We start from the raw sequence: 144,179 nt of genomic DNA, 5'->3' as shown, positions 1-144,179 counted from the left end.
TAATTAATGCTGTTATTCAGGGTGGGGAGAGCTTAGCTCACAGTGAATTGGTGTAGGGCACTTTGATAGAGAGAGACGCTTTCTAAAGAAAGGTGGATCTAACGCTGGATTTCTGCCCAATATATTTTGAAATTTTGATTGCAATCTTTTATGACCAGAGTGAGGACTGTAATTTGTGCCTGTAGGGTGCTCTGCATAGCACTACTAGACTTTGAAATAACAAACTAATCATTCTTATGGACAGCACCCTCTTGCAACTAGAATCAGCCATTCAAGGTCTTCAGGCACTCTGTGTCCAAGCCACAGAAGTGTTGGTAAGGGATTGTTTCCCTCCTGCTCGAAGCACCAAAAGTGCATTGCTGCCTCTGCACAGCAGCTCCTGTTGGACTCCTGACCAAGACCTTGCATCCTTCCCACTGTGGCTGTGTTCCTGGGCTCAGCTCAGGAGCCAGCTTGCACGGGATGCAATAGACAGATCAATGTGGCTTCAGAGACCAAGCCCCCACAGGGCTGGATTTGATGTTATGGGCATCTTAACCCTCAGAGAGGCCTGGGACTAAAGAGGTCATTCAGTTAGTTTGATACCTCTGAAGATAGTCAATTCAGGAGAAAGCTGTGTAGCCCAAGCAGGATCTGGATGAAGAGATTTCTACTTCTTGTCATTGAGCAACTTTCACATTCTCTCACCTCTCCCTTGCAGTCAGTATAAGACACTGACCCATTTTGCTTAAATAAAAGGAAAACCACTAGCCAAGGTTTTCATTTCTGCTGCTTGCTGAGTTTTCACACTTACCATCCATCTCCCATCTGGAGTGAATTAAATGACTTGCATTTTTCCATGTACAAATTCTGCTGTGTACTGATGCAGGACAAGTTGTTGATTAATAATTCTGATTAATATATAATACACTGATGAGAATCTCCTGGTGTAAAAGGCTAAATATAGTATTAGTGAGTATAGACTGTAATAAATATCATACAAGTGCCAACATGGAAAAATATGCTTGGGAAGACCCAACAAAGCTCCAAAAATCCATAATTTTTGTACTGGCTTTGCATGAAATAACTAATTTCTGAAAGCAGTCTAACTACATTCAGGCAGTATTACACTCAAGCTAATAAAGTTTTGGGAGAGGCATGATAATAGGATAATGTATGCAAATTAAAGTTCCACTGGGTGAATTCATTATAGTGCACAGCAGAACCCCACATCTGTACATAAGTAAAGTCCTTCCCTAAGTTTTAAAATATTGTCTAAGTGTGGCATTAACTTTGTGCTGATCAACCACACAGAGGTTTTTGTGTACTGTTATCATCATAAGAGTTGCATTTTACATGGAAAATCCCATTGGTTTAAGGATAAAGCACTCATCTTCTACTGAAATCTCAACATCTGGACAGTACAGCAAGCCTCAGGGCTTGCTGCAGTTCTTATCTTGGCCTGACTTACTGAGAAAAAGTGTTGTCAAATATCCTAGGAGTTGGACTGCATCAGTGATCATATTCTTTCAAAAGCTTAGAAGGTGACTATTTTAATAAATAGTGTGGAAGAGCAAAGCAAACCTGGTTATAAAATGGTAACATCAATGAAGGGTTAAAAATGTTATTCAAGTTCATTACCTAGATAATAACTTATTTAGACTTATTTCAGTTTTGTATAAGGTCTGCAGCCATGGCCACTAGAAGCTTGTCACAAAATGCAATGTTGTATGCACATTTTAAAACTATCATCATTTGAATCTATCTGTGCATCCAGTTAGCAAGAATGAATGTGAGCAACTTAGAATTAAATATATAAATTTATCTTCAATAAGCAGATTTAAAAGGCCTGATCTTCAGATGAAGAAACCTTGAAGATGGATTCAAAGTCTCTCCCAGATCCCTCTTCAGGCAGGAAACAGTTCCCTCCTGGATTTTCAGCATTCATTCATAGGTGAAAAGGGAGGATCAGAAAAGGAATGGGATCTTACTGTGTGGTCTGGCCTGAAGCATCTTTATGCCCTGGTAATGAGTTCAGTTCTGTTAATGGAAATTGAAAGACTTTCAGTGACTTGAACAGTGATTAAAACTCAGACAGCAGGAAGAAATAATGAAACTATATTCTGAGAACTTAAAAAGTATAGTTAAAGGACTTGTTAAGAGATGCTCACCAAAAAAACCCAATGTTAATAACTAATTTTCAATGACCTCACAATAACCTGCTTTCTAATAGTCTGGAAACCTGTAAAAAGTGTTGATTAATTCTGCAGGACCTAGTGGGCATTGTATATTTAGTTTAGTGAAAAATATTTTATGGAAAATCCTGCATAGTTGTGCAAAAATAGGCTATTCTGTGAATACTAACATTAAAAATGCATCCTTATTTTTTAATTTTATTGTTAAGGCATAAATGCATCAAAATAGATGTTAACTGATACTTCTCCCATAGTTTTATTCCTGACTTTATTAGGTTATGTAGACATTGTACTTAGAAACGTGCCTTAATGATGAACTTGGCAGTGCTGGGTTAACAGTTGGATTTGATGATATTTAGGGTGTTTTCCAACCTACATGGTTCTATGATTGTACCTTTGTCTTTACAGAAGACAAAGGTAGAATCATACCTACTAAAACAGACTTGTCATCTAACTGACCATGAGTAAATGTTCACAGAGAAACAAACCCATTTCTACTTTGATCATTGGCTGTGAAGCAGTTTTGTGCTCACAGTATATGCATTTTCCCTTTTATGCAAATCTACCCATCATTTGCATCATCTCTGATAATGCTGTAAAAGCAAAATATATCGTATGCTTAGAAACACAGAGCCTCCTTGCTTAAATTGACAGCCTTTTTATATTAGTTTAAAAATCAATCTTTCTTCAAACTGAGGATTAGCCAGCTACACAATAATGATCAGCTTTGTAATATGTGAAACGTGTCAAGTCTAATGACTAAAGTCTGCCGAAACAAAAGAATGTGTTCAAAAAGATTAGTGGATTATTGAAGGCTCACACAGTCTGATGCCACTTTTCATGCTTCTTGGGCAGCTTTTATCGTGTCTCAGCTGCTGCCAGTCAACACATGCTCTTTAAGCATGGAAAATAATGCAGGAGTTTATAGGAGAGCTGTGCTGATGCTTTGAGTAAGATGGGTGTTTGGTGAGCTGGGGATGTAAAAGGCTTTCCTTTCTCATCAGAAGGATTTTCAATAAAGCCTGGGAGAGATCTCGTGCTTCAGTTAAACCCAGTTAATATACATATCATACAAACCATCCCCATACAGCTACTGACTGCAGCAGGTTAACCAGCAGATGCTGATGCACTCTCACAAGTTCCTGTCAGGCCCTGTACATGCTGCTCTTCATTCAGAGCTGCCTTAGAAGCTGCTGCCAGAGGGACAAGGTGCTCCCTGGGGCTGGCAGTTCAGCAGCACAGATAGTACTGCTCGGGGTGCATGCCCTCAGCCAGAAAAAGAGAAGGGTCAGTGTTAGGTTAGCAAACACATGGACCAAATGGTATCTCATAACTACAAAATTCATCAGCTTTGGTATTTTGTACTGAAGACCAGTAGAATTACAGTACTCCTGCCTTATGATGTGCTGTTGTCATTATAGTGCAAGAGTTCTACTATCATATTGCTAGAGCTTTGTATCACCTTGATGTTTATTGTAGACAGCTCCTCCAGGCACTGACTCTTCCTTGTCCTCACAGCAGCCACTGACTCCAGTTCCCTTAACGAACCAATCCACTCTTTTATAACACTCTGCTTATTGGCTACAGCTGCAGCCTGTTAAAGTCAGGCCTGTTCCCAAGCTCTAATTATTGGCTCAGCTGCAACTCCTTAAGGGGTAAGATTACTTTCTATACTACCTTTATTTTCTTATATTGTATCCCCCTACTATGTGTGGACAGTTTTATTAGCAGTGCATCTTCAATAGCCTGATTTGATATCCTTGGAGAAGCACTTCTAAGTAATGGCAACTGTCTACTTGGTGTGATATCATCACCCACAGCACACTCACATGCTGAGATATTGACAGTTTTGACAAAAGGCTTTAAAGGTTTGAGTTAAAATGGTACACTCTGCCCTGCATCATTCACCTGCCTAACCAGTTTTGGGAATTCTGTGTGGGAATGTGTGATTATTCAAAAACTATTGTGCTTTAACTTGAATTCTTTTTTGAAACAGGTTTCTGAGGACTAGTGGTACCCACTTTGCAGGAGTCAGTTTTTCACATGGCTAATATCTAACTTGTAAACATTTCAGTGCATAAGAAAAACCCTTGTCATCTTATGTGTGGTACCACTAATGCACAAAATATCGAGACAGTTGGCATCCCAGAGAGACAGACAGATTTGGATGTGTTTTCCTAGTCACATTTTGCTGTCTTTCCATATTCTGTGTACTACTGTGGGTAGCTGACATGGAGGTGAGTTGTCGTTAACTCATCTTGAAACTTCAGGGTCTCGCTGTGTTGCACAGAACCTGCAGAATGCTTGCAGAAATCCTTTGCAGTTAATCTAAACCTAAAACCACTACTGTTGCAATTTCAGTTTCTGCTACTGTCCTTTAATCCACTGTTGCATCGGGTCATTGTGGGACTATTCTACTTCATTTCTGTGCATGAGCAATTTGCCAAACATGAGATTTATTTAAATATTGCTCAAAATTTATTTTAAGTATTTCTTTTGGCATTATAATTTATTAATTTCGGAAAAGAAATACAGCCACTTCTGCCAATGCAAGAATGGACAAGTTGTAAGATAGTCTACACTGATGCTATCAAGTTCCTGCAAATCACTGAGTGATTGCCAGCTTTCCTGCTTTCTGTATGCTGCTTTGAAAAATTGACTTCTGAAAACCTGTTTTGCTTAGGTTGCCACAATATTTTGAAATCTTGATTTCAATGTCAGTTTTAAAATTTTGTCCATCTGTGTCTCATAGATGACGGAGGCTATGGGCAGATTTCTCTGCTTGTGACTATTGCTGTGGGACACTGGAGTCTGCAATGGGTACTACTGCACAGTCTTTCACTTGTGCAGGGAATGAAGGAATACATTTCTGATACACTGAGGCATTCACAGTTCTGATTTTCATCTCCCTGCTCCAGAGTTCAGTAAAAGAAAACAGTGCCATTAATTCTAGTGCCAAACGCTTTAATTATATTGGCCAGCTAATTACTGATTAGATTGAAAGTAGTCCCTACTAGACACATGAAGGAGATCACCTCTTATCACATCCCAGGTAAATGCTGCTCAGTGTAAGTGCGTGCTCTATTATCACTAGCTTTAGTTCTCGTCTTTGTGAACCAGTTACTTTGAGCACTGAGAAAGACAAGACATCGTTAACTATGACAAAATGTTGGCCTTTCCTGTTTTGAAATGTCTGAGAAAAATGCAGGAGGATGGGCCCTACCTTGATCCTGGGAACATGAAGGCTCCTCTCTTCCAGTGAGCATCTTCAAGCTGCTGTTGAAGGGGCCACCACTTCCCCTGGGCTGTCACTGTGCTCTCATGGCCCTGGTGAAGGAGCAGCCCGAGATTGTGGTGAGCCACGTGTGCACCAGGCAGCACACACTCTTCTGGTGGTCCCAGAGGAGCTGCAGCTGGAAGGACACAGAAAGCAAAAGACAGCCCCTCACCTCCTCATGGCATGGCATGGCATGGCACGAGCTTCGTGCTCAGCTCCTGCGGGTTTTCCATGGATGCAGCTTTCTGCTGCAGCAGATGTGGGCCAAGCTGGCTGCTCAGGGAGGTGGCTGCTCAGCACAATCCCTGCAGGTGCACTGGGGTGTGTTTGTGGCCAGGCAGCCAGGATCAGAGGAGAGGTGGGAACAGGGGCAAATCTTATCATTCCTAGATGAAAACTGGTCTGTAACTCCTAATGGAAAACACTCAGTCCCGGTCTGAAAGCTATAAACTTTGTGCTTTTTTCATACACATTTTTTAAAATATGTGTGTGTGTGTGTGTAAGTGTGAAATACCTACAATTTTCTTCTATTAAAAGTTTGATTTGTTGAAATACAATTTTCCATCAGAAGTAATAAATGATGGATATGTCCCTAACAGTCTTCTTTAAAACTGCATAAACCCAAATAAAATATATCTGTGGTATTAGTAGGCTAATGCAATATGCTATAAAGTTCATATTCATAAAAGGATATTCTATACTGCATAGTCTTGGTGTTGGAAATTAGCTGAAGCCAACTCTTGCCACACTAATTGTTCCTTACCTTTTGTGCTCCCTGACTTCTGCAGGATTCTGATGGTCAATAAATAATCCTACTCCCTTCAATAGAAAAGTGTTTGCTGTAACAGTAATGTTCTTTGATTTCTGTTGCTAATATAGGAATAAATCCTTTAGCAGGTAGAACTCTGTCTGAAGTAAAAATTTTCATTTCCTGGACATGAACTACATAATGAAGCCATTAATCATAGACTGCTATTGAAGGGAGTCAAACTTAGTTTGCTCAGAAGCCACCTACAAAGCATAAGGTGTGATTAAAACAATATATTGTGAAGTAAGGTGAGACTAAAACAGTATTTTCTGAAAAGTCTTTGATTCTTTCCCTTTTCAACTACAAACAATACTAATTACAGGAAGGGCAGAGAAGCAAAATAATAGCAGTTACCCTAATTATCTGGAGTCTCTGTTTTGTGTTGGATGGATGCTTTAGGTGTGCTTACTATCTGTTTGATTTCATTAATGATACTTCATAAATTATATGCAAATAAAGAATGCAGATGGGAATGATTTCAGACTAAGTATGAGAATTTTATTGCTGACTATCAAAGACCTCCTAAAATGCTAATTTTTTAGACATAGTCCTTTGATCACTACAGATAGTGGATGTTAATCAAATAAAACTCTGACATTGTTCTTGTGATTCTAAATGGGAAGTGAATAGTAGTCTGCCAAATTTTAATTGTTCATTTGGGCTATACTACTATCACTCTGCAAATCTCCAAGCCTGGTATTGGAGAATATCCTTCTTAAGAAGAATAATATATTTCTGGAAACATGCCTGAAAATCACTGGCTTGAGAGCACAAGTATTCCTCACTTCTGAGAACTGAATTTATACTTCCTCTGAGTGCTGCAGCAAGTTGTGCTGGGTGTATTGTGGGTTTGCATAAGGCAAGACTGGGCAGAATATTTCTAGTTTAGCTGGAAGGTGGGGTAATGTGAACTGCCACAGCTTTCACTGAGCTCTTTAGGTTGCACAAGTGAGGCCACCACAACATGCCTGCTCACTACTGGCCTTGCAAACACCTCCTTTTGGCACCCAAATCATGTAGCCAGCCAGGTTATGGTTTATCTAGGAAAAAAAGCAAAACAATAAGGAGGGAAAGTAAACACCCTTGTTGTCTTCTGCCTAGCAATCCTCTGATGGGGGAGCCATAACTTAGCACCAAAGAAGCCTCTTTGATTAGGTACTGGGGGTAAAAATATACCTTGGAGGAAAAACTATTGAGAAATAAGAACAGCACTTTTTTCCCTTTTCTTAGCCTCATGCTTAGGTTTTCTTTCCATGTCTTAGGTCATGTATGTTTACATTGCTCAGGTATTTATTCTACTGTAACTTGAACTCTACACTAAAACTGAAACAGTTATGAGATACTTTGTAGAATACCTTCTAACATAAATTTTCAGGTATGAATCAAGATACTGAGGAGGAAGATGCTCATTCATTTCATACATATTAGAATTTTTTAAAGCATCCTTCTGTATAAAGCCCTGATAATATTCTTCTATGAGCATTTTAATGTGGATTTCTCCTCTCCTTTTGAAATCTCAATTATAAGCTTCTAACCTCCTTTAGATGATTTAAGAAGGAACAAAAAACTTTGCAAATGCATAGATTTGTGCAGCCCTGGCTCTACATCTATACACCAGCCCTTCCCCATGTAGCAAAGAGAAACTTCTCAAAAATAACCCAGAGAGGAAGTGGAAGAGGTATCACCACCATCTTCAGGGGTCAGTGTTCAGTTCCTTTGGGAATGGGCCAAGAGGCACTCCAGTGGCTCTGGGGAAGAGGTTCTCTCTGTAAGCAGGTCGGGGTGAGGGTGAAGGGCAGACACATGGTGCTGCACCCCTAAAGGTCTGAGAGTGCCTTCCCACCCTCCTGGCACCAAGCATGCATGTGCCTCACGAGTCAGGAATCTCTGTCCTCGGGTAAGTTCCTGCCTTGGGCAGGGGTGGGGAGCACTGGAGTGGGAGCAGTGCCTGCAAAGGCACCCATACCTCAGCCCGGGGCTGCCTGAGAGGGAGGCAGCAGCCAGGGCTGGGAGGAGGGGCCATGAAATGGGAGAGGCAGGAAAATTCCAGAGAGTAAAATTTATGTTGAGGAGATGTGGGGACACGTGGGGAAAAGACTTGAGCCTGGCTCTCCCAGAAATTATAATTATTATTTATTAGCTCAAGAGCAAAGAGCAAAGGCTCTTCTGTGCCTCCTTACTTATTTCAACGTTAAAGAGCCACAATGAGCCAAATTAATCTTTAACAAAGAATACTTCCTGTTTTTCCTGGGAACTCTATCATAATAGTGGTGGTGGCTGGGTGTCCCCTGAGCAGGTACAAAGAGGGAAGCACAAGTCTTTCCTCCCCAACCCTAGTGATACAGCCAGAGTAGCTTCTGACACAGTGCCTGCCATGCACTGTGCTGAGAGGAAACACCACTTTCCTGGACCCCCTGTGTTTGCAGGAGTTCAGATCTTGCTAGATAAACACAAAAGGAACTGGTATTTCATAGAATCAGAGTGGTTTGGATTGCAAGTGGCCTTAAAGATCATCTGGCAACCCTCCTGCTATGGGCAGGGAACCTTCCACTAGACCGGGTTACTCAGAGCCCCATCCAGTCTTGTGCTCAACATCTCCAGGGATGGGGAATCCACAAACTCTCTGGGCAATATTTTACAAAAATTACAAAACAAAAGTTGCAGGCTTTTTGTCAGAAGTAGGCTCTAAACAATTTTTACAATGTGAGTGGTACAAAGCTCACCTCCTCAGAGTCCCCCTGAGGTTCTGCTTCTCTGCCCACACCATAGCAGGATTACTCTGTCACAGATTTTGTAGTCTTCAACCTGGTGAGGAGACTTTTGTTTCTGTAAATACATTGGCAAATTTTAAAGCCAGAATAAGGAGGATGCTTAAAGTAAGGTTGGGAAAATCCTTCTTTTTTTGTGCAAAATGTTATTCTGCCACATATATATATATGCAGATACATATCTCCAGTTGTGGGGTAGTTCATTATTCCATTAAGCCAGGACAGCATGTGGACCATGGTCTATCACTATTCTAACACCATATTAAGCATTAATTTGTTAAGTAGCAGCAATGGAAGTGAATGTAGTTTCTTGGAAGGCTGTCAGCTTGGCATTCACAGTGTCCTTGAAAAGTCCTTCATCAGCAGACAAAGGGTGGCAGGACTGATGGAGCAGAGGAGGATACCTCTACTGCATTTGGATGTGTGCCATGGAAAGTACCCATGTAACAGCAGGGAAGTGCCAGGGCTGGCCCTGGAGCACAGAAGAAGAAAGGGCTCCAGGTAGAGCAGAATCCAGGTATCAGTCACTGCAAATGTGTGCAGTGGTGATCTGGTAAGGATACAGCTGAACATGGGATTATTCCCTTCAATATCTGTGTTAACAAAGATGTAGTCTGCATTAGAATGGGAAAACATGTAATAGATAATCAGATTACAATTTTCAAACAAATATTATTCTGACTTCATGCACTGTACCTTTTACTTTTTTCACTGTAGTTTATTTAGGTAAAGACCTCTTGTGACAGACCGGGCATCTCTCTTGCACAAACACAAACTCACTCAAGATTCCCTGCTAGGGCACTGGGCCATTTTTTTCTCCTGCATATTTTCTACTACAGTCTCCAGGAAATATGCATATGCAAAAGACACTATTTGGTCTGTAACAGGGATATAATTGTTGAGAGGTATGATGAAAATGCATGAAAATTTAAATCTGAGATAATCCTGGAGTGTATATAGTTATTATCCACAATGAATTTAAAAGTATTAGGGCAAGGATTATCCAGGTTTATTGCAGTTGCACTGCTGGCATGTTAATCATATTGCATACATGATGCTGTAAATAGTGCATAGCAGCAGCAAGCACATAACCTGTGCTAGAAAGTAAATGATGCCATGGAAATAGCCAAAAACCAGCAGGTAGTGCCTCCGTTCACCATGGACATTGTCCTTCCCACATGGTAACATTCCCTCAAACTTGGCTGAAGTGTAGCTCAAGCTTATTATAAAGATATAAAATCTTAATTGGAAGCAAATTTCTGTTTCCTCTTTTATTCTACTGACAAAAATAGCTTTCTAAAAGTCCATTACTCCTATAACCATAGTATATAAATGTTGTTAATTACATCAGCTTTCATGGTATGACATTAATTACAGATCTTTAAATGCTGTACATGGCTTAGGTATCATAGAAAAGTTTCTCCTGAAGTGTTATCAACAAAAGCTACAGATTTATGGCAAATAAATGCTAACTTTACTTTTGCTGGACATTATAAACATATTGAGATGCTTAAAAAAGTGTAAAAATATTTGTTGAAGGAAATTTCCAATACAAAGAAAAGTCTTTTTTCCACTAGGTCTCAAAAAAAAAAAAAACAAAAAACAAAAAAAACCACCAACCAAACAAAAAAAAAACAACAAACCCCCACCAAACCAAAGAAACAAAAACAACCAAAAAAACCCCACCAAGCAGTGGAGAATAGGTGATAAAAGCCATTTTTCCCTATTACTGTTTAAGGATTGTGCCCCATACACATGACCAGTTTAGATTAGGTTTAAACTGGGTATATTCAGGGTATCTGTGAGAAAACAATTGTAAGAACCATCTGTATATGGCCATTTGGAGGAAATAAAATACTAAACTTGCTTTTCTTGCATATTTGTGCCAGTAAGACCACTCTAAGTGTAATTAAGGATAAGGAATTATATAATGAGAATAATTTCTCCTAGTCACAACCATCTTAAAATTAAAATAACAAATTATGAAAAATATCAAAATTATCCCTTCCAAGTAATATCCAGTAAGAATATTTTAGAGATTTCCCTTTTGCAATAGCTCTTTTGTGAACAGAAAACATTGGCTTTTTGTGTTCCACTGCTTATAAAATGGACAAAATTTTGATTTAATTGTTCATTTACAAGTGGTCTTAGAAGCAATTTTCAAGCATCTGTATTTCTGTGGATTATTCTCTCAGTGTTGTTCATGACATACAGTATTACTAAATGTCACAAATCATCCTGGGACACCACATATTGTACAGTGCTGATTATTTATTTTGCCAAGTCCAGGTTTTTCTTTCTTAGCTTTAGAATTTGGAAACAATCCCAAAGGTAATAGGGAAGTTTGAGAACCTTCTCTTAAATATGCCTCTTGGCTGGCTCCTTTTCCTGTTTTCTTGGCCTCTCCAGGGACACATAATCAGTGCTACTCATGCAGTCCTTATGAAGTGGCCTACAGCCTTCTCAACTTCTTACATTTCAGAAGAAGAAAAAAAAATAGAGTAGACTGTTTTGAAAACTAGGTTTTTTCTTTTAATTCACAAAGTCTAGCTGCTTTACAGTGCTGGATAATGAAGCTCCATGTGACTGCTCCCAGCTCTCTCACACCTGCAATGTGAGGGGTTATAAATCAAATGCAGTAGTTTGCCTTGTTGTGCTTCTAACTGGGTCAACCTCCCCCCAAAACAAAATTCCAGAAAGCAAAGAACCATAGCAATTGATTGCTGCACATAATGCTTCTCTATCATTACATAAAGAACTTCATAACAGTCATAAAAAGCTGGACTGGTTATTCAGGAATTTCACAACTGGAAATAGTTTTTGGCTGCGCTTGGATGCTCCTTTCAGTTATTTACTTTTTCTTGATTTTGGTACAAAAAGGTTGGTATTTTTTTTCATATCACTTCATTTACTAAACCAAACTAAGGAATTCCTTGTGGCATGGGGGGTTCCCAGAAGCTGGAATGTGTCTGCCTGGGTGAAGTGTGGAGCCCAGCAACCTGGTGGAGAGCAGGGTGTGGGAAGTGAACAAGGAAGAGGATACTGACCTTTTGCTCCCTGGGGCCCTTGGAGAGCTGGGAAAAAACTCTGTCTGTGGAAGGTGCTGTATGTTGAGAATCACTAAAAGTAGCTGTATTTATATGCTTATCTTGGAAGTACATGTTTTAAAAAAATTTGCTCAAAGTGTCAATCTACTCAGATGAAAATAATCAGCAGGGGTAGTGGTGTTTTATTTAAACAATCTCCTTGGTTATATTTCATGGGGATTTATATGCTTACTTAAGTCACAGAGGGGTTACTTGAGTGACCCAGCCAGTGGCTGATGCCAGAGCTGAAAAAGAGCAGAGGCATACTGCAACCCTGCAGATTGAGCTGACCCTAGGCCAGTGTGCCCTTCTCACCGTCGCAAGGAGAGTACTCTGTATTTCCTAAAGGAAAGTGAGTTCAATGTGGCAAAAGTAAGATAAAGTTCAAAGGCTGTGAACTATAGTGGAGCAAATACAGTCTAGAAAGATATAAAGGAAGGGGGCCAAGAGGATGGAGCCAGGCTTTTATTGGTGGTGCCAAGCAATAAGAGAAGAGGCAAAGGGCAGAAACTGATGCACAGGAAGTTCTGCCTGAATATGAGGAAGAACTTCTTTACTGTGGGGGTGACCAAGCACTGGAGCAGATTGGCCAGAGAGGCTGTGGAGTCTCCCTCACTGGAGATATTCAAGAACCATCTGGACACAATCCTGTGCCATGTGCTGTGGGATGACCCCGTCTGAGCAGGGAGGTTGGAGCAGATGACCCCTGTGATCCCTTCCAGCCTGAGCCATTCTGTCAAATTAATGTCTGGGAAATTAATTTCCAAGCAACAATAGCAATTAATCATGGAAAGGATTTCGATGCCATGAGCTCTCCAGGTCTCATTTCTAAATAAAATTCTCTGCTTAAAAATATATAACCATTTGGAAAAGAAATCATTCAGGCAAGGCTTTGACCCGTCTTGTTTATAATGCAAAATGAAAACATTCCTGATAAACAGTCTATAAATTGATCTATACATTTCCCTCTAGTGGCAAAGAGACATAGCCACTATTTGATCTCAGGTTAGCAATTAATCTGATGTTATTTTGATTTGTGGCAGTTTTTCTTGTAATTTTTCCCCATAATTGAAATTACCATGTTCTGGTTTACTATTTGTGATATTTCAGGAAGAGAAATTACTCCCTTTCTCATTAGGGTTTGGTTTTTTTTTTTTAAGTTAAACATCAACCTTACTCACTTATTGTCCCTAATGACCTTCTTAAATATTCCTATTTCAGATTTCCTATAAGAAAAACAGTAATGAATAAATCTTAGCTACCAGCTTTATGAATCTCAGCCTAAATCAAGTAAGTGTGTAGACAAAGTCCTCATTGATTTATGGCAATGCAGACATTTTTCATGATCCCAAATAAATCTAACCTTTCTTCTTAACAAAATTCTTTGTTGTTGTATCCTTAAATGCCCCACTAGTAAATAATTATATGTTTATATAAACAAGTTCTTAGTAAGATATTAGCCATAGACATTTGTTTTCCAGCGTGCTCCTTAGCCAGTTTATTCTCAGTTGTCCAGTGCCTTGCACCAGAGCTAACTGACCAAAATGTTGATAATAGGCCAGACAACATGTCCTAATGTTCCACCATGCAGTCATGCAGCCATTAAGAATTTGAGATTTTTGTTGAAGATTATGTAGATAGTCTAATATTTTCCCCCCAAAGCCTTATTGTTCCAACACATTTTTTTCTGAGGCAAATAGCTACACTGATGCATTTTCTAAATACTTTAACTCAGCTTTTACTGGACCAGAACATGACTCAGTGATTAGGGTTACTTGTGACTGTCCCACTGGACTGTGTGGATATGGGCTGAACAAGTGTGGATTGAATTGAAAGGAAGCAAGAGTATGTAATGAGGTTCAAACTAGGAAAATCATGAGTTCATTTGACTGGGCTAGGACTCAGATAGAGAGGGGCCAGTTGATGCATGTTGATGGAAGGGGGTATAGAGAGATGCAACTGGGCAATGTTAGCTCACTGGGAGGGAGTTATGGGCCTCCTCCCCTCCAGGCTTGGGTCCAGATTTGTAAAGTCTCTTTTGTTCCATCCTCACCATTTCTTCTACACATATTTCTGAAGCCTTCCCTTTGTCCTTGGAAGTGGTGATATCACACATTTGACTTGTGAAGTAATTATCACCTTCTTTATGCCTACCTTGCAGGGCTCCTCCAAGAACAAGCTCAGCCCTATCTGCTGATTATCTATTTGAGGAAAACCTTTCCCAGCTCCACCCTTCTGGGTGTTGATAGGGCAGCAAATTAAAAATTCAAAGCCTCTGGCATGGGGGTGGCTGTTTCAGATACAGCAGAAACTGAAGATCCCTCCTCCTATCTCTCTTTGATGTTAATCAGTTATCAAGACATTGGCAGGTTCCAGCACTCTATCTAAACCAATGATGTAATTTTTACAAGTAGGCTTGAAGCCCTTGGCAAACCAGCCCTGTTTGTTTCCCCATCCTTAAGAGCTCTGTTATTGCTATTTCTGATTGAAATTCAGGGACTTTGGAAATGCAGTAGATGTTAGAGCCAAACCCAGAAGTCTGAAGCTCTCCATTCCTGGACACCTCTTGGGGCAGGGACCTGAGCATAATTCCTGTGCTAGAGCTGGCAGCAGCTGAGTGACCAGGAACATCTTCTGGAAGGTCACCTTGTCCTTGGCTAAGCCATAAAATCTCTGTAAGAGATTATATGATAAAAGGTGACTGTAGTGGAAATATCAAGAGCAGGCATGATCAAGAATCAAGTGGGTCAAGAATCTCTCACTTTTCTCCCTTTACTTCTCTCACAAAATGCTCATGCACTACACAGAAGTCCTAAAGCCACTTGCATCCACTCTCCATGTGAAAGAGCTTCTCCCTTTCTGCCTAGTCCAGTGCCACATAACCTTTTTCAGGCATATGATTTTATAAATGAACAGTTATCAATCAATTCATCGTCTCTATCACACCATGACCATGACCAGAGACACTGAAATGAAGAAAACCATGTCTAATTCATACTTGCTCAGAGACCCCACCTGCTCTTCAGTGACTCCCCCTGCTCCCCCTGAGCAGCCTTTTTTTTTTTTTTCCCCTATGTGCTGTCAGTTTTATGCCCCAGGTAGTGGGAATGCCCTGGCATTCCTCTCTCAGGGCACAGTCACAGGAATTCCCAGGGTGCTCACTGCTCAGAACGGGCAGGCATGGCAGAGGTTACACACAAGACCAAGATGGAAGTAAATGGAAAACTTAACTTAGCTATAAATAGGCAGAGCTATTATTTAAGCTTCCACATATAGGAGTTAGCTGCTTTAAGGAGGACCTTTGGTATGAAAATTCTCTAGAGAGGGTAACTGGAGAGGCCCCAAATAACCTTATTTATGTTTGCCAAGTGACAAAAGCCAGTAGTTTGCTGTTTAAGGGGTAATGTAAAGGACTCCAAAAAAGAACAAAACATCCTTTTTAAGTCTAAAAAAATAAGGTGATAAGTTATTTTAGATTGTCAAAGATAGTATGGGCAACCCCATCTCTGTGAGGAGAGAGCATTTTTCACAGTAGTTACTACTGAGCCTAGCAGTAAGATCTGGCAATGTAAGACTGAAGCTAGAAAATTTGCTATTGGAATTGAAGTACAAAATTTTAGTTGCAAAGTTAATTAAAAATTGGAGGATCTCACTGTGGAGTGGGGTGGATTCTTCACCACATGAAGTCTGAATGTCTTAGAAACCTTTTCATTATTTCCTCTTGAGATTACTGAACCTTATACAGGACTCACTCAGAGAAACTCTATGTTCTGTATTTTGTCAGAGGTGTCAACATAGTCCCTTTTGACCTTAACACCTGTGAAAAAAATCAGAGCCATTTTCCCTCTCTGTAATAAGAAGGCATTCCATGACCTGTCAGAGTGTATGAATGGAGAAGTGTGATAAACTTAACCCAAGAAGAAAAATGTGGTTTAGTTATGAAAGGAAATGTGTGTTACCATTGCTGTCACTCCGTTACTGCAGCACACAAGATCAGGTGCTGTGTTTACACACAGAAGGAAGCCAATCTCTAAGGCAGATACTCTGATAGAAAACTGAAAGTCTGACCAGAGGAAAACATGCTCCTTGGGATTACTGCTGAAGTACAACTGCAGAGGAGGTTCTTGAGGCCTCCAGTCTCCAGGCTGGCAGGAAAGGGCAAGGCTGGGTTTGCTGGAAAGGGCAGGCTGAGTTTCTCAAATGTATGAGGACAATTATGTAACACTGACTGACTGCTGACTTTTGCCATCAAATTTTATATATTTGACTGCTACTTTTATTTGTTGCCATTTTAAAGCCATTCGTTTCTGCAGAAATAGGGTTTGGCTCTTCAAATATGTGTAGAAATGGAAACCTGAGCTTGATCCTGTTTTCTCTGCCACTCCTTTAAGAGTAGGACTTTAGGCTCAATAGAAAGGTTTTCTGGATAAAAAAAGTAAGAGTATGGTCCCATGCTTTAGGTTCATTCTGAAACCATCATTACAGAAGTAAAAGCTGTTCCATTTTCTGGGATAGGACACAGATTGGGAAAGCAACCCCCTCCAAAACAAACAATGTCATTACAATGGCAGAAGAAGACAGGTGAATAAAGCAAACTGGATCCACCAAATGAAAACACGATGATGCTGTAACACTACCTTCCCTCACTGATCTCACCCAGTCCAACGTTCACATAAATCAGGCAGGGGTGTGCCTGGGAGGCATTAGTTCACCAAAGACATCTGACCCAGGTCAGAGGCTGCGTGATAAACTGGAGCATGGCTGCAGGCACTCGCCTCGGGATTGAGCAGCAGCCTGCACAGATATGCCCTGCTGAAATGCATCCAGAGGATCTGGTTCATCAGGTCAAAATGATCCCAGCTTCCCACCCCACCCTGTGTCCCATCTGGCTAATCCATAGGCAAGGCTTACCATTGCTTCAGGCTCCTGGTGGCACGGGGCTGAGGAGAGCTGGCAGAGGCTGCTGGGCAGCTCTCTTACAGCACACGCTCCATTTCACACAGGCAGCAAAGTACACACACACGTGGCATTTTCAGAGAATCTGCTCCCTAAGTCAACATGAGAATCCCTGCTGATGTCAGCAGATGAGGTGTAGGTCATTGCTCGGTGCTGTTATGCTCATTCACTGTGCTTGCAGTGGCAGAGCAGCACACAGCAGTGCAGCAGGCCCAGGGCCCACAAGGCCTCCTGGCGTTCGGCAGCCTCAGATACGGAAATGCTGAGTCATGATGGCTGGACTTTAGAAGCCCCTCTCCCACCTTCGGACCCTTGCTTATCTCTCTGTAAGACTTTCCCTTTGACCCTTGCTATTGCACAATTTCTAAAACTCCTGTATCCTACAAAACCCCCTACTTTTGCCCGGCTCGGCAGAACAGCTGTCCCTGAGAACCTTCACAGAAGATTCAATAAAGATTCACAAAAGATTCAATAAAGACGCTCCTGTGGAACCTCACACAGCCTTCTCCTCTCTCTCCCTGCGTCTGCCTAAGGCACTTAGCGAGCAAAGAGCTGAAATCATAAAATGAGCTGATGGTCACAAAGAGCTGATATGACCTCAGCTTGTTAAGGTGGCCTGTGGCTAGGAGCTGCCTGGGAGCTTGGACAGGCTGTGCTGAACAGGGCTGTGCTATCGGGATCCATTGCAGCCCGCCGGGATAGCCCGGAACCCAGCGGAGGCCGCATTACATCAGTGTGACACTGGTGTGAGACAGTGACACAGAGAGCAGTGCCAGCCTCAGCTTCAGCAGCCTCAGTTCACCCCAAAACAAAGGTGTGGAACAAACCAGTCCAGCTGGTGCTGAGGGAAGGTGGCCTCCTAAAAGGTGCTAACAGCCTGAGCACACTACCCCGGTGGGAGGAGACTCTTCCTGGGAGATTCCCAAGGGAGAGATGCCTCAGGAGAAGCTCAGGACCTGACCACTTAGAAAAATCAGATGAAAATCCATTTGTCTTACTTCATATGATGGAAGTTCATTTTTACCAAAAATTGAAATGCATTTTCATACATTTTCTAAATAAACATATGCTTACACAGTGAGCAGAGGCTTTCCTCTGTGAGCATCCCCTTTCATTTCCTCAGCAGCCAGTCAATCCACATCCTTTAAATAAAAACATTGATAGGGCAGTTGTAACCAGCACTGCCTTTACGTGTGTTTTCCCACAGCACACAGACAAAAACCTCTTTGCTAGAGGTAGCTCAGGCTGTTTAAGATGGAAATAGTTGTTGGGATAAGTATATACTAGAGCTCTACCTTCCACTAGTCTCCAGGCAAGCCATGCTTTCCTCCTCCCCTCACCTTTCTCATGCCCTGGGGAAGCCTCTCAGCCTGCCTCCTCTGCTCCCACCCCTGACGGAATCCTCACCCTCCATCCTTGACATGGTGCCACATCCCACACCCAGTGCACATGTCCTTCTTTCCCCTTACACAAGGGTGACGGAGGAGCTGTGCTCTGGCTCAGACATCCCAGGCTGGAACTCTCTGCAAAGCAAGCTTAGCTGGAGATGAATGCTGTAGCAAAATCTCAGGTGAAATCTCTGCACGTGTGACAGTCCCTTGTGGTCACCTCTGGAAAGGTAGCCCTGTGTTTCTGAGGAACACCTACCAGATATTTGTGTAAAGAATGTGATAGATGAGTAATGTGATGATTGACTCTCACAATTAACGGACAAATATAATGTATGTAGGTTAAGAAAAGTTTTATAGATTTATAGTTATGTTTTACCCCCTTGTGTGGTTATCAAGGGACAGCTGGGAGTTGGGACATCTGGGAGGGCTGGCTTGTCACTATGGTGACACCTGACCTCCAATCAGGATTTGAGGAAGAGATCTCCACCACTGGACAGTGAAGAAGGGGTTGATGGACAGAACTTTGGGAGGGATTAAAGGGTTAAAAAGGGAAAGCCTCCACTATGAGGGTGCTGAGCACATGGCAGGGAAAATATTTTGCTCCCAGCGCTGTAACCTTTTTTCTTTATTCAGTCTTCTGTTGCATTTTTGATAAAATTTAATAAACCTTCCTAAACTGTGAAAAGTGAGTAGTTATTTCTCACAAGAGGATCTGGGTGGTCTTACCCACACTGAGAGATAGCCCAGGAAAGTGGTGGCTCTCCCAGCCAGGCTTTCTCATGCAGCTCCACACTCTGATGAGGTGTGAAATCCAGTCCTGAGAAGAGCACTTAATGAGTAAAATTATATGCTTAAAACCCTTTCAGACTTCACAAAAATAAGAGCAGTTACTGGCATAGATTAACTCTGCTGATCGGTTCCTGGAAATGCCTGCATGTCCATCTTGTCAGTGGAGAAAACTGAAGGCAATTTCACCTGAAATCTCCCTCAGACGACATTGGAACACCTTTGTATGCAATATTTGTATGCACCATGAGAAAGCACCTTTGTGTGCAATATCATAAAGATATTTCAGCAAGGTATGTGGTGCATGCCAACCAGCATTGCCCCAGAAGCTGTCACTGTACTGCCTGGTACTGGCTGCCTGGCAAGGAGCACTGGGAGACTTTCAGTTTCTCTAATAATTAAGAGCTTGCTCCTGCCAGCTGCTGAGCATGCCCATCTTGTGTCCCTTTTGGCTGAAGGTAAGGACAGTCATATCTGCATGACAAGAAGCTCTGGCAGGATGACAGACCATAATTTCATCAATAAGATCACATTAAACATTTACATGGTAAAAAAAAATCTGGAACTAAAAAAAAATCAACACCTCTGTCCACCAATACACAAATCTCTTCATTTTCTTGCCTTTCTCTTGATCTGGGTTCTAAAAACATGCTGAATTGTGGGGAGCTGTTCCGGACCCTGCATAATGAAAATGCAGTCTGTGGAACTGATGGATTGCAGTTAGCTGTTAATATACAGGACATCCAATCTTAACTGCTGCCACAAGCAAACTTCTTGGCAAAATTTGGAGAAAGCAGACAATGTTATACATGAGTAGAAGGACATATTGTTATTAAATACCTCAAGGAGAAAACTTATGTCTATATCATGCATGTTCTTGTCAACAACAGTCTGGAGAATTTGAGACAACCAATGGATTCCTGATTTTGAAATTATGTCAAATTCAGAATGCAGAAATAATAATAGAATGGTAAGATCATGTTATGGTCATCTACTGTACAGGGCATTCTATGGTATTCAAATAAATAAATTCATTTTATAATCCCTGAGAGCACATTTGATCTGTGGAGAGTTGGACAGTTTAAGCTTCTGTTAATAGCTTGGAATGTTTTTTATGCTGCAATTGAGAAAGCAGCTTTGAAGTCATTCAAAGCGGGGACTACTTTGAGATAATCAGATTTTTGAACATTCTTGCTACTTCTTCTGAATGGAAGAAGGAGGAATAAGGAGGAGTTGAAGAAGGAGGAATTGACTGAGGAATATCAGTGGCAGGGATATGGTGAACATCAGTCAAAATCCTGGAAGACCGAGATTTCACAGGTGATATCTGAATCATTGACCAGACATGTGACTGCAGGGATTTACAATGGGAGGAAACTGAAACACAAACTTGCAAAGCAGGAAGCTGATAAAGCAGGGAAGATAAAAAGGATATTGAATAATGTAGCAAAACACACAGACTGCAGAAGTAGAGTCATTCAGGCTGAAAACTTTGTGAGTTTTGATGCTGTGACATTAAAGCAGATAATAGTACTGGGAATGGAGGGGAACCAGTTGATTTTACTGTTTCAAAGTGATGTGTAAATGAAGATTAATGGAGAAATAGACTTCTATTCTAAACAGAATCTAAAGGAAATTTTATTGAACAGCTCAGAGACACTGGGGACCACAAAGGAACTGATGAGAACACTTCTAAACATTGCTATGCCTCCACATTTTAGACAGTAATGGATGGTTGGATGGATGACAAATGAGAGCACAGCATAGTACAAGGGAGACACATCAAAGCTACTATTAAAGAAAGTGGAAATGGATTACCCACTGTCTGGGGAAATCAGATATCAGAGCTAGCAGTCAAGCCATGGAGTGGAGTCTACAGGGTACAGACAAAAAAGACCATAAAGGTTTGTGCTAAAGAAGATTTGTCTGGCTTGGAAGGATATCAAACAGCACTCTAAGAAAAAGATGAGTTATGCCTCATCTCAGAGGCCCTAAATGTCTCCTAGATAAGTAATACTAGGAGGAGACTTGTCCAGTATGCCTTTAGACAAGTCTCTGTGAACTCCATTGGAAAATGGAGCTGTGTTAAACAGGTGGTTCACTTCTTCTCATGAGGGGGACACTTGACTGTGCATTGATGGTACAGTGGCTGCCTAATCAATATCTGGTGGAAATGCATGGCAACTGTAATTTAGGACTTTAAAAAAAGACAGTTTTCATTTTTTGCTCTGTACTACTACATGGTTGATGGCTGCTAATGTCCAAAGCAATTGTTGTGACAGAGACACATTTCAGCTTTTTCTTACCCTGTCACAGCAGTGACTTCTCTTAGCTTTCCTCCCTTCTCTCCTCTCAATGACTCTCCTGTTTCTCACTTTGTTCTACACTAGCCAAAATTTTTTCTCAGCCACTTGTTTCCCCTTTACTGTAGCCACTGGCTTTCCTCACTGCCTTTACACAAATTTTGCTGTGATGAAAAAGCACAAAGTGGACTTCAAGTTATATGGAGGGGAGGAACAGACACAAGTGGGGACCAGACACAAAGACCTGTATCTTCACACATCTTTTGTAGAAAATACAAGCCACTTTCCTTCATGGAGGGGCCAAGCTTCCCTCCTAGGAATCTACAGTAGAAATTGCTCTCAGAGGAAAAGAGAGAGAAATGTTTTGTATTCCATATTGGCATGAAGTTAGCTAGCAATTATTTGGGGTGAGCTAACCAAACATCAAAAGGAACTAGATAGACCACACACAGAGCTTTCATGTCGAGAACCTTGCAGAGTGATTGCACTGTGTCTAGTGCTTATGAGTCCAGGAAATTATCCATCTCACCAAAATACAATCTTCCATCAGGCAGGCTACTGGAACTAGACAGATTTGGAATTATTGACATTTAGAAACTCATTTTCAGAGACAAGCATCAGCCAACAAATGGGAAATATCTAAGCCAAAGAGACTATTGTAATGTGCAAAATAAATAATGCACACACTGAATTATTTATTAATTAATTAATGTTGTCATAAACAAACTTTTACTGCCTAGCCTTTCAAAAAGTGTAAACTCATCTAAGTAAAAGAAAACTCAAGCTAAAAAGAAGGGGAAAATATTCTGGATATTGAAAGCAGTGAAGTAAAATATCCTAAGGAACATTTTTGCTAAACCTCCTACCTTGGGGTTTACAGCGACTGGAGCTTCCAAAATAGTGATGAAAAAGGTGGTGTCTCTAGTGTAGAGATTTATCAAAATACTTTACAAAAGTCTTAACATACATTGTTAAGAACACAAATTCCTCAGTGGCATTTCAAACGAGTTATCCAAAAATCCTCATCTTTAATTTCCAGTGACTTCACTCGGGTCTTGTTAACAGTTATTGCCTCAAAGAGTAGCAGTGGCACAAGTATTTACTAAAGCAAACCTTTTTTTCCTTTAAACACACCATTATTAAAACAAGTTTCTATGAAGTGTAAGTTTTCTTACCTTAGAGTTGCTTACAGAGAGTTAAGCTCTTTATCTCCTTGTCTGCTAAACTCATAGCCCAAATGATTCCCAACCCAGTCTCAAAGAGAAATATCCTTCAGCTCAATTTTTGGAACAATGTTTTTGGCTGAAAACACTTTAGGGAACTCTATTCTGTTACAAGCTCACACAGCAATGCAGGCAAAATATGAAAAGCCCTGAAGTGCAGTGGACCCAACCATTCCTTGACCCCACTAAAAGTAAGCTTGACACATGAAGACTTTGCTGTTCTGGCAGTTTCCTTGGCTGCTTCCTAACATGTTTTCTGAGGAATAGCATCTGGTGGAAAATAGTTTCTTCCTCCCACAAAACTGCAAGACTTTGAAATCTTTCCTATCCTGAGTTGGACAAAACCCAAGACTTTTTGAAGCAGTTTGTAGAAACCAAGAGATGCCTCACCAGCCAAGAGCCTGGCCTGAGGTGTTCAGCACTGACTGTCCTTCTCCCTGGGCTGGCAAGCCATTTGTTCCACCTGCCCCAAGGTGAGAGGAACCATTCATAAAGAAAAGAAACAATTATGTCTGCAAAATGAGCAATTTTCTCTAACAAGAATGGGAGCTTTCACAGAAACCACCCAAAACACATTCCTTATCACTCTCCAACAGAGAAAACACTTGGGAAGGAAAACAGTCAGTGCTGTTCCCTTGGCCTGGAGCTGGGAACAGGGTATGGATCCAGCCTTGGGCTTTTTTCTCATTCCAGGGGAGGGATCCAATCCCAACCAAATGGGATGTTATGACCAAATAGACTGTTCTGTCCCATAAACACTCCTCTTTCTCTCCCTTAGAATGAAAATGAAGAAAAAAAAAAAAAAGAAAAGGAAAAGGAAAAGGAAAAGAAAAGAAAAGAAAATATTTGTTTGATACATACACATCTTCATGAAAGATTCTCAAGCCTGACCAGAGCAGGCAATATCTAATTAAAAGAATTCGGTTGCAAAATTAATGACCAACTCCGTTTGAAAATTGCTATTCAGAGGTGGCTTTAGCCGCCACCACCGCTCTCTCCAGGCTCCTCCGTGTTTGTTTTTCCATATCCCCGGGTAAATTTGCACAAGGGTTCAAGGTCTGCTGCCGTGCGTGCCCCCTTTGCCAGCCGTGTTTCTGCGACCTGCGCAGGAAGCTCCGGGGTGACCTCTGAGTCCCGCTCCATCCCCGGCCCTCGGCGCGGCCCGTGCGCGGCCCGGCCCGAGGAGCGGGGTGCGGGATGTGCGGGATGTGCGGGGTGCGGGATGTGCGGGGTGCGGGATGCAGAGTGCAGGGTGCGGGATGAGGGGTGCGGGATGCAGGGGTGCGGGGTGTGGGATGTGGGGTGCGGGATGCAGAGTGCTGCCAAGGGACTGCCAGTCTCCTGGAGCAGTGCGGAGCGGCTGGGGCTGCCTGACCCTCCGGGACAGTTTGTCACTTGGCCCCCAGCACGCAGCCCTGGGCGGATATGATTTCTTGGCTTTGCCTCCAGCACTCCCTGCCTGCCAATTTCTCCGCATTTGCATTCTGCCGGCGCTTCCGACAGAAAAGGCGCTGCTGCCGCCCGCGCCAGCCACACCTGCTCTGGGTCACAGTGGCCCAATTCACAGCACGAACCTTCCCAAACCTCAGCCTCCCCTCCTGCACCTTCTGCAGCTGCCTCGAGGAGTCCTGCGTGGTGATCTCTCCCAGGATAAGCCCCTGTTCCCTTCACCCCTCTCCCAATGGCACATTGCACAAGCCAGGCATCCAGAAAAATAATTTTAAAGTCTGTGTTAGTTACTGTTCTAAATGTTAAGGGGACAGCAAAGGGGAAAAAAAAATCCTACTTAACTTTCAGATCCTTGGTAACAAAAACTTTGTTGAGTCTATAACCAAAATATTAGGGAAAGACCATCAATAAATGAGATTTCTTTGGATGAACAGAAAGCTCTGCAGAAAGAAAAAAAAAAGACAAAATTAGAGTGGGGTAAAATCAAACAACTAGAGTGAGGTAAAATCCACAGTGGGATCAAGTGGTTGGCAGTGACTAAATTAAGAAGATGTAGCTAAAGAAACACAATATTTTAGTCTTGATTTTCATTAGTATATACAAGCAAGTATGCATAGAAAGTAATCCAGACACTGTGCACCAGCTGCTCTGAGCAAGCACAGTAAGGACAGCCCAGGCACTGGTACAAGCTGTACACAGCCCTAGGGCACAGTCTATCCACAAGTCACTTCTGTCTGCACTGCTTCACACCACAAAGGCAATGCAATTACATATGCTCTTGCTTTTCCTCATCTCTTTTTCAGTTTTCTGTCTCCTTTTCCTTAAATTCTCAGTCTGTATCTTAAAAAAAAGGATTACATCACTTAGTACAATGTAATTAGCTTAAACAAGGGAAATTGAATTTACTAGGAGGAAATCCTGGTTTTGCTCTAATGCTTCCTACTTGTTCTGGATATTAGGCTCAAAAAGATCTGAGGGAGAGTACCTGTTTCATTATCAGCATGTTTTTCCTTAAAATCTCTAGACATCAAATGTATGCATTTACTTTCCAATTCATCATAGGTATTTATTCATAGCCTTACTGACTGGCATCATCAAAAAGTCAACTTATAGCACATGACATTCATGGTTTAGCCCCTTCCAGTTCTTCTGCAGGAGTTTTACCCCAACGGCCTACACCAGTTTGAGTAGTGCTGCCCTCTTCATTAGCCCCCCTTTTTCCTGTACAAGCTTTCTTCCCTCAGTGCTGCTCACATTTCAAAGCACACAGGTGCTACAGGTGAGGAATTGAGCTCAGCTTCCCCTCCTTTACCTGCTGCAGGGGGCTCACCTTGATGGAGAGACTCAAAACAGATGAGGCAAGGATGCCCTGGGGGTAGGAACTGAGGGAGCAGTTTCTCAGCATCTTTTGTAGAAACATGTGGCATTGGGGTGCAGCTTGAAGCTGGCCAGCTGTGCTGCTTCAGTGACCCACAGGGACTTGGAATGCACCTCTCTATCTCCCACCAGTGATGGGAATGCACGTGAACTCCCCTATGCTGGTTTATGTAAGGGCAGCAGTGCAGGGAGCTCTGCTCCAACTGCAGAGCTGTCCAGAAACAGGTGTTTAGCCTGTGGGAAGCCAAGACATGAGCTTATGTTAGGCCATGGCTCCTTTGACAATTCCACGAATGGCCCAAGAATTTTTGTTGGTGTCACCCTCTCCCTGAACTCAGCTTGGTTGCTTGTAGAGAGGCAGCACAGAATCTCACCACACTTGCTCTCAGGCAAAGTGATCTCAGCTCTATCAGTCTGCCTTCTCCAGAGGTGTTTCCTGCTTCCCCTCACCTGTTTTGTTCTGCACAGACTGTGACAGGATGTATCTATCCCCCACTCTGTCTGCCATGCTGTGCTGCTGTGTCCCTTCAGGATGAACAGGCAGTGACACATGGGAATAATCTGGGACACCAGCCTGTTCCAGCCTGTATCAGTCATGGCCCAGTGGCTCTCACATGTTGATGCTTTTCTTAAGGCCCCCTCTGCTCTTAAGAGATACTCTCTGGATCTGCCACCCTGCTCCCACCAAATACAAAGCTAGGGAATTTTGGAGGGCACTGCTCAACAAAATTGGGCTCCTGCTGTGCCTTGCTCAAGCCCTGCCCTGTTCACACATCCCTGGCCAGTCACAGTGGCCCCACATCAGGCAAGGGGTGTTTGCTGTCCAGGGTGCCCCTGCCCAGCCTCTCATTGCTTGCTGGTGCTTCATTTATTTCTCTTGTTGCATGGGAAAAAGCATTAGTCTCAGTGTTCTTTGGTGTTTTTTATAGAAATTCATTAATTTGGACAAAGAAAGTTAATCACCTTTTACTAAAAATAGGGATGACTGCAGTGAAGATCTAGCAGCAATATAGATCTGTGGTGATTTAGTGTTAGGGCCCACTCTTGGAAGAACAGCTAAATATTCCAGCTTTCCAAAAGTTAAGATACATGTCTAATCATTATCTATTTAGAGAAAATAGTTCAGACATCTAATACATAGCCCAAAGTGAAAGGTACTTGTTAAAGTCTTGGGTGCCAAGCAGGCTGCTGCCTGTCCCTATGCCCTAGCATTACTCACATCCCCCCAGCCCTGCAATAACTTTCAACATTTTCTGCCTCTACAGCTGAGCTTCTTAGTCCTGGCTCAGTGCCACCATGCTCTGCACTTTGATGAGTTTATGCCCAGGAAAGGCAGGGCTGTTTCAGGGTTAGAGTGTCTGAGTGGGGCTAAAGGACTTTCCAGCACCCATCTCCATCCTGCTTCTGCTTCTGCAGAGCACAGTGAGCGCAAACAGAAACATTAAACTCATTATGTTCCCACCACTGTGCTTATAAAGGGGAAAAAAAGGGGACATCCTCTTCAAGGCAATTGAAAAATCTGCAGGTGAGAAGTTCTATAGAAGAGCAGAGGAATGGAATAATGCTTTCAACTAGCTCTTTGGGAACAGAGGGATGTAAAATTGCTGGATTCTAATTTGAAGTGATAAGTTGAAAACATTAATTTTTTTCTAGGCAAGAATATAAAAAAATTGTCAAATTATATTAGGAAGTATTAAATTTCATAATATTGAAAGATTATGAGACTATGACACAAACATCTTACTCATGTCAACTTGAACAAAAAAATCTGCATTTTCAGATCTTTTTCTTTGCATGTATCTAGCAACTGAGCAGTGACCTGGCAGCTGTGCCATGTGTCAGCAATGTGAAACAGGTTCTGCCCCCACACCTGACCCACAAGAAAATTGTGAGGTCAAGTACTGCCTTACCTCTGGAAGTCTGACATCTAAGACATTCTGATGCCCCAGAATTAGATGGAACAGCAGGTGCAAATTAGGAAAAAACCAAGAAGGTTTTCCTGCTCTCTTGTGTATTTTCTCTGGAAAAAGCACGTTTGGGTTGCTCTGCCAACAGTCAGACACTTGCATTGTGTAAGGCTGGCTGGGCCTTGTGGATTGCTGTCACCAAGTACAGACAGAAATTTGTATTGTGTATAGAAGATGGACTGCCCAGAGATTTTCTTAAGGGCTTGTTCTGCAAAGCATGTCAGAAGTGCTGCTCTCTTTATGCATCCAGATGATCCCAACATGAAGAAACGAACAATATAATGTGAATCTTAAATTATCTTGCTATGTTTCAGAGCAGCTGTTTGTGACAGAATATTAAAATAATAAAATCAGCACATATGCTGTGGTGTGGTGCAGACTGGGAAAGCACGATGCACTCATCCTTCTTCTTGGTCTTTGGCCTTCAGAGGCAGTTTTGGTGGAGACAGCACCATTTAGCATCTTTAGAAAAAACACCACCTTTGCCTTAAACGAAGGTCTCTGACTTGTGTGATTGCTACTCAGCTGGGGACTGAATTAGCCACAGCCACAAGAAGGTGTCTTTGGTGGTCAAGCCAGCAAAAGCAACCAGGGTAACCAGTGTGGAATGCTTGGGATGCCCAACCTTCCTTCAGTTCTGATACTGCAGCCTCCTGCCTGGACAAACGAATACAATCTGAGCCCAGAAGGATATCAGATGGGTTAGCTCTGATTAAAACTGCTACCTGTCATTGTAAATGCTGCCTCTCTAGATAAGGCACAGGCACAGCAGCTGGCAATGGGACAGGGCCCTTAGAAGTGCCTGCAAAGTCTTCCCTGAGTGTGAGATTCATCTCATGTCTCTTGAGAGAGGGATAAACCTGCTTCTCTGATTTAAAGCAAAACTGACAGTTATCCATTGTTCCATCTAGCAAAGAATAAGGAACAGGATCCCAAACTTGAAGCAGAGGCATTACATTTTTCTCATCCAAACCAAATGGTGCCTTTCCATAACTGTATCAACAGCCACAACATCTGCAGCCAAGGCTGGATTAGTTGATTAGTAACAATTATTGGGATCACATTGCAGAACTATCAAATTCCAGAACTGCTTTTTAAATTGAACTTCTCTTGAATTTTCCTAATCTCTTGTCTCAAGTGAAAGGTGAAAAGTCTTTTTTTAAACTTCACTTTGTTGCTAAAAATAAAACTAGCACAGATGAACTTTGAAGTATATGTAATTGAGTCTCATGTGATCAGAGGATCCAGTGTTGACAGGGACTCTCTTACTTTATGTAAGTTAAAAGATGACATTCTCAGCCAGTGCTAGAGGAGAGCTGGTTATTGTTTGCAAACAGCATAAATCTGCTCTTGATTTGTAACATTGATGGGTCACTTCAAAGAAACAAACTGAGCTAATTTTAGGTTTGGATTTTTAATACATCGGTTTAGACCTGTCAGCACATTACAGTAAAATTTAATTTTAAGGATTTCACTGAATTTTATGACAATTCCTAATACAGAAGCTGGAAACCTTGGGTTCCTAAGGTGGAAACAGTGTTTGGCTTTAATGCTATGTGCTATTTAAAGACTTTTAAAAACATTTTCCAGAGCTGCACTGGCCTAGGATATTGCCTGGGAGCAAGCCTGCAGCTGTTTGCTTGCAGCACACGCTGGGACTGTGCTTCTTCTTGTGGGGCAAGTTGGCCCCTTTTTGTTTCACAGTGGTTGTGTTTTGCTGAACACAAATAAATAAATCATGTTTGTGTGAGAAGGGCCGTCCTTTGGTCCCAATGCAGCCACATTCCCTGTGAGCACTCAGGAACTGTCTCCTGCTCCTGCTGCTGCTCCCAGCGCTGCTGAAAGCTGCCTGGCAGGGCTGCCCTGCTGCTCTGCTGGCACAGCCCTGCACCCGTGAGTGTGCTCGGAGAGCGGGGCCCTGCTGGCATGCAGGGCTGCCACCTGCACTGCACAGCGGGCACAGCACTGCAGGGCTGTCACCTGCATGGCAGGGCTGCCACCTGCACTGCACAGCGGGCACAGCGCTGCAGGGCTGCCACCTGCACTGCACTGCAGGCACACTGCTGCAGGGCTGCCACCTGCACTGCACAGCAGGCACAGCACTGCAGGGCTGCCACCTGCACTGCACAGCGGGCACAGCACTGCAGGGCTGCCACCTGCACTGCACAGCGGGCACAGTGCTGCAGAGCTGCCACCTGCACTGCACTGCAGGCTCACCACTGCGTGTGCAGCCTCCATTGCAGGCACAGTGCTGCATGTGCAGCCTGCCAAAGCCAGCCCCAGGGAGCAGGGCAAGGGCAGCACTGCTGCAGTTTTGCTGTTTTGCCCCACATCCCAATGGAGCCAGAGAAGTTTTCTAGCACCGTGGCAGAAGTGTTTTTTTACTCCTCTGTCTCCATTGCCATAAAAGGAGGAGAAGAGCACTTTCCTACTCCCCAGGAAAATCTGTGGCTAAAAACAAATGAAGGATTTTGAGTCACTCAGTAAGAACGATGGGTATCGGATAGCATGAAGTAGAGATCACTCTGCTTGTATTCTGCATTCTCTGTCAATTGATTCATTGCTTTCAGACCTTTTCAAACTTGTTTCAGGAACTAAGACTTCCATGATCCTAGTAATTACAGTATATACAAAGTTTTCATCAAAACCTTTTCAAACCAAAAATTATTTATAATAACTGGAAACTTTTTAATTTTCCAAGTCATCTGAAGATAATTTCTTGGACGTATCTCATAGCTTCCGCTTTCTTTCAGAGTTGTTGGCAAGGAAGCTCCTTTAAACACAAACTATTTGAAACAACATTACCATCTAGTGGAGAATATGATCCAGGACTGATGTGAATTCCTCAATGCAGAAATATACACTGTGTGACTATTGCACAAAGACTGTTCAGCACTTCCAAATGCTCAATTAGGAAGTCAATTAAATACTCATTTTGAAAATCAAGTTTAGTTGACTGGTTTAACAGAGCAGTAAAAGAGTCTTTCAGTTGTACTGTAGATCAGTAATATTAGAAATTCAGGAAATCAGTACAAGAATCTCTAGATTAGTTTTAATTCCCTAAGATTTTCAGAAGAAAGCTTTGATATTCATTCTGAAAAAGCTGGTCACAGGGCTTTCACTTCCTGCACCTCCACCCTGACCTTCCTACGCTTTCTCTCTGATGTTCAGTTTGTTTATTGGGTTTCTTTGCTGTGTCCCACCAGTTGCTTCCCCTGCACAGGCTTTGGTAAAACAGCCAGGATTCAGTGGGGCCTCCACAGTGAAGCACAGCTCTAGGAGCGGGCAGGACATGAAACAACTCCCCTAAATCTGTCTGGTTTCATCTGTGTCGTTCCTGACCTACCATGCTTCCTCCCTCATTGCCACATTTACTTCAGCATTGTGGCTGAAACCAGTTTGCAGTTGTAGACTTGGCTAGTTTGTCAATCCTCTGTGGCCTAAATCCCTCTGATGTAGGTGAAAGTTATCTGTGAGGAAAACACTTCGTCCTCTAGGGACACTAACTTTATACAGTGCTCAATTGCCAAAGTAGAAAAATCAAGGCCAATGGCTGCTTTTAAATCCACCCATGATGAGGGCCACACTTTTACTTGCAGAAGGTTGCCTAGAGCAACATGCACAGGTGTGGAAGTCATACTGGGAACTTGGTTCATCCCCCACTTTCCCTGCTGCTCTGCACAAGCCCTGGTTTCCCTGAGGAAAGTTGCACTTGTGGGAGTTGCTGTCTGGAGGAGAGGGAAGCGCTCTGTGCAGCACAGCCACAGGGGTTGCACAACTCTGAATAACAGCCTTGCAGCACCTCCTGGCCTCGAGGTCACAGCAGCTGCTTTGCTTTGGAGATTACAGGCTTAGGTCTTAAACTCCTAGGGTAATAAACACATTAAAAAATAACCCAGCAGCAACAACAGAGCCCCTCCCCCAGAGGCAGTTTGTTATCTGAGGGTGTCATCCTGTTCCTGTTGGAATCGATGATGAAATTCCTCCCTGGGGATAAATTTGGGAACTTGAATATTAGCCATTAAAAGGTAAGTAAAATGAGACAATAAAATATCTGCCAAAAGTTTTGTGAGTTTTCTTTTTAGAATCAAATTTCTTCCCTTCTGATAAGATGCAGCAGGGTTATACTTCACAATTGTTGGTGTTTCTTCACTTACACAGACAGAACACAGTAGATCTGAGAGACAGAAAGCCCTTAAAACTTGTAATTAAGAAGATCATTACAATATGCCCAGGGTAAGACTATATTGAAATCAGCCTGATTTTTGTGAAGGGCCTGGGAATGAGACATGTTTAATTTTTAAACCTTCTCCAGTAACAGCAATAGCTACATACCCAGGCTAATTACCTGAAGCTTTATAATCTTTTTGCAAAAGATGGTTGGAGAGAGCTGGAAAAAGCTCTTTCAGTACAGTCAAAAATAGGAAAAATGGCCAAATGAATTAAGGCAAGGGAATGAGCTTGGCATTTTCTTTGTGGAAAAAGAAAATAAAAAGATGCAGTAAAGTAAAAAGATGCAGTACATCTTTTCACAATTTTGTTTAACCTCAGTGAGGCTCATAACTGGTTTTTTTTTGCATCCAAATTAGGCCAGTTTGGTATCCAGTTAGAACATTAGACTGGATGTCCAGGGGCTTGGTAAACTAACACAGCTGACATCTCGTGAGCACTTGCTTTCAAATATTGCTTGCTTTTAAATGTTGCTCCTACCTTTAAAAAATGAAACCACAATCTGGTCTCAGACAGCTGCCTTGCCCATCTATGTAACAGCGGGGACTGGAAACAGGACTGGGAAGCTGGGGGGTCATGATGTACATAATTCCAGACTGGAAACTTCAGTGAAACTTGCAAACCTCTGAAGGGGAAAAAGAAATGCAGGTATATAAGATTTTTTTGCACAGATGATGTTTCAGAAGGTTTCTGATGTTTAGGAAGGTTTCTGACTGGTCTTGATTCTTATAATGATATTGTATCCTGTGGAAACAAAATGCCTTAATACAGTGGAAATTACATAATTGGGAATGAATAATCTATGCTATAACTACAGAATAAATCTTGGGATGATAAAAAATGACTGAAAAGGCCTTAGGAGCCGTGGCTATTGCCAGCAAATTTAACATGAGTTCCCTATGGGTGCTGGAACAAGAATGCTATCTACAAAGATGGAAATGAAGGACTAACCAGGGGCATGCAGAAGACCAGGGGCATGGACCATCCCATGGAATATCTGTTCCTGTCTTCCAATAATTATGAAAAATGAAAGGTGATACAGAAGCCCACAACATAAATGGTCAGGGGCTGGTAAAATGCTTCATATTACCTGCATGCTCGTTGTACTTTGGTGAAGAGAAGTCTTGAAGTTGACCTGAAAACACTCAAAGGAAGTCAACATGGAATGGTGTAGACAGACATGAGTGAGCTCTTTCTATACTCCAAGCTTGATGGGCACAGAGTAACTCCAAACTGGGAATCATGTAACTCCTGAGTTTGGGACTGCACTGAGCTCAAACCAACAAACTTGGCCAGGAAGCAGAGCAGTAAGTTGTGGGTTCTGGGTAAAATTAAATACCTCTTTTGGAAGGCTTAGTGTATCTCAGATCACAGACAGCTTTTTGTAAATCTGCTTCTTGGGAATTGTGGAGATACACATTGGGAAATAGCCAAGAATCAAGAATGGAAGGGAGGAGCTGAATTTGGAACCATTCATCAGGAATGCTGGGTACATGTCTAACTTACATCCTTCTTTTCTGACTGAAAGAGCCAGATCTTGGTATGAATAAAAGCTTCAAGACTGCTCATGCCCTTAATTTCCTTTGGGAAGAGGGCTGGCAGTGCCAACAATTTCTGGGCAGAAACCATGCTTGGTAATGAAGGAAATCTGGGGGAAAACATAAAATCTTCCAAGAACTCCATTCCACTGGCTGATCTGCCTCAACAACAACAAAATCTTTTGGCTCTACAGGGTCTTCAATGTTTTGTTCTTGTTTGAACAAAAGAAGGGTCAACCCTTCTAGATCAAACTCTCATGGAAAGTGGAAGAGTCATCATCTCTTGACACTTGCTGGATCATATACTTCTGGTTTTCCAGAAGAGGTGCTTCACCAGAATGCACAGGACTGGTGTCAGTACAGAGCCAGTGACTCTCGTGGACCTCACAGCTCACAAAGGAAAGTTCCTTAGTCCTCAGTGATGCTTTTCCTCTTGACAGTTTGGCTCATCAGGGCAGAGTGCTCAAGTGACAGACAACAGAGCTTGCAGACGTTCTGCTTATGTCTGTGTTGTGTGCATGTCCCACCTTTATGTTGCAAGATAGGATAGCTGGTGGGAGGGAAGTGCAGAAGAGGAAAAGTATATCATAACATTCTCTCTGAGAGAACTTTTAGTCACTGCAGTAACTAAAAATTGCTGAAATTCATAGCCGACAGCAGTGAACTGTTGCATGCTTTTTGCTGGGATCTCTCTGGAGGTCACACAAAGGGTTTGGGTAAATCCCTGCTGTCAGCTCTTTGCTTCTGAAACTCTCATTTCCTCCTTCTCTCACATACACTTTTGTTCCTTTAATCACAGAACTTCCTACTTCTTTTTTAAGCAAAAGCTGACAATGGAAGTTTTTATCTTTTGTTGAGGCATGAGGTTTTTTAAAAGGGGAAACAAGAATTTACTGCACTTGTAATATAAACTCAGCAAATAATAATTAACACAGATCCACTCAAATGTCCAAATATATATTCCCTTATTTGTCCACAATTTTAAGCACACGTTGCCTTAATTTGTACCTATTTAGCCATGTCTTTTAAACATTAGCCCCAGTTAAAACAGTATTGCTTTCTGGAACAATCTGAAATGCTGGTTTTTTTTTCTTTCTTTCTTTTTCCTTTTAAACAAATGCTAATAATTTTGGATGCCTAAAGATGTGCTGAGGATAGAAGACACTGTTTATGTCTGCTGGATTTAGGCTAAAACAGACTTATTTCTCCTACCCTATATGGAACTTGGCAGCTGCCAGAGTGTGGGCAATGGCTTGCATGGCACCTTTCCTGCCAGCCAGTGTATCTAGGGCAGCATGCAGCAACACTGAAGTCAGCAGTTATATATGACTCCATCACTCTATCCTGTTAAATCCTGCAGGAGAGAGTTGGGCCACCTGGAGTTTCTGCAGCTACAATTTCTGTTCAGACATGGTAAAACACCTACATATGTTCTGTCTCACCATTCTTTTTCTTGTTTTCCTGCAAAGTCAGTGCATTAAAGCAATCTTTCTACCCCCTTGACATAGTTTAGGAGTTTAATGCCAAACAATGAAGGTTAAGGTCAGAGACATGACAATAAACCCCAAAATTGGGAGTCAAACAATAAACCCCAAATTTGTAAGCAAATAACTTTCTCATTAAACGTCAGGTAAGGTGGCAGGTATCACCAAAAAATGGTTCCATTAGGGGCTGCATAATAATAGATCAGCATCATGGACTGCCCTCGTGTAAGCTCCAGCAAAGTCACATGTTCTAAGTGTCTGTGGCTGAACTTGCTACTTAAATTATTTGATTTCTAGATACTGTGGAAGCTTGTTCTCAGCATGATGAAGATGTCAGTGCATCCCAGAGATATGCCAGAAGCTCTTGGAAGATATGGAAGATATTTTTGTATTAACAAGTGTTCTTTCATTTTCCATTCTAGCAGGTCATTCTGACCAGATGACTATGTTATGTTATCAGGTCTTACTTGACTTTCTCCACTGCTTGAAAAGAACAGAACACTTTCTTTATCAGAAAAACCCTGCTGACACTGAAGCTTGCCTTTATGAGCTCCATCAGGGACTGAAAAAAACCTGAAGGTTTTCTGAGGCTTATCCCAATTATTTCACTCTGCTCACATTTGTATTGCCTCTCAGTTCAGTGGGTATTTGCACTCATATCTCTTTATGGTATATCAGACATCCTACTGCAGGTGTTGAAAATGTCACAGCTTTATCCTCTCTGGCCCTACATGCCTTCTTATCAGTCCACGTCTTTCCATTTTTAATAAGCATCTTGGGTTTTCCTTCTCTCAAAAATGAGCATAATGGCTGTTAACAACTTGTCGGACACATTTCCTGTATAGAATGAGCTTCAAATGCTCTAGAATGATTCTGTACTTACATAATAATTAGATTGCTATTTTACCATTTGCAAAGTTCACTGCTCCTCTATATCTGCCTGTTACCTCAGTCTCTAACCACTGAAACCACCATTTAAGATTCCTTATCAAATAATACCAGAGACAATCGGTGTATCAGGCCGTTAAACACTGAACAACAACCGCATTTCAGGTTTTGTTTGTTTTGCAGTCAGACTTTGTGTGATATGCCCTAAGAGAAAACTGTGAATAATGAACTGGGAAGACATACGTGTACCACTAATCCCAGCAAGAATCCTTGACTTCATGAGCTCAAAGCCCCAGCCAGCAGCAGACTCTTGAAGATACTCAGCTTATCTTAACTAGTACATGGAAGAAATGCTCTTTAAGACAACCATTGCCTTGGCAATTTCAAATCTGCAACATTACAAGAAGTGTCACTATCTACAGAGCCAACAACATCCTATGCATCAAATGCTGGAAACACAGAAAAAAGAGACTGAATATAGTAGTGTTATTAGTATTCACTCATCCTGTAAAAACTTAGGAAAAAAAAAGAAATCTGAGAAAAATGAACTTGAAATAGGGTAATAGGATGAACCAAACTGTAGCAAGAGTTTTTTTCCTGAGGACCATCTTGATTAGAATGACTTGCACATAACTACTGAGAAATGGAAACTCACTGCCTCACTAGTAGCAGAGGACCAGACAGATACAAAAGATAATTATCATATTCTGCTTTTACCTAGAAAATGAAAAATGTATTTCTCCACAAGCAGTCTAATGTGAAATGTTAACAAAAGGAAAGGTATTACATAGGAGCTCTAGAAAATGACAGAAACAGGCATTTGGTTGAACCTAGGATCAATGGCTGTTGTCAGAACATTTTTGTCAGTTGTTCCTAATCAAAAAAAGAAATGTAATGAAATTTTTCTAAAATGTCTTTGGTTCTGAAATGATGCACAAGAAAAGTCAGGGATGGGGAACTAGTAAAAGCTTCTCCAGAAGCCCTGTTTTAATCATCTCTGTTCTGTCTGCAAGAGGAGTTTCATCATCTTTTAGCATCTATAGCCCCAACACTTTTCTAGCACCATGAAAATAAATATATGATAAAATTAGACAGAAGGAAAAGTGCATTTATACAAAAGAATAACTAGAATCTTGTACATAATGAAGTCCTTCTTAATTTGCTTTGGGTTATGCTGAAAAGGCCTATTTTGAGGCACAGAAAGTTCTTGCAGCTTCAGGTTTGTCTAGATGAAAGAAATGTTTTCTGGCAGCTACATGAGCAAATGAGTGCCTAGTGACCCACCCTAACTCAGGTTATGTAAAACTCAGTGGGACTAAGTTCCACATGTGCCTTCTGAAGGCAATGCCTGGATCGCAGTCCCCATGGCTGGCCTGGCTGCCAGAGCTCTCCTCCCTCCCACGCACCTGCTCCAGTAAAGCTCTGTTGAAGAAAAATTGCTTCATGTCACAGGGTGTGACACCATATAAATGCTGTGCAATGATCTAAGGTGCCTCAAGCAACCATGGCATTTGTCCAGCTGTAGTCAAAATGTATTAATTTCAGGCATTTTTTCTGGTGTCATCAACACCAAAATTGTGTTTGCAAATACGGTGCAGTGTTTGATGTGGAAAAGAATGTGAACATGGAATTTTGAAATGGATAGCAGACTAGTAAAGGGCTGTGTTACACAGAGCAACCATTGTGCTGGAGGTGCCAAAGCAGGCTCTAAGAGAACAGGCTGGCTTGTTCAGGGAAGAGCAGTGGCATGCACAGACACCTAAACAAGCCCTGGCCAGCCCAGCCCCGGAAACAGCAGCAGAGCACATATGAAACCTGAGCTGGGCTCAGCAAGGGCAGGGCTGCTCTGAAGGGGACACTGAGCCAGGGGCTGAGGGTGACACGCAGGCAAAGGGAACAACTTGCTGACAAGGGGCATGTCCCACAGTACTCAAAAAACAATAGCAGTTCAGATGACCAGTCAAGGCTGAGCTCAAGCAAGAAAGCCAAGCCCATAGGCCCTGGTCAAAAAGGGTACATAGCCAGATGCAGGTGTGGCTGCAACATAGCTCAGACAAGGACCAAGCAGAGGAAATGCAGTTTAAATGCATCTCCTAAAAGATGGTGGCAGTGTGGGAAGCAGCTGGCTTCTTCCAGCTTTCTGCTGAATGGTTGCAAGGCCAGCAGGCATTGAGGCCCAATGCTGAAATGCTTTTAAGACAGATGTCTGCATTATCTAATTAAGCAGCCAAATCTCCAGCAGAGAGGGGAATGCAGTGAGGGCACTGATAGTATCCCACCTGACTTGGCTACAAAGTGGTATGCTCTGCCATTTTGACATACCAGGCTGTTTTATTACAGTGGAATTGCAGCACCTACTGTAGTGGGCTTGAAGTAAAAAAAAATGGATTCAGTTCCTTGCTCCACTGAATGATGGAAGAAGATCCCAAAGGAGAAAAAGCACCAGATTTGTTGCCTTCCTTGCCATGCAGAGACTACTGCCTTTCATTCAGAGTCCTACTAGCTGCAGTTTTGTGACTTAATCCTAAATATTGCAATTCCTATCAGATTATTGTGTTTGAAAAAAATTCCAAGAATATTTATTGACTGCTATACTACAGTCCTTGCTGATCAGAATTGCTGGCAGTGCCTCCACTCCAGCATGTGTCAAACAAGAGCTGGTGTGTGCTGGGTACCTGCAGAGGTACCTGGCAAGGACACAGCATGTTTTAGTGGGACTGAGAGAGTTACTTTTGGGAGGGAGGAATAGCTGCCAGTAAAGGACAAAGCTCCAGTGGCTGCATTTCCCATTTTACATTGTTTTGACAGAGTATTGCCTGACATACCAAGTACATGTTACAGACCTTCTGGAACAACCTTTCAGAAAACCAGTAAGACAGTTTGACATGACTTAGAAGATCTAGATTGCACTGGATGTGAGCAACCAGTGAGAAATTGAAATATTTGGTGCAAATCATTGCACTTTTTTGTGACTCAGTTCTCACTCTAGACAAGAGAACTTGTGCCTTTATGAAAGTGCTTTGATTTTACCACGATAGGCACTGTATCATTTCTCCAATTCTGTATGAAATAATGATCTCTGGAAATAGACACCAGGGCAAGAAGAGGTACACCAGACAGTCAGAAGCACAGCATGTCCCAGGTACCTACCACAATTACTCGCTGGAAGAAAACCAAACCAGAACTGGTGACCACGACACAGCGCAGCCAGTCCTCCGTCCATGCAGCAGTGTTCACTGCAAAGGTTTCAGAGATCCTGCCTTTTTCTTGTTGCACGTGTCAACATCAGTTCTTGCCACATTTCAGGCTAGTCTCTCTCTGGACTACTGCATCCATGTAATTCACTAGCACACTTACACTGCATCCCTTGCTGCCTTTGTCATGCACCTTTGGAAGCCTAAGTTGCACATACCAATGAACCCCTTCCTTCCTTCCCTCCTTCTTTCTTCACTGTTTTTTCTTTTCTTCAAAGATTAGGCATCACTGCTGGGGATTTTTATCTGTAGAAATGATATGGAGAAAATGTGGATTATTTCAACTTTGATTTTCTTTGAGTGATTAATTTGCTATTTCTGCTGAGAGATTCAATTCAAATTCCACCTGATTTGCAGGTGGCTTTTAAAAAAATATTCGCTGAATCAGAAATTACTGTTAATAAAGAAGATGGTATGTGATGACAATTTCTGGTGCTCAGAAAATAGGAGACCTAATTTTACACATTTTTAAGGATGCTCAGCTACAGCATAGTTAGAGTATCAAGTATCTGGGACTAGCTCTGGGCTCTATTATTTCTTTCTCATACTTCTGGACGGAAAAGCCCTGAGCTTTTTCAAAGTTGGGAACTTGGTAAGTGGTATTACTTCCCTTCAACTTCTAGTCCAAAGCCTTTACTGAGAATTTGTGTAAGCACATTACTAAGTGCACTTAGATGAGAACTAGAGTCACTGTTCTCAGAAAGCATGAACTGGTAAATAGATAACAAGCAACTTTAAGCTTTTCTAACTATATAGAAGCAACTGTTCCTTTGGACCAGGGAGCTGAATGGAAATTACCAACCACTGTAGACAGCACCGTACTTCCAGGGGAGGTCTCATCTCACGTGGTTCTGAACTGGCACCCCACCAACTGTGGTTTTGTGTTTGAATACCAAAAAATGTAACAACATAGATGTAGGCATAGATTATTATTATCTTTATTGTTTTTGTTAAAAAGTCAGTGAATGAACGATGGCACTATGCTGTAAAAACACAACATTACTGAGTGATCTGACAGTATGAGGTCCATTATGACAAGATTTTAAACATGAAGCATAAGCTTCGCTGTGGATTTCCAAATTAAAAAAAACAAGCTTAAGAGGTAAATGGATTAATAATAACTGATGTATGTGGAATTTCAATACTAAGTGAATACAAAGTGGACTTGCAAAAACCAAACATATAAAAATCATGTCCTGGGTGAATCTCCACTATAACAAAACACCAGTGCCCATAAACTCAGTGCTTAGTGACTGAAAAAAACTATGGCAATATTCCTAATTCTGAAGTTAACCCAACAACAACGTATCCAAGGGTATTATTGCACAATGTTGCTTTAACTGGCTTGCAAACTACTTTTGCATTACGAAAAATGAGACTTACTCTTTTAGATATGTAATCTTATTTGAAAAATGCATTGCAAAATAATGGCATCCTAATTAGAACTTCTATACCCTTTATGAAACAGTTTAAGCATATCTGGCATATCATAAAGCTCTTGAAATGACTCTACTTCAGAAAAAGTCTTTAGATTTTCTAAAGGATGGGTGGGCATAGAGTAGTAAATAAAGGGGGAAAAAATGACAGTGGATGTTACTTTCCCGGAAAAAAAAAGATGTCTTACATTACACAGCAGATCAGAAATAAATAAGATGAAATTTGAAGAGTCTGAATACAAATCCTTGAATGATACTGCAAGAGTCACAGGCTTCACCAAATTAATGTCAGTATATTTTGTTAAAAATAATGCAATTACTATATACAGTATGTTTATCAGATAATGCTAACTAACAATACACTAAATTAATGGTAGTTAAAGAAGAAATATACTAAACCAACATACTTAAAAAAAAGGAAGGCAACCCCCAGTTATGCATAGTTACATACGATAATGTCCAGCTCCCTGGAGTTCAATGGATTCACACCTTCAAGCATCAGGAAGCAGTTTTCTGAGGTGTAAACAACATAATTAACAGAACCCAGCCAAGCTGTAGGGGAGTTACACCAACAAAAATTTCAAGTCCAATACAAATCACCTGTAAATGGTACCACTGCACAGCTGTAATGGGGCAGTCATCCATTCTAAGGTTTTACACTGACATATTTCTTCAAAAGACCTTCTAAAGGATGTGCTATTTAACTTGGTGGTGATCCAGACACAAACAAAAATGTGACAAACCCAAAGCACTTAGGTTTAGAAGCACTTATTGAAGAATCCATACCATATTTACAGTGTATTGCATATGACTGCACACACTAGCAAGTTTCTCCTGTTTACTATTTCTTATGTGGCATCTTACTCTTCACAGTATTTCTACATACTAAGAAGAGAAGAGTCTTTCCCCAGGCAACCAGCTTCTCTGAAATGGAAAGCCACCATGCCCTTATCTTGCTTTGCCACGGTAAGGTGTGTACAACAAACACGACAATGTCAAATCCCCACGGATCATGACAAAATGACTCAGTTCTTCCCTTTGTTTCTTGCTCAGCTTCTCTGCTCCCTTACAGCTGTGCAGGTCAGTCAGCATCCAGTTCTTGTCTAGTAAGAAGAGGCTTCCCATCTGTATCACCCATCTTTTTTTGCATCTCTTCCACAGCTTTCAGCAGAGCTGCTCGCTCCTGCTCAAGAGTGAGAATGGACTGCTTCAGTTTGCCTTCATTGGTCAATAAAAGCTCTACTGTAGCTTCAAGGTTTTGGATTTTTCCATTAGCCACCTATCAAAGTAAAAAGATAGGAGGGGAGAAAGGATGGGAAGGGAAAAAATGGTAAATTTATTAATGACTGAAACCATCTTTAAACTATTTTTTGAGATGAATATATATAAAATACTAAAGAAATTATGAAAAATTAAACTCAGAATATAATGCAAAGTAATGAAATTAGAAAGTTGCCAAATCTCCAAATTTTATACCAAAGAACTGCAGGTTAAGATAAGCTTCTGTATGGGTCAGTTGGGAGATATTTGGCCAGCCACAGTTGTTGCTTTGCAAAACAAAGACAACTCAACATGTTAGCTGCATCCTCATTTCACCTCAACATTGAGTCCAATGAATACCAGGTTTGAAGGCAAAGGAGAAGAGGATTTAGAGCAATATGCAAATGGAAAACACATTGTGAAAAATTTCAAAAGTTCCCCCTAAAAAGGCTGCAAATACTGGCATTCTACTTCATGGTGAAACAAAGTATTAGATGGTTCAGTCACCATGTGAGACCTGTAGGTACTCTGATAACGTCAGGTACCTGTCTGGAAGTTTCAGCACTGGATAATAACATTTGGAGACAGGATGAGTACAGGGTGGTCTTTGCTTTCAGGAAAGTATTTCCCTTTCTGATGAGCCCACTACCCATCATGTAATTATGATGAGTTAAAAAGTTCAGCCCTTGGGGCTGACAAATGATATTGACCCATTGACATTATCTGGTGATGCATTTCCCTCCCATCAGCAATGGGTCACCTTCCACCCTATGAAACAAGGTCTGATGCAGCCCACCTCCAAGACAAAGGGATTGCTGTAACACTACAGTGTAAGAGAGTGAAGTTCCCTGCTGTGATTCTAGCTGCTGACTTGCCAGTACTCAGGTGGAGATGAGCTTCATAATAAACTGATTAAGGCTGTCAAGTCTATAGGGACAGGAGTGGGTGGAAGATCCCAAAATCACAGAGTGGATAGAGTTGGAAGGAATCCCTGGAGGTCATTCAGGTGCAACATCCCTGCTCAACCAGGGTCCCCTACAGCATGTCATTCAGGACTGTGTCCTGAGTGCTTTTGCATAGCTCCAGTGAGGGAGACTCCACAACCTCTCTGGGCCACCTGTGACAGTTCTCAGTCAAGGACACTGTAAAGTTCTCATGTTCAGGTGGAACTTCCTATGCATCAGTTTCTGCCCATTCCTTCTTTTCCTACTGCTCTGCACCTCTGAGTGGAGCCTGGCTCCATCCACTTTACACCTTCTCTTCATATCCTGATGACCTGCTCCAGGAGCTCCATGTCTCTTTTGTTCTGAGGAGCCCAGAACTGGGCACAGCACTCCTGATGTGCCTCACCAGGGCTGAGTAGAGGGGCAGGATCACCTCCCTTGACCCACTGGCAATGCAGTTCCTAATGCCCCACAGAATTCCACTGGCCTTCTTGGCCACAAGGACACTCTGCTCGCTCATGGCCACCAGGATCCCCAGGTCCTTCTCCTCAGAGCTGCTCCCCAGCAGGTTGGCCCCCAGCCTGTGCTGGTGCCTGGGTTTATTCCTGCCCAGCTGCAGGATCCTGCACTTGCCCTTGTTAAATTTCAAAAGGTTTTTCTGTGCCCGTCTCTCCAACCTGTCGAGGCCCCTCTGAAAGGCTGCACAGCACTCTGGGGTATTGGCTGCTCCTCCCAGCTTTGTGCCATCAGTGAACCCACTGAGGAGGCCTCTGCCCCTTCATCCAAGTCCTTGATGAATGAGACAAATAATACTGGGCCCAGTATTGAACCTTGTACAACACTGCTAGTCACAGGCCTCAAACTGGACTCTGTGCCACTGCCCACAACCCTTTCAGCCAGTTTTCAATCCACCACACTGTCCACTGTCCAGCCCACACTTCCCAAGCTGAAGATCCTTGATACAGGTATTTACACGACATCACATCTTGAATATCATCCCAGAAATCTGTCTTCCCCTTACTGTATCCAACAAGTGCCTCTCCTGACTTCTCTAAGGCTCAACCTAGAACCTAAAACAGGATCAGATCTCACAGGATCAGAATGTACAGCTGAAGCAAATTTTTGTTAGGAGGGGCAATCTAAATCTGCATGATTGACTGGCTTTAGTCAGGAAAAAGAACCAATGTCTGAGAAACCTAAACTTCCCTCAGTAATTATCTTACAAAGTTTATGTCTAACAATAATCAAGAGGTTTGAAACGTCTGCTTCTTACCCTTGAAGTCCCTTTCTCCATCAAACTAAATGCAGTCAAAAGTTCTATAGCAAACATCTGTTATAAAGCAGCCAGAAAACTGACTTCCGACTCAGATAAGCAAAGAATAACCCCTTACAAAGAACAGATATGCTGCCTCTGAAAAAGCTGCAGAATATATATTTTAGAAATTATTATTTCACATAATGTTTAAACAATATGGAAAACAGCTAAAAATTTGCAATAGAAAGTATGCCTTTATAGACAATGCATCCTTTCTAATATATCCTTAAATTGTGACATTAGAATTAGTATACCCATTTTTGGCAGAGTAGTATCCCTGCTGTAATAAAGCAGTGACTGAAAATATAACAATGAAGTTGAAAAAGCACTTTATTTTCAGTTATCTTCTACAGATAAGATTTTAATTAAAAGAGAAGAGGCAGTGTGTTGAATCTTTTCACTAACTACAAGTATATGCTCTAACCACCCCTCAGAATTTCTTCTGCATGTAAAATTTGAGGGCTAAACTAAATAAAACTTTAAGTGGCTACATTTTAAATTCACTAGAACAAACACCAATCCCTCCTCTGATGTGGAGTAGGACAGGCTCTTCTGAAAAGGTGCATAAATTAGAAAATTAGAATGTTAATCATATATGAGATATAAATTGTACCTGCAGTTCTTCCAGGAGATCAAAGTTTTGTTTGCGCAAGCTGCTGTTTGCCTTTTCCAATTTATCCAGTCTCTGATTGTCATTTAAAGAAGAATCTATAAGCTCATCCTGAAGCACATGATATTCAACTTCATAAGCTTGTAACTGCTTGGCAATATCCATTTCAAACACCTGTTGTATAGAAAAATATTATTAGGTGCTGTGCAGATCAAAATTGTTGCTCTTTCAAGGCTTTAAAATCTATTGATCTAGATCTAGACTCAGATATTTAATCAATGCATACAAGAAAATAACTTATTTTTTGGTATTCACATTTTCTATTGTGGAAATGGCAAGCCTGAGGCAGTAGAGTGCAATACATTGGCATTGGATCTACTTAAAAATTTTGCTACTGATTTGCTGCCTGACTTCAGCAAAACTACTTACACTAAAGGTTTCAAGAGTGTGTACTTTTCAAATTTAATACACCTCAGTTTGGCACAAACCCTTCTAGTCATACTCAGAATTAGTTGTCAGTTCAGAAGACATGTGGTCCAAACTCTCCTGTCACATGTGGAAGGCTAAGTAAAATAAAAGCCTTAAATGAAAAACAGTAGACTTTGCTATCTTTATTTATGACTCTATAGTATTTTTACAGACTGAAAGAAAATGAAATTTTCTATCCTTACACTAACACACTTAACAAAAACATATTGTAACATCAAAATAGATTTCTATTATTGTTAAATACAAATCACCAAAATGAATGCTCAGTCTTATCCATGAACATTAGGAAAAACTTTGATTTTAAAAACAGATAAAGAAATTGAGATGCAGAGTGACCCAAGGGGAAAAGCCCTACTATTTTCTTTTCATTTCTGTAGGTTTTGGCAAACATCAGCCTTCAAATTATTCATTAATATGACTCCAATTTCCACTACAAGCAGTGAAGAAGGTAGTAAATGAAAAGGACAAGTGTGCCAACCACAGAACATAGAAGAAATAAAAGTTGTTTTAAAAATGTATTTGAAAAATAGTCCAAGAAGGGAAATTCCAGGGTCATTCTTTATTTTTAAACCTCTTGTACTTTATTCATTTTGAAAATCAGTCAAATGTCAAATGCCATCTGAAATACCTCCTAAAAGTAACAGGGACATTTGCCTATTTTATTTATCTGCTCTGTCTACAAAACTTTAACTGTTGGTTAAAGAAAACATCAGATTATGAAAAGCTTCTGTCATATGTCAAATAAAAAATTATCTTGTAGTTAAATAGCAGCAGAAATGTATGTAACTGAGCATCTAAGCACAGAAGGCTGAAATGCAATTTTAGTTTGATTACGCATAGGGAATTTTCATTTTCTGTGAATCTGAGCATCACTGGAGAAGACACCCTGTTGAAATTTCAATAAAACAAGCAGTGCAGTTCAGCAGGGCAGAATGTTAGTTCCTCTCATGACCACTTTTAGCCTCTGTGCTCCTGAGGAGGAAGGGAAATCCCTGCTGTCATAACCAGAGTATGAAATCTGAAAGAAGGGAAACTTGAGGCAATAAAATGTTTGATTTGAAACCTAGCTAAGTGAAGGCACGTTAAGGCATGGAACCAAAGGCCATGCTGGAGAAGGATGAGGAGCATGGGGATTACCCCAGGAGCTGTGTATGGACTGTGGGCTGGTTAAACAGCTGCTCTCTTCAGAGTCAGCCCTGATCAAAATGGGGAACTGCTCTTCCTTCTACTCACTTCTACCTTCCCACTTCCAGTTTAGAGGAGTCAGGGCTGCTTAAGCAGAGCATCCCTCCCTCCTTCAGCTCAAAGCACATGGTTTTCTGCAGGTCACCTAAGCACTGCAAGTTTTTCAGCCTGGCAGGTAATATACAACTCCCTTTGCCCCTTGGAAATTCCTTCTTTCCTTCCTCCTGCACAGACGTTCTAGTTCTCATCTCCTTCCTTTGACAGTAAGCACCAGGAGCCTTTTTTCTGGCCCTAATGTGAGCTGTGTCCCCCTGAAGCTTTGCTGCCAGGGCTCAGAGGGAGCCCTTCAGCAGCCCTCTGCAGAGCACTGTACTGCTGCTGCTTTCTTTATCAACCCGCGGGCTTTGGTCTCTGGCAGCCCTTGGGGGGTGTCAGCATCTGCAGTTCTGCACAGTACAGCCCCTATGTTCTGGACCACAAAAGGCCTTCAGAAAAACTGGCTAAAGCCCATCTTCTATTTGTCTGAAGCAGTTTAGATGTCAAGTGTAAAAAACACTTAGGGTTTTTAAACAAGGAAGCTGTAATAGACATAAGTTCTGTTTTTTTCATAATGCATAAGTATCATCTGGAGTATTAGCAATGCTGCATCATTTTCTTTGTCTGCTGTTCAAAAGAATTGTATCAAGGATTCCAAGTTTTGCTCTCTAGAGTCACTACTCACTGCAACAGTCTGCACTGCCCCATGTACTCCTGACAGAATTAGAAAGGTGCTGCTGTTACACACTGGGCCAGCACCATAAAGTCCAGTAGAGACAGAGTGGATGTGGGAAGGCTTCTAATTTCATTAAGTAAGGTTAACATTTGTGAGGCTCTTGTAAGTCAATTTTTGCTTCTGATATGAGACTTGGAAGGCAAGCTTTGATGAAATAAGAATTAATTTTCACTAAAGGTTTCATAAAGTGACAATAACCAATGGTTACAATATCATACAAAGCTACTAAGTCATCTTGGTTTACAAATCATCTGCTTCCAGAAGTTTTCAGCATCTTCCAAACTTTAGGGAGTTCTCAGCTTGAAGGAGTAGCTGTTCTGATTTTTCTGTTGAGAACTTAACAAGAGCATTCCTTTCCATACCTCTCATGTGTTCAGTTTATTTCATACCTGACTAATGGTCTTTTCCATCTGTACCAAACCCAAGTTGGGAAGAGTGCTTTTAATAAAATCAACAATAGTTTCTAGATTCTCATGCTGCAGAATCAAGGGCTTGTGGCTTCCCAAAAGGCTTAACGCCACTTTAAATATAGCCTCTGATCCTTGAAGAAAGAGCATATCTGTGAAAACAAGGAAAAAACAGGTTATATCAAGCAAACACATCTTTTGACAAGAATATTAAAGCAAAAAATAGTCAAAGGACAACATCTTCTGATAGGAGTGACCTGGAGATTAGATACATTGTGCTGGACATGTGCTCTTGGCTTTAGAAGTTTTATAGGATCAAGATTATTACTGTGAATACCACACTTACCACACTTGACTAACACAATCACTTATTAATTTGTTTAGTGAGTTTTCACCAAAAAAAAGCAATTCAAGTTTAAGCTAGGTCTACAATAAACTAAGTAGTCAAGTTTGTCAATGTTGCCACTTTTTGTGCATGTAATACTTTAGTGGGCTGTTTTCATGTTTGTAGGAATATAAATTTGAATAGAGATCTACTCCCAATGCCCTTTAAAAATCGTAGTACAACAGGGAAAAAACCTATACCTGAAGACACAACTGAAGATCTGAAATTTGGTTTTTCTCTCATGTGGTGGAAAAGCCACAAAACCACAATAAAACATTTAGCACATGAGGCTAAATGCACACTTTCCAGTAGCCTCAAGTTTCAGGTGCATGTGTTTATTTTTAGTATGTGTCTCAACCACTTCTGTTAATATGCTAATAAGGATATTAATAAATACCCTGAAATCTTAGTCATACAGCTTAGGTGTAAATATTGCAGGTGGCCCTGCAATGACAGCACCTGGCATACCAAGCACACTGAAACCACAATATACAGTGACCTTTCAATGTAATGTCCTTTCCTTTCTTTTCTTTTACAAAGTGCTTATGTATTTATAGAGTAAAGAAATAGAAGTCTGCAATAAAGGCATCAGAGAAGAAACCCAGTCTGTAGAAACAGTATTGCCCTGCACTTGACTTTCCTGCTACTGTCAGAATTTGCTCCTGGTCTCATTGAAGGGCTCACCTTGCTACATACAAAAGCATCTAATGAATTAAACAATACTGATGGAGGTGATAAAGGAATAGAAGATACTGTGGAGTTTTTATCATATTTCCTAAATATAAAATTACTTTGAAAAGGCTTCTCTCTTGTTCTTTCCCTGCTTTGTATTAGAAGCTGTGAATGCAGCCACAATCAATATTTCAATACACAAGCACTTCACATAAGAAGTAGCATAGTGACACAAAAGAAAAAAAAGCCTTGATACTAAAAAAAAAAAGAAAAAGAAAAAAAAAAAAGTAAAGCAAAGAGATAGAAAAAACCCACCATGCTTTCCAGCAAAACTACAGTTATCTCTGATGTAGTGAAGAACCTATGAAAGCACTGGCTAACAGCCTTTCTTAGTAAAACCAAATTCTATTTCCACATTTGTATCATAATGAAATTCCCCTCTTGCACTCTTTAGCTTGCAATGTTGAAGCCATAAGTCATTTCACTCTCTCCCTCCAAGAAAGAAAAGCACAAGTAAAAACTAACCACAAATCTCACTTTCTTGCCATTTGTCCTAGAAGGGGTGTAACATTTTTCAGCTCTGTGTTGAGCTGAATGTGAACTCCCATGGCAGAAATGATTAAAAAGTGGTAACAGAGAAGGCATCTGCCTCAATTCTCTATTGAAACTCGTAAGTATGGGAAAATGATTCATAGGGAAAGCTCTGTATTAGGACAGGAAATACTGAAGAACTGCTAGAAACACAAAGTGAAAAAAGCAAAGCTAAAAAGAATGTGTTTTTATGATTCAGCACCTGCCCCTTAATGATATGCAGATTAACTCAAGGTGACCTGAAAGTTGTTAATGAAAGTCTGTATGACTGAGCTGGTAATACACAGCTGAAATCCCTCTCTCATTTAAAACAGCAAGTACTTAACAAAGACCTGTTTGTTATCCACTCCCCATGCTTCATATTAAGCAGGCTCCCAGCCAACAACAACACAGTGAAGGTACCCAAATTAATGTCAGCATGACTGGCAGCCTACAAGATTAAAAAAATTAAGTTTTATCTACAATCTTGAAACAAAATAAACACTATTCTATCAAATCTCCTCTATGAATAAGTAAGCAGAGGTACTAAAGAACGCATCTTTTGTAACACTCTACTTTCATCAGCTCCTGCTCAGAAGTGTTCAAAGTTTGGACAGATAAATGAAAACTTAAAAGGAGTTTTGCTATTTGATTCATAAAACAGTCTAACCCATTTCTTTTACATATTGCCTGTTAGATGTCTGCAAAAAGCATGCTCTATGGAAATGCAAAAGAATGGTCTGTAACAATTATATAATTAAATATGAGCGGGCTAGTTTCAAATACTAGGGGTTCAGAAATTAACATGCTAGAAAATGGCAGTGCAATCTCAGACTATTAGTAACCTATAATTCAGTCACTTCAGCATCAATATTCTTTCTTCCCAAGGGTTCTAATAAGTGAGCAATGAAAATCTGTATATGTATGTTCTGCAGGAATGTGTGAAGATATAGATCAAAAATTATTGGATTTTAACTTGCCATGTTGCTGCTGACAGCCATTGGCAGAGGAACAGCTCTAACCTTTTTTGTTTAAAGTTGTGTTTCAGAGTCTTTAGTATGGGTGAGGATAAGACTTTACTTTCTAATGTAAGAGAATGTCCAATGTTCCTAACCAACATAGCTCCAGTAAATACTGTGTTAAGGAAATTACTAAATACAAAGGAAATACTGAATTCAAGGAAAATATGAAATACAAAGCTGCAAGTGTTGGTCACATTGAACTTTCTAAAAAACATCAGAGGTTTCTAAGAAGCAACAGTTTCTGTCACACATGCTTTTCTCTTCTTGATCTAAAATCAGATGTGTAGAGATCATGTATCTGTGCCTTCTATTCTAATGCAAAGTCTTTGTTTTCTAAAGCTCTACAATCCTTCAATGACAGAGAAAATACTAATCTGTGTATTAAGGCAGAAATCCAAATATACTGGATACAGAAGGCACTTTTACAACATCACTGCAGTCAATTGCCCCATTCAAACACTTCTTACCATGTACAATACTATGAAAGATTAAGAATAACAAAAAGATGAGCTGATTATAAACTCAGTATATGACACTTGCATACAGCACCTAATTTGATTCCTACAGCTTATTACTGTCAGCTACATACTTGTTGATGCACATTAACCTGCTTTGCACTCTTCAAGGAAAAAAATATGCTCTTTTCCCTGGAGTTTGGATGCTAATCATGGGACATATAGTTTTAGTCTATACACCATCCTTTTCACTGTGAGCTTTTCTAGCATTACTTTTAGCATGCCCTTGAACAGAAACTAGACAGGATTCTCTTTGGTTCTTCCTGAGCTCTATATTCCTATTTGTGGTAGGCAGAACCATATTTTATACTGACAACTGACAATGCTGACAACAAGAAAGTGTCAGTATTAATCTGCTAATGATGAACAATTTCTTCATTGCATCTCTTAAATGACTAAGGAAAATGAAACTGGCTTCTCACTAGAAGAGAAGAACTTGGGAGAAAGTTCCAATCCACCCCACTCATTATGGACAATCCAGTACCACATAATGAAGTGGAAAAACAAACAACTGAGAAGGAAACAAAGCATCTTCTCAGACATCAAACAGTCTATGAAATATACATCCAGAAGATAGCATCAAGGTAAATTCTTAACTGGAATTTAATTAAAAAAGAAAGCTTCTGTAGATATTAAAAATAGGCAACAGAAGTGACTTTAGAAACTAAACCCCAGATGATTCCAAATATTTTGGAACTAAAGCTGTCAGGACAAGAAACACTAGTTTAAATGTCTTGTATTTCTGCAGAGTAAGTCCATGATTACACTGCAAGGGCCATCTCTGTGTGTGTCTTAAAACATAATGCTCAAGCTAATTTTCTGCTGACACTGCTGGAAATTATGATAATGGAGTAAATGGATATATTTCTCAGATGATGTCTTTGTTACATCTCTTTTCAGCTTGAAAATAACTAATTGTTGGTGTTGAAGTGTCATTGTCATAATACAATGGCTGCCTTCACGGCATCAAATTTTACATCCTCTCTAAAAGTGGTTACAAGGTGGGAAAATGTAATAATGGGGATGAAAAGACACTAGGGACTGTTGTTTACTTTCCTCCTCTCTCTTCCACTTTTACTGATATACTGCACATTCCATAGGATGACCTCTGTTGTTTTTCTTCTGTTCACAGTAAGCAAAATATTTCTCCTGGGTGTCTGAAACTGCTTGGATAGTAATGCTATAATAACACCAAGATTCCACATGTAAGACTTCAGAAAGAACAGAGAGAAGTTTTATGAAGAATTACCAAACACTCTGGATACAAATCCAAGGGGAAACTGGGAGGCAAACATGGTGAGAAACCAGGGAGCAGCATAGAGACTGGGGCCAATCTCATGAGCCTCCAGGTGGTTATAGAGATCTCGATGGTAGTCATGAAGAAGTCGAGACAATTGGTACATCTGGATCTATATGGAATAAGAACAAGAGAATAAAGATCAACATGTTTTAACATTCATAACAGCAAAGTCCATGCTTCATCCTTGTCGGAAACAGAGAAAGGTATTTGTCAATTGATGTTTGGATGAAATTGTGTGGAAACAAGAAATACCTGGAAGCCACCTAAAAGACACAGGATGGGTCACCTCTGAGCCTACAACAGGCTCATTTGTAGGGTCATTTGAACCTTATTTGAACACAACAGAAGTCTTTTTATTTATGGTTTCCACAGTTTCCCCAGAAGTATTTTAATTTGAAAATCATACATTTCAGATGATGTATTCTTTTCCCAGATTATCCTTCCCTATTTTTAAGAATTCAATTTAAGTTCAGTTTCTGACAATGCTAGCTATATTGCATTATTATTATTTAATATTAGCATCTTTTACTTAAAAAAAATGAAATCATACCTGCAAAATTGTCATGTCAGGACGATACTGTTTTCTCAGGCCCATGTCAAACATAAGGAACTTCAGCATTTTAAAAGCATCTTCTTCACTCATATGAAGCAGTAAAACTCCTGCTACAAAACTAAGGCCCTGGCAATATCCTACTTCCTGGTCCAGAAGTGAATAGGCTTTCAAAATGTTGTAGAGTGACAGCTGCCCAGCCCCCAGCTGTGCTGAGAAGTACGGATGTGTTGGAAACGTGCGCCCTGTGAAAACAGCTGAAGTTAGTGACTGAAACTAAAAAATAAACAACATAACCCCCAAAACCTTGTCATACTGTCAAATTAAACAGTCTTTCAAAACTGTAGATTCTTTTGAGAAGTAGATTTTGAGTCAACCCACAGGAAGACCATAAGAAAGTTAACAAAAGAGAACAATTGACTCTTATACTCCACCACTGCTTTGTTACAGATTTTTTTTAAAACTTCCAAAGGCAAATTTTTCACTTTTAGGAAAAACCCTCCCCCTATCAAACTTCCACTGTGAAATACCTCAACGGAGGAGAAATCTGAATACCTCTTTTGTTCTAGTATTAAGTGATCTTGTTTTCTGGTTGCCCACTTGTTAAATACTACCCCACCCTTTAGCTCCTGGAATGCTGCTGTGCTACCAGATAATATCAGAACTCCTGTTTCAAGACAAAGCCTGGGGCAGAGTCCTTCTGCCATCTGGGAGCTGCTCTAGCCTGTCACATGGGACAAGGCATTCAGTTCTGAGTAGGTCTCCCTGGCCAGGCTGTCAGAGTTGAATGTTACAGAATAAGTATTTCTAGCTTTCAAATGAGAAGGAGCTTGCATTCCTTAGCTTGAAGGACAAGTTACTGCAGCATAGTCTAAAGGCAGACCTGCACTGCCTCACTCAGGCAGCAAAGCTCGTTTCTTGCTAAGTCATGAAAAAGAGTTACAAGCTCAGCAAGAATAAGAACGCTAAGAAGTTCTAAAAACCAGTAAATGGAGGAGAAGAACTGCTAAACTCACAAACTGATATGCTTCTGAGTGCTCTGATGTTGGCTTAAATAAGAATTTTAGCCTTTATTTTGGACCAAAGATCTCCGACCCTACCCAGAAGAGACTAAATGAACTGTGATATCACTAGAGCCCCAGAATGCTCTAGGTTAGTACCTATTACTTTACTTTTTAAAATGCAATAAAACAGAACCTAATTTTCCTACCATGTTCAGCAAACACCCAGTGATGGATGGTTTCCTACAATGCTAGCACTGTGACATGTAAATTGGGTAAGCAAAACAGCTGCTATACCTTAGCTCTGCACCCATATGCACACTCACAGCCTCAGGAAGCACTATTTACATCTGAGGATGCATCAATTCAACTAAGTGTGAGCAATACTATTACAGCTTTAGCTCACACTGTGTTAGCAAGACCTACTTAGCCTAATTTGGGAAAGATTGTCAAGTATTACAACCACTATATAGTGAGAACATAGCTTTTTTCTTTCAAGCTGTAAGTGCATGCTCTCAGAAGGATTCTTAAAGATTAAGAGAAAATGCTTCTGATGGCCTGAAGGAACACAAGTCAGAACATGCAAATCCCTTCTAGCTGCCTATCCAGTTATGCTGTCTGTTACCATGCAGCACAGCAGTATTTCAATGTAAATCACTAGGAAGTCTTCAGCTTCCTGATTCACCTTATGGTTATGACAGGGCCCAATCCCTCTTTCAGCTAGTGGGCTGGCAAATAGCACCCTGAAGAAACGGCAGCTTGCATGAAAACCACCATGAAGTTACCAATTTGCCAACACAAGCAGTCATTTGTTTCTACAAGAAGAGCACATGGCTAAGATGAGAAGTATTTGTGTGCAGAACCAGGTAGAAAATATGAACAGCTTGCTGAGCCAATAAGCCCCAGTCTGCTACCTGAGACAACAAGCTCAGACTGGCTGTGCTCCCTACTGTCCAGGAGTCATCCCAGCACTATCCCTCTGCTAACGTGTTCAATTAATTTGTCCAGCACAAAACTGTTCACCTCTTACTGAACCACTTCAGTGTCCCACCCTTCACTGCCAGGGCTATCAACACCAGCTATGCTGGACCAAAAGGTATTTGCCAGTAAATGATCTCTGGCTGTATGTTAATGTCTCTCTGAAACACAAAAGATTGTCTGGCACTGCTCAGTCCAGGGGTATGCCTAGATTGGTTTGCAAAGTCTGAAGGGAGGAAATTTACACATACTGCCACTGCCCCTTCCCAGCTGGCATTAAAGCTCCTTGGACTGTTACTTTCCCAGCGCCAAGTCAAAACCAGGCAGGTCTGCCAAGTAGGGGAAAGTGAAGGTGACAGCCACCACCCTCTCCCACCTCCGGTCACACCACTTTCTGCAGAAACACACCTGTTCCTTCACATTCCTATGTATTTTCTATGCACTGCTTTGGTTTTTTGACTTACTTTACCAAGTGTTGCAAAAGAGGAGAAAATAGCCTCTTTTTATCTAAAGCTTAGGTCACCATTTAAGCTTGACAAATCTTCTCACAGTTTAGTACCCACTGAAGACAGTCAGCACATTAAGTTTTTAATAAAATAATAAATGAGGGCTCCCAGACAGTTCTGGGTAAAGGTAATCCTTCCTTATCAGGCAAGAAAGGGGGTAGATCCACTTGCAGTGAAAAATGCTTAAATACTGTTTGAGTAGCTATAAAGAGCAGAATTATGACTGGACAATTTTGTACTACTGCTTTACAGAAAAGATGTAAGAGAAAATAATGCAATGGGTATTAATCATTCAGATCAGTACAAGTACAACTTTTTCCCCATAAATTTTTATCCTGACATTTGGTAACTTGCAGTGCATAATTTCCTTTGATGGAGTTTTTCATTGCAAATTCATTTAATCAAATGCAGTGATAATGGACCTCTTAAACTGACCCATACAGCTTCTCAGAACCAAAGTGTCAGTGCTATGCTCTGCAAGACATTGATTTTTTGCCTTTATTAGGGAAGAGCATATTGAATACTGAGTTCAATGTGGGAGTATCCCACACAAAAGGGCTGTGATCCTCTTGGAAAAACATCAGCTTCTGGTTTCTCACACCAGATTAAAAGCAGTTCTTACCAACAACCTATTATTAAATAGTCAAAGGCATTTTGTGTGTGACCATCTTTAAGTATCTCACAGAGATCACAAACCCTTTTATTAATTTCAGACCACCACTGTACTTACCTAGGTCAATAAGAATTGCATGCTGTTGGGAAGTTAGTTGTTTTAGGAGTTCTTTATAAGGTGTGTCCTTTGGTTGTTGTTTACTTGGAAACTGATGTTTAAGATGGTATTGCTCAGCTAGAAACTTCCAGATCTCCCCACGGTGGTGACGTGGTACTCCTGAGCAGAGAAAGCAATGAAATCAGTAATTTGTACTCCTACTGAGGCTTCTGCTGTAGTTAACAGGATTGAGGAAATGAAGATGCTACACAGTCAGGCAGATCCCTATTGGCTACTTCCAGTGGACCACAGAAGTAGATGAAACTACAGTGCTTTTAGTTCCTCAACCAATAAAAGACATCAGCACCTTAACAGGAGTGATTTAAAACACAAAGAAATACTATGAACTGCCCAGGGCTAATGCTTACATCCAGTCTGAGAAGCACTAGAAGAGGCATCAAGAATTGCAATACTTGTCTCTGAATATGCTTATCTCAAATTTTTCTGTGTAAAGTACACAATAAAGTACTGCGATAGAACTAATTCACACTTTTCACAAATATAGCATGGACTCTGATGTTATGAGTAGGTTTCAGGAAGGTAGGGTGCACACATATTAAAATATAGATAGGTACAAATGAGACGTGATCTAGAGACTACAACACAAGGCAGATAATCAGATAGCAAACACTGTATTTCTAGTTTTGCTATTGGCTTGCTTAACGACTGGTGCATATAAAAATGTTTTAAAGTTTGAATTTATTCTCTGTAAAAACAGCAGATGTTACTTAACTATTTCACATAAGTAATGACAGCTTTCGTTTTTAAACTGTATGTAAAGCTCTGAGAGTAAAATTAATTCAGCACAAGACTATCACTCACTATTAAATCAGCTACACAAGAAATCAATGCACTTTCACTTGGGGAAGTGTTCCATCTAATCTATAATGTACTGGAACCAGACACTACAGTTTGAAGTAACTTACAGCTTGAAGTCCTTAGGACTGTTTTTTTCTTTTGGTATATTTGTAACATATGGAGGACAATAACAATAGGAGAAATCAAGATTTACTCAAGCATAAAAGTTACATGGAAAGACAACAAACCACATTAGGATTTGATATTGTTAAAAATCTAGAATTACCCAGTTATCTTAAATGGGCAATTTGGTTTAACTTGCCTGTATAATTGCACATAGCCAGGTGCAATATTTAAAATATTAAACTTCTGATAGTGGTTAAATCTTGATACTTCCTTTATATGTTGGAAGCTTTGTAAAGAACTAGAAAAAGCTCCTTGGACCTATCTTCACCATTAGTCCATACAGCACTCAGCTTAAGGCCTTCGGGTCCAACCAAGGCAAATGCAACACTGAGCAATAGCCCAATTTCTTAGAACACGTAAAAAACATCTTTAGGTTGTATTACTTTTGCTGCAGTGGAGACAGGGGTTGGTCAGCCCTGCACTTGTGAGGAAGACTGTAAGTGGTGTTTGCAAGGACAAAGTTCCTGAACTCAGAGAAAGTTCTTGACCTCAGAGAAAAGACAGTTCTGCAGCGATACTATGTCTGCTGTTTGTGCACAGACATAGTACACAGCCTGGAATAGAGAATTTCCAGAAAACAGTGCAGAGAGCTTCTTCAGTTATTCACACAGTCATTTATTGGCACTCTCCAGGCTTTTTTCTCTTTAATTGTAACTTTTAATTTATAAAATTAGATTGCAAAAGCTGTAATGCATTGAGGTAGTATACAACTCTCCTGGTAAGGGCAGATGTTATTCAAAAATGTATGTTGTAGCTCAAGTGATACAACTGCAGCTACCACTGAAAGGGACCGGTACCTGCATTTGCATAACCATGATGGTAACAAAACTTGTTACTTGTTTAGTCAGCAGCCTGAGGAACAGCACTAGAGAGAATGGTTATAAGGAGTGGTTAAGTGGCCACACTATTCAGATACAATTTACATGCATTTCAACGACTCAAAAAACAGTTTACCTTGTCCAACAGCAGAGTGTATTTTTTCCACATCAAATTTAATCTTTGACCTTCCAGGTGTACTCAACATTTTTTCCCAAATCAAAGTTACATCTTTTAAGCATGGTGTGATTTCTTCATAGTCAAGTTTCAGGCGTCTGTTCTGCAAATTGTTTTCAGATGCTAAAAAGTGATATAATGAATGTAGCAGTTAATATTGTTTACTATTTGTAAAATGGATTCATTTAACTTACAACTGTCTGGTGCTACTACTTGAAACATTTAATATCTATAATTCCATGATTCTGGGGTTGGATCAGTTTATTTGGTTTTTGAAAGATATTATGTGCAATATTAATTGTGTTTGGCCAGTTAAATTGAATTCCCTGCTTCTAATCAACTCCTAAATATGAAGAATCATGAGACATGATGACTAATGAAATAAACATATGATTTTCATAACAGGAATTTTCATTTTCCCAGCTCTTTAGTGCAGAAGACTTTCAGCAAATGAAAACACAAATCCAATTCAGTCATTTATTTGTTATGCATACAGCCCCGTAATAGTATTAAATAAGTAAAAACAATAGCTGGGAGAGCATCAAAAAACCATGGCAGAAATGAAAATGACTCTGTAGCAGAGTGTAATTCCAAAGTTTAGAAGTAGAGCAAGAATTTCAAAGGTTGTCTTGGTAAAGTTTTCAAGTTTTTTTCCTGTGGGGGCATTTTATTACTATCATGTGCCCAGAAAATAGGATTTTATAATATTAATCGTGTAAACTAAATAATTAAGCATGTTTTGTGACAGTGGATGGATCTGTGCAGGTAATAAGACCGAAAAAATAGAAGGGGAGAAAAAAAGATGTAGTTCATATGAGATACAGATATGTCAGTCATCTATTTCTAAAAGGATGAAATGATGAAAGAAAATGCTATAAGGAAACCAAGATGAAGTTACAAAGACAGCACTGAGGAGAGACAAACAGTGGGAAATGTATGGAGAAACTAACAAAATAGGCTTCAAATTTTTAACTAGGCTGTAATGTGGCTGAGTACTCAATGCACCTAGTTCCAGGACATGAGCAGCTCTCTACTTACAAAAAATGAAGCAGAGGAAAAGTTTAAAATATGTAAAAGTCTGGAAAGGCTCTTTCTATAGTATTAAACAAAAATTAAAAGGTAATTCTCTTACAAATAACATGATTTGAAACTATGTTTATGAAATAGTGTATCATGAAGTGACCATGTTTTTCAATTAATTTGTCCTGATGTATTTACAGTACTTCTGTGTTGTGATGATGCATTACTGTAATGGTAACAAGATACTCTTATTTTGAGGATATTCTGCCATATATCATAAGCCTGCTGCTACTTCTGAGGACTTCACAGTATGAATTCATAGAATCACTCCTATTCATTTCAGTCTTGAGACAATCTATGTTAAAATGTTATTATATTATCTTTTGATAATTTAACTCTCCATTATTTGTATTTTCAACTCTTTTATATAAATTTAGTAAACAGTTAAAGATTGCCTGACATTTACATTGCAAATGACACTATCAACACATTAAACTCAACTTGCTCTGAGATCTGTATCTGCAATTCAGGTTTTTTAGATAATTGAATTCTAAAGTCACAAAGGGTTATCTGGTCCTGTACTCCCACTGATTACACAAGCACCTAGATTTTAAAAAACTGAAAAGAAAAGAACTGTTTATATCTGGGAAGGGTACCTGCTTATCCTGTAGCTGCTTTCACATGTGAATGACTTAATTCAATGAGGTTATTCATGTGAGTTGTGAGGTTACCTAAGTGTTTGCAAGATTTGGACCCAGGATATTTAATTTTTAATTCAGTAATTAACTACAAATACATGAAATGCATCCACTCATAGTTTTATTACAGCCGTGAGTTCACACTGAAAGTAATTCAGTCTTTCAAAACTATTTGTCAACTTCTTAATATTTTTGTCAGGTCAAAATCAACACATTTAAAAATCAGAATATTAAAAACCTTAAAACACAAATGGTATTGTATGAATATAACAAAAAAAAAATGCATTTAAATTTCAGGTTATAGGGAAAAAAACCTTGAGAAATCTTTTAATGTTTCATCTTCTGCAAATAAATGCTTTCTGGTTCTTGGCAACTTTTCAGACTCTCCTGCTTTATTCAGTCTTCTTATGCTATGTGCAAAAATGTGACTTGTGAGGGCTGAGGTGAGAATATGCCTTTATCAACAAGCTTATTTAGATACTGACCCTACCCAATTCCCAATATCACATGTAAGCACTACTAGTAAAGATGCTGTGCTCACTGCAGCATAGTCCTCTGCTGTTTCCAACTATTGTCCCACCATCTGAGCTCTTCATGCAGCAGCTACCTAGGACACCTTCCTCACCCAACAGGGCACACAGCACAGCTGGGCCTTCAGTTCTGCCAACCTCATTCATTCACTAACTGGCTTTTCGGACAAGTTCATCTTAACGTATGTGTGATGATTTTCCAATTTTTTGTTTTGGGCAGGCAAAATTGGAGCATCTAGTTAAACTTGCTAAAATGTGTATGGATATTAATGACCTGCACTTGCCAAAAATTTGACTGCAGGCTGTAAATTCAGATAATTTGAATACAAGAGATATTTTTAAAAATCAGGAGTATAAATACACAAAACAGAGAAAATTTATTTCCAAATGCCATAAAAAAGTTACAGAAGCTTATTTACAACAGCACAGTTCTAAGCTTGAAGAGACTGTATAAATCATTTCTCTTAGCACCTCTTCTCCAGATGGCCTCAGCCTCTGGCCAAGGACACTGTATATCTGGTATCCATTGTCATATTTTATTTTACTGGATTAGCTAGTACATTGCTGGGAACATGTTTGCCACCTGTGGGGTTCTTAGGAAACTTAGGTGTCAGGTGTTCTTCAAATAGGGTTGAAACAGGAGAGCTACACTGCTAGGAGCAAACAGCCTAGAGGTGGGTCGAGTGCTCTGGCAGGCCATATCCAATATCCAAGAGGTGTTCTGTCTTTCCAGCCATGTGTCTTAGCCTGAGTTTAAAGAAGGATTTCATGTTTGGTGTACTAAACTTTTCATACAGCTGGGCCCTCTTTCTAGACACTTCTTGGAAGTCTGTCCCTCTCAAGTTGAGAAAGAAAAAGAAATATCACCATTTTCATGCCAGGTGCCTCCCCTTTTGAAGGTTCAGCTGCCTACTCCCTTCCTGAACACCTAAAATCACTCAGATAAAAATTTCTGTCCTCATCATTCATATTTTCAAATGAGCAGCTCTCAAAGGCAATCACTTGTGATTCTGCATACACCTGTTCTTTAAGTGCAAAAATTGCCACCAAAATGGATTTGTTGCAGCTAAGTCATTCACGAAAAATTGTGGTTAAGAACAACTGAAAATTACAGTTTCTCAAGTCCCTTTGGACTGATCTAAGTCATTACCACTCTGCAGAAACCTTGCCTGCACAGTATGGGTACTACTGCAGGAACCCATAGTTTCATGTCCACAACAACCTCTTTAAGAACTTCCTTTGAACCTCAAGACTGGCTAAACACAATGTTGCAATGACCAATACTTAGACAAGGACCTGTGGATGTGAATGCAGAAAAGAATTCAGTTCATGATACTGATCATGCTGAATTCCTTGTGAGGGCTTCTAGACACCAGCCTAAAAAACCTCAGCCATGGTAAAGAGAGTGTCCCTTCAGATCAAGTAAACAAATAAAAGGTGAAGTAATAAAAAAATTATCATACATTGTCACCTACACTAATGAGTGCTGAGGGAGATATTGCTAATCTGATTTACCTGTGGGTTCCTAGAATGTTTCATTAAGTCTTGGTGCAGTCCACTACCAAGGCCACAGAGAAAACTGAAAGGTCAATTTGTATTGCAGTAGGGTGTAGTACACAAGAACTTCACCAACCTTGTAACTTCTGGTTTTCTTTCTCCATTCTGAGGAGCAGTATCTGCTGAATGATGGCTTTCTTCCACAGCTCCCGAAGCTCATGGGGTGTCCTCTTCCTTTCTTCTTTCACCGGCCCAAAGGGGCCATCCTCACACACTGGTTCCAATGGGGATCTGGGTGGGAGATCTCCCAGTTCACAGTAATCTTTGAAAAAGAGAAGCTGCTGTTAACTACTTGGATGTCTTGAACAGGTGAATGGACAGTTTGCACATATACAGATACATCTATAGATACATACACTAACTCATGTATCCATCTATATCTAGATAGATAGATAAGAGGTAGCAATACCAAACAAGGTTTCCCAAATGACAGCTTCAAACAGAGTTAAAAGCTGATTCAGAATAAGAATCATACAGGCTAAAGCCTAGAATATTTTTTCTATAACCTGGTAAAAACATTGTACCACACACCAAGATCACATCTTGCTAATTAGAACTTTACCTGCAGAGAACTGAAAGGAAAAGGCAAGTTTGAGAAATTACAAAAACATAACCTACAGCTGAAACGTGGCATGACTCAAATAGCAGATAAAATCAAATACAACACCCACATAATTTGAAGAATAATCTCTAAAGCATGTTTAACAAAGAAAACACACGCCCTTAGCTGCACAAACACACCACCACCTAAGGCCATACAATGGGATGATTACCAGTTCTTAAAGTAAATAGGTGGAAAAAGAGACAGGCACTTAAGACATGCTTGTTTTCACTTCTCATTTCATTAACCATATAATAACCTTCTGCACTTTTTCTTTTGGCTTCAGATGGCCTACCACAAAATATATTATTTTGTCAAGCATGCAAAGCAATTCTAAGACTGAAAACATTACAAAAGAAAGTGAACATTAAATAAAACTCAAGCAAATTGAAAAATCATTTATTTTTAGGAAAAGGCTTCTTACATTGATTACATAAGTAATCAATGTAAGAAGCACAAGCTGTTATACTTTCTTAATACCTGCTGCAGTATCACCTTATTTTATAGTTTTATACAGCTTCTCTGGAGGCTCAGTAGTCTTTGACACAACTTGTAGCTAGAAGAAAAATTACTCAACTCACCAACTTTAAAATGAATGGTCAAAACAACCAATCTCTTCATAGAAAATCTCAAACAGAAGAGATAGCAACAGCACTTCTTCACCCAACCAGAATGGCTATGAAATGGCTCCCTGAGATATACGTGCAAGACAGTGCTTTAAAGTCAGTGCCACAAAATCCATTCACAGCCTGGCCAGCCAAGGACAAGTACATCTCTGTGTGCTACTTCAAACAGCTCCTGCAGAAGGAGCATTCCTGAAGCAATTATTCTGATGGCAACTCCGTGCTCCACATCTTTATCACTAGCATGGTGGTAAAGATTTTGAATTAAACACACACATCATCTCATCTCTTCAAAACTAACAAAACAGGAAGGTTTTCCCCCCTTTAGGTCCTGCCCAGACTCATGTCACTCTGCTTTGACTCATGCAGCTCATATGCAGCTATTCTTTCCTTGTTTGTTCCAAGGCACTCGCACAACTGAGCTCAAATGACTAAGAATGGAAATGTTCACAGCTGCTCACTTCTGCTTTTCTAAGTCTTGCCACTGTCAGTCTTGTCCTCTCAAAGAGTCAGACAGAAGTAGAATGGCTCCAAATACCACCCGTTTCCTTATACAACATTTATTTGCTTGCCACCACAAAGTCTGGGGCTAAAATACACATATAAAAAGGAGTGCAATATTTTCAGCTAGCAGAACAATTTAAACCTTTACAATCTTGCACTCTGGGTCTAGATGTGGATACCCACACATATGATATCTACAGCATTTCAAAGAACAATGAACATCATGGGAATGAGAATTAGGCAAAGGTCAAATATTTGACACTTTAATGGCAATCACCATTTTTGCAAAGAAAATAGGAAAACTGACAGATGCACTCAGAAATACAGCTGGTTATGAAAACTATCAATACAATGAAGAGACTATTATATTCCTTAAAAGAAACTGGGAAACATTAACCTTTTTTCTTTACAGGTAAATGGAAAGACTTTAATGAGCTAAGGTCTGCAATTATGAAAGAGCTACAGGCAAATGTCAGCACACAGAGAAGATACACACATTCGGTAACTTTCAACTTGTATTGACCATGAAAGGAAAATTATTTTTATTTGATTGCTGGTTTTGATGCAATTGTAGGTTTTGATGCACATGCTATACTGTCAACAATGTTCTGTACATTTTAATGTAAATTTCTAAATACAGTAGCTTTGATCCCAATTTTTCTTAGTGCATATTAGGAAATATTTAAAGGGAAATGCTCTTAAGGATAATGCTGGTAGCATTCACTTACTTTTTTTGGAATAAAATAATAAAGAAATAAAAAGACAATCTTCAAGGGAAGTTGTTAGTTTCCTCTAAGGCTGCATACAATAATGACACCATAAGAGAGAGGAATCAACAGAAGTGCTCACCATACACCAAGGCAAAAAAGTAAAACTGATCTAGATAGGAAACCCCTTATTCTACTGTACAGTGTCTGTGGTCTATTCACATCTTACATTCACGTTCCATTTCTCAAAGCAGCCAATATGGAATGCAGGCACATCTTGGTGAAGCAAGTCTCCTCTACACATCCTCCCAGTGGTTTATGTATCTCTTAGCATCAGATGTGTATTCTGATTGTATGTTTGCATATATGCACGAATATGTTAGAAAATAGACTATGTGCAGATAAAGTTTATGGCTACCTACTACTAAAAAAACCTAAACCAAAAAAACCCAGGCTGGCAAAACACATGCAAGGAAACTGATTAAACACATTGCATTCCTAAAGCAAGAAAAAACACATTCAACATCTAGTATCTTCCTGTCTTTAATGTACACATCCCACTTTCTCAGGACAATTTTCAGGGATTGGTCTTCAAGTACAAATTCACAAGTTTATCAGAGACATAACTCACTTGTCATTTTCGGTCAAACTGTGGCAACACCTGAACTGCTGCAAAGCATGAATTACTGAAGACCACAGTCCTCCTTCCATTTAGGCTGAAAATTTCCCATTTGTTGCTGACTAATCCGATAAAATCAGAAATCATTAAAAGAAATAATGCTTAAGGCTATAAAAGAAAACCAAAAGGCTACAAAATTGTATAAGCTGAACAATTATGATTATCAACCCTACCTCTAATGCTTCTGTGAAGAATCCTAGGATTGATTTTGCCTTCCAAGCAGCAGCTCCTTTTCTATCTTTTCTTTTGCTTCTTATCACTTGTGGACATTTAACAGAAAGTCTAAAGTCTACTCTGATAAAGAGCAAGACATTCAAAAGCTGCCTTCCTTCCTGTCTGCACGCTGGCAAGATTTACAGAAAGCAAAATGAACCCATTTAACTGCTCGGGGGGCCTGTCAGAAGTCTGCAGAGTTGCATCAGCTGCTTGGCTGGTAAGGGAGGAAAGAAGGTGGAACGTGAAGGTAATCCCTCAAAGCAAAATAAAAAACAGACATTTGGTAAGTCAGCACTAACCCATGCCCCTGAACATACAAGGTGATAGAGAGACATACCACCCAGCTTCCAGATGCAGAACGGACAAGAGCAGAAATACTGGGACAAGGAACTGAGTATTGTGTTTGGGATCTGGAAGATAACAGAGAAAGCAAAGATAAACAGTACAGCAATTCAACTGCATCTAACTGGGAGCTCACATTCCACTGAGCCAAACTGCCATGTGTTAACATCCAAGCAACGTGCACCCTTCAGAACTTTTATGAGATTAGGAGGTGCACTTAAGCAGGATCTGAATGCTTCAGCACACACTAAAAGACTGCTTCCCTGTTCATCTGCCAACTTAGTCAGCTTTTGTTGATGCCTATTTCACATTTGACCTGGCCCTAACCCCTTTCAAATACATTGCTTCCTTTGCTTCCACATAAAATTCTACCTCCATACAAGCTACTCCTATGAGCCTATAACACTTCTGTTCTCTAAGGTTCAGGATTTGGCAAGGTGACTTGATCACTATTAATAACTATCAAAGGTAATTTTATGGTAATCCTCATTTGAGGTTCATACTTGGACTACACTTCAGAATTGTTCTTCTGCACAAGGGAATTTTACAAGTCTGTGTGTCAACTCAAGGATTCCCTGAGAAACTGCACTTCACTGGGAAAACCACCATCTTTCCTGGGCTTGTGAGAACTTCTTCAAGGTACTGAATTTCAGTTGACACTTCTCATGAACCAGATGGAAATGTTGCTCCATAAAAATGGAGCAACATGGAGCAACGCATACACACAGCACGTCCATACATACCTCAAAAACATTCCTCTTATGCTTCCACTACTTATAATACCCAACAAAGGACAAGGCCAGTAGGAACAATGGACTGAGATGGAATTTGTACAGCTCATCTATTTATTCATATTCAGCTGTTCACTTCACATGGCAGTGCTTCAACCCTAAGATGAAGAATATCCCTACACTCCAAAAGGATCAACAAACACATTACTCTTAAATGGAAAGATGATGCAAAAACAAAGTACAAAAGATTAAGAAGGAAGTATCACGACATATTTCTACCAGAGCCTACACTAAAGAAAGTCTGTACATGGAAAGATGGTGAGTGACCTCAGTAGTAATTAAAAAAGACAATATCTGATCAAAAATTATATGAACAGGGATATTTGTAAATCACTAAGAAAAAATTAAGTTTATCGAATATTTTCCTAATCAATCCACCTTAGTATTAAACAAGGTTTAAGTGACAAACCAACCTAAAAGCTTAAATTTAAAAAAACATTCTTTCAGAATCACTTAGTCTAACCAAGCTCAACTGTCACAACCAAGACAACAAGATTAATCTTTGATTAGAAACTCCAACGCTTCAAGTAGAAAGGAAGGGCTGATAGGAAGAAGGCTCAATAACAATTCATTACCACCAACCTCACTACAGAACTGTTTACACATGGCACTCTACATGCAGTACACATGCTCTCTACATCCATTCTCAGGGGTTAAAAGGTCAGAAAACATATGGTGAGAATCTGGACAGAGAATCTATTAAGCCTTTTATTTACTACATTATGTTATTTTTCTTTGTTGCATTTTAAACTTTACAAAATTTAGCTTGGCAAACAAGAGAATTTCAAAGTCATTTAAGATTCAGTTGCCACAAGAAAAGACATCAACATCCTCAGTTCTCTTCAGATGTTCCATTCAGGTAGTACAATACCTTCTTTCACACATGGTACAGAAATAAAGAGAAATGTAAGCTTCTATAGCCAAAGATATAATATCCCTATTATTTTACACAGCTGCTGGGAATATTTAACTTCATAACCAGATGTGATAAAATGACCAGGAGCCTTCTGTAATCAGTAAGCTTCAGATACAGAACCACAAGAAGCAACAAGTTCTTCTAATCTGACATACAACTTAAAGCAATGGCTGAATGAGGAATTCTTGAAAAACTGTGTATTTCAACACTGTTGATTAAAATCAGGTCTGGACTGTTTTAGATGCTTTGGACTTTGCTTTTCTTTTAAAGCCAAGACTTTTTAAAAAGTACTCACTAACTCCAAATTAATCTCATTTGCTAATATTATCAATCCCTGAGAAAGGAATGCCCTGATATTTCAGTCGGCACAGGAGCCACCACACGTGAATCATGTACTTACTGGCTGTAGCCAAACTTCTGTGCTGCAAATCTAAATTGAGCACATATTTGCTCTGAGAGGAGCAGAGCTGAGTAAACAATTATAACCAACTGGTTTTAATGAATAATAACTGTGCTGCTAAAACAGTATTGCCAAACACATTACAAATAGTTTACACCCCTTAAACACTCTTAAGCACAGAATGCTAAAGCAACAGCTTATGGTAATTTGCAATGCTACTACAAAATGATTTTTAAAAAATTTGCATAAATAATGAAGAGATATAGCCCACACCACAAAGCACATAAAGATAGATAGGTGTTAACTACAGCTGGTTTAAAGAATAACAGTTCTTCTAACTCAAACTTTTCTTCAGCACATAGGATTTAACAGTTGACACCTCTATCTGACAGACGCTGAAACCAAATTAATTTTAATTAATGAATCAAGTTCATTTTCCTGTGCAGAGATACTTGTGCTTTCTATACCATTTTTTTTCTGCAACCCAAGGTCTAAAATAAAATGTAGTTGATTTTTTATCTGAATTTATTTGCTGAGTAGAGCTAAGTGGTACAAGCATCTGATTGCTCTGAATTTCAACTTCTTTCACTATTCAACAGGTAACTTCATTACACATTGCCCACATTAAAACAAATCAACCATCCTCCAACCTAAAACTGAGATAACTGTTACAAAAATCTTGTTGTCTACTTCCAACACACCTCCCTCACCAAGAAAGCTCCAACAAGCACCACTACTTTCCTACCATTTCCTTCAAAAACCATTCACATCCCCCTTAAATCCAGTAATTGACTTGACTGTGCTGGGAGTTTCTGACAATCTGCAAAACAGTTCTCCTACTATAACAGTCAATATGTGAAAACTCTAGTTAAAACTGTCCACTGCACAGAGATTTGTAGATGCTGAATACAGGTAAGTGACTATCTTGCTGCACTGCAGTGCAAGGTGAAGTTTCATTATCAGTCTACACAGATTTAAGGACGTCCTGCTCCTGAGCAGAGTAAGGGCACCCACCCTCACCTTCCAGATACCTGTCCCTGTCTGCTCTATTGCTTGTGTAATACTGTGAGTGGGACCAGAAAACTGACCCAAGTGAAAATTAGGGCCTTTGAGTGTGTCCATACTTCATCTGGTTTAAAATGATCACTGAGTTGTGGTTCTCTTCATCTTTTTACTGGTGAACAGAGAACTAAAGAGTCCCGGACCACTTGCATGGCCAAAAAATGTGGCTCTTGAGTGATGCTACAGAAGTAGGAACATCTGCTTGCAAGTAGGGTGGGGAGGTATAAAGGTGAAAATCAAATAATTGAGGAAACACATTAAGCATTACTTAGAATGTTTAAGACCATGAGTAGGAGAAACAGAGCTTTAGAAAAAGAATAATAAAAACGTTCTTTCAAGATAAATGTAGTATTGTAACAGATCAAAGTGTGATCCATTTGGTAAGGAGACTCTGCTTCCCTTTTTCCATCTCTCCACTCTGCAGGATTCAACACTCATTGCACTCCCACAAATAAACAACAGAAGCAGAATTCCGAGGATGAGACACTGTGTCTGGAGGTGCCAGTGAGAGGACGCTGCCCCCTGGTGCTCCACACAACTTGCAGGATTCACAACTGTTCAGGGGAAGCTGCTGACAGCTGGAGCTGAGGCTGGAGCATTTGAACTGCAGCTTGCTATAGTGGAACTGGCATCAGTCAGCACTACATCCTTTAGCTATCAGCTGTAAAGTATTACAAGTCTGACAAATAATTTCACCCATGTAGAAAATCTTTTCTAGGTCTTCAAATTGGTCAGCTTCATCTCCAGGCTCACCAGGGATCACCTGGCTCTCCTGTCAGGCAGCAAACTGCATAATAGTTCTCTGATGTGCTTAATTGTAAAGTTATGTACAGAAGCAGGGGAAAATACTAGGGGAAGGGGAAACTGGCAGCACCAACAAGCAGGAAGTGGCTGGAAAAGGGTGTGTATGTGGGGCTTTGCTCCCACAACAACCAAAAGTAATGGTTTCTCTACAAGGCTTTGTATTGTCTCAGAGTGCTTGCCTCATTGAGCATGGCTACTTTACTCCAATCATCAGGCAAGGCAGGAATCTCAACTGGCAAAAAACCCCATCTTTCCAGTATATCTATCTGCAGCATTTTTCTTCTACTGATTTAGGACAGGATACTCTCCTTCATGTAAAGTAAATCCTTCCTTTTAAATAATGGTGACTGCAATACAAACTGTGCTCTCTGCCTGGTAATTCGTGATGCAACCCCCAAAGCACAGCCAGCAACCATTTTGTTCCACCTGAGCTACAGAAGACGAAGTTTTAGCTCAAACTATTTATGGGCACTTCCTAAAGAATTAAAGGATTCAGAAGTGCAAGACAGTGGGACTCAGTGCTGTTTAAGCTGTTCAAGCTTCAAGTGGAAACTCATGATATGAGACTTTTATCAAGTTCAGTACTTCGAAAGTGTAAGATCAAAATTTCAGCAAAAGCTATGTACCAGTTCTCTGGGGTTTCTTTTTTTTTTTTAACTTTTAGTAAATATACCTTCATATCCTGCTGTGTTAACCACACAGAGAGCAGCAATGAATATGATGCACTTAGAGATTCAGCTCACCACCTGTCTATACAAACAAAACCACAAATGTCAGAGCCTAGGCTTTTCTGCAAATATAAAGCTTAAAGCTGTCTCTAGTTCTTGTGACAACTCACACACTCTTATGTGCAATTTACTCATTACAACCCAGCGAAATTACAGCCACAGAGCAGTTTCATTTTGTTGACAATGCCTGCCCACATGTGGTCAAAGCAATGCACAGTTCAGGCACCCTGGTGGATTTCACATTTAACACAAAGTTTAGTAAGGCAGCCTAGGTTAAACTTCAAAAACTGTATAATCTCTGAGATACAGAGATCTGGGTCTCTTGGCTGAGAGACTTACTAGCTTTTAAACACATCCCCTTCCCCAGCTTCTTTCCTTACTCCTCTCCTGTAGATTACTCTGTAGCAGGGTGTTGACCATGGCACCTCAAGGAAGAAAGTGGTCAGTGGAGTCTATGTCTATAAAGGGAAACCCATAAATCACAGATGTTCCCTTATTTCCCTCCCTTCATGCTTACTTTTGCAGAACATGACAAAGCATGTTATCTTTAAAACCTTCTTTGCCCTCTGTCCAGTTTGGCTGAAATTGATCTTTTGATGATATATCAGCTGTTTGTATAAATTAAAGGAAATCAGTCTAAAAAGAGTGAGAAAGACTTAAAAAAAAGACAGAATATGAAAGAAAAACGAGATGATGAATGAGAGGTAGTTATTTTTACTTTGGAACTAGAGGGGTTTCTTAGTTAACTGTGGTGATGAGTCCAATGTAGGACCAGCTGTACAGCAGCTCTCTTTAAGCTACAGAGACTGGATAACAAGTGAGTGTTCTTCACTGCCAGAAACACTTCAGGAGATGCATAAAAGCCCAAATAGAAAAACCCAGTATTTGCTTTAAATAATTAAAAAAACCCGCTGACACTGAGTTTTCTTCTGTTCATAAACTAAGTATGTACAGTGAAACAAAAAAGAAAATGAATGAAGAAAAAAGGCCAAATATTTTAAATTGCTGCTCCTATTAATAGCACATCCTGTTTTCCATTTTGGCTGCACTTGTTTCCCAAACTATTCTGCTTACCCAGCTGTAGGTTGTTAAGATTGTATCTTGCAGCTATTATGTCTCAGAGGAAATGCTTGGGTAGGCAATTTAGGTGGATTTTATTTTCCTATTTAATAGGGGAAGGTTTTGTGGCTTTCAAAAACAAGTAAGACTATTTCCAGTCACAAAGAGAGACATCACACTTGTAAAAATAGAAGTTTCATACAACAGTCCTTCATATAATACGCCTTTAGGTACAACAGAGCATATCACACCTATGTTCACACATCATGCTCCTGAAATCACTTCACATTGAGAGGCATCTGTGCCTATATATGCAGCTTATCTCACTGTCAGTCAAATTACATTGCAAGCAGTGCATTAATGATAGAAACACTTCTTTACGTGCCTGCTCCAGTTCATCAAGATTTCACTTTAAGATGCAAGAAAAACATCTCAGTGACATTAAGATGGTTACTTTTTACTACATTTACTATAAGATACTGCTTCTTTCTGTTTCCATACACTTTTTCATATTTTTCATGGCCTTAGAGGTAAGTCAGAAGATATAGCTTTCAAAACTCATGCTGTGAAATTCAAACTTTAGTGAGCCAAAGGATTTTCTCAGGGATTCTTGGCCCCAGCATGTCCTGTACTATCTGGCTTACATAAAGTGAATGTACAAAATGATGCACATGCATGCTTATACACAATGGTTTTCCTCTAGTCTGTGGTTCTTCAGCTCTACAAAATTTCACAAAATACTTACGGGAACAGTGGATAATTATGACTCAAGTGGCAAATGTCACAGACTAGAGCAGCATACGTGAGGACAAAACATACACTACAGAACTCAAATGAGATCATAAAATATATGTAATTCCTGCTGGTACACCTGGATTTTTCTAGTCTGTAGTTCTATACTCCAACACAGAAAGATGAAATAGAAGCATCCTCTTTTCTTCAGCACAATGCTTGGTGATGCATTTTTTTCCCCAGAACTCATTAAAATAGTACACATAAAAATAATTTCTTCTCTGGCTAGTTAACATGAGACAATAGGAACAATTTACATATGAAGCTGAAATGTAAAAATTCAACAGCTAATGAGCTGAGCATTACAAAAAAGCAGGTGGCAAACTGCAATGACAGTACAAACAGAACACCAGGCAAACAGATCCCCTTGGTGGACACAATGATTCACGCTTCACGCACTACATACACCAAAAAGCTCACAGAAGCAAACCCAGGCTTTACCATCATATCTGCTGGGAGAGTCACAGGCTTTCTGAGGGGTGGCCACTCTCAGGAATATCTGCTGCCTCCAGGAATGCCTTCGAGTCCTCACGGGGCTGTCGGCATCCAGGGCCTGCTGGCCGTGCTTGGACTCGTAATCGCTGAAAGGGCAGAGCACAGAACAGTGTGTGAGGGGATCACCTGGCCTGCCAGGAACAGCCACACAGCCTTAGGGAACTGAAAGGGCAGAGCACAGAACAGTGTGTGAGGGGATCACCTGGGCTGCCAGGAACAGCCACAGAGCCCTAGGGAACACCTGGGCACTGCCTTGGGGGTGCAGTGTGCTGTGCACGTGCAGGGCCAAGCTTGCAGTGTTAGGAAGGTGAAACTTGCTTTGTGGCAGAGGCTTACACATGGCTGCAAACATCACTGGGGTTCACCGACAGGGCCTGGCAGCTCTGTACCGTCTACTCTTTCCAGTTTAATTAATTTTCAGTTTTCTTTACAGCAGTATATTAATCAGAATGTATTAAAGATACATACACAATAATGTAGCTTAACCATCCCACTATTTACATGCCATCCACAAAACTTAGCAATTATTCATAGGAGACACAGAGTTGCTGACGCCTTTTATCAGTACTCATCAAGGAGCTTTATAAACTTCAACTGAACTTCCAGCCTTCTGTGCACTGGGTATGCAATGTATCTTCTCCCAGCACAGACTGGGAAAAAAACTTTAAACCTTTCTGTTGGCCTCTGAAATATGCAACAAACTTGGGAACAAAATCCAAGAGCCTTGGATATTACTCCTTTGATGTCATCTACACATGCCATACAGAGGTTTTTACAGAACAGAAAATGAAATAGTGAGGAACAATGCTGTATTTCTATTAAAAATCCCACAAATAACTTTCACTTGTTAGAACTCTAAACTAATCATTGCTTTATTACAGCTATTAGCTCAATGATTACAAGAGTCTTTGTAGAAGCTGAAAGGGATAAATGAAATCCAGATAGCTCTGGAAGCAACAGGCAGGAGCATTTTACAGGTCATCCTCTCCTTCCAACTTGAGGACACTGACATTGCTTAGGATGAATCATATATTCTCTTAAGTGAAAACTCTCCTATGTCAGGAATAATCACAGAAATACATAGATGGAAGTTGTAAGACCATTCCAACATCAAAAATTACTAAAATCTGCAATCCCAATGGGAGAGTAGGCTGGGATACCTTAATTCTTTTGACAGCAATTACATGCAGAATACACGCAGGTGAACCATTGCACAAATCAGGTTTTGCAAGTGCAAGAAGCATTTGAAATATTTCAGACAAAGAAATCTTTGAAAACACAGTTTTACCTCTAGGTTTTAAGAGAGAACCCTACCTTGTTGTGCTCCTAAAGTCAGAGGTGTTATTTTCATCTACAGGAGCCAGAAATTTTAAGAAATTTGGCACAGAAGAGGAAGAATGAAGCTTTTTCCTTAAGGCAGTACGGTAGGAGATGCTGAGAGTGCAGTTGGGAGAAGTATAGTTTAGAACAAAGAAGTATAAATCCACAGAATAAAAATAATACACATTCCTAAGTTTCAAATAAAAGGCAGCTAAATCCTGAAGGTCTGAATATCAAGGAAACCAAAGTCAGAACTAAAACTGCTAACAAAGCCCTACTTTGAGATACATATCTGTTTGGGCAAACTAAAATGTTCCAATGTATATAAATGTACTTCCAGTAAAGTTATTATTCTTTGCTATATCACAAAATTTTTAGTGCATGTTTCAAATAAATTCCTTTAATCTAATAAGAAGGAATGACAACTTTATTACATTTTCTTAAATATGAGTTTCACTAACTGACTAAGTTTGGGGGAAAAGGTTAGGAAAAGTTAACACTGATAATCACTATGCTGGCAAATGAAAAATAAGACTTTGGTAAAACCTATTTTGCAAAGATGTAACAGGGCTTTATTCAGACAAATCTGGAACTGTAAAGTTAAAAGCTAAGCCTTCTGACTGATCATTTAGGATTGTGGCTCTATTTATGCAACAGACAGGAGCGCTAATCAATTTCATCAACAGTCTTCTGGCCAACATAATTGTTTTAACTGAAATTCCTTTCATTTAAAATAATTATTTAATTGTCTTTTAAAATAACAAGTCTGAAACATACTCAGAAGAAGGTCAATAGAATGAAGTCAGAACAACTCAGATAATGAAAAGTTTTTTGCATGGAGTGAAAATACAGAAAATTACTTGGCTGATGATACTAGAAGACCTTTTTTGAGACAAGTACACAAAATCAGTAGGAGAATTTAGTCCCAAAAGAGTAAGTTTAAGAAAGAATTGTTCCTCATAAACCATAATGTTCTACTTGGATGGCATTTAGCACTGTTTCCTGAAGATGTGAATGGAAGGAGCGGGGAGGGCAGAATACTCTGGGATGATCACTAACATGAAGTGAAGCAGGTTCTTTAGTAGCTGGTATTGAGGTAACCCTCCAAACAGGGCTCACTTACACTGTAAATCCATTACAATTACATGGTAATTTCACTCACAGAACTGGGAAGCTTGACTGTATTGATTTAAACTTATTAACCCATTTGCCATCCCTATCAATTTCCATTTTCAGTGTTGCTGCTTCGATGTTCAGTATGGCATATCCTTAAGAGACAGGGAAAGGAAAGGAGAAGCTGCAACTGTATATACAGAATCATCACCACCAAATCACTTGGGAAAAAATGCTTTGAGAATTTAACCTTCAGGACTCAAGTAAGTCTTATTAAATTGAAGATTGAACAGGATTCTGCAGGCTTGCATTTCCTGCCTTGAGATACATCATACTTCTGAGGTAAAGCTGAATTAAGAGATTCTAGTTAGTACTCAGCAAGTGCAACTGAAGAAACTGGTGAAGCAGCATCCTCAGTTGAGTATTTTCTTAGGTTTAGAAAAATCAGCACCTTGGGGAAACAGGAAACTTTCACACAAGAGAATAAAACCAAAAAATAAACAGCAACAGCAATAAAAATGCCAATGGCCAGTGACTGTTGACAGTGCTTCTGAGGACATTTGGTCTCATTAGCCTTTTGAGCTGAAATAAGCAGTTTTAGCTCAAGAGGTTAAGAAAGAGTTTCACAGTTTATGATTTTTAGGGAGCCACTCAGTTTCAGGTTCTCAGGGAAACAAGTGTTAATGTCCTTTTCTTCAATGCTCTCTCTCTATATTTTAATTCTAAGAAGGCATGGAAAAGCATAACTTGATACTGCTGCAAGTAACCAAGACAAATGATGGGTTGGGGTTTTTGTTTGTTCTTGGGGTTTTGTGAGGATGGTGGTGGGGTTGTATGTGGTGGGTTTTTTCCTATCAGCTCTCCATATTCCTGATGCTTCTTGCCCCATGTAACTACTTGGTCAACTTGCCTTTGATGTCAGGCACAAAAGAACAGTAGTATGTTTTTGTGTTACCATGAACAAAGGACAGAACCAAATGCTTCAAGAAGGACAGACAGAGTGAGCTCTCAGGTTCTTGGCAACTTATCCCTCACACAATTTAAGGAGTGCTGCTGTCTGCTGCATAACAACAAACTGCTTTGGAGCAACTGGTTCTAAAGAAAGAGCCAGTGCCCGAAAGAATTTGATTGATTAAAACAACAAATTATGTAAGCACCAGCTTTACATTCAGAGCAGTTAAAGAGCTCCCTCTCCCATAAAAATCTACCACCTTTGGTCTATACTAAATTGTTTTAATTATTTCTGCTACAGAGTTTCATATTTACAACCTAGGAAAACAAACCCTACCCCAAACTATTTGCAGGCACTAGCTCACCTTTTTTGTGCAAAATGGCCACTTGGTTCTCCACTTGAATTATGCCTTAGATATTTTAGAAAGTTGGGTGAAGAGGCCGAGGGATTAAGACGAGCTAGAGTAGGAGAACGTGCAAGTTGACCAGAAGAACTTTTAGATTTGCCGACAGATTCGTTCACACCATATAGTGCGGATTCCAACCAGAGCGATGGAGTTGAGGTAGCACAGAGAACAACACAGAAAGAAAGGAAAGGAAGGAAAAAAAAATGAAATCCCTTCTCTAATCTTTGAAATAGAGCTGGCATATGTAAATGAGACATTTCCTATGCTTTTCATAGTTAATGCAGCAACTGTAAGAAAATGAACTTTTTTTAACCCAATCAGCAAAGTCCCAAATTCCCATTTACAGGCTTCAGCAAGGCATTTCAGAATATAACTTACCAAAAAATGGCACTAACACCCCCATTTCTTGTTCCTTATATGTGCTTCTCCTTGATTTCAATGAGAAATTCAGGCATATGATCAAGAGTTACAATGAATGAAAAGCGAAATACAGAAGTATTTCAACAGTAATTGGAAAAAGCCAGATAGAAGGGAGGGAGAAAACTGTCATAAAGTTAAGAGGGGACTGGAGATGCAGAGGCAGGCCTTTGAAGGAGGACAGCTTGAAGAATATTCATATTAAAGCAAGTAGTAGTTTGTTTTTGTCAGTAAAATCTAGATGGGCTCATTGAAAAGCTAGACAGGAGCTCCACCTCTACCAATAACCAGGCACTTTAAGTTACTTTTGTGTGCTATTTCAAAGCTACATATGAAAACACCAACTAGTAAGGTTTTCAGGATCACAGAGGCTACTGGATATTTCTCTGTAAATAGAAAACAAGAAGTAGCATTTATTTATACTGCTCACAGATCAAAACAACAAAAATGATTGCTTGGACAAATATAACTGAATCAAGTAGTTTGTGACATATACTGTGGAACTAAACATCTCATGTCTTCTTTCCCCTGTGAAGCACAGAGGGATAAAGGTGCTTTTAAAAAGAACATCTACAAACCTCCAAGAAGTGACACACTGCATCTCTTATCCATTAAGAGGACATACCTGGTATGCAATTATCATTCCCAAATATGCCCTCAACAAACAAAATCATAGCCTGCTTTTAATAAGGCTTACTTTCTTTTGTGAGGAGTCTCTGTGCTCACTGAGTGATACCTCATAAGTTTTCTCTGAGGAACAGACGGTGATGATTCGACAGGCCCCAGAGACTCCTGGCTCTCTGTTGGTAAATGACTGAGTGTGTTTGCTCGCCTCCGAAAGCTCTGCTGGGGCAATGGAGCAGACTGCTCCAGAGAGAAATCCTCTGTGTTGCTGCAGAGATCATCCAGTGATCCACTGGTCTTGACAGCATTTTCTGCAGGAAGTGTAGGAAGTCTGTCTTTCTCCTTTTCACACAATGGTGGCTCCTAGCAGTGCAAGAAATAAGGTTATCAATATGTGGGTTTAGAATTTATCTTTGAGATTGCAGTACTGTGTCATTATTCACATCCCACAGACATCTGCTTCAAACACACACATTTTTATCAAGCTCATTCAAAGAAAGATGTTTGATGTTTTACATCCTTGTTATTCATCACTTAGGACAACAAAGCAGAGCTTTTATTTTGCAGAGAAAATGTTGAGGAGTTTTGAGAGTAATTGTATTTTATACTATGTTGAATACAACTCAAAAGAAACAGGGTCAGGACAAAATGGTGACATTTGGCTAACAGTGAAAAGGGTGGCATTGCAGAATGCTGTATCTTTAGCAACCCAATCTAACCATATAATATTCCTCTTGTCTACCTGCAGATTCACACAAAGAACTTAAGCCTATGACTATGTGCCTGTTTCAATCCCAAGCCATGCATTTTCTTTATTCCTCACCTTGTATGTTTCCTGCAGAATCAGCCATTCTTTCAAAAACATAAGCAGAAAGAGCAGACTCTTGTTTACATGGCGTCAGGAGTCTGCAGGTGAGCAGGCATTTACAGCAGAATCAATAGCTGTATATCTAAGCCTGCAGAGTGCTATGCTGCCTCCAGGGAAGAAGACTGGCTCCTTCCCTGCTGTTTGTTTGCATTGTTTTATATAGACTAAAAGTTTTCTAGCCACACAAACAGGGAAATTACTCTACCTTCTGTCTTAGTTTTAAGTTTCTTTTAATACAGTCCTGCGTTCATGGTCTGAACTTTCAGGACTAAAATCAGTCATATTAGGGTCAGCAGCATGGTCATTATAGCACTTGTTTTGCTGCACACTGTTGTAAAATTCAGATGATATTATATAATGTTTTATTTCACATGTACTCACATATTCATACAAAATATATGTTATATACAGTACAAGGCATTTCTAATTCAATAGTACTTCTCTGGTTTATAACACAGGGAATAGAATGAAAAGCTTGAAAGCAAGTTCAAACATTTCACATCTGACCATATTTCATACTTGCTTAGTTGTTTCAGGGAATATTTTTGAAGTGTGTAAATATGTACAATTATCCCAGGCTTCACTTACTTTATTTGTGCTGCTTAAGGTACTGGACATAGAGGTGTCCAAATCCACAGAGCCAGACCTGTCCAGTGGACCTCTGGCTTTACTGCCCTGTAGCAATAAAGCACATCATCAGTTAAGATTATGATATATAGGGCACACCAAAGAGATTTGGGTAGCACAGTTGAGATCTGTCATTTTCACAGATAGTATCAAATTTAATTTCCTGAAATACCTAAAAATACCCTTTTTCCCTATGGGAAACAGAAGCTTCATTCAGGATAGTCTCTGTCAATGTGAAGGATCCTGTAGAATTAAGGAATTCTCATGGGGATTGATGTGCTTTTTACATGTGATTATATGTACATAATCATATATTTCACATGTACTAGAACTACTGTTAAAGTACCTTCTGTATTAGGTACTTACCAAGATACAGAAAAATTAAAAGGATGTCTTTTACAAAGGACTAAACCCGTGTAAATTTAATACACAGGAAAACATAATTTCTGGTATTACCATTCAGCATCTACAAATCAGAAAGCATAAGTATTCCTGTAGAATCTGTGAACAATATTTTTATATAATTTGAGTAATGTTGTTGTGTAACTAAGAAACGTATCTGATGAATTCTGATGTGCTAACACAACTATGGAACTTGTATCTTCCTAACCTTAAATCATATAATTTTTTAATGTTCTGAAGTTGAAGCTCATGTTCTCTTTGAAGTTTTATTCCAGGTAAAATATAAAATGTTGTCATTACTCATAACAGTGACTATCTCTCTAGTTCAGCCAAAACTTCTGGCTCCAGATCTGATCAAAATCAAGAGTTTCCATCAAAACAGCAATGGCAGTGAAAATGCAACCAGTGTACAGCTATGCTTACATAGGCAGCTTATACCAGGTCAGGACAAACTGAAGAAAACTAGAACAGTACTACAGATGATATAACAACACTAACATTATATTTCATATCCTGAGCACAGCTGCAGTAGGATTTTATAGGGGTGAATTCTAGAAATGCTGTTTGGGAAGTAACAAGAGGAGATACTCAAATATTCTTGTCACTGTGACTTTAATAACCTTTGGGCTAAGGCCTGGAATGCTAACAAATATGACTTTTATATCAAATAAACAAAGCAATGACAGTATGTTAGAAGACAACAAACATGAAGATACTTACACGTGATAAAATACTTTCAAAAGATTCTGTAAGAGACCTTTTTGCTTTGTTCTTTAACATGTCTAATCTGAATCTCGAAGCACTGCTGGACACTTCATTTACAGCATTCTCAGCAGGAGGTTGTGAAGCCTGCAAGTGTTTAGAAACAGAAATGCAAAATACTCAACAGCATGGAGAAAATCTCAGTGAATGGTCTGAAGACTTCTATAACCCGTATCAATAGTTTTTCCTGGTGTCCTCATCTTGTCATGCATTTTTCTCTAGTGATACTTGTACTGAAATTTAACAAACTATCCTAAAATAAGGACAGGAAATCTCTTAAAGGAAACATGTTGAGTGAACTAGCATGCTTCAGAAGAATTGCCATTTTAATACAGATTTACGGCTCTACTGACAAATTTTCATTTATGCCAATGTAGAATTGTACAAATTCTAAATGTTTAAGTGCGACAGATTCGAGATTTCTCATGGATTGCCTTTTCTTTAACCAAGAAATTAATCAAGATCTCATCATTAACAGAAACTCTCAACATTCTCCATTATAGCCCATTTTTAGTGCTGGTGAATACTAATGCAGTAAACATAAAAACAATACTGTGATACAAATATTACCATCCAAACCCAATATCTGCAGTAGAAACCAGAGCTCAGTTTTCAGTGCTGTTTTGGGAGGTTCATCTTGAAGCTGACAGGCACCATAGCCCTCTCTACTTGTCCCTAAATTCAGAGACCTGAATGCTTGATCTGTGCAATTAGTACTGGGCAGGTGAATGACATATAACCATCACCAAATTGTCCTACCTAGATGTAATTTTAAAACATCCTATTTCCAGTATGACAACTTTACAGGCTCCTGTATTTTCTTTTTACCTTCTGTCCTGGTTATGCCAGGCCAAGGTTAATTTTTGTAGTAATTGGGAAGGGGCATGGCCAGGACCTGAAGGACATTTTATACCATCTGTCATCGCTGGACGGAGGGGGAAAAGGTCTCTCTTCAGAGAGAAGGGGCTCCTTCCAGTCAAAAAAATGTGTCAGGAGGGAGCCTTCCAGTACTGTCTATTACTGGGGGATGGATTCTGTGTGAATAATTTCTTTTCTTGTACCCTCTGTGACTAGTATTGTTGCTATTACTGGTCATTTTCTTACCTCATTGCTGTTTCCAGTAAATTGTTCTTATCTCAGCATGTGATCTTTGCCTTCTGTGCCTCCAACTGTCCTCTCCATCCCACCACAGTAGGTACCTGGCTTAGAAAGTCCTGGTGGGGGCACTGAATGGAGAGTACCATTCCTAAACCACTATAGCTTCCCTCATTTTATTCTCCAAGAGTAAATCAGATGCTGCTTGCTATTACATTCTTATGAAAAGACATTTATTTTCAAGTGTTTTTGTTAGACAAGATCCATGTACTAGTATCACATTTAATCTTTTTTCTCCACTCATTTAAATATATTTTTTTAAAAAGGCAATGAAAAGCATGAAAGTGAGTATGCAGAACAGAAGGGAACAGGGACATCAGGGTGTGATGGGTTAATGACTGCTGAGACAAATAACAGTATGTGTTCAAAGTTATCTGCTATTACACAGGCCTGGAGATAAATGATCAGAGTAAATATAAAATGTTATGCTGAGACAAATGATAGATTATGGGGAAGTCAGTTCTCTTAGAACACTGGCATCTTTGCAAGCGTCATATTAACCAATTTGTTTTCAGGAACTGAGCAAACAGATTGCAGCAGGCCTTATATATTTTCAAATCATTGAAGACATACTTCAGTACTTCATACTTCATACCTAAAGATCTTATCTCACTTTGTATATCCCTATTTCCAAGCTGTTTGTGACTGACCATCAGCTAGCATTACACCAAACAAAGATATTTTAGGTATGATGACAGAGGACCTCAGGCAATGTTTCTTCCTCTTATCCCACAACTGAAATGCTTTTTTTCTTAAAAGCATATTTCTGGTGAGATGCCCAATACAATAAATCAGAGAGTGAAATATGCAATTTTCCTTCTGTTTACTCAGGAAGGTCAATAATTAGTTAGTAAGCTATAAAAGGAGAAGAGATTAACAAAGTGAAAATACAGTAAAGGATGATTTGCTTCTACTTTCCTAATTTCTTCACAGGTCTAATAACTGTCCATGTATTTATTTCCTAGTTTATATCACAAATGACTGACAGCAATCATCACAGTGGAATTATCAACCAACAGTAGAGGGACAGTCAAGACTTTTAAAAGGGTCTAAACAATTGGAACTGAAAATTTCCAGCGAGTGGATGGAATCCTTTTTTAAATACTAACCTCCTTGAGTTGTCTCAAGGTAGCTACTCACAAACCAAGGCATCCAAAACCACTGATCCCTTTGGAAAAACCTTAACTGTGCTGTATAAATAGCCAGTTAAACAGCACTGGCTATTTTATTCTCTGATAGAGAATAAAAGGTAGCTCATCTCTTTGGACATGGATAAGAGTCTCTGCTGCTGTTTCTGCAGCAATCCTCACCATCTTAAGGCCGCTTCAAATGGTTGTTTGCACACAAGTCAAACTTTCAGTCCTGAGTAAATGTAATAGGCTTTATGACCAAATCCAATGTGTTGTCATTACACTGACTCAACACTGACAGCAAGATGGCAAATGCCACAGATCAGGTGACAGCAATCACAAATTCATTATACATTCTCTCACATATATTGAATTTTCTTTGCAGAGAGAATCAATAAACAATTTAGTAGTCTGTCTTGTTTGTACCCCTATCTCCTAGGCCTGAAATCAGACTGTACCAGGGACCCTCAAAATTTGAGATATCTGTTTTGGTACATGACAATAGTTTATGAAGCATAAACAAACCCAGTATTCACCACTGCTTACATACTGAAGTTTCAAATTGCAAGTGATGCAAATTTGCCTTTGGAAAGACATAAAAATTGAACCGAAAAATTTTTTCCTGGCTTCTTGTGGAAAACCAGGGCACTGGGAATATTTCTCTGTCTGCTCTGGGGTGCCCTGACCCCTAGGGGAGCACTGACTTTGACCCTCATTCATGGAGAAAGTTTCCTAGACTTCAAGATAGACTAGAATCCACAAAAGTGTGAAATAGATTATAGAGAGTCGTGTAAGTGTAGCACTTGGTGAGAAATTTAGGGTTTGGGATTTTTAGTATGTTGCGGATGGAAGCAGGATGGAGGGCACAGGGTGTCTCATCCTGGGTTTCTTCTTCATGCTGCTTCTTCCTTCTTCCTCATGGCTTTGGGTGGCATTTTGTAATTGGGCAGAAAAGTCTGCACTGGGGGCTCTGTGGGATCAGTTATTGGATTAAAAGGGAAAATAATCTAGGTGTCAGTTCTTAATTGGATAGTTTAGTCTTAAAAGCTCTTGTAACAAGAGATTGTTGGCCATTTTGTGCCTCCTAATGAAAAGCTGCTGAACTCACAGCAGTGAGACTGTTTTACTGATAAGAAATAATCAACACCTGAGTCCGAACATGAACTAACAACCGTCTCAAGTGCCTTCAATCCACACCCAGAGAAATCAATGATTGTACCCCCACAGCTTCTCCTTACATGAACTAAAATGGAATGATTAAACTTACCTGTTTTGTTTCTCCAATATGAACATGGTCCTTCTGTTTTTCTTCATACATGTTTCTCAAAAGAGAGATAACCAGCTCATTCTCTTTTTGTTCATTTCGTGGTCTTAATTTCTGTAATTGAGAACACCACAGGCACAGTAATTATACATTTGTGTAACAATTTGCAAATGTTTACACTTTTCATTTGTCACTGTAATAAATCATGAATGTAGGAACAAATTTAGTCTGTTAATGCTACTGCTCCAGTCCACCAGAGGACACCAGTGTCCCAGGCAAAGCACCAATACAGCCACAAAAACACTTGACCTCACTTCAAACATGACAGAATTTACACCTAAGACAGAAGATAACTGTACAGATATTGAACTGCCACAAGCAACTAAAGGTTTTAAAAATATTCTTGCCTATTTTCTTTTGATATAAAGAAAACTGAATCACTGTAGTTCTGAGTTTGCAGCACACATGGAGCACTGTCCTAGAGATAGGATTCACAACACTTCTAGAAATCCTTCACACTGGACATTTAGTTTTTGGGAAATGACATAGGTATTTTTTAAATTAGTGCAACAGGTGAACCTATTTATCTATGCTGCATTTTATTTCAATCTCAATTATTGTAAGAGAAGATTTTAAAACAATTTATTAGAGAATTTAATCCCAGAAACTTAACTTTAGAAAAACATATGCTGCCTTAAGCCTGTTGATATAATGCAGAGGATACAGTATGACTCAATGCCAAGGTAGCACATTAGAGTAATAAAAGTACCACAGGAAGACAGTTACCTAAAAATGTGAATCATGCTAACAATACATGGATCTGCAAGAATGCAACATTCCAGGCCGTCCAACTGAAAAAGTTAGCTGAGAAAAATGGGCAGGAGATTTGTACTTTATCCTTAGTTTTACCAAGTTAATGGTTTGCAGACCCTCACCAGAAGCAATTAACAGTTTCCTGTGACTACTAGAAAGAAGCTTTAGACTGTGTGCAGAACACTAAAAGGCAACAGCGCTGCTAGCTGCCCTCTGCTAAGAAATTACTCAGCTTATGGAATTGGTTCCACAGAGTAACTTCCAAATTTGGTACTGAGTGATAAACTGCCACGTGGAAACACACAAAGAGACTGAAATGACTCAGGAGAGGAAGGAAACATTACTTTTTAAAAAGTCTGACATTTCTTAATCTTCAACAGTGTTTCAATCCCAGTGACATTTCCTACAATCCACATAATCTATTTTAAATCCAGCTATGCTTTCCTCTGTCCTAAAATAGATTTAATTAAGAAGATAGAAAGTTTAACTTCTTTAGTTAGTTTGACAAGAATTAAGATCTAGTATAAACTTTAGGCAAGAAATTTTCTCTTCTGGGAATATTACAGAAATTTGTTTTGGTCCAAGTAACAGTTTCAATGTCCTCACAGTACACGTTATTGCCTTCACCCATAAAAAATGTGTTCAGTTTTACTCAATGAGAAGGCAACAGCTCCATGGAAAGCAAGGAGTATTAGGGGAAGAAAATTAGTAAAACAGTAATTTACATCAAAAACTAAGTTTTTAACAGCTCTAAAAAAACAACTGAAATTAAAGCACAAGCTGGCTAACAGTCTGTTACGTAAAAAAATGAATGATTCACAAAAAATGAAAATAACTTCTGTGTTTTACACAGATGTTAGCAAAATCACCAGCTGCTTTAAAATCTTGTAGGAAACAAAGCTTACCTGAACCTCTTCAAAAACAGAGGCCTGTTCCTGGTTATTTAGTGTGGTTAGATGCTTTTGTAGTTCCAGTTTAGTCTTAGAAGAGGGCAACCCTACCAAGAGGAACAAAAATGAACAAATTAGAGGGTCAAATTTTTCAGAATTAATCAATCACATAAATCTGCTGACAATTTAAGCAAAAGCTTTGAATTATTTGAACTGGCTCATTCCATGATTTCATAAGAGGGCATTAGAAAGAACTCTAGGTTAATTTAAAGCTACTACTAAACTCATGCCTTTAAAATAAGGGACATGAACTCTGCAATGAGGAGATTTACGGAGCACAGACCAGGATTATACTCTTAGCTGAAGACTCCATTATGAGACAAGATAAAATAAACCCACAATCTACTGCATTTTAGCAGACTGTTTTGTTGATGTTTAGTGCAGTGCTGCTTGGATATTGTTTATGATATAAACAGAATTCCCTTTCATTTTCTCTAATTTCTATGTTGTGAGCCCTTCTGAAAACAAGTAAATTTATTGCTTGTTAGTGAAGGTCTTACTTTGCCTTTTGATGAAAACATTTATTGACAGTCTAAAGCAGACTACCCTTTCATTCAGATTATTTTTTCTCTTCTCTTCCTGGATTAAATTTCTTTCCTCTATTTTCTGTGGAAAAACAGCAAACCATCAACAGTATTGTGCACTTCAGTTTCTGATCATGGAATATCTCATTCAGAAGCAGATGATATGATTAACAGGATGGCACAATTGAAGGCATTAAGGGACATTGGCCTTTAAAAAGCTTCCCAAAAATCACAGCTAGCTGAAAGCCAAAACAGAGTGAAAGTAGTTTTGGAAGTTGTCCAGTTTCATCAAATTCATCAAATTAGGCAGGTTTTAGTCCAACAAGTCACTGCCACGTGATCTGACAAGCTGCTGTTGCCCTCTATTCACCCCAAGCATCACTTGAATGAACAAAATCTAACAGTGAAATTTGCTAAAACATAAAGAGATTTTTTATGACTTGAACATCTGTTCTGGGTAACAACTACAATTCTAATTTCTGCATTTCCATGAAGGAGCAGACAAATACAGATATTAAAAGCATACTGTCCAGTTCCTGCTCAGTGATAGCATAATCCCAGTATCTAAGTGTACTCAATAGGACAGCAGGTCATAGCTATTGCAGCTTCTACCCATCAGAGGTTCCTTATCTACAGGCTTCTGCATTTATAGGGCTAATAGAGCCAAACAAGCTGCAACTTGCTAATGATTACACTTGGAAACAGATTTTAAAAGATTATAAAGGAGCTTACCTCTTGTTAGAAAATTCTTCTTACTTTACAGAAAACCTGATACCACAGCCCTCTAAATATAAGTACCTGGCTCTCAACTTTACACCCCAAATCCCAAGCTCTTTTTAAGCACTAATTTCCTTAGGATTTTACATACTGTCCCCCAATGAAAGTGCCACAAAAAATATTCAACCAGAAAATTCTTTAAACCTCACCTTCTATCTTTTCGCAGAGTTTATGCAAATTTTGCATAGGACACCCTTCACAGAGCTGGGGCTGTGCCTTGGAATTCTGTTGCACAGCAGCCACAGTGAAAGCCTGTTTCAATGTCATCATGATTTCATCAACCTGAAAAGAACAGCATTAAGAAGAACAGAATTTCACTCTTCCACTGTTTTCCTTAACACAAACACAACAGTCTTTTAGAATAATACTGCCCCTTGCTTGGGAATGTGCTTATGACTAAAAACCCAAGCTGTTCATATGTTGGTTCTGTGCACAAACACATAAGCACAATAAAACTCATCATGAACTCATGTCTCTTCCAGACCACACAATTTTATTACTGTGGTCTAATGAAAGATCCTACCCTCTATCTCAAACCCCTTTCTTGTCTATGCTCAAAAAGCTTACTGCAGTTGTGATGCACCGGTCTTACTTAGAGTACAGGAGTGTAGTCCTGACTTTCAGAACAGGTGCCCTAAGAGAAAACTCTCCCCAAAAAAGAAGCATAAGGTCTAACTTAGTTTGGAAATGAAGATTTAGTGGATTTTAAAGAGGATTTTAACTTCTGCCCTCAAAACAAATGAAAAGGTCTCTTGCAGACTGCTATATTAGTTACATTTTTGTATTTCTGAGTGGAATAAGATTTGATGACATTCAGCAAAATACAGAGCAATAGAAGACATTTAGGGTCTAATATACTATTTGGCTATTCTTTTCTTTCACTTACCAGTGCTTCATCTGTACACTGAAACACATAGCAAACAAAGTGGAAGCCTCCATTTTCTGAAGACTCTCTGCAGATGAACCCAAAGTGATCCACATGTCTAATTCCCTAGGAAAGAAACAACAGCAATGAAACAGTCATACCTACTTTCAATGTTTTGTACCTGTATTTCTTTCAGGAAGAAAAGAACAAAATAGCATTACATATAGGTCACTTACCTCTGTTAGAGCTACATTAAAGACATCTGGCCATTAAAATTCTGTCCTGCTATAGAACCTAATACTTCATGAATCTTTAATTTCAATTAAGTCAGACATTGTTTTATTTTTCATGTTGTTTTTTATGGATGAATTATAAAAGACCCATACCGCAGACCCAGAGATTAATAAATTCTTTTAAAAATGTACTTTACTCTGAAACTTTCAGAATATGTGCTTGCACATTTAGTGATGAAAGCTACAATCATCAAATTAAAAAACAAATTAATTTATGGAAAACAAAACCTACAAAAGAAACCAAAAAAATCTCAAGCAGAAGGACAGAGAAGCAAACTCTGTGGCAAAAGGAACAGGGATTAGGAGCAAGTGAGGAGTCTCTGACACATACCTGCCCACAGTGCATGACATATACTACCTCTGCATTGCAGAGGACTGCCCTCATTTAAACGCATGTAACTTATATTCTTGAAAAGAACATATTTTTAAAGTATTTTTCAGATAACTCTTCCATATAATTTTTCTCCTTTCATTCTCACTTCTTGAAAAATATGGCTCAGAGATCCCAAGATTTGCACAACTGTGAATCATGCTCACTGCAATCTCAAACAAGAGTGTGCTCCTGACCAGTGTGTTCCTTCTAGCTAATATTATTCATCCACTGCACACAGGAGTGAGTCTTCATCTCAGGAATCACAATGCAAAGCATGAAAGAAGAATAATGGTCTTATAAAATTACTGATTAATTAGCAGCTTTTCAATAGCAATCACTGAAATTGCTGTTGAGAGAATCCATGCGGAGTGCAAGGAGAGAGGATTACCTGAGCATTCACAAGTAGACAATATTTAAACAACAAAAAAAGATAAAAAGAATACACTACAATCTTACCTGAGAACAAAAGGATATTTCTTTAAAGCTTTTCTCAATTGCGACTTTTTTTGTGTCAGGACTGATAAGGTAAACTTCAGACTGGCCAATCTAAAAAGAGCAAAATAAATTGCAAGAGGCTAAAACACTTCTTTTTGTCCCACTATAAAATGTTTCCTGAATACAGATCCCAATTTTTTTCTACCTGTATATTTATACCAATTAGCATATTACTACCAGAAAGAATACTGAAACAACACTGATTTGGCATTGAGAGCTCTGCTGAGGTTTAATGAGACAAGAAAATAATGTTTAAACAGATGACAGCAATATTGTATCACAAGTAACCTGCTTTGCACTGAGAGAAATACACTCACACTCCCTTTTCCTATTTTCTGCAGTCTTGGAATGTACCACAGTCACAGAAGCTACTTAATGAGACTGCTTTAAAATTTAAAGCCAAGTGTGTACTTCTTCCTGTAGTGTACCTAATAATTTTTGTGAGCTTTCTTTATTTATTTATGGCACTTAACTCAAAAACTATACAAATGAATTTACTGGAGTATATTTTCTAATGTAATTTAATCTGTAGGCCATTGGTACAATCAAAAGATGATGCTAAGTATTGATGGGCAAAGGGCATTTTTATGGTGAAACTACTGTTTTCATTTTTTCAGCTTCTGGCAACATCTTTGCAAGATAGTAACAAAAAAAATTAAATTCCTCATATTTTATAGCATGTCAGAGAATGCTAAAAACAACTCTCAGATTTTAGGAAGGCAGGCAGAATTTGGATCCACTCATGAGTATGACTTGGAGAAACCTGCCTCAATCAAATCAAAGTACCAAATCCCAAAAGAAGCACACAAAACCATCAGCAGCACCAATGTAACTGTACTTTCTTAAGAAATGGGAAGGGACAAATCTCATGTGTGAATAGATTGTGTCAGATGTGCCACCTCTGTATGTCTAAAAATGGCCCTGTGCATTCCTTCTACCTCTTCTTTCACTTCAACCAGTCACAATGGTTCTCCCCAGATGCCTGCTGGTTTCCTTATATAGTCCCTGGGGCTGATCTTGCATCTGTTCATGGGGCTATTCCTTCCAACACCTACTCAGCAGCCTCCTGATTGCTGCTGTCTTCCCCTCCTTGCAGCAAGAGGCTCCTTCTCATTGCTCAGTCTCACATAATTCTTTCACATTTGGCCCTTGGGCAGTAGTGATCGTTTGAAGCCAACTGAACAAGAGGAAAAAATCCAAACTAATTCATCTTCTCCCCCTCACCCTCAACATGCACAGCTAGGAGAAAAACCTAAAAATACCCCCTCCTCAAATCCTAAGAAACTGGCTAGGAAAGCAGTTCTTCAGGAAGAAGACATGAAAATCAGGACTGTTTGAATCAAGTGAGGAGAGCTGCCAGATAATTAATCAGAGTATTTTTCACACCTCATGCATCAACCAACCTTTGCTTCAATCCTGGGCAAAATCTAACTAAATAAGTGAGAATATACCAACCATTTTTTTCCTCTGGATACTAAGCTACTTGAAAGCACTCCATATGTAGCCACACACAAACTGATGAGACCCAACCATGCTGCCTGCATTCCCTGACTCAGAACCTGCTGAACACTGGGGAAAGGCAACCAACAAACTCAGCTCTGCCATCGGCTGCTGCCTGTGGATACTGAAGGCACAAACTAGAGTTACTTCACTTCCTTACATTCAGCTGAATTTAGACTGGCTGAATAGGAAAAGAATACAGCTGTGCATACTAAACAATATTTTCCCAGACAGAAAGGACAGAAAGCAACCCAAGACACAAAGCCAGATCAGCAAACCCTCACAATTCTGAAATGTGGCTGCCAGCAGGTGACTGACATTATATTCAGACTGAAGCTGCAGGTGTCTTTGAGAACTGCTGCATCTATTTAATATAAATTAAAAATTCACTCACTGGAGTAAGAGGATCTGGACCTACCCAGCCCAACTATAATCTCTCTATTTCTAAAATATGTGCCATGAATCAATAATGGAGCAACGATTTATTTAAAATTAGGCATTATTATTACAAAGGGTACTATATTTTCTATGTGAAATACATGCTCAGGGGAAGAAGGTGAACATGGATGGCTTTCTTTTTACTAGGGAAGAAACATCTCTCCACCTTCTTGCACTCACTGATGTCAGCCTGCCACGACCAAACAGAAGCTTTAATTCAGGTAGAGCTGACTACGACATTTTCTGCATGCTACTTTTTACAGATATAACACAGTGGCAATCCTCCTCAAGGATTCTCTTTCCCAGCTTTAAAAACCCTGTAATTGCACACACTCTATTACTGGCCTTAAGAATGCCCAGCTCCAACAGCAGCTGATGGATCCAAGATGACCTTAGGAGAGTCAGTCTTTGCAGAATCAGCTCCAGGTTTGTATTATGCTCAGAATACACAAGCTAAGTAACATTTAGCTTACCATCATGAGGATTTTAACAGGAGCAAATACCACATTCCTTACTTGCTTCTCAGTTCTTAGAAAAGAGTTTTGCTGCTCACCTATCAAGGCAAGGGCATTGCTAACCACACCAAAGCAGGGCAGGAGTGGAAACACGTGTGGAGTAGCACAGAAAGCTATTCCACTACTACTCCATCATTACACAAACATGCTGGCAGCAGGAGCACCTTCATCAATTACACTGCTTATCATGGGACAAAGTCTACTAGCTCTCAGTCATGGTTTGGTCCTTCTGCTCTAGTTACAGATAATTCATTCCCCTGGAAATTTATTTCTGCTGTTACTAACTAGTGTAATTGCATTCTGCAATTGCACAACTACCTACTAACTTGCAGTAACTTTCTAAAAGCTTTCTTTAGAAGCCCAAGGTTTCAGGTAGTACTGTTTTAAACTATTTAATATAAACTTATTTAGAATATGTAAGCCAATTCTCACTAACAAGTAATGCTCTCCAGAGAAACAGGCAAGTTTAAGTTAAGCTTTGGTAATTGCAATTAAGTTATCAAAGAAGTAACTGCCATCTGTCAGAACATCTGCTTTGGTGTCTGCCACTCCAAACTCCAAGATGGGAAAACGCCACCCGAAGCTGCAAATCTTGCTTTACCGTAAACAACATAGTCCGGTTTTCTGCAATGTCAGTTGGCTGCACAACACTGTGTCCATAGATGAGTTGACTTTTTAGGTTCAGTGAAATTGCATCTTCTTCAAAAGACCTGACAAAGCTGTTACTCCTAAGGCTTCCCTCTTGGAAATCCTTCTTAAAAGCAAAGGAACGAAGTCCAGGTTGAGAAAAAGATTTCCTAATTGGCCTTTTTTCCTCCTCTTCATTGACCAAGGGCTGGAACACAGACCGCAATTTGCTGCTGAAAGAGAAACCTCCAAAGTTATTGGCAGTTTCATGTTGCTGGGATGATGAGCTGAAATCTGAATTTTTTGTACAACTTGCACGATTGAATTTCTCAATGCATTCATCTATGAGTGCTGGAGGTGCATTTTTATGTGCTACTGTTACCCGTCCACAGAAGAGCACCTCAAACTTTTTGGTAAAAGGATCTTCAACATCTGAGAGATTATTCTGAAACTCTTCTTGACGGGCAATTTTTCCAGCTTGCCGAATAGAGCTTATAATCTCAGGCACCTACAAGAGGGGGGAAAAATACACATTAGCATCTGGTATTTTATGACAAACAAATTGCAAAATCAAGAGGCTCCCTGTTGTGATTTTCCTGGAAGGATACTTTGATTTAGTTTCAAAAATAAAAGACGAGTTGAAGTGATGCTGCATTTATTAAAGAGACACATTACAGCAGTTAAACAGTGAGAAGAGGAATTTCTCATTTGTCTCCTTGCCAGGAGTTCATCATCATCAACACTTTGTCAAAAGAACTTTATCCCTTGCAATGCTCTTCTCATCTTCAGTAAAACTTTTGCCACTGAAGCAACCTTTATAATGTGACACATTCCAACCCAAAATGAAAGATAAAACTACTTCAAAAAGCATACAAGGAGCCATGGACTAATTAATTGGTAAAGTTATTTATTCTGTTATTTTTCACTCCCTTCTCTTACTCAAACACTCATGTCATGTAGGTTAATGAGTCTCTTGCAAATTTGCTTTCCCCTTCATAATAGCATATTACATTGTTATGGCAGTTTGGTGGGGTTTTTTAAAATGTAAATAGCTGTATTTTTTAATAACTATATTCATTGTTTTACATGGTCATTTTTATTCTACTATCCTAGATGACACTTTTAAATATTATTACCTCACATACAGTATGACTTGCAGGGCAACTGTATGAGACAGCAGTCTGCTACAGATCACAGATGTTGTAATTAGAACCCAAACTGCCATGTGACACATGAGGGACAGTAAACGGTCTCAGCTGCTGATACGGTAGTGATAGGCATATGCTCTCTGCTAAGCTGCTGTGAGGCCAATGCTTGGTTACATCACACTGCTTTGACTGACCCAGGGGATTAAGGTTCTTCTGCAGTCTGTGCTGCTCCTGCGGTAACGAAACATGTGAAGCCACCATCTATGATTACAACTCCTAATTCTGCCAGTTTTATTTACCAAATTTACTTTGAGAAAAATCCACGCAAAGTGTGCTAATTTCCTGACAAAACAGATTTCCCCTGTCAAGCATCAACTGGAACTCGCTTTACTTAGAAATTTTTGGTTGCAGATAGTGCAGAAGGAAGCCCAGGAACGGCAGACTAAAATAGCAGCCCAGAAGAACCACCTCCCCTATGAGAAAAGGCATCCCTAAATCCAGAGAATATTTTGGAGACCTGGCCTCTGGTTTTTTTCAGACATTTTTATGGCTACCTATTGCTTAATCATAATGCAGTAATGTGCATAAACCAACTGAGGAAACCGCAAAGGACTTTGAGGGGAAAAAAAATCTGAACTGTGAAAATTTAATTAATATTCTGGGTGCTCATAAAGACCTCAATATTATTCCTTTTATAGACAAAGAAACAAAGATAAAGATATGGATAGATAGGCAGGTAGGGAGGTAGATAGATAAAGAGAGAGAGAGAGAGAGAGAGAGACAGACAGACAGACAGACAGACAGATACATAGATATTCACATGCATATAGCTAGTGGATTTAAAACAGTAACACATTACAAAATAGGAACTCGGGAAGCATTACTTCACCCTTCAGCACAAGGCATGAGTCATTAGCTAATCTTTCAGCAAAGACAATAGGGAAGAATGGGCAAGAAAAGCAGGATCAGGAATTTTTAAGTCCATTCTCTGATATGTCACAAATCAGTCAGAAAGCCTTGGGCTCAGGCAGCTTTGTGCTGAACTTCATCATATGCAAGAACAACATTGAGGGTATAACAAATCTTTAGTACCTTAAACAATATGCATTTGCTCTACAGTGAGTTTAAGGTCTACCTCAGTTTTATTTACGCAACACTCCTTCACAGAAACAATTCTGAGTGGCATAACATATCAGAATTACAGTAAAATGTAAAACTTCATTCAACTCACATTAGAAGCTGCAACTGCTTTAGCAATTTTTAATAAACATGTTTTACTCTTGTGGGAGTGTCTGGACTCACCAGCCACGGGCAATTTTGCTACTGAGCTGCCCAGGATACATGCAGAGACCAGCAATCCCACCTCCACTTTTGCTGAGGCTGCAGAGGCAGCAGCAAAGGACTGAGGCATATTCTGAACTCTGCTTACTTTGGTAAAGCCAGGAACATCAGCTCCCAAAAGAGGACCACTATCTCAATCACAATTAAGCTTCCCCAGCTATACACACCTCAATGACTGTAAGGACAGTTTCCAGCAGTGCAGGTGCTGCAAGGGTTACAGCTGAGCTAAAGCCCTGACAAGGCATTAGGGATCCAGCACATCTATGCACTTACTGAATTTAACTTCTTCAACGTTTTTTGTTAACAAACACCTTGAACATTGACAAAATAGCCATTCAACAATAGCTATATTTTATATACAGACAGTACCTAGGGAAAGACACTACATCACACAGAAGGACTTTGCAGTAGTTAATAAACTTTGTGTCTGAGGAGACCAAGCAGGCCTCTTGATGAAAAATTAAGGGGAGTATTTATTTATTTATTTTCACACATGCTAGGGCTTGAATCATGTCATTGATAAGTAACAGCTGGCTTCCGTGCTACACTTACTAAAAAACACAGACTCTTCTGTTCTCATTTACAGACCTAAAAAAATTTTCAGCCTGCTAATAAAATTTTATTACTTATGATTAGGCAATTGATGTAGAAGCAGCAGAAGCAGCAGATCATCACCTCACTTTCCTGTGATACTTATGTATCTTAAACATTTATCTATTTTTATTAATAAAGACAAGTTCCATGATGAATAAAAATACAAATCCAAAATACTTATTGCCCAGGAACTGCTCTTTGCCTAATCAAGATTTGTGCTCTTTTTATCTACCTCTACCACTCCAGACTTTTTATGCAAGTATGGAAAATGAACAATCCACTTGCCCTCTGTATCCTCTGACACTGGCTCTCCAAGTGAACAGGCCTGGATGCTTAGTAAATAAACATGAAGTAAACAGTAGTTAAAAATAAATATAATTATTTCAGGTTATTAGAATAAAGATGTAGGCTTTATCTTGGCAAATGTTTATTAAGCACAGCTGGAACATTTCCAGATTAAGCAGCATGCCACTGGGTGATCAGTAACCACATCTCTTGCAAACCACCAAAAATTAATTAGGATGTAAACAGAATCAGGTTTTATGGCTCTTCAATTTATATCAAAAAGCAGCAAGGATGAAATTGCTCCTGAATTAAGTTAATGTTGCCTGGAGTCTTTTAAAGGCTGTGGGCTCTTTCAGAACACAAGAATTAGATACACAATATGTTTACATAAGATATATTATATACACAAGATATTTATCTTTTTTGTTTAATTACAAAGGTAACTTAATTACAAGCTGGCATAGGTTGCCCAGAGCGATTGCAGAGTCTCCATCCTTGTGGATAAGCAAACTCTGACTGGACATGGGCTGAGCAGCCTGCTCTGGGTGACCCTGCTTTGAGCAGGGGGCTGAACTAGATGGCCTCCTGAGGGGCCACCCTCTGTCACCCTGGGGATTTAGATACCAACTGCTTTTATACATGCCTACTGGTAATTGTGCCTTCTAATCTGAACTTGCTAAGACAGTGAGAAAAGATTGTTGCACACAGTTAGGATTTCTTCCTGCCATGGAAATCCTCTTTTCTAGCATACTTCTATTCTTAAGTGTTTTCTGACTTGTTTATTAATACAAATATATAATTAGTGGGTAAAGATTATTTCTGTAGTCAGAAAAACCACTGCTGCTGACCTAAAATTATTTCCCCAAACCCACAAAACTATGTACAGAACATCAGTGTAAGCAACAATGAACCTTTACCAAACACAGCATTACCTTCTTAATCACCTCAGGCCAAATACACCTGCTGAACAGAAGACACAAATGAAATGTACTAGGGAAAAGGTTTTGTTTAGAGTGTCTGAATTAGATACAGAAAAAGATCATGTATCTATAACCATTAAAAATAACACTGGACTTGTGGGTTTTTTTAAAAGCAGACCACATTATTTCTGCTATAATGAAAATGTTTACTTTGCAGAGACAAAGCAGGGAACTGAAATGCTGAGTATTCTTGTGACTTGGCTTGTGGCTATTCAAGCAAAATACAAACCAACACCTAGGACTTCCTAGTGCATGTTACTCAGTTACAAGACAAATAGCTACAGCTTCTATGCCATGCACCAAATAAATACAAAAGGCAGTAATTTTTAAGCATGCATGGGTTTGCTGCATCGGAAGAACAAAAAACAGCTCTTCCCCCTCACATAAATTGCAGTTGCATTTTTACCCCTTGAAACTAGCAGTCACCCTGAAAGTTTACATACAAGCATGTAAGAGGTCAAGGTCTTTATCCTGTCAGTAGATGTAAGAAAGAGTTAGAAAATATTTTAACGAACAGAGCACAGTAACAGCCAAATGCAACAGCTGACTTTTGGTAAATAAGACCAGACTAAAAAAAAAAAGATTAGTTTCTATTATACATAGTAGCTAAAAAAGCAAAACGTGCCACAGAAAAAGAACTGCTAACACATCAGCTAGGAGGACTAGGAGAAAAAAGAAAAAAGTGGGATAATTTATTATTCTAGATGCTACGCAATGTTTATACCTGCAGTACAAATCCACCTATTTATACCTACCAGTCTCTGCATAAGGCTCAAGCACCAGCTTAACGATTTCAAGGACATAGGGGGTTTTGTTTAACCTAAGCCAGACCTGTGCTGACAGGAACTGGTCTTATGCAACAGACTCCAGAAACTGCTGGAGACTGAAAAACATTAGGGTCAGATTCTTAGGCTGAACCTCAGACAGAAGGTCTCATACCACGCCAGCTAGAACAAAGCCTTGAAAATCTTTCACAAAACTCTTGAAACAAGTAGATGATTTGATTGAATTTTGCTAGCTTACTCAAGCAAGAGAGGACATCAGAATTATTTTTAAGTGCTTTTATTTGCTTTCCTTTCCTGATCAATAGAGCAGGCTCAATAAAAATATGTCAAGAAATCTAATGCTGTTTGCTGTTAGTATCTTTCCTTCTTGATTTTAGTAGAGAGTATTACTATAGAAAAGATAGGGTACACAGCTATTTATGGGAGAAGCTATGTCATGGGAGAAGCTCTCTATTTGTATCAGGACAGACAGCAATATTTTTGTCACCTCTAAGTTATTTACAATCATGGAATATTTGTAAAAGCAGTAGAATGAAGAAATTAAAATAATTTTTTTAAACATATTGTTTTTAAATATTGTTTTGTAAGCAACACAGATAAAAGGTAACATAGCACGTTATTTACTTGCATTTTTAAAAAGACTGCAAAAAAGTTTTTATTTCAGTAGCTTGATATGTAATAAAAAGCAGCTGGTCTGTTTTCAGCACACTGGTGGCAAAATAACTGTCCAGAAATCAACGCAGATCAGCATTTCCTGCCCTTACCACTCCTTAACCCACAGTAGTGGTCAACTGACTTCTCAAACACTTTTCTCCACTCATAGGATTTGAAGTTTGGCATTTTTAAACCAAAAGCATTTTAACTAATATAGTTTACAGATACTCTTCTTCTTTTCAATTGAGATATTGCAAAATTTCTCCTTCCAAAATTACAGAATTACTTAATTTGGAAGTCACCTCTGATGGTGCAGTCTCCCACATAAAGCAAGGCAAAAGTCCAAGTTAGATACAACTTCAAACTTTGATGAGATGCTGGGGGTCACATAGAGCTAAGTCCACATAGGAACACCAAGACAAAATTTTCTTAGTCTCTGCCATTAGCAGAAATTCAAGGTAGAAAAGAGTTATAAACTTTGCAGTTCATTTCTATTTCAGTGAAAGGCTTTTTTTATATTCAGGGCTTATCTCAAGTGTCTTCACATGCTTTTTCTTCTTCTGTTATCTTGCTTAGAGACTGGTCTACAGTCTCCTACACCTCCCTGACTTTTTTCAGTCATTAACTTCAATTCTCATTTTAAAACATTTTAAGCCATTGACCCTTAATAAAAAGATTTTATTTGATTTTTATTCCTCCCACAAAACCACTTTCAAACCCAGATCTAATTCAGGGAACAACAGAGTTCACAGCTCTTCCAGCCCTGGCTGATGACTGTCCTTGCAAGCTCCTATCAATTCTGGGCATACCAAGTGCACCAGGGGTAGAACTAAAGTGACATTCTCACCAACAGCTCCCTAAGTACTTCAGACTGGCAGGCGCACAGAGAGACAAGTCACCCTTACTCCATGACTTCACCTCTCAACACATATGAACCAAAATTTTGCTGCTGTATCCTCACTGCTCATAAACCAGCTATAAACTGTGCCACTCTCAGCAGCTTCACCAGCCACACACATTGGTCTAGCACATTTCTCTCTACAGTGCAGAGGATGCACTGGGTGTCTCACTTAACCAGGGAACTCATCAATGTCCTTTGAAAAGGAGAAAAAGTTGGAGCACAACCACAGGGCTGAGAGGGGTAGCCAGGGTAACAGCCAGCAGGAATAACCACAGTGCAGGTGTGTTACTTAGGAAGGGCTGTGAAACCCACAAAAAGCAAGACAAAGGTGTTGTTTCAGCCTTAATAAGGGAGAATTCAACAGCTGAGTATCACCATGGGCCCATGAAAGGAAGAAGAGTCATACACATATTTATTTGTGGGCCTTAGGACCATATTTATTTATGGTTTCCTTAGTAAAGTTTGAATGGGCATTATACAGACAAAGGGATAAGTGAGGGTGATAAGACTAAGACTCAAATTTTGCAGGGATGCTTTAAAAAGCTGATGAATCTGCACTAAAATTCAGAGGATATTCTATGTGGGGCAGAAGAGAGTTCTCTGTTTAAATCTAGTTCTTTTTGACCTGGATGAGTGGATGAATGCCACTAGTAATGTCTGAGATGACTGACACAGTAAGCACAGTAGGCTGAAGAATGGAGCTCCATGTAGCCAACACATACTCTTTACAGTTTACATATTATCATGAAGAACTGTAAAGAAGACTAGACTTCCCACACACATCAAGTGCTAGCTCCAGAATATTGCTGAAGTACTGCAGATTGATGTCATGAGTACTGTATGCCACTTTCACAGTATCACATTCCTTTTAATATTACAGGCAAATCTCAGCCTGAGAACATTGCTCATGATTCCTCAGCCAGACAGAAAAGAGCATACTTTTTGCAAAATCATGTGAGTTTGAGAGCACTCCATGTAATTTAAAGAGGCACAAAAAGGTTTTCTTTCCTTTTGGAAAAAAAAAAAACCAACCCAGTATTTGCAGAATCTGTTGATGGAGTACTGTAAACAAGCTCAGAAGAAGAACTTAAGTGTACTCAGTACTCTATTGAAGTTGGACTGCTCCGTTTTGTGATGGTGCTTTCTCCCCAGGAGAGATGCATAATGTTGCTGATACACTTAAAGGGTTTCTTACACATGCTTTTAAGGCATACCTTATTTGAAGCCTGTAATACAAAAAAAGCTGGCTACTCTCCATGAATAAACTTCCATGTCCTAGATTGCTTCTTACTTTCAGACCCTTCCCCATGAAAATGCATGACCCAAAAGCAAACTGCAGTTGGCAAAATGTGTGTTTAGAATACCTCCAAATGCAACACCACCTGACTGGTTCAGAAGGGGCTGTTCCCACAAGGTGTGCTTTAGGGAAGAATACAGGTATACTCTGCCATACACTTGGTGTGCTTATTACATGGTGTTCACTAATTCATATTTGCCCAGTTCTTTCTGTCCTTACAATAACAACCATTTCTTTTCATCCTGCACAGTTTTATCAGCTCCTCCATTCAGTACCACAAACTTATATGGAACAACTGGGAAATAAATGAAAAGATATTTCAAATAAGGCATTAACATCTTCAGAAGTGTTTTCTCCATATTTTGTTTCAAAGGTTTCTTTTCACACAATTTCACAAATGAAAACAGCATTTCTAGTCTGGTCTAGTTGCTGTTCATACCTACAGAGTTCTTGGCTCACATTTTATAAGGTGAGTACTGAACAACGAGGCAATACGTGTTGTAAAGCAATGCCTAGAAATATCTGTGCTCATTCATTATCAACAGAGATGAAATCCTTTTTTCTGGGAGAGGTTGCAAGATGGAACTGCAAGCAGCTCCCTTCACAGGGCTGAGACAGGTTTGGGACTTTGCTGGAGGCTGTGGGGTGGGAAACAGAAGGAAGCCTATTCTTAAATAGCTATAAATGGAAAAAGACAGCAATGGCATTTCAAAGCTTTCAGTACAAGAGTTCTTTTCTGTTTTGATTTTTTTTGAGGCAGGGCGGAGAATTTGTGTTTTATAACTGAAAGGCAATATCAGGACTTAAAAAGGAAATTAGTAACTTTTTTTATGAATTATTAATCAGATTACATTTCATTTGTACAATAGCATACAGGCTCTGTCCTGGTCTCCTTTGTTCCTGGGCTTCTGGCAGTTATCAAAATTGGTACAACTGGCAAAACGGGGGTGAGCAAAACAAACAAAAGTGAATATAATTTCTTTACAAATTAAAAAAAGCCTGAAATTCTTCTGTCCTTCTAATCAATATCCAACTCAAATCAAGAAAGGAAGAAAACTCCATGTGCATCCTCACTACAACTAAGGTTATTTCTGACATAATGTTTTTGACAGCTGACCCAAATGTGTGTCAAAATCTCCCTCCCCTCAAAATGTATTTTGATGTTTTCACAAAGGAAGGTAGTGGGGGGAAGTCAAGCTATGAATGCTTTTGGTTGACATGATGTGTAAGCTTTATCTGCAGCAGAGTAAAACACCATCTCTTACTCTGACAACAGAGTTGACAGACTTCCAAAGCAAACAGCCACATAGCCCTTCCTCCTAGGGCTGCTGGTGGGCGGCACAGGGACAGATGATGTTTTTAATTGGAAGAATCTTACTTGAAAATTAAACTTACAAAGGCCCCAGGGGAACTGGAGCGAAGAAGCTGATCGGCTTTTTCCAGCATTCTGCCTGATTGGTACAAAATTCTGATTTGCTTGTGGATGAGCACATTTGCTGCTTTGTCATATAGTAACAGATTTCAGCTGCCTCAGGTCAACTCCCAGGAGAGCAGGATGGGAAAGTAATGACTAAACATCCCATGAAAACTACTCTGACTTTCACTTAAAAGAGCAGTTGGTTCACCAGTTTTCATCCTTCTTGCTGACACAGGAAAAAAAACAGAAGAAAAAAATGCTGATGGAATTATAACAAACTACAATAAACAATTTTTATATGATTCCATATTTCATAAACAAATCCACATCAGCTGCATGAACTGTTTGCATATGAAAAAATATGCTTTAGTCTCAAATGGTCAGCCCTCAATGACTGTATGTCAAGCAGAAATTGCTTTCACAGAATGATAAACTGTAGTTTATATTCCAGTGGAACATACCCTAATCTGAAATTCCAAAACATATTACCGGTTCAGGTTCTGGGTAAGTAACAACAGTTTTAAAGACAGGCCCCTTGTACATAATTGTCTAAAACTCCAAAGCACTTCTACAAATTTTCTTTTCCATGACTTGCATTTGAGGAGATTAGAAGCTATAAAAAGCTCCACAGAAACAAAACCAGCATGAAACATTTAGTGCCAACCATCCAAATTTCCATGACAACGGCTTCAGTGAGCTCACCTCATTGGTACTACAGCAGCAGACCAATAGTTCAGTAAATATAGTGAGGCAACTGTTAAGATCTGGTAAAAGTAAGACATTTGGCTATATAGCTCCTTGAAATAAACACATAAATTCCCCAAAATGGTTCATTGAAAAAGAAAGAAGTTGTTCAGTTTAGCTCAGCTTTGCCATTTTCAGTAGCATGGGGTGTGCCTGTGCAACTATGCATAAGCAGCCTGTTTTCCCCAAACCTGCAATTTCTCAGACTATCTGTACCTGAAAATCCTGTTTGGTAGCTGCATATCAAAGGTTTTCCCTGGAAAAAACCCCATGCTTTTGATTACAGTGATGGTGCTGCAAAGGTATAAAGAGAAACATTACGTGTCCAAAGCTAGCAACTTTCTTAGTTGGGAAGAAGCTTCCAGATACTCCAGAATAATGTTTAGTTTGGTTTTAAAATGTGATCATCAACATGTATGCCTACATACACAGTGCCCTGAGAATGGAAGGCAACAAATGTTTTTATACTCTCTTCACAGATCTTCAGTTAGTTACAGACAGAAGTCTAAGGCACAGAAATTCCAGATAACCTCTTCAGGCCTGATATTTTCACTAAGCACTAGCCAAACGGTCTATATCTCAATAAAGCAAAAATTCCCTGATGGGCTCCTAATTCCTACATCAGAGCTATCCATTGTGCCACCGTGTGTCCACACAGCCACACAGCCAAAGCCACGTGTATGCTGTTTGTCCAGCTTCTCTAACTGGACTCTCAAGTATAATCTGGTGTGATTATTTAACTATTTTATTTTGAACCAGGAATGTGTTTGAGAGTGGATTCTCCCATTCCACTTCTTGTGTGACAGACGACATTATGGGGATGTCTCAAAACACCAGAACTGTCACCCATTTACACAGAACTAAACATTCATTTTGTGATACATTTCACTGCAAACAGACATTTGGTTCAGAGCACCAAATTAGGACCAATCCAAAGTGAAAGTCACTTCCCAGAGTGAGGCACAGAATCCATCCTCAGCATCAGCAGCCCCCCCTTGAACAACATGTTGCTGTATGGCACTTACTGACATAGATGCAACCTACAGGGGATTTCATCCAGGCTAAGAACTGCAGCTTTTGTGCACTTGGCCAGCTGATCCAGGAATACTGGCCTGGCCTTTTGGGAATTTGAAAACACAAGGAAAAAGAGGCAGCAGAAACCTGTTGATATGCACTAGTCCACTGAAACAGGTCCACTGAAAAGGTGCCTGAATCTCCCTGTTGCTTCTCAACAAGAAAACCATGCTTTTCAGAAAGATTTTACTTTAAAAAATGGATACTAAGCAAGTTTGCAGATGACAGAAAACCGGGAGGAGCTGTGACCCTCTCAAAGGCGAGGAGGCCCTGCAGAGCAAGCTCAATAAACTAGCAGACTGGGCAATCACCAAATCTAGAAGTTTAACAAGGGAAAGTGCCAGATGCTGCACCTGGAATGGGGCAAACCTGGATGTACAGACAGACGGGAATGAGATGCTGGACAGCAGTGCCATGGAAAAGGATCTGGGGGTCCTGGTCCATGACAAGTTGAACATGAGCCAGCAGTGCCCTGGGAGGCAGGAGGGACAACCCTGTCCTGGGGGGCATCAGGCACAGCATGGCCAGCCAGGCAAGGGAGGGGATTGTCCTGCTCTGCTCTGGGCTGGTGCAGCCTCACCTCGAGTGCTGGGGGCAGTTTTGGGTGCCACAGAATAATAAGGGTACAAAGCTGTTAGAATGTGCACAAAGGAGAGCGATGAAGATGGTGAAGGGCCTTGAGGGGAAGCCGTATGAGGAGTGGCTGAGGGCACTCGGCTGATTCAGCCTCAAGAAAAGAAGACTGAAGAGAGACCTCATTGCAGTCTACAACTTTCTCCTGAGGGGAAGGGGAGGGGCAGACACTGATCTCTTCTTTATGATGACCAGTGACAGGATGTGAAGGAATGGCCTGCAGTTGTGTCAGGGAAGTTTAGGTTGGATATTCAAAAAAGCCCAGAGGGTGGCTGGGCACTGAACAGGCTCTTCAGGGAAGTGGTCACAGCACCAAGCCTGACAGAGTTCCAGAAGCATTTGGATGATGCACGTGGTGTGATTCTTGGGGGTGCCTTGTGCAGGGCCAGGAAGTTGGGCTTCATCCTACTGGCTCCCTTCCAACTCAGCTTATTCTGCGAAAACACTCCTACTAAAATTCTATATTTATGCATTATTGCATCTCATGATTTGTTATTGTAACTTGATTTAAAAGCAAGAATAACTGAAAGCAATTCAAATACAATTCAGTAGAGTTAACTCAATGACAAAACCAATACACAGTAGTTAAAGTCATTCCTCTGCCTCAGCTTCTGCTCTTTAAGTTCTGGCTGCTTTTCCCAGCTCTGCTGCCTCACCTCCCCATACAAATCAGTAAGCATCTCTTGACATATTTTGTGTATCTTAACTGATATGTAAAATACTACCAAAACAGAGTCTGAGAATGTTTTTCCTCTGAGTCATTACCATCCATAAGTATTTCAGCTTGAACAGTAGAGCTGTAAAAGGCTCCTAATTAAAAAAAAAGCCAAGCTGTAATTCTATTAATTAAATAATAATTTAATAAGTCCATTGAGGATTTACTTGTTAAGTCATTAGTCAACCTCTGTATACCATACACAACCTCAGCTCCTTCAAATTTAAAATAAAATGGTTCAGAAGACTTCTTAAAAGTATTTAAAGCTTTTATTAGATAGCCCAGTAAAAAATTCCAACAACTCCTTAAAGCAGAAGTTTCTCAGAAATGCTGCAGCTTCTACATGCAGGACGATGGGAAGTTAGGAACCATAAAGGTTCCTTTACCTGACTTTTCCCTAAGGATATTTCTATTTAAGGGACCCAGAGTGGAACTGGTGCTTTGGTGTTCTCATGAATACCTCCAGTACATGACTGCTTCGTTACAGTAGCCTTTCAAAAAAAGGCTATGATGTGAAATAGTCTTTTAAATCATCAATTGTAAGGCAAATAAAGTTAAAATGCAGTGCTGCAGACAAATGTATATATGGAAAAAAAATCCAAACAAACTCTTAGTTGTATTATCTATCTTTGATAGGGTTTTCCCTAATCCTGCAGGATTTACTAGTAGTTTTACTACTGGTTGGCTCAGAACATGTTAACCACATGAAGACAGCTAGCACCAACTTCCAGAGTGCCCGTCAGCAAAGAAAAACAAATGCTGTTTGACTAGAGGCTAAAAGTTCTGTTTTGAATTGCAGAGGACAGAACCTGCACAAAAGAGCAAGCTCAGCTACCTTGTCAGGCTTAGCTTGTTAAATCTGAAGGTCAACATGAACCTGAAAGAAGATACTCATGAGAAATTAATTCAGAAAGGCATAAATGATTCAAAAGAAAAACCTTGCTAAACTGCAATCTACATGGCCAGGAATTTCTCTGTGGAAAGCTCTGCTCCTTACTAAGCACCCCTAACATAGCTGACAAATGCAGACGACACTGCCCTGCTACACCTGTGCAGCCACACAAACGCCATGTTAGCGACCATATTCCAGCCCTCTCCCATCAAATGGGGAACACCTAAGCAGAGCAGGTGCAATTCGAGCCTGGCATGCAGAAAAAGAACTGGAAGGATGAAGAATAAAAGCAAATAGTTATAAAGAGAACTTAAGTGCTGAGTAAGTGAGGGGTTTCACCACAGGGCTGACTTCATTTCCAATGCTGAGCGCATATTCCTCAGTCATGAGCCGGGCCCCCGCAGGGGCGGGCGGGAGTGACTGGCATACAGAGAGCAGAGCATTTCAACTGCTCCGTGTTTGGTGATAATCAGCGTTTATCTGAAAGCTGTCAATGGGCAACAACATTTTACCCCAACAGAAACTGACCTGGAGAATCACACTGAGCAGAAATGTAGTGTTCTCTGACAAGGGCATTGTGCAAGCTTGGGCACCAAAACACAGTTCTGGCAGAAATCTGCACTTTCTCTTTGCTCCACTGCTGGCACCCAGCCTGGGAGACAAGCGAGGGTCTGTCCTTTCAGCCCTACCCACAGCGTCAATGGCTTCAAGGAGATTCTTCCACAAGCAAAACTGTGGCTTTTGAGCCTTCCCTCCTCAGCAATTCCCAATTCTTCCCTGGCACTAGCTCTCATTAACTACTTGATTCTTGATACAGTATGCAAGTATTCAAATTCCTTTACAATTAGGGTTATCAGGGATAAATGCACTAGCACAAACAAGAGTTGCACCCCACAGAATACCACTGCCACTTATTCACCTACCCAAATAATTTATCATAAGATGAGCTTAAAAGTAAGACAGGTTTAACAAATGTTTAAGTTTTTTTGGCTCTAGACTGTTTTAAAATGGCTGGTTATGAGGGCTCCTTAAGAGACCAAAACTTTTATTTGTTTGGCTAAAATGTAAATCATTCACTGAAGGATTAAAGATGACCAAAGGTGCTCAACTTTGCTGGAAGCTATGGGGAATAAAAGAAAGAGGCATGTCAGTTAAAATAGAGCAAAACATCCTCATAAGTGAGTGTGATACACCCTAGAACAGACCAGCAAAAAAAGCCAAAACCATCCTTTCACAACACTCTTAAAAAGGACAAAAAAAAAAAAAAAAAGCAGGAGGGGGTTACTTGGCCATCATGATTTTTAGTCTCTCATTCCTATTCATTCCTTTGCAGAAGGCAAATTAAATTCTTGTAGCTTCTGACCTAAACTAAGAAGTATATCATTACTCCCATGCCTGCTCCTCCAGAGGTCTACTAGGCACTCTGTTACACAAAGAATAGGAATAGTAGGAATGATGGCAAAACAGCAGCAATATCAATTCTAACACAGAATAAAAAACTGTATTAGGATTACAGGAAATATAACTGGCATGGTCCAATATTATTATGATTACTTTTTCAGTAATGTTTCATGGCACAAGCCAAGTAACCACATCTTGCTGCACTGAATAGGACAGAAACTTTCTTTGTTGATAGCTTGAGAGCTTCCCAAACTGTGGAAGGCTCACAGGCCCTTCCGAGTCAGAAATCCTTGAAAAAACCCAAACCAAACTAAAACTTACTTCTTGTTTTGCTGTTGGAATTTCAGAGCATCTACTGTGAATACGCCCTAAAATCTGATTTTCATAGGAGAAGGAATCCAAACAATTGGCTTTCTCAACTCAAGGTCCAAGAGTAGCCAACCCAGCTGGGGACAGCTACACTGTAAACCCATCCTTTTCTTCCAGTGCTGGTGGCAATAAGTGAGGTTCCTCAAGCTTCAGCACCGAACTCTATCACTTGCAGCTCCCCTCAGGAAGGAGCATCTCTTAATAATTATAGAAGAAACCTTGAATTAAATTGTGTAACATTGCTTTGCATGCTATCTTAGTTATTTTCTTTACTGGTTCCTTGTTGGTTTATAATCCTTCAGACAAAATAAATTGAAAACAGCTATTAAATTATATACAGTAGGTTTTTTTGTAACTTGACAGACAAACTATATATATATTTCATAGCTAGCTGAGAATCTGAGGACACATTTACTCAAAATTCTCTATACAGTTTCTTGCACTAAGAACTGTGCTGAAGAACAATTTCTTCAGCAATCAGTTCTCTAATTCTGTAAAGCTGCTTCTGAATAGAAACTTGCATTATAAAATTAGGCAATTTGTAAAGAACTAAGACAAATCTCTTTTTTTACTAAAGCTGTATTAAATATTATAGGAACAGAAATAAAATTATTTGTAACACTTGTCACTGTATTATTACCTCCTACTAATGAATTAATAATGTGTCAGCCTCCCATTAAAACTCTGCATGTGTTTTTTGTGACATTTTTCAAGCCCACAAAGATTACTTTTAGTAACAGTTACTTCAGTAATCTAAACTGAATATGAAGAGTCTCATGTATCTACCAAAGCACAAAACTGTATTTTCTACTCAGAGCAGTGCAAACATAGTTTACACTTCCATGAGACTCTGCTTTCAGGTGCTTAGTCAGAGGTTTCCTTTAAGTCAGTTGTCTGACTTTGTATCAAACCATGCAGGAAAAACAGGTATAACTATTCTTTTTTATTTAAGTAATTGTATGATAGTAAAACAAGTCAGTTCTTTAGAATTCATTACCCACAGAGCCATCATACAGGGGTTCAGCCAGCATCCATATGGCCAATGGGGGCAATGTCAATCCACATGTGACTCAAGTGGGGCTTTATCCTCCAGCCCAGAATGGACCCATGGCTGAGCCTGGCAGCACTGCAAAATTCAGCCCTGAAGGAGCCTGTGTGTCGGTAAGAGACAAGCTGGGTGCAACTGCAGGTAAAAATGTGTAAACAAGATATATTAAAAGGTAATGTTTATACAAACACCAGGGAAGTCAATTTCATAGCACATGGGAGTAAATTGCTTCACATGTAAATATCTGCAGGCCTGACTTACTTAAGTGGAAGGTCACTCATTTTTAAGTAAGAGATGCAAGGGGACAGCTTTCCTTTGTAGGGGAGGGCAGTTCCCTCCTCCTACAGTCCTTCCCTGTTCTGGAATGGGCCACCATCTTATAAATACTGGAAAGGCTTGCATTTGTGTTGAAAGCCCACAATAGCTTGTAGGAGCAATAGCTCCTACAACTGATCAGATTTTGGCAGGCAGGAAAGTTTTGTCTATTAAAGAGCCTGATTTTATGTTTCTATCAAGGCAGTACACTGCCTTGCTTTCCCTCCCAAATTAGTGCTGACAATTAATGGCCATCAAAAGAATAAAACTAAGTAGTTGTGAAGAACCAGCATTGAAATAATTAGTTTTGAAAGCACAGAAAGTACTCCTAAAAGCACTCTGAAGTACGTTTGTGCAAGAGATTGTTTCTCTAAAAGCACAGTGAGCTCCGTGTGCTGCAAGTTCTGACTTCCTCCGACACCACCTGCTCTCTGACTAGCTGCATTGCCCAGCTGGCAAGTGAACAGGGAGGGAAGGAAATAAGCCATGCCTTGGGGGCATCCTTGAAGTACGTACTCAATGGCATCACCCGTCCTTGCCAGCAGCCACCTGTACAGGAGACCAGCACATTAAAAGAGCCGGGACGGGGATCAGCCGGTGTCACACTCCTGCAGGCTGCACGGGATCCGGGTGTGAGGTTCTGCACGGGACAGAGCCTGAGGAGCGACAGGAGAGGTCACTACAGGTGCTCCACCCAACAGGTCTTCACCCCGAGGAAAAAGGCAAGTGGAAAGACAGAAGGATACATTTCCATTTTTCAGGGTGTGTCTAAAAGTCAGCAGAATCTTTTCAAAACAGAATAGAGCAAATCCTTCTATCTGAGAATCTGAACAAAGGCAACAGTCACAGATCAACCACTTTCCTCTTAGTATCTTCTGAGGGTAGGTATTTCACCTATATATTGTTAAATATTCAGAAAGAGTGATGCAGAAGTAATTAAGCAACTGACCACTTACACCTGACAACAGAGAAGGGAGAATCAGGTTTTGTGTTGTCTGCCTAGCAGCCTACACTGTCTGCTGAATTTCAAGATATACGTTTTTTCCCCCAGCTAATTTATTCAAGGGACTTACAATTCTTGACTGCCGTACAGCTGTTTCACACACTTGTCCTTTTCTACATGTTGAACTGTGCCTTGAGACAGAATATCATTTGCAGCTCCTTCATAATGACGGTTACTTTAGAATTTTTTTAAACACCAGCTCAAAACTATATTCTAGAGATCTTTAACCATCTTTACTGCTTTGCATCCATATGTAATTTCAGTTACAGTGGAAAACCCTACTGAAGTCCTAGACACACAGATGAAGAAGGCAGCACGACACATGCATTGTCATAGTAAAACATGTAAGTGTCCCACTAAAATCCAACTTATTGTTCTTCATAAATTCAGAGCATGACAAAAACCATGGAAAAAAAAAAAAGGACTCCAAAACAAACAGTGGGAGCGCTGTTACACATTCCCCAGAGTGCAAAAGTAGCGTTAGACTTCAAAAGGCACTACGATCGGGCCTGCCGAGCAGTTTTAATTTAAGCTCTCCCCTTCTGCAGATCCGCAGCAACGTAGAACAAGTCTGCAGCTTCACTTTTAACCCCTAAACCCAAGCCATGTCAGACAGCAGGTTGACTTGACTTTGAGTGCTCCTCCTTTTCCCTGGCTGAACAATACAGCAGGGCTCCGCTCCCTTCCCGGGGTGACTGACTTGCCTGGAATTACACGCGAACATCTGCAAGCCCTAAGGCTGGACTTTACTTCCCGAGCGCGGAGGGCGGCGGGCGCCGCGCCGCCTACCTTGGCCACCCAGCTGAACAATGGTGACATCCTAGGGGCTCCGGCGCGGCGATCCCCGGCTCCGGCCGCTCCTCTGCGCCTCTCCCGCCCGCCGCTCCCGCCGCCTCATGCGCCGGGAGGGCCGGGCCCGCGCGGATCCCGAGCTGTCCCCGCCGGAGCCCTGCGCGCCGGGACACTGCCCGTGGCGGCGCCGGCTGAGCCGCGGGGCTGCGGGGCGGGAAGGGAAGGGAAAGGAAGGGCCGCGGCCGCGTCCCGCCCCCGCCGCGCTCCGCCTCCGGAGGGGCTCCCCGCGCCCGGGCCGCGGCCGCCCGATCCCGGCGGCGGGAAGGGAGCGGGCTCGGCGAGGGAGCGGGCTCGCCCTGCGGCAGCGCGCCCGGCAACGCAGGCAACCGCCGGCCGCCACCGCGCGCTGCCCGGCCGCGTAGCGCAGCGCTGACCGCGGGATTCCTAACTAAAACTTTCCGGGAGCATCCCGACATCGAAGCCATTCCTGAAATTAAAGGATCGAGCGAAAATCATCTGTTTGAAACCACTGTGAAATGCTACACTTCCAGTCTGTCTTGCCATTCGTGTTAGCTAATGGCATTTGACATCACACGCTAGCAGCTCAACTTCCAGAAATCAGACTGTCGTGGAAGGCCAGGCAGTAGTGTACATGTTCCCGGCAGGTCCAGGGATGTTACTTGCCACTCAGCCAGGAATGCTCATTCCCGTCGTTGCTCCGGCTGAGCTGGCTGTGAATATCCTCCTCTCCTACTCAGTGGCTGTAGGGCTGCCCGAGACAACTATTTTTCCTGAGTTTGGAGGAAGGGCATAGAACCAGAAAAGGAAAAAAGGCTTGGAGTTCACAGGAAATAATCCACTAGGCTCAAAACAAAAAGCCCTTTATTTTCCGCCACCTCAGAAACAACATGAAGAACTAGATTTGCACAATCATAACAGAAAAAGCATAAGGGTCTGCTATGCACTTCTCAATAAAATTCAACTGGTCCACATTAGATGATGAAGCGCCAAATTCAACTCTTCTTTTTGCCCAAAGACACTCTCACTGAGACAGCTACCCCACTGTGAGAGTGCCCTGCACATGCTTGCACTTGCACACTTATGGCCAATGGAATGATCTCCAGGTCAGAGCTGACACTGCTCCAGCTGTTTGAATTATTAAATGAAAACAGGAGGGGAAGAGTGACATCCACGCACGTGGGCTGGGGAGAAGCAGAGCCAATCTCACAGCTCTCTGAGGCAGAAAATGGGTAGTTTTGGCCCCTGCCCCAGACTGCATGACCCGGCAGCCCTGGGTTTGGTTCATGCAAGGCAAACAAGGGAGCAGCAGCCAGAGAGCTCTGTCACCTCCTAACTGGTGCTGGTGAGTGCCCGAGCACTGCTGCATCTCTGCAATGGGCCACAGACAGATGAGGGGGCAACACAAAGGCAATTCAGTTTCTGAAATGAAAACTTTAGCAAATGCATTTCAGATCTTCATAAAAGGAGAATGGAGTTCCATTTTCTAATACTACTACACATTAGAGATAATTCACAAGGATGGCCAATGGATCTCTCTGTGATTATGATAGTGGCCATGGACATTTTGATTGTACAGATGCTCTCAGCCATAAGCCAAATAAGTCACTAAATATGACTGATCCCCCTTCTGGTAGTAGTCTCTAAAGGCTTACTGGCATGATAGAGGGAGAAATTTTCACTGCTGCTACTACTGTTCATGATGTACAGAGCACAAACATGAAAAAATAACATCTGCTCTCAGGGCCTTAAACTCAGAACCTGACAAGAACTCTACTTTTATTTCATGAAGTAACTGAGGGCATGAGCAAGCAAGGCAGAATGCTCCTCCTCATTATGTGCTGCTCATAGTTGTACAGCATAACCACTATATTTGATGGCAGCATGAGAGTCTCAAGCGTCTCATTTCTCTCACGCTGAGTGTGAACAATATTACTTCTAAATAATTATTTCTTCCCCTTTCTCTGAGGAGATTCTGCCATCTTGGGAGTTTTTCCAGCTCCCCCTTCCTGACTGACATCTTTACACAATTTTAAACTAACAATACATACACCTGCCCAAGAGTCCACATTAAACTGATGTCAGTCAGGATATCTGGCTTCTCACCCTGTCTGCAACTGGCTCAAACAGCCATCTCCAGTGTGTCACTTCACACTACTTAACTTTGAAACCTGCTGCATGTAGTTGTTATAGTGACATTTGTATTTCAAATTCACCCTGAAAACTTCTACATGCTTCTATAGGATTGGGTAGAAGAGTGATCTTGTGGTGAAGATACTGAATTAGGAGATAACAATGAATGAATTCCAGTTTCTGCTGTTAACACGACTTTCAGGCATGCTACATAACTGCTCTCTCTGCTTTAATTAATCTGTTAAAAAAAGATGATAGATGCTGGCCTTGAAGGAAGGAGAAGTGGGCACACTTTGGCATTTGGGAAACAACTGGAAGTGAGGCTTAAGTGTTCAGCTATAAAAACATTTAGTAATGCATTAAATTCTTCTGTGTAAGTGAAAAGGTCACTCTGTTGCTTACCTTCCAAAAAAGATGCATTTAGAAATGTTGTGGGAACAATACTGAGTTCATTTTTCAGAATGTTCAAATTTCTAAAAAGAGAACATCTGTATTTTAGTATTTTAAGTTTGGCTTGTGTAGATAACTGTCTCTCCAAAAACACTACATACTCATTTTGGGGAAATGGAAAAATTCAGGGTCAGGGAATAACATCTGTATTGCATAAATAGTAAGTAGCATTTTACACCATCTTATCCAAGTCTATGATCTCTTAAAAATCAAAACAAACCCCTCAGTCCTATAAGCTGTTTCATGTTATTATGGAAAGTATTAGCAAGATATTTGTGGCTGTTTTTAAAATAGCAACAATTAAAATACTTCAAAGACACAACTTAGAGCTTCCATTGTCAGAAAGGTGATCTTTCTGTTCTACAGATGTCTCACATAAATTTACACAAATACCCCCATGATTTTTTCTCCAACAAAGTTTTCTCCATTTAAAGAAGCCATCTGGAGAATGAAAGAGATATAAAAAGAGAAGGGAGACATAAGGAAATATTAAGAAAGGAAGGTGCAGTTGACCTTTCAACTCAAAAGAGTATTCCTGACTAATTTTCCTCTGATTTCAGTTTCTCTAGGTTTAATGACCATAAATATCTTTGTGAATCTTCAGTGTGTCATCACTGAATGTTGTCTCACAAGAACTTGCATTAAGGGTATAGCCTCAACTGTGGTACCTGAGAACTGGCCTCTCCTGTTGCTCTAGTGTTACCACTAGTAGAGATTTTAAAGCAGATCCGATTTCCATTTAAAGTTTTTTCTTCTGAATGGTACTTAAACATACTTTGGCAGTTATTCTTCTCATGAATTATCCCTCTGTCCACATTCACTTGCAACTTTCACTTATCTCCTTCCTTCCTGTACACAAGAAGGTCTTGATAAATTTAGGTGGAAAAAATACAAGAAAAAAGTACACCTGCCATTAATTATCACTTTCCAATATTTAGTCTTTGTTTAAAAACACCCACAATTTTTATCCTTTATCACTTATTTCTCACTGTTCTTTAGGATTTCCCTGAGTACTGTCTCATCCTTTCCCAAAAGTTCCAGGTGTGATGGTTTCTACTTTATAAGAGAAAAAAGAGAAAAAGAAAATAACTACTGTGAGAGTACTGTTTGTGATGTGAATTCAAAAATGTAATAATGTTTTGGTTCTTAGATGCAGCTGTAATAAATCATACCAAAACAAAGGTGTCTAAGGAAACACCAGACTTCTATGGCATCTTCCCACAATGCAAGATGCAAAAAATGATTTATCTGAATCCATCAATGGAAAAGAGTAATGAATCCTCTGGATTTCATCCTATGCAAAGACTCAATCAAGCCTAACTCAGTGGCTTCTGAATAGATACTGTGGTAAAGAAAAGAGTAAGCTTTGTTACTTCTTTTGGCTAAATTATAAGCAAACATTTTTCTCAATACAAAATTAAATATTAATCATAAAGCCAATTACTTCACCAAACCAGATCTCCACCAGCCCCCTGATGAAAGACAACAGCAAGACCCAACACCTAACCACAGGCTAGTAGCGGCTGTCCCTTTGAATTAAAGTGCACAGGAGCCCACTGCCCATCCTAAAGATGAAACCCAGCTTTCACCAAAGCACCTGGGATGACTTTCTTGATGGTTTCTAGATACTCAGTGGAAACAGAAATTACACAATTTGGACAATCTTCTTAGTACTGTGAGTGAAATTTTCTGGCTATTTGCTAACCAGCAGCAAATATGAAAAATGCTGACATTGGGCTGGTGCCCAGAGATAACTTGCAATTCACTGCCTCTGTGGCAGACAGAAGAGAACAGTTCCTCACCAGACTGCTGGGCACTGATTCAGCACCAGAGTCCTTTCCAACCTCTCCTGTAGGTTTAGCTTACATATCATTGTATTTTCCACCACAAGATCTGTAATTGCTAAAATGCTTTGATTCAAGTGATGTTAGGATTCTCACTCAAGAATGGAAAGTCATGTTGGTGATGTCCTCTTCTCTACCACCACTATCCCTTCTCTCTCCAACAGTGTCAGAGCATAAGAGGGTTACCATGTGCTGAGGCTCAACTGCACCTCAGCAAGAGGACTGAGGGAAAGCAAGATCTGCAAGGGAAAGGTGATCCTACACCTGTAGGAGAGAAGTGTTAGAGCTCACTCAGCAGACAGTGGAACTGAAGACTTCCTTGGGCAAGTCATATCCTAGAGGCAGGGTTACATCAAGTGGAGTGAGGTCATCAGAGTATTAGAGGATAAAACACCTCATAAGGTTGAAGCAGCTTTCCTGATTGGCTACCATCATCTTCAGATTCTTTCCCATGGGTCTGTTTTGGACCAGAAAGTATTTAGGCATTCATTTTTTTCATTTGAAAAGTTGTATCTAGAGAAAACAGTTTGTGCTTTTCTTATGCCCTGTTAGAAGGCAGTTGTGGGTGACAGCAGATGCTGGGATGATCAGTCAGTTACCTTGAATGGAATGGATAATTTCTTAGTATTTGCTCCAGAAAGTTCAGAGTGGAAGGGTTTTCGTGAAATCCTTAGTCAAACAAGGGACTGGAGAAAATACTACTCACAGCATGTGGAACCCATCATCCTGTAAAGGTAACCAAGGCTATACATAATCAGCTTAATGGTTACACAATCTAGCTTTGGGTCCATTGGTGCCCATTCATAAACATTAGGGTCATCTGATGCAAAGAGCACAGCTGGACTGAAATCATTGTACCACTTCAAACACTTCTGAAAACATTGATGAGCAAACTTTGGATTGGCAAGCTTTATGCTGGATTGAGGATTTTTTGTCTTCCCACAGACAGCAAAAGAAAGCTTAAAGCTGTCAGGAACTTTGCCACGGGTTCTGACTAATTCCACTCAAGCATAATCATATGTCTGCATTTGACCAAGATGAAATGTACACTGCTGAATGATCTAATTGTAATCAAATTATCAGATCTCTGTAAATGAGTGGAAAAACACTGCCTGAATGAACAGGTAAGTCCAAGCAAGATTTACAAAGATATCTTGTGAGGAGATAATTTTGATCTGAATAGCTGGATGCAGAAAACCCACAAGGACGATGTGGCAAATGGGCAACAGCGGAAACTCAGAGCACAGAGGGAATTGTCACAAAGAGACATCAGAAGTTCCATACATTTATTCTAGTTAGTCATGAGGGTTTTCTGGAAGCTGTGAAATGAGCAGGAAGAGCAGAAAGCAGGTAGAGCAAACTAGCAAACTGCAGAACCAAATCACAGAGCTCAAAATAAATGGGGTGCTCCCAGTGTGCAATGACAAACACACATGTCAAGCCTTTGAGACAATCAGCTAAGTCTTGACTGCAGCTGAAACAGCTGGAAACCTCCTGTTTTTCCTCCTTGTAGGGTCACCAAACTGAGGGATAACTTAGCTGAGCTGTCCATGCTGAGGTGGCTCTGGGGAGAGGGCAGCAGTTGCCACAAGGATGACATACACCTGCACACACACCCTGATACAACTGGATAAACTATAAAATATTACTTATGCAAGACTGCTTATTTTAAAACTCTCTCGGCACTGGGATGCAAAACATGTGAAAATCAAATTGCCATTAATGTCCCCTGGCACTAGACACTTGGCCCTGAAAGGACTTTGCACCCTTTTCTGTCAACTTCCTGCTGCTTCCTTGTGACAAGCACCACGGGTCTCAGGAGAATAAAAAAACCTCTTAAAGTTTAAAAAACATTTTCAAAATGCAATTAGTTAGAAGTTATACTTAAAGTGCTTGTTGATCTTGAAGCTTATATGATTAACTCAGATGGGAAAAAGACAATTCATTTGAAGATAGGTCACATTTCCTTTGTAAAGAAGCATTACCTCACAGTGGAAAAAATCCTCCAAATTACTAAGCACTTCTACTTCCAATAACAGATAAGTTATAGAGTAAAAAATGTCTACAAATATTGAGGGAAACCTATGAACAGAACATGACACCTCTCATTTGACTGGTTAAAATCAAAACATAATTATAATTTTATCAATTCCCCATATGCTATGGGAGACATAAATATTATGAAAATCTATTTCCATTACATGGGACTTCATGTTAGTTAGTCCTTATTTACTGTAGCCCACTAGAACATTCTAGTAAGGAGTAATACAAAATAAGGAATAATGTATGCATCATTTTACAGAGTTATAGCCTAGCTCTTTGTTCACATAATTAATTACATATACAAAAATAGTCCCACTGTCCTAGACATATTATTTTGCATACCTCAGTTGCAACAGTAGGAGACATGGGAAGTATATTGAGCTCCACAGAATGGAGAGCCATGGAAAGTAGCCAGTCTTTTCAGTTCCCCACAATTTACTTAATAAATCTATTTCTAACAGAACTGATTTCTCATTATTTAATTCAGCCACCATCCCCAAAGCCAGTACACAGATTCAAATGGGCTTATATTGTAGCTCCCTAAAGCAACCCCCATTTCAGTAAACTGAAAAAACTCCAACAATTAAAATAAAACTTTAAGTGTTAACTATTCTACTGCCAAACCAAAACATTTCTTGGTTTTCCTGGGAATTGCTTAACAATAAGAACTATCAGTTCAGGTTTATCTCTCAGCAAGTGTAGGGTCCAGAACTTACCTAAAGTCAATGGAGCAATATTGCAGTTCACATATGATAAGCAGCTGAGTGTAAAAGCTATTTATTTGAGAATTGCCCCCACTAAAATCACAGACCAAGTTGTAACTATATCCTTATGCATCTTAAGCAGAGATAACAAAAAGAGGAAACAAATACCATATTGTCCTGTTCTTTTCCAGAATCAAGCTGAAGAAATTTTAATGTCTGTAAGGTTGCCCTCATACCCCAAGCCTCCCTGCTTGGGTGCTCTTGGACAAAACCCTGGTGGAAGAACTGTAGCAGCCAGCTGAGAACTACTGCAGCCCCTTGCAGTTCATTAAGAAGTGCACTCAGCTGCCTGCCCAGCCCTTGCTCTGCATCACTTCTCATCACCAGCCTTCCATTTGGTTACAAGCTGCAGCACAGTCCTTCCCTAGGTAGCTCCAGCGTAATGTGAAATTGAGAATACCACTGGAACCTAATAACATAATAATTTGCATGTACAGTAACTTTGTATGGAGCATATAAATCTGCCTTTTTATTAAATTATCTGTGATTTTTACTTTGCTATGTTGTGCTGTTGATTATATTCCTTCTCAGCTGTCCTGAAAGTGGAAAATTTTATTGGCTATGTTCCCTTGCACACATTTTTAACTGTTTCTAGTCTCTCCCCTTTCTACCCTCTTCTGCAGGCTTATTAACCCATCAAGTGTATTTTTGCCAGTGATGTGGACTCTTTTGCTTTTGTATATTTGGCTAAATCATACTGTCTTTCAATTACAGCAAAAGCCACAAAATGGCAATAAACCATCTTTCAAACCAAGATTCAAACACTGTCTTTACCAATCTGAAAAATCACTTTCCCCATGATACAGCTGGCTTTCCATTCAGAAATTTACAGTTCCAGGTTTCTTTACAAACAACATTGCACATTTAGTTACTTCAAGACAATTCTGTTTTAACTCCTAAAAAACACACTGGAAAACATTTGTGAAATATAACACACAACAGAGAGGCTTTTAAAATACAGCAGCAGGATTTGTCCTTATGGCTCTTTTGTGGTTTTGATAAAGCTACATTGCTTCAAAGGGCTCAGGATACTCTACTGTAAGTCACTGCTGCACATTTCACCCACATGTGCTGACTGCGCTCCCAGCCCTGTGCCAGAACAATGGAAGCCTCTGCCTGCTGAGTCAGCCTTTCAAAAACCACAGATCCACACAGACCCACACAGCCCCTCACCACAGGCTCTGTTAACCATCTTGTCACCAAGAAGGGGAGAGAGCAGCAGCATTTCATGTAAGACTCATCAAATTTGGAAATGTGTACATATTTCCAGGAATAAAGTCTGAAATATTAGTTGACATGCAGTACACTATTGAAATACACAAATACATAACTAATCATGGGTCAGTTTTGCCATTTCCTCCTTTCTGGGTATTCCTAGTAGCAACAGGGGACTCTGGCATTCCAGGAGAAACCTGCACAAAGCTGGATGGATGGGCTAGAAAGTTGAATTCTTCACTGAAGTGCTCTGGTAAGTTCAGATACCGTTACAACTTGTAAGTCTGAGCTCACATATTTGAATAATTTGTAAGTCTTAACTCACATATCTGAATGTGTTCACTGGTCCAAAGACCCAAATGGATAAGTGAACCTCAGAAGTCCTCTGAGCAAGTCTTTTAGAATCATAGAATCAATTTAGGTTGCAAAAGACCTGTAAGATCATCAAGTCCAAGCACTAACTCAGCACTACCATATTAACCACTAAACCATATCTTCAAGTGTCACATGCGCACATTTTTGAATGCTTCCAGGGATGGTGATTTTACCACTTCCCTGAGCAGCCTGATCCGATACCTGAGAACCCAATTATTGAGGATTTTTTTTCCTAATATCCAATTTATACCTTCCCTGGTGCAACTGAAGTCACTTCCTCTCATCCTGTCACTTGTTACCTGGGAAATGTGGCTGATCCCCACCTTACTACAACCTCCTCTCAGATTGTTGCAAAGAGTGATCCAGTCTCCCCTGAGCCTTCTCCAGGCCAAACAATCCCAGCTCCCTCAGCTGCTCCTCATAAGCTTTGTGTTCTAGACCTTTCACCAGCTCCCTTGCCCTTCTCTGGCCCAGTCCCTCAATGTCTTTCCAGTTGTGAGGAGCCCAGAACTGAACACAGGACTCAAGGTGTGCCTCACCAGTGCTGAGTCCTGGTCTTGCTGGCCACACTACTTCTGGCACAGGCCAGGATGCCATTGGCCTTCTTGGCCACCCGGGTACACCCTGGCTCATGTTCAGCCAGCTCTGGCCACATTCCAGCCACCTGCCTCCAGTCCATAGCATTGCCTGGGATTGCTGTGACCCAAGTGTGGGATCCAGCACTTTGCCATACTGAACCTCTTGCAACTGGCCTTGCCTTATTTATCCAGCCTGTCCAGATCCCATTGCAGAACCTTTGTGCCCTTCAGCAGATCAACATTCCCACTCACTTTGGTCTCATCTGTGAATTTACTGAGGGTGCCCTCGATCCCCTTGTCCAGATCACTGATAAAGATAATTAACAGAACATTTCATGCAGGGTATATTAAATTCCCAAGTGTCCCATTGCTTTCAATTATAATTTATGAGTCCAATGAAGGCTCGTTTTAATCAATCTTTCCGGCTTTTTCTCTTATGCAAAGTGCTGTAATATACAGTCAAACAATAAGAACTTAATAAGAATCAAGTATTACTTTCTCTCACTGTAGATCCACGTCATCCCCATACAAGTGCTTTGAATTTGCTCACAACAAAAGACAAAAACCCGTAAGTCTAATTCAGCTGATGTTTCAAGCTGGCATCAAGACTTCCAGAACAGGCTGACATGCCTGTGCAAACGTGTGTACTTACAGTCAGATCACTGAGGGTTATCTGGCTAAGGAAAATTTGCCACATATCTAGGTTTTATATGGCTTGCTGGAGGTACGTTGTCTCAACATGTGCAAAGAGGTTTATCTTGAGACCTTGACAGTTTCTGTTCTGTAACTTAAACAAGAAATGTAATCAGAAATCTGTGTTTTGTTTATTTGAGGTTCCTGGGAAATCTTCTGACTCTTCTAAATCTAGCATGCTTATGGATACTCTATTAAACACAAAAACTGAAAGACAAGGAAAAAAAAAGACAACTCCATTCTAAAGAAAAACTTGAAGCATGTCTTCTGCAGTACATGAACTCCCTGCAGAAACCCCACTGAAAAACCTCCTCCCAGTAAAGAGGAAGCCTACATACAGGCAATGCATGCACTCTGAGATGTAAAAGCTATTCATTTGAGAATTGCCCCCACTTAAATTACAGATCAAGTTGCTACTATACCTTTATGTGTCTTAAGGATGTATCTTAAGTATGTTAATAACATACATGTAAAGAATATCCAGAAGTCCTGCAAGTTTCTAGAATATAAACTTTTGTCCTTGCACACATAAAAACTTTATTATAGCAAGCTCCTAACATGACCAAGAGCTAATGGTTTCACATCTATCAGATATTCTGCTGAGGGGAGCTGAAACACCTCAGAACAGTAGCTGATGTCAAACACTCACCAATGTTAGTGAAATTTAACACACAAGAATGAACTCCAGAAACAGCATTATTTCTGTTCCACAGACTTTACATAGTGCTGCTTCTTGTTGTGTAGTAAAATGCAAACTCATTCCAATATTTTTAGAGGCATTGCAAAAATATTGAAAAAACACCCCAATGAGAAACAAAAAACCCAAAAACCCACTAGGAGAACCCAAACAGAACTTCAGTAAGACAATCTGGGAAAAAAAGTAAAATGGAAATTACACTACTGAAACTTCCTAACTGAAAACCCACCAGCATCTTTCAACTGATTTCTACCAGTTTTAGATTAAGCCTTCAGTATCTCCACGGTAAGATGAGCAATTCTCCTGCTAGTGGAAAGCAGAAGAGGTGAAAACTGTCACAGCAATTGCAGGATCTTACATTTGCTCGGGACAGCCACTAAGTGGCACTTAAACACCTCATCTTAAACCCTGATGAAGCTGCAAACTTGTGAAGGGATAGGAGGGACAAAAGGAGTTATGTGCTCTGGGGAATAATCCCTTTCAAGAACAATGAAGTTCTCTTCCTGCAATTAGAAAAGCTTCCTACCGGCCTGGCTACGAATGCTACTGTCAGGAACAGTAGAGGAGCTGTACGGACCTCCACAGCAGCAGAGATACTGCAGAGAGCTCCTCAGAAGCAACTGCTTTCTCTTCTAAGTCCCAGTCCTGATTTGGGAATCAGTGCCTCGTTCCAGTGTGTCAGTACCCACTACTGTGTCGCTTTGAAATCTGCATTAAGTCAGGGAAACTGAAGTGCCTCATTGCTGCCGGACAGCTGGTCCAACAAAGGCAATCCTAAGATGATAACTCCTAGAAATGCCTCTGAATTCAGCTGCAGTGAGAGACCTCTGAAGGTACCAACACTATTTGTAACAGGAGATGCACATTAGAACATGGTTTTTGTAGTCTGTAGAGAATTAAAAGTGATGAATGGGGCTTTGCTCTTCTTAAAACTTTAGTAAATTATTGCTTCATAGACATATGGCTTACTTCTATTTGAAATTTTAACTAAGGAAAGAAACCTAAGTTTTGTAATAGCGGTGTTGAATCACCCATGTTAATCATCCTCAATATATTCTTGTATTTGAATTACAATTTTTCTTGTTCTTGGTTTTAAAAGTATTTCTGTTTCATTAAAAATCTTTCTAAATGAATTAATTATAGGTATTGGGAACCTTCTTTTTCTATGTGAACAACATAATTGTCATTGAAAAAAATCCAGGGCTAAAACCAAGCTGAATGATATGTTATGTATTATAGGTGCTAACCAAGCAAGTTTCTACAAGCATGTTCAAAGTCTTGCTGCAAGTATATCCACTGCCTTCAAAGGACCTAGCCTGAAGTTAAAGTACATACAGAACTCAGCCTCAAAGACTCAGAAATAAGATTTATGTACAATTTGCTTTATGACTCTCAAAAAACCACCTCCATTTCAGTTAGCCACAGGTTTAGATGCAAATACACCACCAGATATTCAGTGCAAGCTCTGCTTTACACCTTTGTGCTGAACATAGCTTCCAAAAATCTCAAATGAGGAGTTATAAAATCTAGCTTTTATTCCCTCTTCCTGTGCAAGTTCTTCACATTGTAAGTAGAAACATAGCATATAAGGAACAAAGTAACACAACAAACCACATAATGATTACTAGAAATACAATTTTGAAGCACATTCTGCCTGTGTGAAGCTAGTTTTGTGGGGGTCTTTTAAAGAAGCTTGCACATGAAAAGTGTTCAATTAGTTATGCAGAAGGACCAAACTTAATCCAATGCAAGAAGAATCATCATCAGTGAAGCAGTTTTTATGACTAGCAATAGATTTCAATTACTGTCACTCTGGAAAAAGTGGGGGAGGGTGAGAAAGAAAGGGGAAGTCCACATTGACCAGCGGCTTCATACAAAGGACAAACCAAGTATAAGCTGGCATTATCCACTCAATCCTTGTATCAGATCCTCCATGATCAACCTTTAGGGCAAACACACATATCCATTTAAGCCTGTATTTGTCCAGTCACACAAATCATTCTTTAGGAAAATATTTCCCACAGCCCTTCCCATAACTTGACATCCATGGAGAGGGTAAAAAAAACAGAAATAAAGAACAACTGTGTCTACACCAGGCAAGGGAAAGCACTGATTTTACGACAATGATTTTCTACCATTATTCACTTTGACATATGACAGGATGGGAGATTGTGCTGCTAAAGTAAATACAGCAGTTATATATGCCTCCTCTGCTTTGGTTTTCTGCTCCACTACAGCCAAAGAGCCCCCATCTGATGACCTTGAGGGCACAGCATAAATGTCAGCCCAGGAAAGGCAAAACTCTAAATGAAAAGCCAACTGCATGGAAACATAAGGAGCTATTTCAGGAAGATGATTTACTCAGTATCAAAATTTATGACTTGGCATCCTCATATTTGAATGTGGATAGCTTGCATTTTAAAATCTGAAAAGAAGAAAATACAACTTCCTGAACATGAATGTCCATGTTTAAGTAGCTCCAAGTGAGCAAAAGCCCAAGCTTCCTAATGAAACTTGCAAAGCAAATTAAAAAGGGGGGTTTGGTTTTATTAGTCTTGAGGAAAGATAACTGGTGTCAACCAGATAGGAGCCAGAACCACTCTTGAGTCTGTCTGTAGAGACTGTACTAACCTACATGACAGATACAGCCTTTGCTTATTCATGTATTTGACAAAAATTATCTTCTCAGTTTTGCTAACTAAATCACTGTCCTCAATATGTTATTGTATTGTGCATCACAACAACTAACACTGTTTAAGGTAAGACTGATTTTTAAAATAAAAACTGTTATTTTCAAAGCAGTTTCCCTCCCCTCTCTACTTTCTGGCTTTAAATTGCATACAACTACCATTGCACCAAGTATCCACAAAATTAATTTAAGAACTTCACAACTGTGCATACTTTGTATTACTTAAGAGTGTTGAGTAGTTAAACAAAAAATAAAAACCATCCAGTGAGTCTAGATTATGAAAATTTTATAAAAATAAAAACCATCTAGTGAGTCTAGATTAGACTTTCTGGCTTGAGTTCAGAGATCAACAAAACAGCATTCAAACTTCCAAACTTCTTCTAGTCTTAACTTCAGTAAGCCTCAGCAGTGGATAACTCAGAAAATACACTGGAGCTCCTTCATCATTAAGTATTTCTTTATATAGTAGTGTGTATGCAGCTTATATTCAATATTGCCACAAATCAAACAATATTTTCTGAACTCTTAATTCTGTACACACAATTTTTATTTCCACACTCCTTCTGTTTCTCAATCAGAACTTTTCCATGGGCACAAGTCTCTCAGTTTGGTTTGGGATTTTTGATTTGCCCATCACTGTCTGCTTGCTGGGCGTTTGTTTGAAGTGGTAGCACTGATGAGGCTGCAAGGCACTGAGGGACTCATTCCCTTCGTTTGTGTCTCGCATCCAGCACCTTCGCAGAAATCAGACTACTGCACCACAGTAAGGTGAGCTGGATAACTTTGTTGCTAAATATTTTGTTATTGTTACAAGTTGTGAAGCTGAGGACTTTTAAAATGATTAGTCTTTAGGCAATATTGGATAGACAGTTTCCCAATTGACGACCACCCACTCTGTGATGTTTGTCTTTTTAGAGCAAGGCTACTTTGGACTCATTAGGCAAGTATGCAGTGATTTCTTCTCACACATTACTAGCATGACAGATTTCAATGTCAGCAACACTTTCAGAGAATTTTCTGAGTTGGCAAGGTCCCACAAGGATCACCAGGTGCAGCTATTCAGTGAATGGCCCATATGGGGATTGACTCCACAACCTTGGTGTAACAAGCACTGTGCTCCAAACACAGTGGCTCTGTGTGCAGAGGCCAAAGAGGCCTGCAAGTGTCTCTGCACCTCCATCCTCACAGTCTTACTTTTAAGATCTATGTCATCCTACAAAGAAAGAACAATAGGTTTCTACTCCACAGCCCAATCCCTTCGGAGTACTCCTGGTGTGACACTCTCTTTCCCTCACCTGCTTATGAAAGCCATGTCCCAAAATATTTTATTTATAAAATTTTTTATTTATAAATTTATGTCTACTTGAAATTTGACAAAAAACATTATGGTGATCTAGCAAGGTGCACCAAATGGGTTTTAGAGAAAAATGAAATTAATTTCTTTTACCTTAGCTCCCAAAGCAGCTCAACACAGAGCTGGACAAACATTAGCGCCAGCACAAGGGAAAACACCAAGGAAGAACACCAAGGGATGGATCAGAAGAGAAAAGAATAACAGAATTGCCTTTTTTTGACAGAGGACAGCTATAAAATCTCCTCAGTGTACCATCACAGATTACACTTGAACTAAAACCCCACAGCAGTTTAAGACTGAGTGAATTGGGGATCTGAGGTCAGGCTCTAGGTGGCTATGCCCTGACTCTCACACAGTGCACATGAAACTGTTCTGTGATCATGTTAGGATGCTGATTTCATTGAAACTTTATCACATTTCCTTTGGAATATTCAAATTACTCTGAAACATACCAGTGAGTGATACCACAGTATAAAGAATTGGGAGAAAGGTGGGAATGTGCAAATCAGCAAACAAAGGATTACAAGGCCACGAAAAGCTGACTCTAACTTGGTTAAGATGTTAAGAGTGAGCTTCTCTTTGGAGATATGTACAGAAGCTCTTCTCTGTGTGAACAGGAGCTTTTAAAGAAAACTCTTCTACAGATATAGAGGATGCTTAGATATTCATGGCTCCAGTTACCTGTGCTGGACATCACAGGCCACAAATAAGACAAAAAGAGTGATTAGTAAACAGATGAGAGGCCATCATAAATCCACGAATTATGTTTTTGCCTCAGTTCTACTGTTTTGTATTTCTGCTACAATCTCCACCAGGAAAAGTGAAGGAACAACTCTTCCTTGTTACTTAATAGCCTTGAACAATAAATAGCTTTGGCATGAACTCTTACCCTAAAATCAAGTGCATGTAACATCACAAGTACAACACAGCTACTTTCAATATTATTTAAGTTGAAAAATACATGAAAAATGCCATCTGATGCAGTTTACTATAAAGTTAACTATTACATTAAGATATGAAATCACAAGAATACATAATTTTTATGTTGCTGCTGCCGTAACAGAGGGAATAGGCAACTCTTTTTGCAAATCTTGTGATTAATTTCATCTTCCTTGCTCAGAAATTACCTCTGACTGTAATTCAGCAGCACTGATATTGCACAAATTAATTCCTCCATATGGCAATCACAAAAGGTTTAGGGAAATCCCACAATATTTTTTATAAAATGAGAGTAAACACACGAGCACTTAGCTGATGCAGCATGTCACAAAGTCACTCAAAGATTTGACAAGAGCTCCATAAAGGCTCGGAATAATGCTGCTAGGGACCGGGTCACAGGCCACTGAAGGTCCCTGACAGAATAGCTCACATACATGGGTTGTTCAAACAGATCCCAGGATAGAACTGGTGTCATCACACTCACGCTCAAGAAGCCTGTAAAGCTTGATTAATTGTGAGAGTACTGAGAGCACAGCTGGTTGGTTGCATTTTACAGGATATTCTGCTAGGATTTACACAGCTAAACTTTGACCTACTTTATAAACTGGACTGTGTATGTGCACATCACAAATATATATTGGATTTTTCATTTGTTCTGCTGCATTTTTTTTCTCCTTCTGTATTTTACATTTTCTTCAGTTAGTATTTGGGAGACAGAAGAGATGTGCTAAATCAAAAAGCAGTGCTAGCACTTTTCAATTACACAGATTCAATCAAAACCCCCAAAGGTACATAAGGAGGCAGAAAACAGCTGAATTAAGTTCTCACTTGCACTGACATTGGTCCAGTTATTTAATTTTGTTTCAGTGTTTTATGTTTTTTGCAAACAAGAACCATGTTTTAATCTCCCTTGACTCATCAGGCAGTAAAATACAGAAAAAAAAGATCACCTCTACCTTTAAAATTATCTTCCCTGAATTATTTTAAGAAAGGGAATGGTGCTATTAAAAATAGATACTTAGTGAGGCCATACCTTAAAGTCCAAAGTAAAAACAAGTTGTGTAAGAATAGGCAGCCATGAAGCCAAGCCTCACAACAACTGCTTAGGAGTTCACTGGGCCCCTGCCATTCCTTTTATAGATGAATAATGTGAAGTTCAGCTCTGTGCAGCCTCACAGAGAGCTAAGTGTTGATTATCTGAAACCAGCTTCTTCAGCACATAATCAGATCATAAACAACATGTAACAGAGTGCTGCATTCCAGGTAAGACAGCGTGATCTACTTAAGTGCGTAAGCTATTTTAACTCATGAAAGTAGGTGAAGGTTGTTTAAAAGCAAAATAACTGTTGAAGCAATGGGTGAACAAAAAACCCGAAGACATCAGACAACAGAAGGCATCACAGTTGTAACTAAAAAGCTCCACAAGAGGCCAGGTGCTACATTTCCAGAAGTTCCTCAGTGTAAGGAGATGGGCTCTCCTTGGGGCAGATTTGGCACAGGTGAAGTCAATCAACAGGCCCAGGTTTCCAGCAGGCGTCCCCGTCTGCTGCAACCACACAGACATTGCAACTCTCACAGTAACACCCTGCAGCTGCCTGGGCCAAAAGCTGTCCCTGACTGATGACACCACAGAGAAGATTCAGAAGCACCACACAGACTTGTGCATCTCCTGTGCAGCTGTGATCCTGTTTAAATCACAGGCACTATTTTTCTATTAAGCAGAGAAGTTCTACCCAGTGTTTTGCCATCACAGCATTAACTGCTCTGGTAAACACAAGCATATATTACAGGCTGTTATGACAACTTGTGCACAGACTCTTGGGGACCAAAAACACCCTAACCCATGCAAACAAAAACACCAGTACAAAATGTAACCCTTTAAAAATCTGACCTGAACTTTTTACCTTTCTTCATACTCCAGTTCTCCATTAGTAATGTCACAGAAATATTTTCCTTGCAAGACATCAGGCTCAAGTTTCTAGGCTTTCCCTCAAATTCTCTAAACCTCCAGTTCACATCACAAAATAAAACAGGGGAAACTTTCAAGCCTTCTGAGCATCTGCTTCACCAAAAAAACCCCTAAAAATGACAGTGTTGTCTGCCAATTTCTGCTCCACATACAGGAATTTATTTTAGCCTGTGATCAGAAAGAATAGGTGGATGATGCACTCTATGGACAGCTCAGAGTAGCCTCACATTAGCACACCCTGGTCCTGATGAGGAACTTCAACCCCTCAAATATCTGCTGTAGGAAAAACACAGCAGGGCATAGTCAATCCAGCCAGTTTCCAGAGAGCCTCGATAAGAATTTGCCAGCCCAAGACAGAGACATGATCAGGAAAGCTGAAGTCAACCTGGAATTGAATCTAGTAAAGTCTTTATAGCTATGTAGGTGACAGAAGACAGGCTTGGGAAAATGTGAGCCTGCTGCTGAATGGAGCACAGGACATGGGAAAAGGCTGAGATACTGAATGTCCTCAGACCTCTGTGAAACCATTAAATTTAGAACTGTTAATCTGCATTTACAATAAATATAAAAGCAATAATAAAGGACAGCACAACCTTAACTTGCCTTAAATCTAAACTAACTCAGGGCATGAGTCAGATAAACTAGTGACCCATGTTCCATTTGCCAGCCCAAACATCCATCAAGTAAGATTAAATATACCTAAGTAAAACAAATTATTCGATACACCAAAGAAGGATCAACATAATGACATCTGGAATTACTTTTCCAAGCTGAAAATAAGAACAGCAATTACTCATCCTCTGTAATGTTTTGGGTACTTTGCATCTGCTGGAGGGGGAATCCCTGCTACAGTATGCCCTTAACCTCACATTATTTATCTCTTTCACTTATTGGAGGGAATGATGTGATAAAACAGGGTTTCATACAGAAGGAAAGCTGGGGAGAATGAGCTCAGGAAGGAATGGCACACCTCACCTGCAGTACCAAACAGTTTAGAACTAGCACATCTCAAATGCAGGACTAAAATGCCAATAATTTTTAAAGTACATAGTTTTCAACAACAACAGTGGTATCAACAGCATCCCACTTCTGTAGCACATAAGCAAATGTCAGACCAGAGGCCACGGGGGGGACACAGAGGGTGGAGCATGTATGGTTTCATTGCACTCCTACAGTAGGCAAGCACTCTCACCAAGGTGCTCAGCAAGGCTGCATTCTTATCCTGAAGGGACTATTCTGCAAACAGATTTAGGGGAGATTTAATTTTTCCCCATCTTCCCCCACCATTACTCACCTGACCTATAAGTAGCCTTCATAAGCTCCCTGCAGGCAATATAATTGAATCCAGCTCCATTCCTGAGCACCTACAAAGAATATTCATTAATGCTGCAGCCCCACCCTCAGGCAGAAATTACTCAATCATGAGGCCACAGCAGAACCTCTGCAGAATGAGGGTGAAAGGATAAGGAACTCCACTATCTGTAACTAGTGGAAACTTACTGAAGTTATATATGAAGGAAGAAACACAGCAGATCTCATGTCTGACAAACTGACTTGGAAAGAAGACTCTAATCCATAAGAGAAGCTCCCTCTAGGCATCCTTTAAGCACAAAGTAGAGTGAAATCATCTCCATATTCACATGCTTCTTTTCAAATAATGTCATCTCATCCTTCCCTACTTACTGCTTTCCAGCAGGGAAAGTGAGCCACACATTGCCATCATGGTACAGTGGCAACAATTACAGCAGATCCTACAGAGGGAAGACAAAGACCACGATGGGGCACTACCTTTTCTTTCACTGCTACAGAGCAGGATAACAAAGAATTCCTTGCAAACAATCCTGACATTACTTAGTGTTAATTACCTGTCTATGATTTCTTCTCTGAAGTGGCTATGTTGGAAATGCAGCAACAAGAACCCAAGAGCCTTGTATTCAGGAAAAACATTGCATGGCATTGCGTGCACCTCCATCAACTCTAGAGCTGAGCTAAATATGACCCAGTAACATTAACAAAACTCTCATGTTAAACAGTAAAATAATCCCTCATTAAGCAGATGTATGTTCTTGCTCAATTTCTATCTATGAAGGCATAAAACTACAGTTAATGGATTGTAATGCTGATGCTCAAAGCCTGACCATTCCTGGATTTCTGTATTTTCTACCATCTCCAGTGCTATACTTGTCTGCATGACTTCCAAGTTTCTTATCCTCCTCTTAAAGGCTTTAATTGTTTAGTCTTCTACTCAACTGCCTTTGTCTTAACATTCTAATCTTCCTACTGTACTTCTCCCACAGACACACTTCTGCCCCCTTTTATTCTACTTATCTTAAGGTGAGGATATACAACAGAACTTATTTGCAAAGCCACAAATTACCTTCTACTTCAAATCTTCGGTCAGACGTGACTTAATCCAAGAACTCTTTGTCAAATACAACCCTACTACAGATTTATACATGCAGGCAAAAAGAATTGTGGCTCTTGCAGTTTAAAATATTATTGTAATTAGTAATTATCACAAAAGTCTGAATGTCCAAGATTGTTGGCTAAAGACTGTAAAGAACATGTAAATTCTGTTATTAAATGTATCAGGACTGCTGTGATTCTTTTACAGACCTGAAGCAAATAGGAAAAAAAGGGTTCTTACAAACAAGAGTGCCAGCACAGGAATCTGCTGAGTTGCACAGGCTGCAAAAGTTCAATTTCTAAAATTTATTTCTTCAGAAACTGAACATAAATTGCACTAACAATCCTAAATCCTTCATTCCAACTCACTGGTTTTTAACAACAGCTCCTTCAATTTGTAACAAAGGCATGTGTGCACTCCCTATCCTTTCAAGTTGGGCATCTGCACAACAGGTAACATCAGTTCCCTCCTCCTGATAAATACACAAACATCAGTTAGCTCAAAGGCATTGTATGACCATATTCAGGGCAAAGTAACAACACCCTACAAAGCACAAAGAACTTACTTAAAATATGGAAATTGCACAAAATGTAAGTAAAAGAGGCAGGGTTTCACTTTAGATAATAAGAACACCTGGCATTTCCACTACCCTTTTGTTAAAACATAGGTCCACAAATGCTGATTAGATGTCTACTTAGACTGCAAAGAGGTCAAGAGAAACAACTCTTACACACGAGGCAAGTTAAGAGACCAGGTGGAAGGCAGTTTTTGAAAGGATGGACATCTGTGTGAACCTAGAGCTAAGTAGTTAAAGGAGGCATACAAAAATTGTGGGTGTTGCCTCCAAAAACATGCAGACACATCTGCAAATTTAACTAAAGACTTAGTTTGTTCTTGATCATTTCAAAAATGTCCAGGAATTTGATCAAACATAAAGAAAAAGTACTTGAATCCTTTGTTGCAAAAGAAAATGCTTAAAAAAATGTACTGGAGGTGATCGGTACTGTGTTTTCACAATAATCCTGGAAAATCACAAGCACAAGTAAATGCAGATGCAAACTGAAAAATGCATCACCAGCTGCTATCCAATGCCAAGTTTTGAAATAACTATTCCTTATTTCTGCTCTTACATACATAAACTTGGTATTCCACATTTAACTTGACAGGATTTTTCACTTGAATGCTTATGATTTACAATGTATTTGCCTTTTAATTTACTGGAACTGCAGTTTTATCTGGGGGGATTTAACTAAAGCTGTTTCCATATGTTTTGAGCTGTAAGCTTGAGACCACGGATTTGGAACTGTACAACGTTTTGCTATTGGGCAAGTTGGCATAAATCCCATGTGTGGTGTACATTCACATAATGCCTCCAGGGTTCTTCAGCAGGACACCTCCTATGGGTCAAGTGAGCATTCTGTTTTCCAACATTATGGAGACCAGAGTTGACATTCAAGAGGTGAAGGATACATCATCATTTTGTCCTCAGTAGTTCACAATAACTTTGTGTTAAATCTTACTCATTTTTTACTCATTCATGAGAACCAGTGTCTCACTCTCAAACAGAAGAGATCAACAGTTTTAAAGCTTCCACTTTTTCAGCAAAGACACAACTGGTTAGGAACTGGTTAGGAAATGCAGACTAAGCCAAATCTCACCCACTGCCAGACATGCATACCCAATTCCTGTCTCACACTATGCAGCAGCAAGCCTGCATGTCACAGAGGTGCAAACATTGTGCCTTTCTCCCACTCTTTGAACTGCCTGCCAGGCTTTGAGAATTATAGAACTAGGAAAAGGTTTCCACAGGGTCCTGTTGCTAGAGATATGATACATATAGAGGCTCCACACTACCCTCTCCTCTTTCTGAGAAAGGAGGTATCTCTGTTTCCCAGTCACATCAGGAAAACAGAAATTTGAGAGGTCTGAGTGCAGGATTAGATAAAGTTCACAGTGACTTGAGAGTGAAATACTAGCCCTAGTGACATCAACAGAAAAGCTCTCACTGACTTGAGGGTCAAGATTTCAACCCACATCACAAACTAAAATGGTTTTTAAGCTGATGAAATTCAGGCCCTGATCCTGTAGGAGATGTACATATCTTTCATTTCACATATTGAGCAGCTTGCTCAAATTTCATTGAGCAATTAACTTCAACTAAAGTGAGTAAGTTTTAATGAGATGTGGTCTCTAATTGTGAGTACAACTTTAAGGCTTTACAGCGTAGTGAAAGGATTCAAACAGCACAAAAGCAGCTCCAGGGATGCTTGCTTTAGCTCTTTTCTTTTTACTTACTTTTGTCTGATCATCAGCCTTAAATACATAGCAGATACTTTGCTGATTTGCTGCTTCATCCTTTATCAGACAAGCAAAGTAGCTCGGATCGTGGCTGTTGTGAATCAGTTTGTGGACCTGCTGTGGCTTGTATTCAAATAAACTTGAACAAATTAAAGGATCCCACTGCTGGGTTTCCCCTGTGTCTGGCTCACACCGCAAACTGGCTGGTGAAACACAAAGTCGAATTTGGCTGGCGCTGGGTTCTTCCTTGGAAGACTTTGCACTGAGCAATTGGATCTCGGCCACAATCCAAGGCAGCATTGACATAGTGGTTAGGGAATGCACCGGGAGAGAACCCACGAGCTGGAGACTGAAACTTGCTGAGAAATCACTAGATGTTTGACACTTTTTAACTTTGAAAGTTATTGGCTCCATTTTGCAGTCTTTTAGGGAACCTGAACTAATTCATTGATATTTCAGTTCCATGGAATGACATTATCTGCATGTTGGATGGCTCCTTGGATTAAGGAACAGGAGAGTTCTGAAAGGAAAAGAAAGAGTTATGTAGGTGCTGGAACTCTATGAAAAACCAACTCTCAATAACACAAAAAATTAATAGCTTAACATTAGAAGAGAGCCACCATGGCCCATCTAGCAAGTTCCCCCCTCTTTACACTGGGCCTTACTATTTCAGATCCAACAAACATAATTGTAATACATACATTGCTTGGAAAAGAGACAGTGCTGATTTAAAATTTGCTTTATAACCTTAGCTCAACTATCTAATGAGTAACTAAATCACAATGAACATTCTTTCTAGCCAGTGTCTGTTTCATGGGCAGGCACATGTGGATCACACGGGCCTATTTCAATCCTGTTATCACAGGAAGAACTCAGCTGAGCTATTCTGACCTTCATGACAATTTGAAGTCACTGCCTGCTAAGACCCCTTTACATCTGGGCAATAAAAGGGTCAGCTTGACAACTTTCTTGTCCATATGTGGATAACTTTGAATTTGGCTACTAACATGAAGCTGTTTCCTCAGGTATAGTTTGCCCAGTGATTATTTCAAACAGATTTTTTCAATAAATGACACCCTAGAAATCACTGTCATGCAAAAATGCTAGCAGCAGTCAACAGAGTGATCACTAAAAAACGTGTCAGACAGCAGTCACAAGCAACAATCCTTACAGCATTCTGGAACCAGATGACAATCACAATTATGGCTGCATTTTAACGCTGGTCAGCCAGACAGGAATACTTAAATACTTAAATGTTAGCCAAACATTGTATCATTTTCATTTCTTAAAATATCAAATGGAATATACCAAGTTACACACAACCCTGCTGAAACCCTGTTACAGCCAGCATCCATGACCACTACTGTTATTATGTATTAGTGCTTTTAGTAATGAAATCCAATAACTGCATTTCTTTACAAATTCCATTTCACTAAATGCAGTCCATGAAAACACAAAGATTGGCATTTGTTATATACCATGTTTTAATTCCTCTTTAATTGCCCTAGCTTCAGCTGTTACATTTTATTGTGTGAGACTGATGCAAGGCTGACAGGCCTGTAATTGCCTGTGTTTAAATACAAGGACACTAGCTTACCAACAGTCTTATGAGAGTTTCCCATGATAAGACCCATTAAAAACAACATAAATAGTACCAATATATCTTTAAATAACATTTTAATTACATTTGAACAAGTTTTGAATAAGTGCCATCTGTTTACTGTGGTAACAGTATTTATTTTCTTTGTTCATCTACAAGCATGATCAAAATCAGCACTGTTTTTCTCAAGAGTTTCCACTGAACTTTGTCCTCCTTTTGCTCTTATAATAACATTTTCAGACTGAGGTTCTAACAATCTTTCATCTTGTTGAAAATGAAGAGAAATTTCAGGATTAAAAAAGCCCCAAAAATTTCAAGATTGAAATTAATTTTGAGCTGTTTAAAATGCAACTAATCTCTAAATGTCCCACTGAGGAAAAATATTTCTGCAGTAACTGGCAAACTGTAAAAACAAGAGAGCTGCAGAAATCATCTTTGGATACATTTACCTTTTTGAAACTTTTTCATCTTTTGACAAACGAACACTGTGCCAGCATTACTAGCTCCAAGAATAGCAAATTTAGCAAGAGCGCAAGTTTTCAAGATACTATTCAACAAATTAATAATAAATAGCATTCTAGATGTGTAGATCAAATTTTTTAAAGTCTTTTCATAAACTTCTCTGTGTGTATCTGGGCATGGGAGGTGTGGGAAAAAGAGCCATGAAAACCAAGAATTTGTACACCTCACTTTAAGTATACTACAGTTGGGAGGCCTTTTTGTTTATTTCACAAATGAGCAAGAAAATAAGCATCTTTGAGATTAATATGAATGCATTACATCCTACATGAAATGGCATTATGGGATGTGGTGGAGTCACAGTTCCTGGAAGTGTTCAAGGAACAACTGGACGTGGTGCTTGGTGCTATGATCCAATCCACCTGGCGATGTTCAGTCAAGTGCTGGACGTGATGATCTTGGAGATCTTTTCCAACATCAGTGATTCTGTGGTTCTAAATGGGATAGCAGCTGCAGGAAGCATTTTTATACCTTATCAACACAGACTGCTAAACACAGTCACCATTATAGTTTTCCTTCAGCCAAGAATCAGAATGGTTTCTTCTTTCACAAACTATTACAAGCTTTTTCTCCTTAACTGCAACAGTGAAAAATAGTTCAGCAACTGCAGGGAAGATTGGATGAATTCATAACCACCATGTTGTGTAGTCTAAACTACATAAAAATCGAGGTTTTATCTTCTACTGTTCTTGTCACTTTGTGGTATAGATAATAATCTCCAGATAAGAAAGCCTTGGAAAACTTCATTCTTAGTTGAAAACAAGAGAAGTGAGCTACCATACAGACAATGATGTATTAGCCACATACTTTTTGTAGCCAATTTCTTATTTGTGTTTTCTGAGACCCCTTCTTAAAAAAACGTAATTAAAGGCATGTAGAAATACAACAAAGTCACCCTTATTTCTAGCAACTTTTCAAGTTTCTTTTTGCTCTTTTACTCTTGAACTATGAGGCAATGCAGCCTCAAAGAGAAATGGATAGCACAATATATTACATTATTTTGCATGCTAACTCTGAGGACTGAACAGTATATAAAAAACCCACGGTTGATACTATGTCATACTAAAACAAACACTGCACTGCTGGAATGTATTTAATATAAATGTGAAGCTTCTTGGCATTCATCTCTTTTTAACAAAAATAAACACCTTGCAAAGTCAACAGCATAAATACTCCAATTTGTTATTTCCAAAGAAAAACACTTACTACTAAATCAAACCAGTTAAGTAGAAGTCAAAATGCTAGTTTTTTTTGCTAATGTTTAGGAGAGGCTGAAAGTGCAAGTTTCTCAGAGCACAAATCTAGCAGCATCAGAAATCTCCTTATCTAACCCGTATCATTCTGTATATTACTGTTCTGCATGTTCCATTTCCCTTTCCCAGCCATTCTTTCTTTGCTTCCCCCTCCTGTCATTTGTAAACAAATCCCACCAGAAATTATGCCAATTTCAAGCTGCTGGTGTTAATGTCCTTCAAGTTTCCACTGAGGACTAGGTTTTACTTCAAGACCATGAAGTATTTATGTATATGCTTAATTCAGACCTAAAAATAGTTTTGTTCTTCTCAACAGGCCTCTTCCCAGCCTTAAAATGAAGCACACATTACATCCAAAGAGTAGCCATGCTCTCAGCCCATCCATGTCTGCCCTGACTCCACTGCTTGGAATTTTAACAACTTTAGCCATCTCTGACCGCCCCTCTGAAATTTGGCTCTGCAGGTGCCATGGGAGTTTACCATACACATTTGTACAGTAGGCTCAAACAAGTTTCCTCTTCCTCCCAAGTGTCTGATTAATTCATGCTTATTAAAGGTTTATTTCACCTCTAATCCTAAAAGGGAATGGAAAAGATATAAAAATACAGCTCTCCACTAGTTTTCTTCTACCTCAACTTTGATGTTCCTTTGGCAGCTCTAAGCACCACTCAGCTTCATTACTCTGGGCTGTGCTCAGCACACTGGATGTCTCCAGTTGTTCTCCCAGTGCTCACAGACATAACTGGGACAGTTCCTCTTTCTCCTCTCCACCAGCATCTTTTGAAGGGTGTTGGTTGTCTGTGCACTCAAAACTGAGAACAGCTTGAGTGGCACTCCTCAGGTGACAGCTTTGCAGCTAAGACACAGTTTACAGAGATATAGAGAATATGAACCTTATTGCTCCTACTGTTTAGCCTGCTTTGATTCAGCTGTATTTGCTCTATCAGCACAAAAACAGCCAGTCAAACTGTAACACATAAGATATTTTCACAAACCACAATCATCTATCTATCCCTGCCTTCTATACTAGGGAACACCAGGCTGACTTATTAGTGTGGAAGATACACGTGGGAACATATGTGTGCCCTTTGTCCTCAGCTTCTCTTTTGCTCTGATCAACCCAGCCACTTCTCACAAGTGGAGGGGCTTAGAAAGCATGCAACAATACACTGATGGTCGTGCTCTAGCAAAATCTGATAGTGTGTGTTTAAAACCCCAACTGAATTAAAAAAAAAATTAGCCTCTTGCTCTCCAAAGTCAAGTAACATTCTCAGCATGTTATGCCACCAAGTTAAAAGGGACCCCTTCATACACAAGACAGCATGAAAGGGAGAGCTATACAAATTATTATTTCTCTATTCTGGACCCCATGTCTAAGCAGCATTGCTTCATTCAGGACAGCATTCCTCAAAACTCACTCTCTCTCACTTCAAGGGCAAGGTATTGGCTCCAGGTGCCAGTTAGTTAGATGGGGTCAGGTAAAGCTTTGAGGTTAGGAAGGAGAATCTTGTGAGGTTTTTGTGTTAGTAACCTGGGAAAGTGAGGTACTGAAAATCAGGTTTGTGTACCTGGAGGAACACAAGACAGATCTGGGATAGGCTCAAACTAATACAGAAAAAAGAGAGGAGAGAGAATGTTCTAAACCAAAAGAACACCACCCCCCCCAAAAAAAAAGCAGAAACTTTGACAGTGGTGAAGTGTTATCCTTCTTTTGTCCTTTCTTCTCAACTGGACTAAATTCAATACAGACAAACAGCCAAAAGTTCTAAACTATTGTTCAGAACATTGGTAACTGCAGACTTCAGCAACCCTTCACCTTCCTCCAGCTCCTTTCCCGCTTTGGTAGCAGTTGGAGTGCTGGGACTCACAGCAGAACTCACGAGCTTGGAAGATGTGTCATGCAGGGAAGCAGGCAGGGCTTTCACACAGCAATGAATAAATGAGAGTTTGACCCGGGAGCTGAACAGAAAGATGCCATCATCCTCGACCTTTGCAGTTCTTCTGAGTAACAACTGCACAGTTACTCCATGTCAGGCTCAGGATGTAACAGCAGCTTTCGTTTATGTAAGTTTCTGTAAGTCAGTTTTCCTCCCCTTCAAGAAGCTAAGCAAAAAATCAAGCATACAGCAAGCTCTTATGAAAAACAGCTGGTCTTAAATAGCACAAATTTGTTCAGCTCTTCTCTTCATGGCATTAGCACTGAACCCTGTTGACAAATGGAACCAGAGGCACTGGTACTGACTGCACTTCACCACTGATTATTTTAGCAGAAATATCATACTACTTAAGGATTATGAGGAGCCCTGGCCTGCAGCCAGAACTCTGGAACACTAGCCAGAACTAAATACCACTTGTCTCCCTCTCTTTCTGATCCCTAACTGAAATTTACATTGTCTTTGCTCAAGCTGACAGATTTCTCTACCCACCTGGAAGGATATATAGAAAAACATAAATGAGAAAATGTATTAAGTATGTCACGACATGGTCACTGCTGAGAACAGCATTCAAAAAGTTTTTTTATTTAATTCAAATGGGTACTTGGAAGCATGACACATCCCTCTTGTTGCAAGGATATTCTTTTTATCTCATAGCTACTTATTATCTGCTTTTTCTCTCTGAAGCAATGGTTTGCTGAGGCCAAAAGCATGCACAAGTCCAGAAACCAACGTGCCTCAGAAATTAGTTTTCATTAAATGCTGAGTTTTAAAAGACTTAATGCTTAAATTCTGTTAGCAAGTCAAGACTGGGTGCTGAATAACATAACCATATACTCTGGTACTAGTTCCAGTAATAAACGCACCTAAAATATTTACCAGTACAGCCAGCATTGATATCACTCCTCAAGTAAGTTTTATAAATAGACTATTAATTAAAAAATTGCAACGAAATGGTAGTGTGTTCTTGATTACAAGTATACACATTTAAAATCAACTATCAAATGAAGAAAACAGTTGACTGTTCCTGCCCTTAACACCTGTTGCTATTTCCTTAATCAAGTCCATGGAAATTAATATGATTGAAGTCTTCTGACTCAGTCTCACACAAACGTGAACAAAATATTGAGCTATTCTATGAATGTAATGCACTAAAAAGGAAAAAAAATTGTAAAAGAAAGCTTGCTAGGTAAATTACATTATGAATACCATTCATTTTTATTCAATTGCATATCCACAGCCAAAATGCCTGCATGCGACTTTGCAGTTAACCAAATTAAAGTGAAAAAAGTGTCAAGTCATCCACACATCATTGAATGTGTTTCACTTTCCTTCCATCCTGTCGTTTTTCTCACCTCTAAACATTTCTACTTTTGTGTATTACCTATGATTTTCAGCATTCCTATATAACAACCCGTGAGAAATTTCTATTTCAGCACTGACAAAGTGTGTTAAAAGTACTGTTAAAAATACAGTCATATGCATCAGCTCAGAGGTATTCGCTATTCAGAAAATACACAGTTTATTAAATTTACCCACGATGTTCCATTCAATCTCTGGGCTTAACGCAGACACAAATCCTACCATCTGCACTACTAAAGGTTCCTACAGCAGATCTGCCATGTTAGCCTCTCTCCCAGATAAAACACAGCACACAAAGGCCTCGATCTTTTCAAAGTACGCTATAAATAACCACATTCGTTTCATACCTCTCGTGAAGGCAGTTTCAAGAGATCATTCCCCTGTTCGCGAATTTAAAGGGCCATAAGGACACTGCGCCGCCGTGGGCAGACTGAAAGTTACACTCGGCCGTGCCGCAGTGCCAAAGGTCCGCGCTCCCCGGGGAAAGCCGCTCGGTGCCCCGAGACCGAGCGGGCTCTGGGAGGAGTTATACCCACCTGTTTTGCATAGATGGGCCAGGAAACAGCGGACAAGAGAGAAAAGGAACTAAAGGCACCTCAGGTCACTGACTGACTACATTCAAGCCGGTCTTTTGGTTATTGAGCCGAGAAGCCAACTCTCCCAGAACAGCGGCACCGGCGCCCCCGTTCCCGCTGCGCTCCCACCCGGCCGCCCCGTCCGGCAGCAGCGCTGTTCCCGCAGCCAGGGCTGCGCCTTCGCCGGGAGCCCCGTTAGGAGCGACGGCGGGACCGCCGGGAGCGCGCAGCGGCACGGAGCGGCACGGAGCGGGGCCCCGGGCGGAGCCGCCCGGCGCCGGAGGCTGCTCCCCCCTCACAGCGCGGGTGCAGGCACGGGCCGGCTGCGGCGGGTGCCGCACTCCTCGCCACAACTCTTCACTTCCTCTGCGCCGAGAGCTGCTCTTCCTCCTTCCCCCCACCCTCCCAAAACGCTGCTCGGCCCCGGGCCGGCGCACAGTAGGGGCACGGCGGGCCCCACCGCCGCCCCCTGACAGGCCTGGGGCCGGGGGTGCCCGGGCGCCGCTTACCGCCGCAGGATGTGCTCGCCGCAGGGAAGTGCCCTCGGCGGGCAGCGGCCGCGGGCTGCCAGGCGCGCCCGGGCACCTCCCGCGCGGGGAGGCGGGCGGGGCCGGTAACGGGCGCCGGGCCGGACCGGGCCAGGGGCTGCCCGACCGCCGCCTCCTGCGCTGCCCACCGCCTCCTGCACTGCCCGCTGCCTCCTGCTACTCGCCGCTGCCCGCCACCTCCTGCACTGCCCGCCACCTCCTGCACTGCCCGCCACCTCCTGCCACTCGCTGCTGCCCTCCACCTCCTGCACTGCCCGCCACCTCCTGCACTGCCCGCTGCCTCCTGCCACTCGCTGCTGCCCGCCACCTCCTGCGCTGCCCACCGCCTCCTGCACTGCCCGCCGCCTCCTCTGCCCTGCCCGCTGCCCGGCCCGCCCCTACCTGCCGGCGGGCCGGGACGAGGAGGGAGCCGCGCCGCACACGGGCCGGGCCGCTCGCCAGCGCGGGGAAAATAGCAACAGGCTGCGGGTCCCGGCCCCGGGGGGCGGACGGCACGGCGACAGAGAGGCGCTCCTGTCGCGACAGCGGGCAGCTGAAGCCTCCTCCCCTGGCCCGTGAAGTTCCTCTCGAAGAGCATTTCGACGGCGCTGCCCCTTGTGTTTGGCACAGCCTCTGATCTCCCGCGGGAAGCGTGTCGTTGTCGCCTTGCAGTAGTGTGCGGATGGCGGGGTCAGCTGAAGTGGCGAGCGAAGCCGGCGAGCGAAGCTGCCTCACAAAGCCGGAGCTGGCCCGGCTCACATAGCTGGAGCTCGCCCGGCTCTCGAGCTCTGAAGCGGTCAAGTCCCCACTCGGCTGTGGGCCCAGCCCTGGCCGCAGGGCAGCCTTTTGGGAGCTTACCTGAGTCACCTCGATGGCTTCCTCAAAGAAACCACACTTGCACATGCATAAAGTCATTTTAAGAGTAGGTATTAGTTGGTCTTCCAGTTGCCAGAAATGATAAGGCATGAATGGATCCAGAGACTCAATTATAGTTCTCTGCAAGTGGAGAAGATTAAGGCATTCTACATCCCCGTTGTGCAAACCACTTCTGCGCTCAATTAATTTTCAATTTCAACTGCTACTTCTTGGCAGTAAGACTGATTTTCTTACTTTTAATCCTGTGCACATTTGTAGAATCAGAGCTTTTTACAGGAAATCTGTTCTTGTTGCTGTGAGGGAAACAAGCAGTTAAATGCAAGCACGGTGTTGCCCCAGATTATGAAAAACAAGTCAGATTTTGGTATTCAAGCACATCCCCTACTTGCAAAATGTAGATACACACGTAGATACAAAATCCATTGTCTCTCCATGACCTTAGGCATCTGGGTGTACTTCCTGGTACAGTAAATTACCGCTTTGCTGGAAAGTGAATTGAGGTGTGTAAGTAGCAGCTCACCCAAAGAGCTTGTTGCCAGCCTGTGCTCAGGTCAAGGTTGGCTGCTTCCACTTCAGACATGGGAATTGGTATGAGTGCCTCTTGATTTTTGGTGTCACCTTTACGGTCCTTGGAAAGAGGAATGCCATTTCCTTGCAATCAGTGCCTGTCTTAGTTTTTAAAACATCTCTGCTAAGGACAATGATATTACTCCAGTTATTACCCAATATGAGTACCTGAGTTAAGAATGCCCTTTTGCTCATTTTAAGCCTGTCTGAGCATTATATACCTCTGGTAGCCATGTTCTAGCAGAAGGTGAACTGCAGTTCCCACCCAGACAGCTCCAGCAATGCTGCCGAGGCTCATGCGTTCCCAAATTACCAGCCAATGATCTTAGGAAGATTTTTTATTGCTTTACTGTTGTCTTTCAAAAAATGTAATGAAACAGAGAACAAGACTATTTCTTGCTTTTTGGAAAATCCTTGCACAACAATAGAAGTCAATACTAGAGTGTCACAATTAGAAATACTTTCTTCTTTCTCCTCTTTGATACTGGGAAAGAAATCAGCCCCAGAATGTTCAGCCTGCCTGCAATGAATGTTACCTAATCATCATTTTCAGGCTGCTTTGGATAGCATTCCTTCTCTGTTTCCTGATGAAACTGTTACTTAAGTAGGGGCAATAAAAAAGAACCACAATGAGTTTTTTATGTTCCAGTCCCTAAAAATTAAGCACTTTTATGTGTTCCAGGGACTGGGATCCCAGAATTCATGTGAAAGCTATGAGCACCAGACTTTCTAATAATTTTCTGTTTTCTGAAAGAGTAGATCTCTGTTCTTTTTTCCTTCACAGGTTAGATTTTTCTTTACAGTAGCATATTAACTAAAGCATTTACCACCACATTAACTTCCTCAGACTGAGGAGGAAAATCAAGTGCTTTCCATATCCTGCAAACATGATGTAAAAATAACACCAGTTTAACCATTTTCTCTTTGTCCAGTCACGTTCTAAAAAAAATGCAAGGAAAACCCCACCACTGCCTTTTGCACAGAACCTGAAATTACAGGCTTGTATGGAGCACTCTGTGAGAACATATGAGTAATGAAGCTTCTTTTGCAGGTTAAGGACCAGAGGTATCTATCTACTCACTTGGTCTCAGCTGGGGTAGGATTGTAGAGCAATATAAATTCAGGCTGAATGTGCCAGGCCATGAGTGAGGGCAGAACTTGGTGCTGTACCCTTTGGAGTACCACAAAGAAACAGGAAGTTTCCACCCAAGATGCTTTCAGAGTTCAAATTGCTCCATAGCTGGGCAGCAGCTGAGCACTAATGTTTTTGGATTGTGAATTTGAAGACAGGCACCTATATTGTGTTTCAGTTGCCTTGTAAGCTTCTGCTTTTCCCTCTGTTACCCATAATAATGATTTTCAATTGTTATTATATAAAAGGCTTTTTTGTGAGCATTTCAGATGTCATGTAAATTTGTTTAGTACATTATTAAGGGGTGTTACTAACTGTTTTGCAGTGCTTTGACTTAGGGAGCTCTGGATGAAGTACTACATTCTTATCCAATGACATTGTATCTCCAGATGCTATTTATATATAACCTCAATTCACAAACAAAATTTACACAACTGTTATTATAGCACATTTATCTACTGCATATGCTGTAGGAATACATGCCAGTGACATTAATTAGTGATTATCTTTGTAGACAAGAGGCTTTCTATTATCACTGATGAGTAGTCAAGGAGTTGAGCTACTCTTACAGACCCTGCCTGCTGCTGTCTCTGTATTTTCGAGCATTTCAGATGTCATGATTAATCCTCTCTCTCTTTCATTCCCATACATACTTTTGAAAATTACTTATCAGTGTTTATGTGAGTATTTTAAGCTTCTCCTTTTTGTCTGGAAGCTGCTGTTTCTATGCAATCATCTATATTACAGTTTATTTAGGTGGGTGTTAGGATATTATTGGAGAGTTTAATAGTCTCATCCCATAATTCACAATGTTCTGATGGTCCATGACCTCATTTCAGTTACCTGGCAATTGCTATAGAGCAGAGTGATGTTGGCTTCTACTTGGAAGTTGATCAGAAATACTAACACCATGATGAATGTGTATCTTACAAAGTGCAAAAATGTACTGGGGAGGGAAGCAATTCAGCTTAATTACTTTTGATTAGTTTTGTACTTAGAGACAGGAAACTGTTTTACTGGTGATTATTTTTATTTACAATTAATTAGATATACATATGGCATCCAGATGCCTTCAGCATCAGAATCCTAAAAATCCCCAAACTTGTTAATACTTATGCTGGTGGTTAACAACTGTTAATTTAATATCATTTTAATGTTGCTAATCAAGGACATAAGACTTGCTTATTGGTAGTGTGTGAAAATAAAACCCATGACCACTGGAATTTTTAAAAGGATAAGCAAAGAGAAAAACTTTATTTACAGAAACTTTGTAGGTGAATCAGTTACATATTTAAGCACACATGTACAAAATGAAAATAAAGCTTCTTATATAATAAAGCTTCTTTTAGAATTAATTCCAGTTAACCTGCATAATTTGTTGTATATAGCAAAATTATTAAATAAATCCTTCTGCAACTCAATACTTGGCTATCATAACAATACTTTTACATAATATGCTGTGTCCTAAGTTCATAGTACTTAGATGAAATGTATTTACTTCCTTCCAGCCAAACTGTTCCAATGCATCCCTGAATTTTAATTTATTCAGTAAATTTTATGATACTGGGACTTGTAAAAAACGAATAACCTTCAAGTGAAGTCCATTGGTCTACTCTTAAAGCAT

The 144,179-nt window shown here is 40.2% G+C and overlaps 1 protein-coding gene across 5 annotated transcripts; it reads right to left on the bottom strand.

The window, feature by feature from the left end:
* Positions 1-39,910: 39,910 nt before the first annotated feature.
* Positions 39,911-132,724, bottom strand: TBC1D1 (TBC1 domain family member 1). 5 transcript variants are annotated; one of them, XM_054295765.1, is made up of 21 exons: positions 132,208-132,724; positions 91,331-91,864; positions 88,238-88,327; positions 87,137-87,241; positions 86,400-86,532; positions 84,905-84,996; positions 83,190-83,300; positions 79,596-79,724; positions 78,435-78,521; positions 77,052-77,341; positions 75,896-76,024; positions 73,461-73,580; positions 72,093-72,232; positions 61,504-61,689; positions 57,584-57,745; positions 55,607-55,765; positions 52,392-52,636; positions 51,791-51,950; positions 47,360-47,529; positions 44,528-44,698; positions 39,911-41,674 (listed from the first exon to the last, which is right to left on the bottom strand). In XM_054295765.1, the coding sequence occupies exons 1-21, from the start codon at positions 132,622-132,624 to the stop codon at positions 41,477-41,479; spliced, it is 3,828 nt and encodes a 1,275-aa protein (XP_054151740.1). In that variant the 5' UTR covers positions 132,625-132,724; the 3' UTR covers positions 39,911-41,476. The 5 variants fall into 5 exon arrangements, with proteins under 5 accessions (XP_054151740.1, XP_054151741.1, XP_054151745.1 ...); XM_054295766.1 differs by having other exon boundaries at positions 77,091-77,341; XM_054295770.1 differs by lacking the exon at positions 132,208-132,724 and adding an exon at positions 109,742-109,902.
* Positions 132,725-144,179: the final 11,455 nt, after the last annotated feature.

Source organism: Melozone crissalis, unplaced genomic scaffold (assembly GCF_028551555.1).
Source record: "Melozone crissalis strain CALT ecotype California unplaced genomic scaffold, PUWL_Pcris_2 ptg000006l_1, whole genome shotgun sequence".
Classification (NCBI taxonomy): Eukaryota; Metazoa; Chordata; class Aves; order Passeriformes; family Passerellidae; genus Melozone; species Melozone crissalis.
Note: the sequence above shows the minus strand (reverse complement) of the source record. Positions and strands in the feature narration are given on the sequence as shown.

Excerpts from the sequence above, each read along its gene's own strand:
- TBC1D1 (XM_054295765.1), bottom strand. The coding sequence starts at position 132,624 with ATGGAGCCAATAACTTTCAAAGTTAAAAAGTGTCAAACATCTAGTGAT. Across the intron at positions 86,533-87,136 it reads AGTGTACAGATGAAGCACTG|GTTGATGAAATCATGATGAC; the intron begins GTAAGTGAAAGA and ends TGTTCTTTTCAG. Across the intron at positions 78,522-79,595 it reads TTGAAAGTATTTTATCACGT|GGCAGTAAAGCCAGAGGTCC; the intron begins GTAAGTATCTTC and ends TTATTGCTACAG.